The 122,843-nt window shown below is 40.5% G+C and overlaps 1 protein-coding gene across 4 annotated transcripts; it reads left to right on the top strand.

The window, feature by feature from the left end:
• The first annotated feature begins 7,160 nt into the window (after positions 1 to 7,160).
• Positions 7,161 to 69,962, top strand: TENT4A (terminal nucleotidyltransferase 4A). Of its 4 annotated transcripts, none has more exons than XM_074874699.1 (12): positions 7,161 to 9,638; positions 23,776 to 23,899; positions 25,247 to 25,293; positions 26,197 to 26,317; positions 27,907 to 28,014; positions 28,745 to 28,873; positions 29,983 to 30,196; positions 36,826 to 36,952; positions 44,354 to 44,454; positions 44,713 to 44,885; positions 56,697 to 56,855; positions 67,706 to 69,962. In XM_074874699.1, exons 1-12 carry the CDS (start codon positions 8,806 to 8,808, stop codon positions 67,883 to 67,885), a joined length of 2,316 nt encoding a protein of 771 aa, XP_074730800.1. In that variant the 5' UTR covers positions 7,161 to 8,805; the 3' UTR covers positions 67,886 to 69,962. The 4 variants fall into 4 exon arrangements, with proteins under 4 accessions (XP_074730800.1, XP_074730811.1, XP_074730822.1 ...); XM_074874710.1 differs by lacking the exon at positions 67,706 to 69,962 and adding an exon at positions 57,747 to 58,088; XM_074874721.1 differs by lacking the exon at positions 56,697 to 56,855.
• The last annotated feature ends 52,881 nt before the right edge of the window (positions 69,963 to 122,843 follow it).

The raw sequence follows: 122,843 nt of genomic DNA, 5'->3' as shown, positions 1-122,843 counted from the left end.
TGCCAAAAATCTTGTTCTCCTTTGATCTTCTGTACTCCTCTCCTCACTTATCCACGGGCCAATGTGAATATGGCTCAGGTCAGCACTTTTGTACTGACATCAAGCTGTTTCTCTTCTGGAAATCTCCTTCCCGAGATGTCCAAGTGATTTAGTTGTGGCCCAAGAACAGTTAAAAATAATAGCTTTGAAGGTGGAGATGCAGGACATAGACATACTTAAGGAGAGGAAGGTGCGCTGCAACAGTTTCTGTTTAAAGAGCAAATGCATATAGGTATGTACATGTGTTGCCTATAGATGAGGACCAGTGGGCAGGATGAACCAATGAAAAATACTTAGGCAGCTGACCACACATGATAAATTAGCTTCTAGAAATCTGTATGAGATCAAATACGGCTTTGATTTAGATTGGAAGCTAATAAAAGTGAGCTGCATCTTTCACTACGATAGCCTTTGCTGACACCTGACGTATCTTTTTTAAAATTCTATCCACAGTCATTCTGCTATGCATAAACGATGCTTCCAGGTTTAGTATAGAAGCAGCTGGTGCCCTATCTGATGCCACATTAACATGGGAGATAAGGGCTACAGGGCACATCCCCACTAAGCAAATTTTACATCAGCTCTCCCACAGTTTGTCCCATACGTCTTAGCACTTTTTTATCCTGTTTTTTTAACAGCATCTTGCTCTCTTCAGCAGAAAACTTACATTCAACAGATCTGAGGAAAAGCATTTTTATTGTAATATTGTTCCTAGGAGGAACAATGCATTACTTATCAATTATTTTCCTAGCAGAACATCTAGCCAGATCTATCTTTTCCTTCAATTTTAGAGCACATGCAACCACACTGTGAGCTGGGATCCCTTCTGCTTGCCAGGATTCACACAGCAGATTCTGTATGCCCTCAGCTGCCCTCTACAAAATAGCCTGGAGAATGACAACTTAAAGATGATCCTGGGACCTCCTAGCTTGCAAACATGAGTGAGAGAGGAATCCTGACTGGTTCATTCCTATGAACTTTCACGAGAGTCTCCTTAATGTCTTCTCTCAACCTGTCATTCAAAGGCAAGTGATCCTTCTCACAAAAGCAGCTCTCTGCAGGGTTCTGCATTAACCAGGACAGGAAAGCAGATTTTGTACAACTCTTCAGATCCCACTCAGATAAATACTTTCAAGAGTTTTATAGACATTTAACATAAACTTCACTTGTTCATGAACTCTCTCATAAATTATTTTCTACACCTAAAATTATTCTTAAAACCCTCTCTGTGCTTGCTATCACAATTTAATTTCCATGTCTAAATAAGCCTTGAAGAAATAAAGTCTGTAAGATTTCATTGTCTTCAATTAGGTGTTAGTGCTACCAGCATATTCTCTCTTAAGAAAACTGACAAGTCTTAAAGGCAGAAATTTCTAATCTCTGAGTTAAAAAAAAAACCCTTCCAAAACCTGTATTCTTCCAAACTTTCTCTAGATGAGGAAGAGAAACAAAATAGAACACAAGAACAATTTAACAATTTTCCTAGACCATCTTTGGTACAGAACAATTGATTATTTGTTTTATGTAAAAAAATTCTGTGTTAAGTATTTAACTGCTGTGTAATAAACCACGATAAATATTCATAATAAAGCGGCATTTTGAAAGTAATTCCTATCAGAATGCCAAACATATCAATGGAAAAAAACCATAGGTATATCAAGGCAACGTGTTTATCTTGCTCCTGTTGTAATACTGCACATCTATACAAAGTACACAGTGATGAAAGGTCTCCAAGACAGTGTTCCTGCCAGGCGCATTGACACACATCCAGCAGCATGAGGCAAAAATCACACCTGGCTGTCCATGCGACATCTCCACCCCCAAACTACCACCCTGACTGCAAACGCAACTGAATGGCTTGTGAACTGCCACCCACACTTTCTCCATTTACCACCCAGCTATTTTATGTAGGCAGTTAGAAAAGGATTTTCATGTGTATGAACATGCCTGGCTGGAAGCTGCAGCTGTTCAGCTGTTGATTTATCATATGCTCAGCTTCTCTGACACAGGGCTGGCAACCCTTGTAAGCGTGGGGGAAGACAGAGTGGGAAGAGGAGACGGCTGGTGGTTGACAGCTGTTTCAGCCTCTGCACTTTAATTGCCTCTGAATATGCCTCAACACCCTAAATTTGGCTGATGTTCAGCATTCATCAGAAGAGGATGTAGAACCACAAAGAGAGGAAGGGTTGAGCAAAGGGGAAGATTTAAGGAGGAAAAGATAACACGACTTTAGTCTCTCAGGGTTATTCATGCTAGGCCTTCTTTAATGGGAGACAGAAGCCATTTTGAAGAAGGTAAAAGCCTGTGTTTCCAGAGGACAGATTACAAGAATGGCCCAAATCATCCCTTGTAAGAATCAGAAACTCCTGTTCTGGATTTCTACTTGTCTCCCCATTATGATCAACTCCGTTTGAGAGATGAAAACTGTATCTCTGCTCTCCTGTCCAGGAACATATTTACTGAAAAAAGTGACAAGTGTGCAGTTAAGGAAACTGTCTCCCCTTTACCTCCTCCCCAACACTGTCTCCTGGTGACTAGCACACTCTGAAGGTCACTGTTAGCGATGCACCTCCTTGGCTGGACAGCCTTTCTCTCACACCTCTATCCAGCTCAACACTGTGGTTTGTTCAGTTCTTTCGTCTTCCTGCCTTCAGCAGATACAAGTCTGGTCAGATATACTGCTGAACTCCACTCTCTGTGCCTTCTCCAGCCATCCTATGGGCTGCAAAGGCTACAAAGGGGATCAGAGCTGGTGAGTGTGAAGGTGGTGATGCATCAGAGGCTTGAAGTGAGATTGTGGGTGACCAGAATGAAGGTCACATGGGACAAAATCCTGGAGATGTCCTGGAAAGTGTGAACTGTTGGAGAACCTGTTGGTCACCTCTCAGCTGCTGTGTTGCCCTGGTGGAATCACACCTGTGGCAATTCCGAGCTTCAGAGAACAGAACTAAGGTTGCATCACACAGCTATGCTGTATTTCCATTTCATCATATTAAAGGTATGAGACACTATCTGCTTGTCCTGGTTTGAGCCCAGAGGGCAACTGAGCACCATGCAGATGTTCACTCACGCCCTCCCCCCTCAGGAATGGGAAGGAGAAAATGAAGCAAAAGGCTCCGGAATCGAGACAAGGACAGGGGGGATGACTCACCCATTACTGTCATGGGCAAAACACAAACTCGTTAGGGGAAGAAATAAAAGAACATCGCTTTAATTCAAACACTAACAACAACACTTAACAGACAGGGTGGGACAGTGAGAAGCATTACCACATCTTAAAAACACCTTCCCCTCACCCCTGCCTTCTTCCCAGGCTCAGCTCTGCTCCCAGTCTCTCTACCTCCTCCCTCCCAGTGGCACAGGGGCAGGGGATGGGGATTGTGGTCAGTCTGCCGGTTCTTCCTCCTCGGGAGAAGGGGGAGACTCCGTGCATTCTTCCCCTGCTCCAGTGCGGTTCCCCTCTCACGGGATACAGTCCTCCACAAATTTTCTCTGGTGTGAGTTCTTCCCACAGGATGCAGCCATTCCCATGCTGCTTCAGTGTGGATCCATCGTGCATGTTGCAATCCTCCCAGCACCAAGTTACAACAGAGGGGGCTTCTTCTCTCCTCAGAGTCCCGGCCTCCTGGCTGCTCCAGCGTGGGGTCCTCCACAGGCTGCAGGTGAATCTCTGCTCCTCCGGTGTCCTCCATAGGTGGCAGTGGGGCGGCCCTGCTGTCTCACCACAGGATACAGGGGGGCTCTGCTCTGGTGCACCTCCCCCCCTTCTCCTCCTTCCTTCCACTGATGTCCGTGTTCTCATAGGTGTCCTTCTTGTAACGCCTCCTCACAAGTCTCCCCCAACCCTCTCTCATGTTCCCCTTCTTAAATACATTATTGAAGAGGCGCAGCCACTGTCACTCATTGGCCCGGCCTTGGCCAGAGGTGGGTCTCACTTGGGAGCTGGGGGAGCTTTGAGAAGCTTCTCACAGGGGCCACCACTGTAGCCCCCTTCCCTGCTACCAAAACCCCGCCACACACAAACCCAACACAAATCTTCATCCAAGAGGAAGCTGTGCTTTTGTTCTCTGTGACAAGCAGCCAGATTAAAACACTTTATAACAGATTAATTAAATTACCTCAGAAGTAATAAGACTACATTTTTAGTCATTAGTTCTATAACTTCAAAGTTAAATACTACCTTAAAGAAACTGAAGTAACAAAAAAGAGTAGATACAAGGACATTGTGTTACTGGCCTAAAACAGGCAATGCTAGTATGAGGCATTTTCATATGACATTAATAATCTGAATCAAGGACTTGAACTTCCTCATGCAAACAAGGCATTGTATATCCTGAGGTTAGGATCTTTTCATTATCTGTATCCTCACAAGTTCACCAGTGGGAAGGAAGATCTTCGGAAAAGAAAAGTAAATTTTTCTGATGATCAAAACTATATTTGACTTTCAAACTTTCTGAGAGTCTTACCTTCAGTGAGTAGTTTCATTCACTAGAGGGCAACTGAATTAAAACTAACCAGTCTTTTAAAAAAATCAATCCTTGCAAAGGAAATTCTCACTTACTACCTTTAGAGGGAAATTCTCACTTTGAGGAGACAAGGTTAGGAACATGCTTTATTTAGATTTCTTAATGGAGATGCTAGAAACAGAGGAGAGTAAGAGCTGATGTTAGAAGACAATAATTTTTCTTGTCCTTGTGCCACAACAGGGCATTGGGTGTTATTTCTTCATATTATACAAACTTATGAAGGAAACATGTAATGTCTCGTTTTCTGAAGAGATATTTCAGTGACTTGTTGCAAGCTTCAATGAATAGTCATGAGACACGAGTGAACTGGCGTATTAACACCATTGCTTATAGATTTCTCAGAGGAGACTTTCTTCTCCTCCATGTTCTTAAAATGTGGACCCCTGAGTATGTTGTGCCCAAAACTTCTGTCCCATGCCCTCTATTAGACTTGCATGCTATCTGCTGCCTTGACCCCATAGAAAGAACTGACAAAGCATCATTGTAGCTTCAGAAATTCTGTCTACAGGAACACAGTTTTAAGTCAGTGAGGGGCAATCCCTTCTGAGAAGACTGTAGCTACTTCAGAAACCAGCTTGGCCCCTTCCAAGACAGCACTGGGATTGGAGAGAGTCTCAGGCATACTGTGTCTCTCCTCAATCAAAAGCTGCTTTTGAGTTATTGCCTCTTATAAGGTCTACCAGCTAGACCTCACAATGAAGTTGGAGATAATTTTAGCTAAGTGGGAAACCAGACCCTTTTAAAAGATGGCAGCAGGGCAAGGAAGGAAATAAAGAAAACAGGTCATGAAACTGCAGGGCTTGGAATTGCCTCCATAAGATCAGATCTTGTGTCTTTTTTTTTGTCCTTTTCTTTTTTCCCAAAACACTGATCAGTACTTTCTTATTAAGATCTTTAACTCAGTAGCTTGAAGATGTGATCTCCACCTATTATGTGAAAGTCAGAACATGGAACTAAAAAGGTTGAGATCCGAGCTCTTCAGCCTCCTCAGTACTTCAAAGTGAATCTACAAAGTAACCATTCTAGCCACCAGCATACCACGCCGGCTAGGCTTGCAGGAATACTGCTGATCCTCACCTCTCCTTGCTGAACCTGGGCCATCATAGAGGCAAGTGTGACATGACAGTCTGATGAAACCATAGTTAATGCCTCAAACATCTGGTAAAGAATTCGGTAAAGAAGACAATCTCTGTGAACATGCTGGGGTTGTGCAGGAAGAAGTGGTGAGAGCAGGGGGTCCCATGGAGGTGGAATCACACTTTTCTGGGGCTGAACTTCCCTATCTTGAGAGACTCTGTAAAGAGCCAATAGAGAAGCTGTTTTCACGACACATGCGCTGAAAGGAAAGGTCAGACAACAGTCATACCTGCAGGGAGGGGGGGAGTAACTCCCCAATAACCCCCAAGCCCACCAACCTATTTCTAGAAGAATCTGAAGGTATAAACTACGCATGCACCAAAGCAAAGAGAATTCGAGCACAGACTGCGCATGATGCCTGATTAGCCTAATGAGTCCAAGTCCCTGCCCGAAGGAGGGGAAAGGAATTATAAAAGGACACAAGTCAAAGGCCTGGGTGGTGGTGCCCCTCTGGAACTGGATCCCTAGGCTGGCTGGACCAACGACGGCACCAGGACTGATGAAATCTTTCTTTTTTTGTCTTTCTCGTTCTCTTTTTCTCTCTTTCTCTCCTTTCCTCTCCCATTCTCTATCCCTGTATCCCCGTGTATAAAGCAAGGCTCGTCGGGGCATGTTTAACACTTGTCAGGGCATAAGATCTGCTGCTAGTCAGTGTATGTTGTAAGGTTTGCGGTTTGTCAGTGTATGTTCTGAAGATTACCGCTTGCTGTAGAGGTTGCAAGGCTTACTGATGAAGGTCCATACCAATACCTGTTGTGAGCAAATAAAAATTGAGTTTTGTGAATTGAAGAATCTTTGGTGTCATTTCACCTTAATCCTGACCCAGGAATTGGGGAATCTGAGTCATCATCCCAAGAAAACTGGGACATGACAGCAAGAATGCAAAGTATTCAGGACTAAAAGAAGAGACAGTCTAATTCTATGGTTTGTTTCTTATGACATTTATATAAAAAGAACAGAGTGGAGGGACCTGTTTATTTGTCTCCATTTCGGTTCAATTAAAACCAAAACAAAACTATCCAAAATCCTTTGGGAAGATGAACTGTAAAATCAAGGACTGCTAGGTGTAACTCAAGTGGCTGAAATCTGTGGTGGAGATCTGCATACCTTGTTGATCACACAGGTTAGAAGGGTGCTTTGGTTTCATCAGATGGAAATTCTGGTGAACATGCTTTTATATGAGACGAATTTAATGGCTCTTTCATGTGTCTTGGTTTTGGTTAGTTTATTGTGTACTTTTATGTGTAGTTTGGCTGTTATTCCTGAAAGCAGATCTGTTTCTTAACAAGAATAAATGAATGACTTGCTCTTTCTAAATGACTTCCAATGATAGACATGAGGCTGTCACCCTCAAATCAGTTTCTCTTGCTCTGAGGTCCAAGGATATAGTTAGAGAATACAGCTGCATCAAATATAACTGCTCTCTGCTAACAAATGACAGTCATCCTCTCTCCACACTCTCCTTAGTGCCAGCTCTGATCACAAAGCTTATTCAAAATGAACTGCTGAAAACGATTACTTTTCTTCCTAGTGCAATTTTCTGCTGAATTAACAAGTTAAATCGGCTCATTGATCAATATCAGGGCTTGTGCAAGGGAGCAGGGAAAGGGAATAGCGGGATTATGGAGAGTGGGGCCTCTCCTCCTCTTCTGTGGCAGTCAATTGTTAGATCACCTAAGATGTACCGCACAACTGCATTGGAGCGCTGCCATAACTGGGATGCCCCGTTAGTATTTGCCATTATGCACGTACAACCCTTCTCTCTGTTGTTCTGCAGTCAGGTAAGGGCTGTATCCAACTGGCTGGTGATTCTTGGACCACTGGAGACTCTGGGGGTACCCCGGGAGAGGACACTTGATCCATACACATGCTGAAGTTGCTCAGGGAAACGGCTAAATCATTGGATTAGAAAGAGAACAGTTAGGAACATCATTCTGGAAGGCTAGCTGTTAAAACCGATCTCTAGGCCACAGAACAAACAAGAGTCTATTTGCATTTAATCCTACTCCAACAGCCATATGCATTTTACTGAGTGATCACTGCGCATGAAACCTGTCCATTACAGAGACATCCCCTGGAACAGGCACTGACCCCCCGAGATTCAAGCCCAGTAAAAACATAAGTATCCAGTGGAAATGTAGTACTTCACAGTGCTTTTTCTGGTGCTAGAAAGCCAAGCAGGAAAGCCTCCTCTTAGGTTATGAACTGTGTGCTTCTGTCCGTCGGCTCCTGGGCCTGTCCTTTCCTCCAGGGGCTCAGCACGGCCCTGCTCAGCCCCGCACCGCCAGCCCCTCTGCAAGCGGGCCTGCCTGTCCTCGCTCCTCAGTCACTCCTCAAAATTCACCCTTTTATTCCTGCGGGAACAGGGCTACACCCCTCCAAAGCCCCGGCACGGAGAAGACAAGCCGGCGCTCGTGGAGAACCCCCGCCGGGCCGGCTGGAGGGCCGCGGCCCCGCACAGGCGGGCAGCTGGACCGAGCTCGGCGACAGCCCCGCCCACGCCTCTCCCCGCCCGGACTCAGCGCAGCCCCGCCGCCCGGCCCGACCCGCGCATGCGCGGTGGGCACCGCCCCGCCCCCGGCGCGAAAGCTTCCGAGCCTTTCCGACGTGCCCCGGACGCGCACGCGCACAAGGGCGAGGGCGCCGGCGCGGCTTCCCCCTTCCCGGCGTCCTTCTCCCCCCCGCCTTCCCGCCGGGCTCGGCGGGCCGGGCCCCTCCCCGCGGGGCGGCCAGCGCGCATGTGCGGTTGCCAGGGCGGCCGTCTCCAGTGAAGGTTTAAAATCTGCGGGGCATGCGCAGTGCCGGTTCTGGCCCTGCCGAGGGGGACGCCACATTGGAACGGCGCGGGGAGCGCTCCGGGCAGCGCCGGGCCGGGTACAGTTTGCGCCGCCTCCGCTCCTCCCGAGCCGCGCTCGCCTCGCCCGGCTCTGCCCCCCTCCGCCCCCGGCCGCCCTCCCTCCTCCTCGCGACACATGCCGCGGCTCCCGGCCTGTGTCTAGCGCCGCTGCCGGGCCCGGCGCGCTGAGGCGAGGGAGTGCGCGGCGAGCGGGCGGCGGCGCGGCGCTCTGGCCGGGCCGTGAGGGTCGGAGCCGGGCGGGCGTGGATGGATCCCCGCGTGGCCTGGATCCAGCCCGAGCAGAAAGGCCCCGCGAATGCGCTGTGGATGCAGATCTGGGAGACCTCGCAGGGCGTGGGGGGCCGGGGCGGCGCCAGCTTCCCGCACTACCTCTGCCTTAACTCCCCGGCGCTGGACTCCGCCGCCGCCGCCTCCCCGCCCCGCGGCCACGGCTGCGTGCGGCTCGGGGCGCCCGGCGGCGGCGCCTGCTGCTCCTCGTCCTCGCCGCCTTCGCCTTCGCCTTCCCCTCCGGCCCTGCTGACCGGACTGGTTCCCGCCGCCGCCGCCGGCCCCGCGGCAGTGAACGGCGGCGGCGAGGGAGCGCGGCGGCTGCAGAAGTCGCCCTCCGTGTCTTCCTCGTCCTCCTGCTCGTCGGTGGAGTCCGGCACCGAGAGCCCCGGCTTCTCCTCCTCGGGATCGTGCAGCGGCGGCGGAGGCGGCGGCTCCTCCTCTTCCTCCTGCGGCCCCCGGGCGGCGGCGGTGGCTCCTCCCGGGCTGCTGGGCAGCGGGGCCGGACCCGGGGAGTTTTTTAACTTCCACGAGAACAAAGTGAACGGTGTGAACGGGCACCACCAGCCCCCGCACCTGGCGCGCAGCCCCCACCCGCCGCCGCCGGCGTCTCCCCAGCAGCACCAGTACCACCCGGGCCGTAGGAAACGAGAGAATAAAGCCAGCACCTATGGGATGAATTACCTGCTCTCCGGCAGCCGGGGTGTCGCCATCAACAACTCCCCCCACCAGCAGCGGCAGCCGCCTCAGCCAGCACTGCAGAGCCCCGGCACACCCTGGAAGACCAGGAAATACAGCCCGGGCGTGCAGGGGTGAGCAGCCGGGGCCCCTGGGGCTGTTGCAGCCCCAGAGGAAAGGGGGACCTCGGCAGCCTCTCCTGCGGCCCCTCCGGGCACGGGGGCGGGTGGGTCGGGGATCACGCAAACTCCTTTGGAGCCGGCTGCGGCAGCGAGATTGATGAGAGGGGATGTCTGGGCACCAAACCCTGTTCTTTCGGAAATCACCTTGGTCTGTGCCAGCTGGGTGGCTCCTGGCCGAAGCAGTGATGCAGGCAGGGCCTGGGAACCCATGGATACACCGGGTTAGGCCTTGCCTTGTACTAGATGAGAGGTGAAGTTGTCAGGCCGCTATCAAACGGCACCTACAATAATGAAAGCAGAGATGGGTGAGGATGCTTGCCAGAGCTCCTAGGGGTCGATTCTGATTGTAAGGAGAAAGTGGAAGGCTTCAGTTCAGAGGAGCTCAATGAAAACCCTTGCACTAATTTTTAAAGGCCTCTGCTTAGGCTGTAGTAGACTGGTTACTTCGAGGAGTGTTCAGAACATCAGTTGAAAGGGAAGTGCCCAATTCTGGCTGAAATAAACGTGAAAGTCAATGTGGTCTTAGAACATTTTTGAGGGAAATGTTCTAGCTCTAGAATAGGTTGAGCCAGCTGATACCTGAACAGAAGTCTTGGCTTTCTAAAGACAATACATTTATGAAGCTTATCCTATTCTGTGGCCATAGCTTTCCTGTATAAATGGATAGTAAGGCTGGGTGTTCAGTTTGGCCCAGTAGGCATGTAGAAGGGACTAAACTTGAACAAAGCAACTCTGGGGTGCTCCATGAGATTTTTGGTATTTCAGCTGTCGGATTTCACTCAGTCAAGGGGAGGTGTTGCTTTCTAATGTTAAGGTTATTTTATTAATGGAAAAAATGCTAGCTGCATTGATTGACATAGCAGATTTCTGATGTAATTTCAAAAATAGTTTCTTGGAACTCCTAAAATCCAAGACCCTTGGATGCCCATGGAATAAAGGCACTGCATATTTGTAGAGGAAAATAGATAAAAGATAATGGGGAACACTTTCAGAGCTGGAGAAATTTAAGTGAGAGATTTAACTTAACGACAGTGTCTTCCTTTTCTCTTTTGGGTGGTACTGTCAGGCACTGAGTACATAAAAGCTATCCAGAAGTATTGAAAGATGTTTTTAAAGTTCTGTTTTTGCAAACCATAGCCTCTGCTGGGGAGAACAATACTTGTAATTACTGCTTTTTGATTCCAAACCAATGCTGAAAATGAAAATTTCTTACAGGAAGCTAAGATTTGAATGTTTAAGAGGTGTCATATGCTAGGAACTTTTGGGTCCTGTACTAATAAGATATATGTTAAAAATTCCAATAGTATCTTTAAATAGGATGAATTTCTTTGTTGTATTTCCACAGACATGCAGTAGAACACTAAGTTAACAATTTATCTGTGTAAGACAAGTCAGTGTCACCAGGCAGGCAGATGAGGGAGTTGCCAGAGGTCACCCTGCAGGTCTGTGGCAAACTTGGGAATTGAATCCAGGCACTGCAGGTTCTGTCCTCTAGTTGTTAGGCAGCACCACCTATGCCAATCACATATCTTTCATCGTCTGCCCTTTTGTTTTCTGTTGGCTTTCCTTTATGCCACTTTTCAAGTGTAAGTTTATAGAGAATCCATACACAAGAAAATTCTTTAGCCAAGTTTCAGTTATACTATTCAGTTCCATAAACAGGTTGTTCTTTTGCTGGTGTGTTAATGACAAGTTCTTGGTTAAGTATCTTTGAAAGTGGAAGCTGTGTTTCCTGCTCTTCTGTCAAGGATCTGTATTACTACATTGAGACCTGATGCTGGGAGTGGAACACCAGTAACTAGAGTGTGTGGGATCCCATAGTTCCAGCTTTCCTTAGAGTAGCAGGGAAGCAGTGCTGAAGGAGAGCATGGAAACTGAAACCATAGACTTACATAGGAGAAGCAGTTTCTGCCTTAAACTTTGAGTTCTGTTACCCAAGGTGAATCTTGGACAGGTGTGTCTTCTAAAACAATTTTCTCTTCGGTGTTAGAAATTTTTTTTGTAAAGAAGTACTTACATGGTTGAAATAACAAAAATGTTGTCACTGACGGAGTGGCTTTAGGTGTCTGTCTTCTGCAGTAATTCCTGACTACTGGTGAGTTTAACTTAGTTTTCCTGAAGCTAGGCTGGTGTATTATTTTGGGTGTTCAAATACAAATGCACTGAAAAGACCAGGGTGGGAACAGATCCCTGCAGAAGTTTCTTCTGGATCCTTTATGTTTCTGGATTGTTGCCTCGTGTTACTTCGAAGTGTCAGCCTGGTCCTGAAGCATCACTTTTGTAAATGTGATGGTCTATTGGCAGAGCATCTTCAGTGGTGTCAAACTGGTGTATACAACTGTCAAAAAAAGTGATCCTTACAATCTTTAGTTGCAGTCTGCTTTGGACATAGGTTGTAGGAAGGAGGACTTGATCATAAATGCTCTTATGCTCATATTATGCATAAATCTTTAGCACTTACTCTGCCATGAATGTTCTCTGCAGAACATTTTTCTACAGCATGCTGAAATTTCCAGGTGATATACAGTAGCTCACAGTGTTATTGTATTCTCTTTTGATAACAGACTAAGGAGGGTAATCTGTTTGCCCTCTCCCAGGCTGCTGTAGTACTTTTGATGAAATGCCTGCATGCTTTGAAACAGTGCTGTGCTCTCTCTGCTTTCTCATTCAGAGCTGGAGATGGTCTGTAGCAGTTTTTTTCCAATGGATCATATTCAGTGGCTTTGTGATGGTAGGTGTGGTGATGTTTAGGAATGCTTTATTTTGTAAAGGCTGTGTTTTGCTCTGTTTTATGTACAGCATTCCTTTTTTTGCAGGGGACTCAGACCTACTGTTTTTACCACCTTCTGACAGCAGCATGCCAATCTTTGTGTTGTAAAGGAAATTCCCTCTTGTCATAAAACACAAGTGTGAATAGGTATGCTTGATTAGTTTTCATCCTAGAGCTATGCTTTAGGATGCCCTAGCTTGATCTGTGGCATCTTTTTCCAGATTTTTGGAAGGTAAGGAGTGAGGGGAATGAAGCCATATTTATTTTCAGTGCTTCGACAGAATGATTAATATAGGAACAGTGTAAATTCTTAAATGCCTGGGTTTAGGTTAGGAATACAGATGACAAAATGGTTGGTTTCAGATACGATGCAGATAAGTGTTCTTTAATATTATGAGGTTAGCTCAAACTGTTGTGACTGATATTTAGAACTACACGTGGTTTCTTGCTACTGTAAAGTATCCTCTGGAGTGGTTTTAAACTACATCTAGCATCTTAGGGTCTGCTTTCTTTGTATATCAAAGCAATACCTTGTGTATTGTTTCTTTAAAGTCAGTATTTTATATGTATCTGACTAAGCATTCAGAGAGCTTAAAATTGCTGGAATTTTATTTAAAAATGTGGAATCAACCTATTCTAAATTTTTTACTAAGGACTTTACTGCTAGGTTTGTGTTGCTTGGGTACACAACTAATAGGGCACTTTCTCTTAAGATGTAGTTAATAGGTTATGAATAGTGTAAAATAATATCTAATTTAATTATTCTGCTTCTTAATATGAATTTAACAAAGTAAAGAATTAACGCATTTTCAACAATATGAGCCAGTTCTGCTTAGTACTTTCAACTAAGTATTCAGATTAATTGTAGATGTTGAATGAGGTTAGTGCTGAAATACCTGACATATCTGCTTGGTACATTAGTGATGTGCAGAAACAATAGAACTGGCTTGTTGAAGATTAGTGTGGATACCAAACTGTTATGATACATTGGAATGGTGCTGTGCCTGGACTAATTAGTATTGCATAGCATCTGATGACTTACTGCATTAATTTTTCCCCCTTTGCACCTGTTGTCTTTAACCATCTCTTGATAATGACACAAAAGTTCTGTGTAGAGCACAGGAGTGCAAACACCTCCACGTTTGGTTAGGGTGAAGGAGGATACAGGCCAGCATGGTCTGGCGACCATAGCAGATACCTGAGGAGAGTTCTCTGAAGCAAGGTAAGGTTATGACCATGCTTCCCCAGGAGACTTGCTTCAGTGTTCCTGAGTTTGCAGCTGAAGGATACTGTGTAACAAAAGTGATGTTCAGAGATTCATTTCTGTAGCTACTCAGATGTGGCAGTGTTACTATATACTAAGTATGTATTAGGTTTTATTTCTTCACCTGTATGCCAAAGTGTTTCTAATATCAGTCTTATTGGATTTTTTGCTTTTATGATATTTTGCTGAACTTTGGTGACCAAGATAAATTTGATTACTCTGCATTAGTAAAAATGCATTGCGTCCAGGACCTTCCATAGCTCTAGTTCCATGTTTGTCAACCGTTACTTCTTATTGTGCTGGTATCAGAGCTGGACAATGCAAATTAATGTGTAGGGATGCCACGTTGTCAGGCCCTTTTACAAATTTTATTTTTTTGCATTTTGGCTGAGCTGAAAAAATGCAGACTTTGGAAACTCTGTGAAGCCTTTACTGTCTGCACTGGGGTGTCCAGCAGTTGTAAGGGCTTTAAGGGATTCCCAGTGGAGGTATTCCCTGTACTTAGCAGTGCTGTCTTGCTCTAATACCTTCTAATAAAGAATCAACACAGTGGGCTATGCTTCATCCACACTACTGTTAAATCATTAGTGTCTGTTATCTGCAGTGGTGGGTGGATACCTGTAGTGAAGGTCCTAATGTAAGAGGCAGGCAGTGCTGACAATGTACACTTGATTCTTGTTTCATCTGGCTTTAGGATCAGGGCAGATATAGACAGTGTATACTGTAGTATGCAAGAAGGAGGGGGGAAGTAGTTGCCTGTTAGTCACAGTAAATTTCCAGAGAGACTTGTGGCTGAATGGATTGTTTTCATGCCTAAAGGTTGGTACACAGCAGAGTTCAAGGGTAGCTGCTGGATGAATTGTCAAAAGAACAAAATATGTCTCTTTTTTGCAGTTGACTAGAGTAGGTAAAGCTCAAAGTTTCTTGCAAAGTTGATGCCTAGCGTACAGTTAGAGACTGCTTTTTGTAATGGAGTGAAAGGAATATTTTGGCAGCAGTACATTTGAGAGAGATTTGAGCTACAGTAGTAAAACACGAGAAGGCTTTGCATGACAGGTGCTCACATCTGTGTGTAAAGGAGAATGGGACATGTTTGGAGCAGTTTAATCCTGGCATCAGCTTCATGATGCTTTTCACAGTTGTTAGGCTTTGGCAGTAGAGATAATTGGCCCTAAGAACATAAACAGCTGTACGGGGTGAGACCAGTAGAGGCCAATGCCAAATGTTGGGAGAAGAATATATCAACATGAGCCTGTAGTGATATTTCCTGGAATAATCTCTCAGATTTAAATGATCTATGGTTCTCAGACTACCTGGGCTACAGGCAATGCATTGTTAAGCTTATTGTGGATTGTATGCATGAATTTGTCTTGTCTCATCCTGTACTGCTATGAGCTTCTGGGATCAGCAGTGTCCTGTGGCAAGGTGTTCCTCAGTTAAGCTATGCATTATGTAAAGATCCAGTTTTTTTGTCCTGAGGCTGTCACTAGGATTGTAGTTGTTGCCAGCCACAGGACTATGCATTAATGAGGCAGTCCATGAGCGCTCTTTGCAGCTGTCTTGAAAGAGAGAAGGGAAAAATTGAATCACCTGACAGTTGCCCTTTTTCTAGTCTATTTAATCCTTCCTTTTGTTGAAGCTGTTACCTGCCTCTAGATGTTTATCACCTCTGTATGCTTTACAGTTCTGTTGTATCTTTGGGACTTGGACAAACCAGACCTGTGCGTGATACTGTCACAGTATTCCTACATCTTGGGCTATCTTGTTCTATCTTGTACTTTGTTTCCTGATTACTAACATGGGACTTGCCTGTTCTTTGTGGCTACTGAGTATTGGACAGACTTTTTAACAGAATTCTTATTTCAAGATCTTGATTTTCAGTGTTTAGAGCCAGTGCAGAGCCCCTCATTGCATCTTTGTAAAGATAGAATTTTCTCATAGGCCTCTGTGCTTATATTTATCCTGTCTCAAATTCTGCCTGTTACTTCATTGTGCAGTCTGTTTTTTAATGTCCATCTGCAGTTCTTGAGCTGGCTTATTCTAGATAACCTTGCAGCCTCAGACTTTTCTACTTTACTATTTGTCCCCTTGTCAGATCACTTATGAGGATATTGACTAGCATAGGGCACTTCCAGGCTTCATTAGTGACCTTCCTTTAATATGGAAACTAAGAGTTCCAACTGCTTGTTTTCTGTTTAAAACAGTTCTTTATCTACATGATGGTCTAACTTCTCATCCAATGTCAGCTTAGTTTCTTTGTAAGTCTTCGTAAGGACATGTGGCTTGGAAATCCAGGTAGATAACAGGATTTCCTTTGTGGTTCGCTGATTCTTGCAAATAATTCCTAATGGTTTTCGTTAAGACAGTACTTCCATTTACAAAAGCAATGTTGACATCTTGATGTAGTCATAACTATTCATGTGTTGCATTGATTTTATTTTTTGACTAGTTTGACTAATATGAATGTCAAAACTAACGCTTTTAAATTAAAAGAAAGATTGTTGCTTAATGTTCTTCTGATACAAATGCAGTATCAAGTGGGTGCTGCTTTTGGTGAATACCAAATTATCAGGAGTGGATTTTTGCTGTAAAGTATCTTCTAAAAAGTTGATTTGAGATGAGTTCTCCCTGTATAGTTAGGTATCAGGGAAACCTCTGAGGGATAAAAAAAAAGGGGGGGGGGGAACCAAACCACCCTAGCTTCTGTACTTGTTATGCATTGTGATCACTTAACTTTCTCTGTTCTGATCATTTAATTCACTTAACAGAAGCAGATTTTTTGGCTCCTGAGCTAGTTTATCCTTTCTCAAGCATAGATTTGCATCCTGTTAAGTTGTTCCTCATAATCCTTTTTGATATCCTTAATCTTCCAATCCTCTTTTCCTGCTTTATATATGACTTCAGGGTTTCTGAAGACATCTTCTGATGGAGTCCTGTGACAAGGTAGTAGAAGCTCTTTTTTTTACTAAAATCTGATTAGTGATGCGTGCTTTCTCTAAACAACCAGTGTGGTATCTTTAATAGTCTCTGATACACCTTATTCTTTTGGTTCAGCTTCTTAAATTAAGAAGCTTCCTCTTTTATATGGTGAACTGCAGCAGTACTTAAAATCCAGAATAGGCTTTTCTAGCTTTTTGTTGCTGTGCAGAGATACTGACTTTGCATGTGCAGGGTTTGCTGCTACTGGCGCTTTGATGGATGCGTTTTGAATTAGACTCTGCTGTTTGAGATTGTCAAGAGTTGCTTCTCCTCTTAACATTTCAGGAGCTAACCTGGTGTAATGCCATACCTGATCTATGTGGGTATAATCAGTTTCTAATCACTGATGTGTTTCTGCTGTTGCAACCTTTCTGACTTGTCTGGGATGTTAATCGCTTGCTATCTTTGGGCATTTGGAAAAGAATAGTATTAAGACAGGAATTTCAGTGTTTAGCGGTTCTATTTATTGGCATAGCGAGCTTGCTGATTCAGTTCCAAGGTTTAACATATGGTATGCTCCTTCACTGGTGCAACAAAATAATTATGTGACGTTTTCTTGGTGTTGTGGTGAAGTCCAAGCAGCCTAAGTCAGAAGTAATGTACAGCTGTTCAGAAGCTTATGTAGGGGATCTATTTTGCCATGCATTAACTTGGAGATATATATCAGTTTCTTTTCTAGGTTTTTATAATGCAGCTTTTTCAAAGTACATCCAGCCATTAATAAGGTAATTGGTTGAGTTTTATTGGATTGACATGCTTTGCAAAAATACATAGTTTTTGATTCTTCCAAAATGCAAACAAATTCTGTTACTTAAGTCTGGAGATTTGCAGTGTAAATCAGTCCAGCAAGCTTAGTTTCTTGAGTGTGTGAACTGTCAAAGTGCTCCTAAGAGGTAAAATTAAATTGGCAAGAAACTCAATCTAAAATTAGGACTGGCTCTGACTTGCAAGAGTGTGTTGCAAAGAGAAAGCATAGAGAGGAAATAAGAACAATATGATCTCTTGTGAAAAAGGTACAATATATTTTATAAACTGCTCTTTGTTCTGTGGATGAGAACAAAAGTACTTCTTCCATTCTCTCCTTAGTAGCTAACTTGCAAAGTAAGCTTGATTCTTATTTGAGCTTAGTATTTAGGGTAGCTACCTGTAAAACATTTCACAGGTCTGATTCATAACTTCTATATAGTTGAGATTTTTTTTTCATTCTGCCAGTCTGAGTTTGCTGCCTTCCATACAATTGCAGTGACAAAGATAATTGCCGTCTGAATTACGTAGTAATATGAGACTGATTTGGTGCAGCAGTACAGTCTGTGAACATAGCACTGTTTTCACAGTTCGTCATCTGTAAGCCTAGAACACTGGATAGGGCATACTATTACCTAAATGTTACTGTTAGTGAGGAGAACTGGTATAAAAAAAGGTAAAGACACCTACCTGATGGGTATTGTGAGGTGGTAAGAGAAGTATTGTAAGTTCATCTCCTTTGGTCATAGTTCTGTTTTACTGCTTTTGCAGATGTCTTAATCTTAGATTGTATTGGAAAAAGTGTATCTCAGAATATACTATTGCTTACTCATATTTTCTCCTTTATTTCACTAAACCGTGTTGCTGAGTTTTAGACTGTAACACTGATTTCAACTGTTGAATGCATTTGATCATTGTAGTGTAAGATTTCACCTGCATTTCCATCATAATGCAATTATGCTTTGCAGTAGTTGCAGGTGGAGGTATAGTTCAGCAGATTTCTGAAATGTGCACAGTGGCTGCTGGGCCTTTCACCATTTAATTTTGAGACAGCAAAGTCCTCAGACATGTTTCGGAGTTCATGCTTCATTGAAAGAACGTATCCTATTATTTGAACCTTTATTTCAACAAAGCTTCTGTTGAAATGCTGCCTGTGCCTCCCCATTTCTTTACCTCCCTTTCCTACTCACTCCTAGTGGTACACCCACATGCTTTAACTGTGGCATTTTATTCTTTCCTTTTATAAGGATTCTTGGCTCGAGTGTTAGACTTTTCAGATAGAAAAATATTCTTTACTTACTGGATTGAGTGTGTTTTTAAAAAGAATCAGTTGTTCCATGTAAATGATGCAGTCATGTTTCTATCTGTTCCTTTAGAACAAATGAATGTGCTTAGTAGTGTAGACATGAAAAGAAACAGGATGCTTACTTGAGGGAACAAAGTCTCTGTAGCTTTTTATTCACCTTCTAGTTTGTTGACACTGTTGGAGAATTTCATTTCACTGCACTGAAGTTAACCCTTGAAGTAACAAGTCAGTGTTATATATAATGGTAGTTGTGGATACAGTAAATGATGAGTGAAGTAAATGATGTCCTTTTTAACAACCCGACTTTAAGGGAAAACATTTCAAAAGCCTGAGAATGTCTCTTGAATATTATTTTAACTTGGAGACTAGAGTGTGTCTGCCTTTCCTAAAACAGTAAAAGGGGTAAATCTTTGGTAAACAAAAGGTGTCAATTCTGTTGCATAGTTCAGCCTGTAAGCAGCAGATGTTTACTGTGCTTGGCAGTAACAGCATTAGTGAATGGTAGGTTCCTCCAGGCTGTTAAAATTAGCAAGCTGAATAGTGTAGCAAGTACAAGTCACCACTTTTCTGCATCCCTGTGTTCTAATCTTTTCCACCTTGCAGTAAGAGTACAGTTAGATCTCACCAACAAGTTTTGTTCCCGGTGTTTCTATAAATATAGTGAAACTGCCTTGTGAAAAAGTCGATTACAATGACTATCTTTGCTAGGAAAGTAGTAAAATAGGTGTCTTTAAATGTAATAGAAAGTAGCTAGGTGCCGGGGTGCTGTTGGAGCCCAAATTGTCTCAGAAGCCAGGAGACAGAAAATTGATTCGTGCTATCTGTTGAAGGAAGTTCTATTAAAAAAAAAAAAGCTAAGATGTTACCTGTATCTGCATATACATCATGCGCTGCAAGTTGAAATCTGTTCCTAATAGTTAAGATACTGTCACAGTCCTGATTTGATAAGTAACAAGTGTTTATGAAGATCATAGAGGCTACATGGGCAAATTACTTAACTGAAAACTATCCCTGTATTGGCTAGGTGAGTAATATCTTGTTGTGATCTGGCTTTTCAGACATCAAATTATTCCTTCATCTAGTAGAGAAGTTACTCTGAAGTTAGTCCTGAGCAGCATATAGCATCTTGTTTTATGTATATCAGAGCTGCTTTTTTGTGACTGTTCTAATAACTTTGTCTGAGCAAAGATGTTTAGAAAAATGTAAACTACAGTAACATTAAATTTTAAAAAAAGTATCTCAGTTTTGACAAACTTCATCAGGAGGAAGCCAAAAGGGTAAAGTGGTTGAAAATGCCCTATTAAGATGGTTGTGTTGTCATGCTGACTGTGAAGATAGCATTGATTCTTATCCAGAAAGACATAGACCAGGAAGATGATGTTCTCTGAGAAGCAGAAGCTGTTGAATTAAGGAAAACCAGAAGGAGCAAACAAAATAGAAGTCTGTTAAGACAGAGGGCTTGAGAAATCGTTTGCCATGTACATTAAAACCTGAAAACCTTGCACATCGAAAGCAAGAAACTTGCTACTCACTAGGGCTCATAGAGACATGAAAGGCCACCCAGGAGAAGTCAGATCATGTATTAAAAATTAAGTGAACTAGTAGCATTACTTTTTTTCAGAGAAGGGTGTAAGAGACTTCTCACCAGAATGTTCTTTGACTCCAGGCAACTGTCATTTTAAATTTCAGTAAGGAGTATTTAGATCCATCAGCAGAATAGCTGTTGTGCAGCCATGTCTGGTGGTATATGCTGAAGAACTGCAGAGGAACATAATCATGAAACCATGGTGTATGGTTTGAACTTTAAATGGGTTTTGATTGTTTAGCTCCTGTGCTGTTGTCCCATGCAAACTGAAGCATTAAATGAAGTGCTGCCTTGCCAGTGCAAGGTAGAAAATAGGAAGCTGACTTCTCAAAAAGTACATTAGGGAAGACATGTAGCCTAGTGATGGGTGGTATTCTTTTGAGTCTTTTATTATGTGATTAAGAATTGCAACAGTGTTAATCATCTGAACAGAAGCTCAGTGGGGCACTGAAGTGAGAGAGTGCTTGTGTGCTTGCTGTTTTTCTGACCTTGCTGACACACTAGGGGCTGCTTTTGAAAGAGTGTGCTGTGTATGGTAGAGGCTGCAGTGTGTAGGGGAACTGGGACCCCTTTTATTCTCCTACTTACCTAATATGGGATGGCTACTGTAAAAGCATATTTTTTCAAGAATGTCTGGATCTCCTGAAATAGTTGTATGGGGTTGATACCATAACAAAATAGAACTTATTTGCATGAGTAAACATGAACGGGCTAGTGCATGCTTTAATAAAGGCAGTTGCGTCTCACAGGTCTAATTTTCTTGAAGGATTCATTGTTAATCCTTATTCATGTGGTCAGTCTGATAACACAAAACTGTTGTATTTTTTCAGAAGAATGAGATTAATTTTTGAAGACTTGGTAAAAACTGAACAGTCACAAGTGTGATGGGTTTATGGCTTAAATTCGTAGAAGTAACCAAAGGAGATAATAAATTATTTATTTTAAAATAAGAGAAGGTTACCAGTGGAATTACTCAAGACTCTGTTGCTTGGTATGTTCATCAATACCTGGAGGGAAGAAATGAATGAGAAAAGGATAGGACGGATAATAGAAAACTAGAGCTGACTGCAGACAGTCGCAGTGGGAGTGCATTGTTCATTAGATTATAAAATTGCTGATAAAATTAAATTCCAATAAATATGGAATCATGAATCTGAAGAAGAATAATTCAGGCTGAATATAATGAGTGGGTAGGCTTTATGTTGGTGGCTATTGTTCAGAAAACACCTTGAAGCTCCTTCATAATGGTTTCTTTTAAAGAGCAGCTGTATGCTCAGATATCCTGAAATAGCAGTTAGCAGCAATCTTTGCAAAGATATGGTCAATAAAATGAAAACAGGTGTGTGTCATGGACTGGATGGTAATTATGTATTGACTCTGTGTACATTTCTGGCCACTTGTCAGAAAACATGGTGCAACTGAAAATAAGCTGAAGAAGGTTAGCAGTGATCAAACTTTGGATGTGCTCCTGTGTAAGGAGAAAAAAAATAGATGAGGTAGAGACAAGTGGATATGAATTGAGAGCCTGAGGAGTGGTATGTTTGAAGATGAACTGCCAGTAATAACTTTTTTTCGCCCAAGAAAAAGAGCATCAGATAAAATCATTAACAGGCAGCATTTTAAAATAAAGCAGTTCTTTATTCTGATGCATACTTAAATTCTTATAGAATGCCATGAATGACAAAAACAAATGGACTAAAAAGACCTGGAAAAATCAGTGGAAGAAAAGTCCTTTGAGTTAATACACATTATGGTTGCAATCCACCCCAAAAGTATGTCAAATGAAATTATGGGAGGCTTTGAAGGATTGCTGCAAGGGAGTTGGATAACTGCATTGTCTTTTCTTGTTTCACCTGGTATCTGCCTACTGCTGATTTTTATAAGCAGGACAATGCGAAGTCTTTAGTTTGGCCCCACTGCTGTTAAGTGCATTCAAGTGTTTTCTTCATTGATCTTGTCATCTTGGAAAGGGAAAAAAAGCATGCTTTCTAGAAACAAAATAAAACAGGAGCATTTTAGTTTGTATTTTCTGTCTTGCTCTGAAGTTTTGAAATCAAGTAGATTCATCAACAAATTGAAATGTTTAGTTGTCTGCTGTGTACTTAAATGTTCAATTGTGGATCCAGACCCAGCTTAAGATAAGAGAAAGGGCAAACAATAATTCTAAATATGTATGCTTTTTAGAAATATCTTTGTGCTTTGCTGCTAAAATCTCTTTGTGTATGGAAAGGAATCCTGACACTTAAAAATTGGGCATGTGATCTGTTGGAGGCTATCTATTAGAGTGGGAATTCTGTAGCAAAATGCATTGCAAAAGTCTCAGGAAGAGTTAGGAGTTCTCTTAGAGATGTATAAAATTTTCCTTTTGGAAGGCTAAGTATGTTAACTAAGGATTGAACCTTTTTTGTTTTGTTTTTTAGGACAGTATTTGAATTTCACTACAATGTTGAATTGATGTTTCTTGAAGCAGAAATCTAAAATACATTGACATCTAAAAGATGTTTTTGTAAATATCATAGCAGTAATTTGCATTTTTTGGTTTTGTTTGGCATGACTTGATGCTTTTCCATTGAAAGCAAACACCTGAAAACTCAGATTGATCTTTCAAATTTGGCAATGAGTGTTCTATAGTATCAGTAGATGAGAAACAAAAGGACTTAACAGGCGTATAAAGATCCAGTGTCAGAACTCCTCATATAACACTGGTATTAATGTACTTTACACTTGAGAATATATTTAACACTTCTCACTTCGAGTAGTTCAGTTGGAAGGTCACTTCCTATATGAATGAATGGCTAATAAAGGCCTTGAGTGGTCAAAGGAATCCCCGTTTGTCAAAATGGACGCTTTCACATCAAGGAATGCTCAAATGTCCTTTTATCGCTCTCTACAAAAACTTATTAATGCCAGTGGCCTGTTTTTAAGTCTGTGTAAACTTCCACGTACACAGAAGTAAGAACCCCTGGAAGAACAAACCTACTTGAAGATTTTAATTGTCTTTGTGCTGCTTCACATTTGGATTAATATGTAGTTTTTAAGACTATGCTTTGTTTTTTAAAGAAAGTAATCTCTGGGAACTGGGAATTGAATTTGACCTTCACTGTTGGGCCAGTAAGAAGGTTAGTAAATGCCTACTAGTGTTTGCATCCTGTGTCTTTTGACATCTTTAGCAATTAGGTAATGTGATGAAGGCTGATGTGTAGGTATTGTTGAGATTACTGTGAGGTGCTGCCATGATAATCAAGTACAAATATATCTGCCCCAGATCCCAGACCCTCCATTTTCACATTTGAAAGCCTAACTGTGTGGCATCTACCTTTCTTGAAAGTATTGCTGGTTTTGTTTAAATGGTTATATTAAATAAAGTCTATGGCCTGTTTTTGTTGAAATTTATTGTAATAGTTAAATCTATTTTTTAACTGATGCTACTTTCTCCTTTAGACTACATGAAGAAATAATTGACTTCTATGACTTCATGTCCCCTCGTCCTGAAGAAGCAGCTATGAGAAGAGAAGTGGTGAAAAGAATAGAAACAGTCATCAAAGATCTTTGGCCTACAGCTGATGTGAGTGCAGTTTAAATGTTGATTTGCTTCTTTAGTAAGTTGTAGAGCTCAGTTCACTTAACCTTGCTATTATCTTTCTGTGTTTTAGAAATGAACAGATAAGACTTCAAACTTAAGGCAATTGACTTAGTATCACAGCTCTTGCAGTACTTGGCCATTTATTTTAAAAAGTGGAGGAAATTTAAAACCTATATTTCAGGTTAATGAAGACTACTGATAATTTTTTCATTTTGAGAACTGGTGATGTGAAGAACTGTCCACTTTAAGAAGTGCATTTCTTAAAGTAAAAGCTTATTAAATTGTCTCTACATAACTTCATTTTGAATATTAAAGTGAGACTGACTACCTATATATCTATTTCTCCAAGGAGTCCTGACTGGATGTTTGTAAATACAAATATGTAAGAACTGTTAAAAACTCCAGATTTTTTTTTTTAGTACTCTTCACAAATTTGTCATTCAGGGACTTACTTTAGCCCATTCAGGGAATTACTTTAGCCCTGCTTTAGTGGAAAAATTGGACTTGACTTCTTGAGATATCTTACAACCAAAGTTGTTGTATTTTCAAACCCTTGATTACCCAAAAAGTAAGTTTCCTCCAAACAAAAAACATCCAAAAGGAATGTAATGTAAACTGTATCTCTAGCATCACCTTTCTGATTACCAGATAGTAGAAAAATGTTTCAGAAACACTGTGATTTCATAGCCTTCCATGACAAAGAGTGAGGGCTGTGGCCACAGTATACTAAGCTAAAGATACTGCAAAGCTCATCTACTTCATCCTTACCTGTGATTTTCTTAGTAAGAACATCTCTCTGGTTTGTGGGAACAGATATAAACACTGAAATGGCCCAGTATTGCCCAGCCTTTTCATAGATCACTTGTAAAAAGTGAACCTGCAAATTGTTCTTTGCTGTAGCAGAGGGGAAGGAATGTATGGATTCTCTCAAATGTTTCCATTAAACTCTTCTAATTTCAGTAAAGCTGTCCTATGAGGGAAGAAGGAAGCTGAAAGGAAAGAAATTTATAACAGCTTATACATTTGTCAAACTGGAAATAAATAGTGAAAAGTGCTTGTTTCAAAAGTTTGTGCTCTGCTGGTAGCAGGATTGGTAGTCATTTCATGTCAAAAAAACCCCCACCAACCAATGATTTCCTCTAAAGTTGCATCTATAAGAGGCAGTGTATTTGTACAGGTTTAACAGAGTATGTAGTAAAGTTAGTTCAATAAGTTTTTTTACTGGGCTATATCCTTAACAAATCCAGAAGAATCTTTAGTCTTGTGAAAGTAAATGAAGTGAGCATTCATAGTTACAAGATATTTCACTTGTGTGGGGTTTTTTTTCAGGTCCAGATATTTGGCAGCTTTAGTACAGGGCTTTATCTTCCTACTAGGTAAGTAATAATTTACTACTTATATAAAAGCTTGTCTTCTTTTAGAGTAATGGTAAATTTCAAAGGGGAATTTAGGCTGCAATGTGTAAACCTATCAAATGTCCAGTAAAATTTGTCTAATGTCCCATATGACAAAGGAAAGAGCTTTTGAACTTGCAGATTGGAGATAAGTGTTTGATATATCATTGTACTGCTCTAGGTACTTACTGACCCTTTGTGAATTACCTTTTCTTCCTTGTGTCTGGGGTTAGTCTTTGGCTCTTTGTTTTCAAGATACAGTGAACTGTTCAGTATTTCCTGTGTAAAGATTGTGTTTTGCGAAATAAGGTGAATTACTTAACGTGTCACTTATCATGGAGTTACTGTGCAGAAAGTCAGAGGAGTTATCACAGCTGTATTTTCTCATATTTGGAGAGCAAAATGTCTTTAGTTCAGTGTTTTATGTCTTAATGGTTCAATAGATGGATCTAGAAAAGTTGGGTAGCTGTGTATTTAAGACATATTGTCTTTACATCAATTAAATTTTCACTAGGAAAGCACTGGAAATTTCATTTCTGTGAATAACAATCACTGATAAAAATTGTTTGGACTATTGACATGCCTGTCAACATGGGTAGATAAGGGATGGGATTGGGCTGTGGAAGTTGGAGGGAGCCAGAAAGGCAAAAGGGTGAGGAGCTTAAAGAACTCATGAGAGGACTGGAAGCAAAAGAACTAGAATATGACTTTGGGACCTAAAACACACTAGGCCATCTCTTTCTTAACATTGCAAAGGAATCCTACTGGGAACCTCGATTGAAAGTTGCAAAATGGTTGCCCTGGAGGACTTGTGGAATGCCAATTTTACCTTTTTTTGGTGGGGTATTGACTTAATGAATCTCATGCTGTGTTCTTTTTGTCTAGTGATATTGATTTAGTTGTTTTTGGGAAATGGGAACGGCCCCCTTTACAGCTGCTGGAGCAAGCACTAAGAAAACACAATGTGGCTGAGCCATATTCCATTAAAGTACTTGATAAAGCTACGGTAAGTAATAGTCTTTGAAATACTGACCTGAAAAGCTTTCAGACCCCATAAGATGTTGGTGATAAATAGTTTCTTAATTCATGAAGCAAATGATAATGTGTTATGCACAATGTTTTGCTCTGTGCAAGATTTTAGTAGAATCTATATGTGCTTAGCAATAGCACACAGGTTTTTACGTGGACAACAGTAATTCTGTGCTGTATTTGTGGAAAGGCCATACTTCATGCTTATGTTGTCAATAAAGATCTGAAAGTCAGTATTTTCAAAATATCTAGTAATTTAAGTTAAATATTTGTATAATGTTTTTCCACTGACCTTTGAGAGGACTTTGTTTAGCCAAGGGTTGGTAACTAGAGCTGTCTAGCTTGAAACCCTGATTTTTTTTTAGGTTATCTTGTTCTTAATGGCATGGTGAAGTGTTCCAAACCTAACATTTGTTTTTCCCTTCCAAAATATGCTACTTAAGAGCTTTATTTCATTTGTGAAACTGATGTGTAATATCTCTTGCATCTGTTTTGTAAGCCTAACAGATCACAATGAATATGCTAAAAACTTAAAGTATAAGATTTTTGTTACTGAGCAAGTGGTGTTTTCTCCAGGAAGCTAAGCAGAGTATTCCAAACTTCTATTTGGCAAGCTGTTACGTTTTGTGGTCTCTGAAATAGGGTGACTCTTTTAGGTCCAGAAGATTCCTATGGCTTCTGCTGAAGCAGCAGTGCATAACAGTAGCTTTGGTGATCTTTGGTTTACCTGAGAATGAGTGGGATTTTCAGAATCAGTGATACCAGTTAGTGATGGAAAATGGCACTAGGCTAGGCTTATCGATTTTGCTAGCCTTTCTTAATTCCCTCTGCTGTTGGAATAAAATCCTACTATACTTCTGCTCTTTTTTGTGTTCCATTTCAGATTAAAAATACAGGAAGTTAAATTTAAAACAAATGTTATCAGCTGAAGTTTAGGTTATGATTGTAAGACAATTTTGTAGGATATTGCCTTCAAGGTGGTGGTGTGAGATGGAACTACATATTTAGTAGTTCTATAATATATTGCTGCCAGAAGAGGAGGTATTGCTACTCCTGCTTTGCTTTTATCCATTCTGGCTTTCGTTTGATTCTGCAGTGAACCAGTTGAGCTTGATAAACCAACAGACAGTGCTTTATTTTTTCTGCTAGGCTAGTCTTCTGTCAGTTTAGTAAGTGAATGGTGCAGTGCTGGGTCAGATGAATGCAGTTCCCACATGTTATGAGAGTAGAATGTCTCCTATTAACAGCAGTGAGTCATTAAATTAAGTAAATTTAGTTGTCCTAAAGCACTGGTATTGCAGCTATGAAGGCAGATATAGCTATGCAAGAGTACACGAGTGATTGTAAGTTAATGTAATGATACATGCCTGTGTTTTTAACCACCTCATTAGAAAGCGTTCATTTGTCAGTCAAGTTAGGATTGTTAACTTTTCTCAAACACGTTCCCTTGTCTTGATAGTTGCATTCATTTGGACTGATAGTATCCATGTGTCTTAAGTGAGTAAGCTGGGGAATAGCACCAGTATTACATTTCTGGGGATTCATAAAACATTTTAATCTTTTCAGGTACCAATAATAAAACTTACTGACCAGGAGACAGAAGTGAAAGTTGACATCAGTTTTAATGTAGAAACTGGTGTGAAGGCAGCTCGATTTATCAAGGAATACATGAAGGTATCAGCTGTATAATGAATGTTATACTACTTAGCAAGGATGTGCTAGATGCTTAGCTAAACTTTTTTGGTATGGCTTAAGACTTTTGAAAATTTATTGCTGAAGACTGTTTTCATTAATACTAATTAATCATGGATATTTTAATTTATTTTCTACTGGTATCTATTCAGTGCTGCCTTTGAGTGCTAGGTGTTTGTGTGGATAAACCTGTACACTGAAGGGACTTCTACAGTCATATCTAGATCTGCAGATAGGTACTAAACTTTGCTTCTAAAGCAAGTCTGTTCAAGTTTTTTGCTTACCTTGAATTTAGGTGATGCTTGATTATGAATACTATCTTGCTAAACAATGTCTAAAACCAATTCTTCTGTAGCTATGTACTTAAAATCAAGTTTACTTTTATGCTCTGCAGTGAAAGTACTGTTTAGACGGAAAGCTTTGACTATTATGAGTGACACTGGCATTCAAAGGAGGATATAGAAATCTTCCTGTTTGGGGGGGGAAATAAAGTTGATATGTAAGCTGTTTGATCAAAGAAGAATTGAAGTCTATTAATCTGTTTCTAGAATAAAAAAAAGCATGTTTCAGTTCTTCCCGTGGAAATACTTTATAGCATACTACTGAATAACATTTTTGTATTAGAAGATGAACCTTGTGTTGAGATTGTGTAGTTCTTTCTTTGTTTTGGAATGTTGACATTATCATTGATATGACTTATTTTTCTTTGCAGAAATATTCTTTGCTGCCTTACTTGATTTTAGTACTAAAACAGTTCCTCCTTCAGAGGGACTTGAATGAAGTTTTTACTGGTGGAATTAGCTCTTACAGCCTAATTTTAATGGCAATTAGTTTCCTGCAGGTGAGTCTGTTCCTTATTTGTTTGTGTTCTTTAAAATAGTTTGGTTTCTGTACTTATGCCCTGTTATGGTGCTGTTTCTTTAGACTCCCCTCGCAATGTACAGCTTTACTGTTATGGCTCTAGGTGTTTGATCATCGGTAGATCCTGTGCACTGTCCTTCAAACATCTAAGAACTTGTGTTCACTGTGTGAATTGAAACATGAGCAGGAGCCTTATGAATGGCATAGAGGCTGTGCATTGCTTTCTATACCAGGGCCTCTGATGTGGATTATACTACCTTCCTGGGCAGCCAGTTTCAGTACCTGAATCATTTTACCGGAGTTTTGTAGATCTGCCAGGATGCAGCTTAAGTCTGTTGCTTCCTAGACTACTGATACTGAATGTGAAGAGTAGTTGATTTCAGTGTCTATTAAAATTATGAAATCAAACAGTCAAGTTGTTCTTTAATTAAATGTTGGTTAGGTTTTGCCGTATTTAAAATGGGCAGATAGTCTAGGTAAGTGATGAAACAGCTAATGAGTTTTAACTTCTTCCAATACATTTTTGTGACAGCTTTTTGCAAGTGTGCTGAGATACAGTGTTAGCATCTCTCAGCAGTGGTGATAAAAGAAAAGCCTACATATTCTGCTGCTGTTAATAATTAATTGAAATATTATTACAGATTTTACATACTGTATATAATATGGGGAGATTGAGAAAAGAACTGTATTTCAGTTGGGGTAAATGGATTCTACCCCACCCCCCTCCCCCACTTCTGAAAATATTAAGACTGATGGATTTTCTGTGAAAAACGGGTATTGCTCTCTTACTAAGCCGTAATGTAGTATGCAGGATTTCTTTATTGCTTTTGGCTTAGGGAAAAGAATTTACTAATCCTCAAAAAGCTGGAAGAGGAGGGAAGAAAGAATTCTTTGGCTTCCAGATACCGCTGAAGTGCTGCCCCCTCTTGGTTATGTGAAAGTAGTTTAAGTACATGAAGAATTAATGACTCGGTTCAGACTTGTGTAAAGAGGTTATACTCAGCTGTTTAAATGAGAGCTTTTTGTTGCCCTATGTTATGGTTTGGAAAGAATGGATTTTTAATAACTAACAACTGTTCTGTGTCACAGCTGCATCCAAGAATTGATGCCAGAAGAGCTGATGAAAACCTTGGAATGCTTCTGATAGAATTTTTTGAACTCTATGGAAGGAATTTTAACTACTTGAAAACTGGTATTAGAATAAAAAATGGAGGTGCCTATATTGCCAAAGAAGAAATCATGAAAGTCATGACTAATGGATACAGACCATCCATGCTATGTATTGAAGATCCTCTCCTGCCTGGTAAGCTTGTACACTACTTGCAGTATTCTGGAGCTCTGGCTCAACTTGTGCTCTCACAGTTTATGTTAGAGTTCTGAAGTCTGTCAAATGAGTTAAGAAGCTGCACTGAGAAGAGACTGTTGCTGGTGTCAAGGTACAGTTATGGAGATGGGCTAAGGGATCAGGTCCTGTAGTCTCCCAAGATTCATAGATTGAGTAAATGGGTTCGCGTGCAGATACATAATGTGTTGGAGATTCAGAACTGCGTTGAGTGTATAAGGTTCGTGAACAGTGCTGAGGAGTAGCGAAGGAAAGAGGTCCAGGAAATCCCGGAACAGGGTTTATTGGTAGGAACAGCACTTCATTGTTCATTATGAGAGAATGAGAATGGAAAGTATAGCTTTTCCTGCCACAGTCTGTGGTGCCATACTTCAGATAAATTATACCATATGGGAAGGAAATGCCCCAGATGAGGTACCTGTCCTGCAGGGCAGTGCAGTAGAGACTGCACAGAAACGTGGGTGTATATCCATGAATGTATAGCAAGGGAGCAGCTGTATTATGGTGTTGGTGTGAAAAGTGGTTTGCATAACTGGCTTCTGTGCTGCACAGGGACCTTTAGAGAATGCCAGTTATAGCTGCATGTACTTTTGAAAGTAACCAACTTAAAATATTTTTTTCTTTAAGATTTGATTTTGATTCAGTAACCTTCAAAAGTAATCAAGATTAATTTTCACTGAGCTCCTGAAAAAAATTTCCAGCTTTATAGTACTTGGTTTGGATTCTATTTAGACTGTCACAAGTAACTGAAATTCCCAAACAGTTTTTTAACAAAGTCAATTTTTAGTTAATTTGGACTTCAGCATTAGTATTTCTAGAATGTAATTGGCACTCAAACTCCATACTGTCACATCTTGTGGGTAGACTGCTTATGAACAGCACTTTTAAAGCAAATACCATGGATCAGGAGCTGAAGTCTGGCACCTTTCTAAGTACTTGATATGTTGAATGTTCATAGTTCTCTATAACAGGTTGCAAGCTAAGATACTCATTTGTCTAACCACATCTCTGATATGTTCGTAGCTCTGAGTTTGTGTCCATCATGACTCCTGCACTTGGCCAGGCATAGGGATGATTTTGCAGAACTTTCATTTTGTCACTGAGATTTCCTTTAGTAGCTGTGTACTTGTCTGAAGACCCTTTTGAGCAGCAGCATGAACCACATTTCTCTAGAGTCAAAAATCTTTACTGTCCTCCAGTTCTATGCCTTCCTATTTGCTAAGGACCAAGAAATTAGGTATGCTGCACAATGTTTTAATCACTGTTAATAGTGCTTTGGAATTTTTTTCTTCTTTGATGACTCTTCAGAGAAGGAAAAAAAAAAGAAAATTCATCTCCAGTAGGGGCTCTGAACTGTTCCTTCTAGCATAAATCTTGCAGAAGCAAAGAACTGTAGTTTAGAAGAAAGATATCTAGTTATATGCTATCAAAGAGTTGATAAGAATTAAATTTTAGATGAGGTTATATGGGCTAAGATAATGTAATTCTTACAGGAGAGAAAGTGTTTTGGCAGGGGAAATGAAAGCTAACAATAACTTGAAGTTATCTGATGACTATGTCCCATAGGGATATTTTCTGGCAGCTACCACAGATCTTCAGAACTTGCTTGATGGAACTAGGACGAAAATTATATCGAACATACAGGATGGCTCTTTGAATCGGATCTTATGAATGCAGCCTCCTTAGATCTTGAGTTAATCACATATTCCTACAGTATCTAAAAGTACCTGTCAAGTGTATGTAGATAATTTCTAGAATTCTGTTAATTATTTTAGTTCTGTTACTGCTTGTGTCCCAGTACAAAAAACTTTTCCAAGGGTTCAGGTCCTTACCCAGTTGACCATCATCCCATCATCCCTGCTTGATTAGTTTGTGGTCAGGTCCACTCAGTGTCTTAACTCCATGAGGGTCAGTGCCAGTGAGAATACTGTGGAGGGGATGGAAACAAGTATTTTGGTAAAGAGTGGACACAGATGTTTCCTGACTTAATTTAGCATAAGCTGCTGTAGAGTTTTTCCCTCAATCCTGGTTTTGCTCTTTATGTATTTTTAATCTTTTTTTGCAATCCTTTTTTTAGCCTGATCTCAGCTTTCTCTGAAAGTTCTGGTTAAACCTTGGAAGAAGACATTGAAAGATGACCTCTTAATCCAGAAATACAGGGATGAGAAAAAAACCTTTGAATTTCTCAAGGTTATCAAAGTAGTGTAAAAGGTTCCTCCTATGAGTGTATGCACTAGTTCAGCAACAGAATGCTGAAAGGTATAACTCATAAGAATAGCTTTCAACATTTTTTTAGGGGACAGGATTAAGTTCAGTGGGATTAGTTCTTGTAATTGGATTTTTGTCAGTGTGAAATGGTGATGTCTGGCTAATAGATCAATGATGTCATCAGAAGAATATGATGCTTAGTTCTACCTGCTCAGTACCTTCTGTTCCTAGGTTTGGAAGGAACAGGCATCAACCTGTTGTGTTGCTGTTTTGGACATAGTCAGATTCTCCTGGGTGCTGTAGAGTTTCCTCTGAGGTTCTCAAAGACTGATTACTGGGTGCTAGAGGATTATAATTTTGGTGATTTGAGAACCAAGATTCCAACAAAGATGTCAGGAGTCTACACTTGAAGCAGGAAGTGTGTTGAAATCTGCATTTGACATGTCAGACTAATCTAGCTGGTGATACATTTTGGAGTGGTAGTTTATACTTGGTCTTCATACATAGCCTAAGATTCTTCATCTTGAGTTAGTTTCCTAGGACAGGGTAATGAAATGAAAATCTCTCCCTTAGCATCATTCAAAGAAGGGAGTTTCTATAAATATCTTGTAGCTGCCACCATTTCAGTTTCTCAAAGCAGTTGTCCTTTCTTTGATGTGTAAAAAGTGAAAGCAATCATTTAGGAGAACTGCAAAGCCAGGCACTCAGAAATCTGTTCACAGGAACATGTTGGAGCAGGGTAGATGATACTATCCTAGAAGAGGTTTGTGTGGAGTTGGTCTAGCAGTATCCTGTCCTGGAGGATGTGACTGGTTGCAGGTGACAAATCTTTAATGTGTAGTTGTGAGACAAATTTGTTATTTATTCAGCAGATGTTCAGCAGGGAAGTTTATTATTTTATGCCTTTGTGATCAGGTGATTATCAAAGTCCTTCAGTCATTTCTGATGCTCAGAACAGGAATGATTTTGATCTTGATTCAGATTGGCAGTGGCAAAAGTAGCTAAATTGCAGTTTAAGAGTTTGAGTTCCTCCTGTGCTGCTTCCTTCATGAGAGAAGTTGTTCTTCATTCTGAATTCCTATGGGCACTAACAAAAGTTCTAAACCTTAAATTTAATGTGTTTTCTTTGAAAAGAGACTCTATAACTTGCAGGACTATTTATGCTTCATGTTACTTGATTCTGCAATTGCATCGGTCACAAGTACAGGAAGTAATTAGGTTTGAGACTGGCAACAACTATCAGGATTATTTGTTCTAGTCTTAGTGGCTGCCCAGAGTTACTCATTGAAGTTTTTCAAAGTTTGCATTTTGTCATTAGGACATGCAAATATATGTGTGTGTATATAAAATATATGCATTTATGAAAATACACAGATACATTGAAGTTAGCAGCTGAAACCTTCAATGCTGAATGTTGCAAAAAGGTACTTACTAGATAATAGCTTAAGATAAATGGATCTGCCTCAGTCCTAGCTCATGGACGTACTTTTGCCTTTCCAGGCCATGTTCTTAAAACTGTTTCAGGTAATGGAAGACAACCTGACAAGAGTGGTAATACTGATAGTGAGTGATGGAAGTCTTAGATGTGCTCTTTTAGGGAGGAAGGCTTTGTAAGAAAGAATGAGGATTGAATTATACATGAAATCACATACCATTGTTATCTGCTAATGTACATCTGAGGATTAAAGTCTGTATGATTTTTTTTAAAGAGCGAGAGCATTTGAGTTATGTGCTTTTAACGGATCAGTTTGTAGATTGTGACTAAAGAAGGATGCTCAGGTATGTAAGATGCGATCTACTAATGAGAATGATCTCTCAAGAAAATCTATTCAGGACAGCAAATGCAAATATGTGATCTTCTGGCTTCTTTAATATCTTGCTTTCTGAATTGGGTAGGGCCACATTGATGAGACTTGGCTGGTACAGTTCACCGTAGCTCGTGTAGTAGCTTTGGCTTCCATACCTGCTTTTCAGCTGCTATGCAAGTCAGAAGCTCTGCAGACTGTATAATTGAATAAGATGTGTTTATTCAGACATTTTTATGAACTAATTACAGGTGCAGAATGAGGCAATCCAGGAACCTAGGCATGCTATGGCATGAGCTATCCTGCCTCTGTTCTCAAATCTGCTTCAATCAAGATTCATACACAACTTTGGTGGTTTAAACTAAACTGCCTGAGTTTGCCGTAAGTGGATTAGGGAAGGCTTATGATTTCTTTTGCTGGCACAACAGTGGAAGTGGTGACAACTGATGAAAGGAGTAACTAACAGTTTGTAGCAGTGTCTTAATTTTGGTGTAACTCCATGTGGGACCCATGTCAAATGCAGCTGTCTTAGCACCGAATGAGACTAAACTAATACAATTTGCTAGAGTGTGTATTTTTAATTCCTGTTATGTGAATTTATAGAATAATTTAGGTTGGAAAAGACCTTAGAGTCCCACCGTAGATGAACTTGAATTTAGTGGTAGGTACAATTGTGTGTGTTTAGCCACTTGTATATATTCCATTTTTGTATTGCTTCTCAGTTGAATTATTTTGTATATATGTTTAGCATGTCATTATGTGGATGGTGGCATTTTTGCAGGACACAGCAATGTGTCCTGCCCCTGGAAAACCTGTACTGAATTTAGTAATTGTTTTTCTGGTAGAATTAACATCTTTGTGTTCTGATTTCTTGACCACTGAAACACCTTGGTTTATTCAGCTGCTTTTGGACCAAGTCTTTTGTGAAGTCCTTTGATACTTTGTAGTTCAGCTCTGAACTTAACTATAATGTTTCTTCCTGGATTCATTGTCCTAGGCCCACATTGGTCTATGCTTCTACTTCAGGATAGAGTCCAATTGCAAATATGCCATTTAGAGAGGCTTCTGTAATTTTGAGCCCTAGTAGCCACTGGATACTGCAGTGGTGTATTCAGAGCAAGATACTCAGGTGCTTCAGAAAACAGGAAGTATTTCTTCATCAGTTTTTATTTGACCATATAAATTACTGAAGAAATTCTGTGTTCCCAAAATGCTTTTATGTTCACAGTCCGTTTTCATTGATTATGCTTTTCTGTTAAAGTGGCACTATGGTTGGAAAAATCTTAAAGGACTGAAATGTGTTGTCAAGTAGTAAAGCCAAGGCTGTTTTTTACCCCTGGCTGCCAGACCTGGCTGTCTGACTATAGTGGCTTGATGGACAAATTGCTTAGAGTGAAGCATTCCTCTGAAGTCAAATTCAGCCTCATTGGGTTCAGTCCTCCAAAGGATAGATTTTGTCCTTTACCCATCAATTTTCAAAGCGGATTTTTTCATTAAAACCTGTTCATGGGCCCTGATCTGATTTTCAAGCTTAAAATAAACATATTCAATGGTTCATCCCTTTCCAGTGTTCTCACAGCATTTCAAGCATCATTCTGAAGGAAGGAACCTTTTACTGTAAGCAGCTTTCTACCCACTCAAGATCTAGTCTGTATTTTAGATATGCAATTTGAAGGAAGTTTTCTTTGTGTTCCTTAAATTGAGTGGTGACAGTGAACCTTTGGTGTCTGGTGCCAAATATATCCAGAAAAAAGCCCCAAATGTTTCTTCTTGCTAGTAATAGCAAGATGTTTCTAGGTGCAAAATGGAAGACAAATGCTTGTATGTTGTCACTGATACAGGAGCTTTACCATGCTCTTAACTTCTGAACTTCTTCACACATGGCACTGGATTTGGAAGGAGTTCTGCTGTAAATGTCATGCTTAAAGAGGGACAGTCAAAAAGTTTATAAAGATTATCTATAAAGATGATATAAAAATTTATAAGTTTATGAAGATTATACATTTATGAAGAGGGACAGTCAAGAAGTGCCACTGATTTGATCAAAAACCAATGCTGGACAAACTTGTCGATTCCTCTGTGATAGATTTGACGAAGTGGATAATTCTGTGGAGATAAATAATTTGTATGAGCTGGTTTATTAATCTGTAGTTTTGATAAGGTTAAGTAGGGGTTGATGTAAGTATACCTGGCCCTATGAAGATAATGTGGTTGCAGAAGTGGAATTTTAAGCTGTATTTGGCCTGCAGAAACTCTACTGGTAAGTGAGACATGATGCTTTAAGCTTGGTAGGTTCCCTCTTAAGACAGCTATAAGAGCTTTAAGCTGATCTCTGTTCTGTTTTTTCAGGTGCTGGTACATGTGTATTTTGAAAGTGGTAAATCGAATGCGTAATGTTAAGTGTCATTCCTAAGGTTAGCTGCTTTTATGGAGATAGGCACACTTAGTTGTTCCTGATATGAGTAGGATGGGCTAACCAGTTAAAGTATTTTTAAGGCTTCTGAGCTTTAAGTATGAATAATTTTCTGGTTACTGATATTAAAAAAAGATGATCTGATGACTGTCACATTATTTCAGGAAACGACGTTGGCAGAAGTTCTTACGGTGCCATGCAAGTGAAACAAGTTTTTGATTATGCCTACATTGTTCTTAGCCATGCAGTATCACCACTTGCAAGATCATATCCAAATAGAGATTCTGAGAGGTAATTAGTCCACTTTTTGAATATCCATTTGTCTGTGTCATCAATTAGGAATGTTTGGGTCTAAATCAATAAAAGGGATATTGTTATTTATTGTTTAACTGTGGCTGTATTGATATCTGCCCAGAAATTCAGGCTGCCCAGTGGTATGAGAGTGTAATACCTCAATGTGCAGCACTGAAATGAAGACAGTGTGACAAAATCCAGGATGAGTCCAATATGAGGTTCTCTTAGAGTGGAAGGGAACCAGAAGATAATTGGTCTTTCCTCAAACATTCTGCTTAAAGTATTTCAAAGGAAAGTCTGCTGGTTTAATGTTTGCTATGATGTATGTCTCTGCTATGGCAGAGAAGAATGTGTGTGATCAAATTTCTTGTTTATACACAAAACTAGACAACAAGGCTAGAAATTTCCCTAGTTCTTCAATACATGCTCCCATAAGCTGTTTTAAAAGGCTAGATAGGTAATTAAGTTATTAAAAGCATCAGTTCAGTTTGGCTGTAATGTCAGAACTGCTGTTAAAAGTAGCATACTTCTAGATGTGCCATTTTTAATGCAGTGCTTAATATCTTTCATAGAAACACTGTACAGCTAGTACTTTCTCAGCTCTCACCTTTGCAAGCTTTCTGCTTTTTGAAAGGGGGAGGAGAAAGAAAATGAAGGCATGTCAGCTGTGTTGTATTTTCATTTATGTATCTGCTCTAGCATCTGTTATTCTAACCCTTGGTTACAAATTGGGGCTAGATCAGAGGATGTCTCTTCCCTGAGGCTTCCCTAGAATCCCAATGGCTTTGAGGTCCCCAACTAATTGCAAGAAAGGATGCTGTAACAAGACTGTAAACCATCTAGGTACAATTCCAAACTCTGGTCAAACTTCCAGCATTAATGTCATTGGAAGGTGAAATAGTTCTCCTATAGTAAGTTTACCACAAAGTGGATGCAGTCTTTCACTTGTGGATTTAAAATCGACAGTATTTTAATAATGCCTGTGAATATCTAGGTTTTCTGTGGTATTAAATTCACAAAGGTTAAGACTGCACTTGTACCTGTGGTGAGATATGGAAAGAGTGGTACATAGTGTTGCACACTGACATTTGAGACTGCTGCTTTAAGATAGATTAAAGGTGTATCTGTTAAATATGTACTGGCTGATAATTCTTGTTGCTGATTCACACTTTGCTCTTACATAAGTATAGATAAAACAACTTAGGAATTCCTGAAGTTTTGCTTCTGTCTTGGGTCCTGGCCTTCATTAACTTCTCTGTGGTTCTCCAAAGGATATAGTCATTCTCTTATGAGGTACCTGTATTCATTACAGACATCAGAAAGTATATTTGTAAATGCATTTAATGGGAAGCCTCAGATGTCATCAATATGTGCGCTTCACATGTACACTTCTTACTGTATTTGGGAAAATATTTGAATTTTGTCACAACTTCAAACATGGGGAGAAGTCCCAACAGTAGTGTTCAGGTATTGTACATCTGAGCTGTCTTTCTGTTAGTTCTGGGCTATCTGTGCCAGTGATGTCTGAGTCTCAGAACTCGTCATGTCGGTGGCTTACCATTCTGTCAAAGGGAGTGGTGTCCCAAGAGGAACAGCATTCAACAAAGTACTGTCTGCAAGTAGTTCCCCCAGCACCAGTCTTGTCAATGCCAAAAGACCTGTGGGTAGATGATGAGCTTTTTGGTGAGAAGTTTATTGCAGAACCTCAACAGCAGTCTGTGTTCAGTCTCAGTTTTTAGTTAAATCTGATATACTTGGGCAATCGAGGTGTATTTCAGATCCTTCTTTCATGTGTTAGGTGGAGTGGTCCAGGCTCTATATAAAGACTTTTCTGGTGGCCTGACCTAAAGCCTTAGCCATCTAGGAGCCCTTTGTCCTGATGCATTTTTTGCCCTTTTCTAGGCTTGTTAGTGGTAGGTTAAACTGTAAACAATGGGCTCCCTTTAAGAGCAGTGACTAGCATTCTACTAGAAGGATCAACAGAGACTAAATGAGGAACACTTGAAAGGGTAGGAACTTGCAGGAGGCTGAACACCCCAGGCTGACTTGAGTTTATTCAGTTTTGTTGTAATTGGGGCTAGCTTTCCCCTAAGTGGAATGCTTTGTTCTTGAACTACTTGGTGGGTATGAATTCATATTAGATCTTTCCAGGGAAAATTTCTGTGTAGAGTCCTATTTTATGGGTGACAATCTCAGCTGATTTCAGATGTTTCTGCGTGATCATTGTTACTGCTCTTCTTCAGGGTCAGTCCAACTCAAAGGAGCACAAGCTTTCTAGCAAGCTGCTGCTTCTGATGTTCCCAGTGTGAAAAGAGTCAGATTTTGATCCTTCAGCATAGACCTTTTTCTTGTCCATGTTCTGTAGTAACAAGTCTAACAGAATAATAAGGGATAGATTCAAATCACTGTTACCAGAACCTTCAAGCTTCCAAATATAACATCTGGAGTGTAGTGGGAGTTGAAAGCTATCTTCTAAGTGGAAACAGTCATCAGCTGAATCGTGAAGGTCATTCTTACAGCTACAAGCTGTTTTGTCCCCAGTCTATCTCACCCATCCTCTTTCAAGAACGGCTCAGGAGAGATTGACAAACAGTTCAGTAGATTTTGTTAAAGCAAAAAGATTCCCATCTTGGAAGGAGGGGTTTCCCTAGTAGGCAGATGAGGGGACTGACCCATTTTGAATCTGTACAACTTGTACACAAGGTCAGGTTTGGTGTTGACTTCAGCCAAGGCGATTGAAAATCACAATTGATTTCTTAATAACTGGGGACACGGGGACATGAGTCTAGCTGTAAAATAGTTATGGACAGGATAGCCTCTTGCTTAAGGGTCAGTGTCAGTATGTGCTTTGAAAAGCTTTAGTATGGTCTTTGGCCATAGCCTGTCTCTAGACAAGAGTGTGTCATCTTAAGTGAGCTGACTAAATTCTGTGAGGAGTGATACTTTCATAGAACCATTTAGGTTGGAAAAGACCCTTAAGATCATGAAGTCCTACCATAAACCTACCATTGCCAAGTCCACCACTAAACCATGTCCCTAAGTGCCACATCTACACATCTTTTAAATACCTCCAGGGATGGTGACTCAACCACTTCCCTGGGCAGCCTGTTCCAATGTTTGACAACCCTTTTGGTGAAGAAATTTTTCCTAATATCCAGTCTAAACCTCCCCTTGTGCAACATGAGGCCATTTCCTCTTGTCCTATTGCTTCTTACTTAGGAGAAGAAACCAACATCTACATCACTACAACCTCCTTTCAGGTAGTTGTTGAGAGTGATAAGGTCTCCCCTGAGCCTCCTTTTCTGCAGGCTAAACAACCCCAGTTCCCTCAGCTGCTCCTCATAAGCCTTGTTCTCTAGACTCTTCACCAGCTTCATTGCTTTTCTTTGGACACAAAGTTTCAAGTTAGTGACCGTTTTCCTAGTTTTATTCTGTTTGATAAACCACAAGAAAACTTAGGAAATGTTTGGCAACAAGGTCTTGCTCATTGAGTCATGTTCTTTGAAATAGTGGACTATCTGTTACTACCCTGTCCATGGTCTCTGCATTAAGGTGCAGTTTCACGTTATACCTTGTCTAGCCTAACTATCTGTGAGCTATTTCCTGTCAGCTGCCCTTTTTCTTCCTTCTCAGTCTTGTATATTCCTGATTCTTGCCTTGGCTCAATCTAGTGATCCTGCAGTCAGAAGGTGAGTCAGATCAACTCTGTTGTCTGAGAACAAATACATCAACGCTTCTGTCATGTCAAGAAGTTAATCCGGTTTGTGGCTGCGTGATGAGCAGATCAGAAACAAGAGAAGCAGCAGGAGTTTACATCTGGGGGAAGATGGAGAGCGTGGTATTGTAACATTTGATGTCCATAAATTGCACTGATCTGGATGTGATAAAGATGCATCCTTAAGTTAATATGTATGTCTGTAGATCAGGGTGTTGGCTTACATGTTGGTGTATTGTGTGGTTCAGATACAGATGTGTGCTCAGACTGCCAGCAGTGTAGCCACATTTGGGAAACAGTTGAGGCCATATGAAATCAGGAATGGAAGACTGGTTCTGCTGTGATGTGCCTTTCCAGTGTAACTAAGACTTTGGAAACCTTTTGTCAATTCCCAGAGTTGCAGATTGGTAACAGGTTCTTCCTTATTGGTGTCAGACATGTGGTGCAGGTAGATGATGGAAAGGGACTGTCATGCCAACAGACCAGAGTTTAGAGTCTGAGGAAGCCTTGGCAGGGTTTTGCTACTGTATGTCTGGAGTTGTCATTTACAGGTGATAATCTTCAAAACAACAATACTCTGGGCCATATATAAAGTGATCTTTCCATCTCTCTGCTTCAAAGCTGTTTGGTCTCTTCCCAGTGTACAGTTCAACTGATCTAATTGCTGATAGGTCTGTATGCTAGGTTTGGGTTGCCCCTGGTTGGCCATGAGAGTCCTGGGAGCTGTCAAAAGGGATGTTAAATTTGCCTGCGTGTTCGGCTGGCATAGAAAGCAGAAATGTGGTCTCTGAAACAGTCCTTCCTTTGCTTCACATCTTGAAAGGTCAGTGGCTGTCACTACAATGTATGCTGTCTCTTAAGAGGTATCAGCAATATCAGCTTTTCCTACACAGAGTATTTGGGTAACACAAATTAGATTTTTTTTTTTAATCTTCATGCATAAGCAGATCCTTCTCAGATGCTCCTTAGTCTGATTTTAGACTATATTGCCCTTTTAATACCAGGGGGATATTTCATAAGTTCAATTCTCTTCTTGTAAGATAAAGTAGGTATGTCAGTAGCTTATTCCTGATTTTACTACATGATAATATTAAAGGAAAAACCTTAAAGGGCATCTTTCATAGGAGAGCTGTCTAATTTTATCAATCAGTTAACTGTGTGTTTTCCATGTCTTCCAAACAAGATCTTTGAAAAATTGTGGGAGTGTCTCCTATATCTGTAGAAATTCCACCAAAAAAAAGAAACCCAACCCAAAAGTGTGGAATTTCCTTATACTAAAGGCAGGGCAGATTAATAGGTTTCTTGTTCCTAAGCATTTTCAGTGTTGAAAACAAATATAAGCACAATTTCTAAATGTTAATTTTAAAAAAATTGTTCTCTGACCTTGTGGATGTGCTTCAGTCCCATACATATGAAATAGTGTTCTTTGAGAGGAGTATCTAGTTTGATCACACTTGCTTCCTCTTTCTTTGCTGCTATATTAAGTATACGGTGGTGTAGCCTTAATCACCTTTCAGTTTCTGATGTCTCATAATGAATGTTTTTAGTTCTGGTGTACAAGCAATGTAGCCTGGATCTGCCTTTGAACTCCTGACCTCATAACTTTGTGAATTTCTTTTTTTCTGCCAAAAATGAGTGCTTGGGGCTTTGATCTCTATTCTTGGTGAAAAGAGCTAGTGAGAGAAGAGCTTCCCAGGTTCTGTATATCCAACTCTGCCATAATTGTTGGTGTAGTAGTAGTTTCACCCTTTACACCTATTTGATAGCACACATTTTTGGTACATCAGCCAGGCTGATTAAAATACCATCTTATATCATTCACTTCCCTTCTGGTATATGAAGGCATGACTGTATATTTGCTTTTGGCAGAGTCCTCCAAGAAACTTCAGAACTGATAAACTCCTTCTCCATAAGAGTTTGTGTTATTCAATCCATGTTAATTTTCTAGTTCTAAGACCACAGCTGGTAGTGGCTGTGAAATTTATAGGTTAGCCTGGAGTAAAAGCTCAAATCTTCCTGAAGGCATTCTCAGATGAAACTTCTTAGCTACAAGATTTCCTTCTCTCAGCGTTGAGGAGACCCAGCATGTGTATGTTTGTGTCCCATGATGGCATTGCTGACTTGGGAACTGCAACTTCAGGGCCACAACAGATTCTCTGCAGTATTGGTCATTCTTGTCTTCATTCTGTCTCCTCTGGCTTAACTTCCTTTTTGAGATTTGAGAGACCAGAACTGCATCGAGCATTTAAAATGCTGTTATGTCATGGGGGTGCTCTACTTAGCTATCGAACTGTGGTTTCCAAAGAATTACCTATGATAACCCACATCTTTAGTTGGGGAGTGGTGACAATCACGCCTTTAATTCCACACGTAAAATTCAAGATTTTATTTTCCATCATGCGTTATTTTATCTACATTACATAAATAGAATGGTGGATGACATTCATTCTGTCCGTGAGGCCCTTCTGCAGCTATTGGGCTTGTAGCTTAGATGATATTTGGTTCAATGTTTGCTTAAAATGCTGGACTGCCTTTTTCAGTACTAACACACTGACATGTCTTTAAAGTTGGAAGACTAGACATGGAACATGTGGTATTTGATCTTGCATGAAATAGTAATCCCTAAGCCAGTAGGAGAATTATTGCTCTTTTTTAAAGTGTTACTATGAAATGACCTAATAAAGGTAGCCTAAATACATTTAGGCTCTGTATGTCCTCCCTTCCCTTTATACACCTAAACAAAAAGAAAATTTCAATACAGGTACAATGTACCTTTATGATGTGAAATAAAAAATAAGCTTTTCAAAACTAAAATAACATTACTTTCTCCAAGATGGTAACTTTTCACAGCCCATTTTTGTACAATAGTCAGTCCTTCATGTATCTTGAGCATGGAGTTTATAGTGTTTCAGCTGCTAGTCCCTGATGAAAGGAAAGCTTGAAAGTTTAGCTCTTAAACAAGGACACAACTTCTGCTCAAGAAGTGCAGTTCAAATAGCTGAATGTTGGGAAGGTATGTTAGCAAAATACTACTTTATATTTGCTGATCACTGTTCAGGATCAGGTAGGCTTTTTCTCTGAATCACTTACTGCTAGGAATTTTCTTAAATTCTAACTTATTCTGGTTTTGGAGCCAGTCTGTTGCTTGTTTCCACTACCTCACGATCCATGGTACTTCCTTTATAATTGTGGGGATCTTAAACCTTTAAGTTGTCCTGTAAATCTGTAAGGAAGGACTAGCGAAGGTCTCTGTCTTCAGCATGAAAGTCAACTGGGGGACTGGGATGTTAATGTCTTCAGTGCATCCCATATCTGTTGTAATCCAGATTCTGTGGAAAAAATATCTTCTGTATGGAGAAATGCCAAGACGTGTAAATTGCTTTTATCAAGTACACTGGCATGTACATTCTTGATAATTAAGATGCACTCCATTTGGAAATACAGAGTAAAAATCTTACTTATGTGTCAGTGCTTGCATGTTAGTATGATAAGTAATATACTAATTAAAAAATTGTGATGCTGCAGTGGATTAAATGGTGCACTAAGGAAATGAAAGTTCAAAAGGATTCTTTGGTTAGGGATATCTTAAAGTGACTTTTAGCATAATTTGATTGCTTGTTGAAATGTTTGCAAATATATAACCAGCAGTCTTTGTTTAATACTTAATTGAAAAATTCTTTTAGCACATTAGGTAGAATCATCAAAGTGACCCAAGAAGTGATTGACTACAGGGCCTGGATTAAAAAGAAGTGGGGGAGCAAAATTAATTTATCACCTGAACTTGGTAGGTATAGCAGGAATCTTTGAAATCGACTTCAATTTTTTTCTTGAATTTGATGTAATTCAAAATACTCATGCTCTGAAATTAATTGCTTTCATATATGTAAGAAAAAATAAAAGGACTTTGTAACTTTCTAATCCAAAAGTAGTTTTCTCAGACTGCTTTTCCATTAGCTTGTTAAACTGCAGCTCTTCTTAGACTTCAAGGCCTGTATGTTTGTATTCTGTGCTCTTACATGATACTTATGTTTTGTGTTAACAGATAATAGGTTGAAAATAAGAGACCAGATAGCTCCGTGCAATGGAGAACAGCAACAGAACAGAGACTCTGAACCATCTTACAACCAACGCTTGGCTTTGTCATTGGCTAGTACACAACAGTTATCCTCTGGTTCATCTGCCTCTTCTGTATCATCACTCTCCGGCAGTGACATTGTAAGCTTTTTCTTTTAATGGGTTAAACTAACAAGCAGAGTTTATCATGCTCTTCAAAGCTTCAACAGATACAACAGCAGTTAATGTGATGCTATCCTTAAGCTGCTACAGCAAGTTAATAGCTTCCCCTGCTTAGAAAAATTACTGAAATCAATTTTTTTTCATTAAATTAAATGGGTCTTAATTCCATCCTAAATCTTTGGTACTCCTTGTGGTAGTAGTTAGATGTAATAAAATATAATTAGCTACTCTTAACTTGGGTTTTTAGAAGAGTAGAAATACATCTTCATAAATTTTCCCATCAAGCAAAATCTCCTATTGTCAAATTCTGGTCCTTTTTCCCCACACCCTGAATTGAACATGAACATCATATTGTGCTGTGAAGGAGAATAATATTCCTCACTCTTTTCAGCCAAGCAGTTCATGTTTTAATGGTAATGGGGCCCTCATATGTAAAGTCTTTCTGTCAGCTTCCTTGTTTGAAAGTGCAGTTTGAAAGTAATTGCTGAGCTTTATTGTAACTTCTTGGAAGAGGAGGCTGTAGTCTTTTTAGGTATGTTCCCAGACTCTTTAAGATTCTATAAGGTGTTTTTGTTTTGGTATGAACTTAAATCAATATGGAATTGGGCAGTGCAGATTATAAAGCACAAAATTTCATTGCATGGCATGAGGTGCTCATTATAAATCTACTGAAGCATTTTGTGCTAGGTAGAGGTATTGGCTGGAACAAAATGTAATATCCAGTTAACTACAGTAGTGAATAACTGGGTGATGCCAAGAGAGGTCCGAGTACCTGTTTCATGACTGCTTTCAAAAACTAGTCAAATATGGAAATAAAAGTTGGGAATTTGTATTCAATAAAAATTGAATAACTTTTGAGGGACAAGCGCCTTCTTTATATGTTCTGGTTACTTTCTGTAATTCCTTTGTCCTACTGAATTTTCTGTGTTGAATTGTCTTTTCACTCCACCTCCAGTAAATATGGTAAATGTTCTAGTTGCAACAGCTGCCTAATTGAAAAAGAACACCATGATGCTTGCCAGTGATACTCAAGCCATGCTCCTGGTTTGAGCGTCAGTGAGATTCTGCTGTGATAAGTTTTATGAGAAAACACAAATATGTGCTTAATATTATGCACTCCCAACATAATGGGTGGTGAGTGGTTATGACCTCCCCTTAGTCCCATTTTGCCTGATGTTGAAGATGAAACTTCATTGCCTGATGCCAGAGAAATTAATGAAAAGTGAAAAGGAAGCTTTCATCAAGAAAGACCTGCATTCAGTTTGAACATCCACAAAGTAAATGGAAATCCTACTCTTTTCAACAAAATAAAAAGCCTTATACCCATGTGCTTGTGACAGACCCTAGTTTAAGCCCTGATCATTTATTGGTATTATGTCCTTAGTAGACTGCCAGCATGTTACCTTAATCTGGAATGGAGTGGCAGGTTTCTGACAAATAACTGACGAGTTCATCCTAATCACAATTGGATATGTGAGGATGAGCAAGTTCTGGCTGAGCAGTCCTGAGCTGCACCTGATTCGGGAAGAGAAGCCTGTTCTGCTGGAGTTGAAAAGCCTATCTGTGGCATGATCTGGCATAATACTATGCCCATGTTCCAGCAGTGGAACACCTAGCATGTGTGACAACTGGTTCTGGTGCATTGGAAATAGGTATGGTGCAGTGAACTTTGGTACCAGCTTCTGAACAAAGAATATGAATATAGTGCATCTCATCACTATAGAGTTATATGTAATATAGCTCTGGTCTTGTGGAAGGATTGTTCTTCAGGAATGATTCTGTTATTCAGAAGATTTAAATCTTCTGAGCTTCTCTGTTACTGAAGACTGAAAGCAAGGTACAGATTATAAAGAAAGTGCAGGAAACAGGGAGATCCTAGATTGACAATTTGCTGATCTCTTCCCAATAATTAAGGTTGTATTAGCAAAATATTCATCCCTATGTCACTGTTAACCTTAAGCACAAGGTCTATGTCAAGACACTGTTTTTGGAGATGTATTTTGCATGACTGCAGGGTATCTTGCTGTGTATCAACTACAAGATCCTAGCTGTCAAATTAGAGGGACTTGATAGTGTATTTGCTTTTTGATTTACTGCTAAAGTTTCACTGGTAATAGTCATCAGCTGCATCTTGACCTTTGAGATCTGCCTACCAATATAATAAAGTCAACCTACCTATGTTGAGGAAGAGGAAATAGGCTTAGCAACTTGTGGCTTGACTTGGTCATATTGCCCCTCTCTGAACTTCAGCTTCTACTGAAGTTCAAGTATTCCAGCTGTTTACTTTAGCACAGAGGTAGCTGTGTTCTGAAGTCATCACATCACATCACTGTAGACTGGCCATAAGTCTGGAGGCCTAGCATATGTTCGTCAATACGTTTGGGAAGCAATATTGACAGTATATATTAAGTATGCAAGCATTGTCAAAGCAGTGCTTGTTCATAAGGATCCTAGAATTTTTATTAAACCCTATAGTTTAATAGTTGTAACAGTAGTTAATTTAGTTGGTTGTATTACAGCATGCTGTACATTTTTTAAGGATTTGCTTCCTTGAAGTTTTGGCAGCATTACAGATTTTGTCTTATTCCATAAATAAGGCTCAGCAGCTGAACAGAGGAGACTCCTGGTGTCTTGGACTTGTGGGCACTTCAGAGATGGCAGTGGTTATAAATTTGTTCCAGCAGCAGGAGAAACAAGTGTCAAAACAATAAAAAGGAGCAGGTTTTTCTGGAGACTGGATTGGCATAAACCAGAGCTAACATTTAGATGTCAGTCTCTCAACTTTTGTGTGTACTCAGAAAAATGGAAGTGTAGGCATATAAGAGCTTAAAGTTACTACCTTGAGTTCTTTACATTCCTGCTACTGCTTTCCTTCCTCTGGGGACCATTCTGATGGTAAGCTTTTGAAGATGAAAACTTGTGAACCACTGAGGAACAAGAGAACTGCCTCCTTCAAGGACAGCCTTCTCTTTCCCCATATATTTTAGATGTATACGCTTTTCCTCAGTATGCCACCTCAAATTCAGGAGGATGATTGCTTTCATCTCTGCATGTCCAGGACTAGCTTGTAGGGGAACACACTTCCGGACCACTGTTCACACACCCCAAAACTAAGAACTGGATCTAATGAGACTAAATCATAATTTATACAAAAAGTATCCTTTTATGGATTTTTCCAAGGCAGGAAAACTATTTACAAAATGACTTATTGCTAGCACTATCTGACTGATGAAATTCTAGTTGTACTGTTTTTCTAAGTGTCCTAGATAACTGCAAAATCTTAGTCACAAAAGAAAGCTTTCCTAAGGACCAGTAAATTTCAGATCAAAGACTGTGTAGGAGAGACATTTGTCTTCTGGTATCATTATTGCTATTAGTGAGATAGCTGTTTATTTTATGGGTTTGTCTTACTGTACATGTCAATACAGAGCTCTGTACTCTCTCACTGGCACTTCTAATGTAGTTCCTTGCAAAACACTGAGTACTAAAGTTCCTGCCCTGTTACCTCAGCTCTGTGAAGAATATGAATATTAGTGATCAGGTGCAAACTGAGGAACACATGGAAATAAACCTGTGGATACAAGGAATCTGATCATCAAAATGTATTCAACTGCGCATACATTTTAATGGATTCTGTTAATTATTAAACTGATATATGTAGTAAGTCTTTTCTCAGTGAAATATTCTGCTGTGCAGGTATTTAAAATACCATATGCTGCCCTGACAAAAAGGCAGTATGTATTCTTCACTTACTCTTGCAAACAGGTAAGTTGCAAAATACTATGTATTCCTACATAATCCAACAAATGTTGAAGTGACTAATGGAAGATGGTTCATAAATATCTTTGCCATCAAGGACAGTGCAAAGCACATGAGGTTTTACTCATGGGAGCAAGAGTCAGACTATTCCACAAGAGAAAATAAGCCCCTGGCATTAGGAAATCTCACTTTAACCTTCATACTGAGTTAAGTGATTGTTATGAGAATCTGAAACCAGATGAAATGAGCTATGTTCGTCCCCAGCTCTCTGTTTCTTCTGGCTAGTTGCAGATGTCAGTCTGAGAACCTAAGCAGTGATGTCTTGAAAATGCCTTTTTTTTTTCTTGGGTGCTTTTTTGTTCTGGACCTGCACTAAGTAACTCGTGAACTGGATTTATAGTTGTTTAAGCATTGTGGAAAGCTGCTTTTTATTAGCTGAGGAAGTCCTAGAGTAGTGCTGGAGAATATCTGCTGCCTGATCGACAGTCTCTGCCAAGTGAAAAATAATCCTAGATATGTTTTGCAGTCTCATTTTAGTCTGGTATAATTCCTGGTGCTAAGTATGCTTTGCAGTTTTGATGCTGCTATGCCAAATAAAGCATAGCATTTTATGTGACAGTGATACCTACATATCAGTAACAGATGTAATGGCTCATAGGAAAGTTTTAAAGCTCTTTTATGTTACCTAATGGATATATAATCTCATATCCAGTCCAGCACAGAATCTCAAAGTGGTCTGTTAGAAGTTTGGATCTTAAAAAATTTCATACACCTTATCTCAGTGTTTCTGGTGATAATGTTCTTTGGGCTTCCATGACAAGATTATTTTCTGAAGAGTTCTGACTTCTCAAGACCATGCAGTCATGTCAGGGTAGTTGTAGTTTCAGTGATCAAGGTACCTGTGTTAGACTAGTTTGGGGGAGTTGCTTTAACTTTTTAGCATTTACAATATATTCTTTCAGACTGTTCTTGAAATTTTAGCTGTAGCCACTGCTGTTCAGGCTTTATAACAGCCTTTCATCAGAATGTTGGTCCTTGATCTGCCCACCGTTCTGCCCCCGTTAGCTAGGGGATATGCCGAGCAATACCTTAAGTGTTTCATGGAATGTGTCTTTTCACTGTCTTAAAGGATTACATATTCAGTACTGTGGTCATAGGCTTACATTATGAGAGTAATATATAAATGACCGATAAGACTAATACTCATTATTCCTATAACTCTGCTGAATACATAGATCCACACTGACTTTGGAACTGTTACTTGGTTTGCAGTAATTGTGGCTTAGTACTTGAACTCAACATGCTTAATGAAGTTATCACCATCTCCCCTTCTTTCCTGTTAGCCAAAGACTGAATTTCAGCTTATTAGCGGGAACTGTTGTACCTTCCCTATTCACAGATAGAGGTGATAGAGTATATGACATATCTTGTCCTGATAAATGTTGCTTTTTTAAGGTGATTAAATTTGCAGGTGTAAGGCATGTGCTTATCTGTTGTTGAGGGACAGACACTTCAGAATAGTTGGTGTAACAGCTCTTCTTGTAGCCTTGTTAAATCTGTCTTAATGACTATGATTAATTTGTGGAGTTCGAGTTGAAATTGTGTGTGTAGGGAGAGGGGACAGAAGAGGGTGGCCCAACAAAATTCTCAGTCTGAAAGCAAGAGCTACACAGATTTTCTCCCATCTTTGTACATGCCTGAATATTCTCATGTCCTAACCAAAGTAGCAATTCAAGCTAAGTGTATGAATGGTTGATCATCTTTTTGCAGAAGAATGCAGATTCTATCTTATTCTTTTCCCCTTCCTGAACAAATAGAGGCACATGCTCTAAAAATGAGGCCTCCTAATCTTTAGTCTTTCAAGTGCTGACTTGCAAGCCAGCTTGTCTCCAAATAAAGCAGTGGGCAACCCTGGGTGCGCAGACACAGGCAACCTGATGTTACCAGGGAAAAACATATGATTGACACTTGATTTGGGGCATTTAAGAGTTTAAGCCCCAAATCCTTTAAAACTCTATTCTTTTTTCCTATTCTTGCTGTGCAGATTACTGACAGTTTCCGTGGACCAGAAGGGAACAAACTTTTCCAGTGCTGCTTTTGCCTATTTTCCTCTTTCACCATATAGTCCCACATTTGTTTTTGTTTTTTCAACCCATATCTCTGACCATGTGCTGTTTTATACTGTCATGCTCTCCTTCAGTTCTTCTGTGTCAGTTGCTTGAGCAGCCTTTTGTCTGTATCCACCTGAAGAGTAAATTTCTGCAGAGCTGCAGGAGGCACAGTTTTGAACACAAAATTATAAAGTAATTTTATTTAATAACAAGTTATTCTAAGCAGCAAAGGGTACAGAGGGAATGTGTAAATCAGCAAGCAGAATTGGATTTTAATGCTATGAAGTCAGTGAAATAAGGAGGAGAAGCACACAATTTTGTAAAAGTCAAGCTCAGACTATTTTCTGATGCTAAAGGCTAGTTGTATTCTTGCCATATCTTAACATTCTCTTCCCTGAAAAGAAACCAACAGGTACCTAAGCCGTTTTAGGATGGAAGAAAACCTAAATTCGGTATTTATATTCTAGTATAGTACATAGTCAGCTTGCATAATGAGTCCTATAATTTAGTGCCTAACTTGAAAAATGCTAACTTGAAATATTGCTGTACTCAGTAACAATGCAGACCAATTGAAAGCCTGTGATATGAAAGTATTAGGGCTAACAAAGGAAACTTGAAATGATACACTTCTGGGGACCTTTATTTAAGATGGCTTATCTGAAATACAGTGAGTATTGATAAACCATGGAATAATCCCACAGTCAGGCCTGGCAGGATATAATGAGGTGAGGTTAAAGGGGTACTGTGCTTGTGTTTAATCTTGGTAGATACTTGTTAAATTACATTTTCAGTTGTTTTTCTGTGAAAGGAACTCTAATGCTTTTGGAGGGTGCATATTTTTCAGTTTGCGTGTGTATCCTATATCTATTCTTTCATTTTTCTCCTCATGTAAGCACAATGACCAAGATATTTTACTTTTGTAATGCAGTTGACCTAAAGGCAGAAAAAACAACCAATTGCATCTTACTTGAGACTGTTTTGTATTGTTTATAGGCTGGAAAATAGAAATAGTGCGACTGTATTGATGCAAATTCTGTGACCTCCTATAGAACTAGAAATTTCGTTCATCTCAAATCTACTTTATTTACACCACAGTTAAAGTTACGGCTCCATCTACCAAAAAGGGAAATGGCACAAATTGACGTGGAAGAAATGAGGATGGGGGGTGTGTGTGTGTGTAATACATGAAATCACCTTGGAAGCATGTTGATTTATCAAGCAGAGTTAAGTATTCTGGGGCTAAAACCATTCAAGTGAGAGCATGCACTGAAGTTCTGCTCCTGCATGTGGCCCCAAACTATGAAATGTCTGAAGATTTCTGCTGTTGCTTTGTTCCAAGGAGTGTTTTTATACTTTTACTAAGCCAATCCAATAGTTAGATGTTCTTGCTAGGGATGTTTCTGTTCACTAGCTGCTCCTGCTTTTCTGCACTGGTGATCACCTAATCCTGTGGTGAGCTGATTCAGAAGGTGAAGCTAGTAAAAAGGGGATTACTGTTTCTGTGGTTCAGCTGCATGAATTGGCTCATAATTATGTCAAATGCTAATGCAGGTATAATGGAGAAGGCCAGGATGGGAGAAGAGGCAAAAGGAGTAAGACTGGCAGCACTTACCTGTTAAATCACTTTAATTGTTAGAAAGAGGAGCACCTGAAAAAAAAATCTGTAAAGTGTTAACTATAAACCACCAATTTTCATGCTATTTTCAGTTCTTTGCTTTCAAAGATGGAACACAATTTTTACTGAAGTGTCATTGTTCTCTCATGGCTTCCAGCTTCTGAATGTTGTGGGAAAGAGAAAAAAGTTGTTTAATTAGTAGGAGAAGTTTGGAGAATGGAAACAATAAGAACCTTTTTGCCAAGACCTCTGTAGTTCATTCTTGGGGAGTGGGGTGTAAAAATCCAGATCTGTCACATTAACAAGAAACTTGCATTCTATTGTTTAAGTTTTGACTTCTGAATATTGACTTCTAGGATAGTTACTCTTTTACCACTGGGCCAAAACTTAGACTGGGGTTGTGAATTAATCTTCTTAGGTCACCCCAGGTTTTAAAAAAAAAAAAAATTGTCTTGGAAATTGAAAGTTCTAAAATGGTAGCTATTGTTAGTCAAAACTTCTCAACTGACTACATAATGAAACAAAGCAGAAGGCACCACTTCTTCATGCATTTAGAATCATGGAAATGAAGCTTATGAGTATAACTGAGTGCACATGAAATTCGTGGAAACTGAACTATTGTCTTGAAGGATGAATGTACCAGTATAGTTGTATCTTAAACCTCGAGTTAATAATGGAATCAAAATAAACTCTTATGGCCAGACCTAGTTAGTAAGGAGCTTCTGGCAAGAAAATATTTTCTTGCTGATGAGGTCCTGGGACTTCTTATAATGGGAGATGCATTTTGCAGAACAGTAAAGGATTTTTTGTTCTTTTCCGATGTCAGGAAGAAGTTTGGATTGTAAGATTGTTTCAACTCTTCATCGTTCATATGACTGCAGTGTTTTGCTGTTTTTAGACAGGAGGCTAGAGGATCCCATTTCTCAAGCAAAATTTGCAGTTAAATGAGTTCATCAGTAACACCTGAGTTTCTAGGTCTCTTCCATACTTTATTTTCTTTCCAACATTAAGGTAAATTAGAGAGTCCTCAGTAATCAAGACTCTGCAATAGTAGAAATGTGCCTTCCAGGTACTGAGTTCTTACTGCGGAAGTTGAAACTGGTTTAAAGAGTATGTTTTAAAATGGAAACTTCCCAGTAGGATAAACCTGTATCTGGTAGTCTCTCTTTGTTTCCAAAAGCGTCTCTTTAGAAGATATTTTTCTTGCAGGATGAGGGACTCTGTATGTTTGGCATTCATAGTAGTAGTATTCAAGAGATCAGGAACTTAACTTTGCTCTTAGTAGCTTTATCCCTAGATATTTTGCTAAAATCAATTGAGGGATTTTACCCCTTTATTTTACATTCATCTTTTTACAATGTGACCTTTGTAGCCCTTACCCTAGTAAGGGTCAGAGCTTTTGTCTTCCAGATATAGATCTAAAGTATCAGAGTAAGCATTTACTTACTTGTAGGTCTTCTGAACTTCAGTAATGCTTCAAGTTTGTACATTACATTTAAAAATCCTGTCCAGAAGACCAAGTAAGACTTAATCCTTTAGTATAGGCAGTGTTTGTGGAAAACCAGCTTTGTCGACATGAGACTCAATTTTCTGATCACTTGAGGTTAACCTTTCAGTTTGAGTAACAAAGGTAATGCTCTTCTTTAGAAAAGGATTTTGATGCTGATGAGAAGTCAGCATATCAACTTGATAGAGTAAACCTGTTAGCAATCCAGGATAGTTTCAGAAGAGATACATACAATCTTCTTGTATGAGAAGTGTATCAGTAAATAACATTGAGACAGAACAACATGCCTATTATTAAAATAAAGCAACACAAGCTTCCTTGTGTTGAAATTTATCTAGTCTCAGTTAAACCATATGACTTCCTTTTCTCTTCCATCTGCTGCTGCTTCCATACTGGAGTTAACTTTTTGTTGCACAAAACCTCTTAGCTTATAAATGGGAAGTGTCCCATCTGGGTTAGGTATGTGATATTCAGGGGGTCTCATTGCGTCTAAGCAAAAGAGAAAGGGGTGATTCTTGTGCGTAGAGACTGAAACTGTTCTTTGGTCAGGTTTGTGAAGGTTGCATTGCAGAAGATAACGCATTGGTTTGGATAGACAGTAAGATCCCCTTTTCCCTCCCATTTGCCTGCTCGTGGTTACTTGTGAGTATGCTCAGAAGTTGTCTGTTCAAACATGACTACCCCCCTCTTTATTTTTCCCTCCCTTTATAAGTTTTTTTTAATAATTCCATGACCAATAGCATCTGAAGAAACTTCAACTTAAAAATTCAGGTTCTTTCCCCTGTACCTGATTCTACTGCCTACTTAGTTAAGAATGTATCACCATCTTTGTAGAGACCTTAGCTTGTGTCCATGACTAATATTGTAGGATTGAGCAAAGGAGAAAAATGCCATCTCATCCAGGCAGTTGGCTTTGCATGGGCATACAACTTAATTTTTTGATTAGTGCTACAGCATGTAGTTGCCCACTGTGAACTTACTTACTAAATGGTAAACATCTGATCTCATAAATAAGAGTTAAGTTTCTGCACAGATTCTTGTTATCACTATGATCTGTCTCTGGTGAATTCATGATGCAAATATCTGAAACTGCTTCACAAAAGCATACTGTAACTTTTACCACTACTTGACGTAGTAGGAGAGCATCTTCTTTCTGCAACTTTAGTAAGCACAACTTTATGTGGACCAATAAAAGTGATTGTTCTAATAGTTGACAGTTTTATTGAGGACTGTTTCTACTGTGGGTATTCATTTTAGCTAGGATGCAAGTTTTGCTTTCTAGTGGTTCATCGCTTAGGCTGCTCAGTATTCACAACTGTCAGTCTCCCTTAAATGACCTTCTTCTTTCCCCAAGAAAAGCTTTAAAATATTTTCTTGTTTCTGTTCTTGAAAATATTTTCCTAGACAGCTTATTCTCTAACTGAAGAATCTAATTGGGAAAGCAAGGCCATGTGAGGGCAAGTAGTACTGTTGGAGATCTATTTAAAGTTTGTTTGGTTTAAGTGAAGAGTCTTTGCTTTCAGGCAATTAATCTTTAGAGAAAGAGAAATAGAATACTTCAGTGATTAGTTTAACAGTAAAAAGCCTTGATGATCTGAGCCAATAATGTCTTTTAATATGGTAACTCCTAAACCACTAATTGGCCAAGTCCAATCTCTTGCTATACTTTGAGCCAGATGGCTGGGAATGGAAAAAACACTAGTGGTTTGGGGTAAAGAATAGATTTTTCCATTATTTTCAAGCTCAGAATACTTTGGAGTTAAGGATGAGGTGAAAAGCAGCAGTATAATGTAGGGAAAGCTACTGTCGCCATTGTGTTATGGCTGAAAAATAAGTTTTTCAAGATCTGTGTTGAAAGTTGTTTCAGAAGGCTGTAGCTTGCTTTTCAACCTTCTCAACTTAGAAAATAATCGGTCGTTTAAGAATTGAGGCAGTCAGTTGGGTGTTTTCAGACTTCAGTAATTCCTGTAAATCCCTGTATCTGTGCTTGCCTCCTTGCTTGTTGTCTAAGTGCTCCAGGTGTCCAGTGCTTTAACATCACCAGTATGACTGCTCATGATGCATCTGTAATTGCTGTTGGTCAGGCTGAAAGGAGGAGGAATACTAATCAGTAATATCACTTCCACTACAGTATATATTTCTGTAATCCTACATCCATCTTGCTTCCCCTGAAGAATTATCACTCAGATTTCAGAGGGAAAGTGAGGGAACAGAACTCCTAACTAGCAGTGTAGTCAGTGACTGGTGTGCATATACTAGTCTTGACTGGCAGACCGTCTCCTTGTTTCTTGGTAGGTGGAGCCCTAACTTTGCTGTTTCTGGGTAGAATGGGAGAAGACTATAACGATGCCAGTGAGTAACTTTGTCGTACAAACAACAGTGTCCTCAGAACACTGTTCAGAGGACTGATTCTGTGGTGACACCTAAAATTCTAGCCCTTGTATCACTAACAGTGTTGCTGTTCTTGTTCTGTTTTTTTCCCAACCTTAGTTCCTATCTTTTAATTTGAATTTGGTAGTGGTATAACTGGCTTTAGATTGCACTGACTGGAACTGACCTGTGATTGCTATAGACCTGTTGACATTGTCTCCCTGATGCAGGTTCAATGAAACTTTTGCTAGATGTGTAAAATAAACATAGTGATGGCTTGTATTTTATTTTTTACCATTGAAAAAAAATCATTAAATTTTACAGTGTTCACATGAGTTGATATTTGGGTGCATTTTCACATGCATAGCCTGTATATACTGTACTTTCTGTAAAGTTGCTTTTCTTTTCCCCTTTTTCTCTGCCAAAAGGATTCTGATACACCACCTTGCACAGCTCCTAATGTTTACCAGTTCAGTCTGCAAGCACCGCCTCAGCTTATGGCCAGTTTACCACCCGCATTGCCTATGCCAAGTGGTAAACCCCAATCTGCGCCTACGAGAACCTTGATAATGGCCGCCAGTAATCAGGTATGAGCCAACTAAATGGAGCGACTTTTTCATGAGAAAGTGATCAAATTGGAAGTGTAGATCATTTGCGCTGTGCTGTCAGTCTAAAAACCTCTGAAGATAACCTTCGTGTAGCATGTGCTAAACTTCATGTATTCATAAAATTATCTGCCATGTCAGAATTGTGGGGAGAAGAATGGGTGGGAAAGGGTTTGGTGTTTGAAATGCATCTCTGAATATAATAGCCCTTCCACAGCCCACTGACACCTAGGAGTAAGTTGGAGGAAGAGTGTAGATGTCTGACTCCCTAAGTTGTATTTGAGACTCCTGGTGCCTAATCAGTGGGATATTTGCAGATCTTTAGGTTATTTAACATCCTGCTCTTGAAATAGAAACTTCACGTAGGTGGTGTATCTGTAAGCTAGTTTTTGAATCTGAAGAAATAGTACTGACCTGTCTAGGCTTGTTTGGTTGTCTTGATTTTGAATTATTAGAACAGATCTGACTACACACGTAACTTTCTGTAATACATTTTAAAGATAGAGAACAGAAAATTAATTATGGACATGTGTGTAAGAATTTTTACCAAGATATTAAATGTGTGCTTAAATGTACTGGGAGGTGAACATGCAGGGAAACTGTGTTACTCAACTAGCCTGAAATATTTTAGCTTATGTATCCATTATAGTACAAGGAAGAAAAATCCTCAGTCTTTCTTACAGCCTCAGTGCCTCTATCTGTAGAAAAAAATTCCCTCAATCTTTATTATTAAAACTATTAGTTGAAACAGCTGCCTCACATGAGCTTTAATGCAAGTTGTGAGTTGTAGGTTGCCTGTGATAACAAAACAATGAACTGGTTTCTTTGAAACCTAGTTTTGGTCAGGTTCTTATAATATTTTCTTTCTTTCAGTCTTCCTGTCACAGTTCTTGGGAATCCAGAGCCAGGATATTTTCAACTTAATGACCCTGTCTTTTTCGATTCAGCACTTGACACCTTGGGCATGACACAAGATGTATTTACTTCAGTTTCTGCTTTAAGATTATTCAAGTATTTTGCAGAGTTGCAGAATAGTTGAGGTTGGAAGGAGCCTCTGGAAATCACCTAGTCCAACCCTCCTGCCCAAACCAGGTTTAGCTACAGCAGGTTGCTCAAGGTCTTGTCCAGTCAGGGTTTTGAGTATCTCCAAGGATGGAGACTCCTCAATCACTCTGGGCAAACGTGTTCCAGTAAAGTTTTTTTTTCTTAAATTTATATGGTGTTTTCTGTATTTCAGCTTATGCCTGTTGCTTCTTATGCTTTTACTGGGCACCAGTGAGAAGACTCTGGCTCTGTCTTTACACCGTCTCATTAGTTAGACCCATCAATAAGATCCTTCCCAAGCTCTCTCTTCTTGAGATTAAACAGTCCTAGCTCTGTCATAATTTTCTTCTATGGCAAATGTTTCAGTCCCTTACTTATCGTCATGGACCTTCACTGGACTCAATCCTGTGTGTCCATGTTTCTATTACTAGGGAGCCCAAACTTGGGCCCAGCACTCCATGTGTCACCTCATCAGTGCTGAGTGGAGGGGATATGATGGCCTCCCTTGACCTGCTAGAGAGACTCGTCCTAATGTAGCCCAGGATGCTGTTGGCCTTCCTTGATGCAAGGGCATGTTGCTGGCTCATGTTCAACTTGTCGACTGGGAATCCTGGTCATTTTATGCCAAGCTGCTTTCCAGCTAGTCAGGGCCCAGTGTGTACTGGTGTGGGGGATTATTCCTTTCCAAGGGCAGAGTTTAGCATTTCCCTTTTTCAAACTTCATGAGATTCCTGTCAGCCCATTTCTCCAGCCTGACGAGGTCTCTCTCTTTAAGACACCACAACCATTTTATGTATCAGCCACTCCTTCCAATTTTGTATCCTCTGCAACCATGCTGAGGGTCACTCTCTCCCATCATTCAGGTAATTAATGAAGATATTAACTAGTGTTGACCGTACTATCAGCTCTTGGGGTATACCACTAGCTGCTGACCTCCAGCTGTGCTTTGTGCTGCTGATCAAAATGCTTTGAGCCTAGCATGTAAGGGAATACTTTTCATGCAGCTTGTGAGTTTGATTTATATGCAGAATAAAAAAAAAAATCAGGTGGTGCTTTAACTATTGAAACTTTTAGATGAATAATGAAGAAATTTCATCTGAACAGCATTTTCAATGTTCAGTAATATCAGCATTGAGTTTAGGGCATGTTATAGCTTGATGCCCAAATTCTTCATAGTTACTACACAAATGCTTGATTTAGACACTTCACTGAGGTGTTTTTCACCCTCTTTTTCATTTAGACCAGGCTGCTTTATCTTTGCATACTGTAGGTGTTCCACTATTTCCTTGCAGACAGGTTAACATAGAAGGGGCGCCATCTTTGAAAGCTGTTATCACATGCTCTTGCCAGCTACCTCTGCAATCCTCAGTCATCTACCAAGCCCCACTTGTATCTCGAGGTATGCCTTTTGTTTTAATCTTTCAAGTGATTATACAGATTTCCGCCCCCCCCGCTGCTTTCCCCCCTTTACCTGTCTTCCCCTGCTTCTGAATCTTACCTAGGCAAAACCAGCTTATCTGCACAGGAGATGTTTTCTATTAGTGAGAAGCTATTTTAGTGTCCGTAGTTGAGTATTCACATGCTAGTGTACAGTCTGAAACTTATAAAGTTTTTTTTTTAACTAAAACTGGAGAGCTATTTTAAGTTAAACTTCATCTAAAATACAGACTTAGTCTAGTTTATTCTTTTGTTTAATAACTCTGCTTTTCTGAAGAGGTACCCTGGAGCTTAACTTCATCAAAATTATCCACAAAAGATTCTAGTTTTGAGGCATGCAGTTGGTACAAAACAAGTTGGCATCCAGAGTTTTTTGCCTCAGTTGTGAAGAGGCAGTGTTACATGAATTCTGGGTCTGTGCTGGAATTTTGAATCTTGGAAAACAACTGCTTTGTAGCACTTTTTCTGGCTTTCTGTTACTTGGCTGTCCTTTCCAATACTTGTTAACTGTTCTTTTAGTAGTTTGTACAATACTTGTATGTTGAAAATTGGGAATTTTTCTGTGGCTCTCACTTGACAAAGATGTGCCTTTGAGATTTATGTTAAATCAGAGGAGTTTTTTGCTATTTACAGTTCAGAAATGGGATGATGTTTTATTTACATTGAATTTACCAAAAGCTTATGTACTGTGAAGTAGAAATGTTCTTTTTTTGATAAGTATGATGATCAAGTCAGAAGTAGAAAATAGTATCATTCTACTCAGAATAGTGTAAATGTCTCCTTTTTATTTGCAACTTTCTGGACTGAGCTAGATTAAATCGACGGATTTCCTTTTGCAGTTGATGTAACTTAAGACCATATTAGTTTATAATTTTTAATGGGCACACTTTACTAGCTCAGATGACTCCTATCCTAATAGACATGTGCAAGCCTTTTTCTTAACAGCAATTGTTCTTTCATATCCAAAAAGTCTTTGAAAGGGATTCATTTGTCTGCATGGTGTCTTGAGCCTTTTCCCTGACAACTTTCTCCACCTCAGTTTATCTTGGAAGCTGTACCCAGGTGTCCAGTACTACCCTCAAAAGCAGGAGGTGCCAATGTCAAGAGCACTAACTGTATTTTGAACAACTTGCAGCCTTCTAGGCAAATTCTGTGCCATTAGAGCTTCCTAATACTTTTTTTTTGAAACAACTTTAGTATGATTACCAATTCTGTTTATGTACTGCATGATTAATTGGAGAATTTCCAGGTAGTTCAGGGACTAATTAAGCTTCTGATACGGGTCTGCGTGCTTTTCAGGATCATCATCATCATCATTTTTCCAAGGTAATCATTCTTCTACTTTGTTGACAAGCAGTTTGAAATTTCACTTGGAAGAGCAGAAGAGTTTATAAAGTAGTGCTGCCCACTGGTATAAGCAGAATAACAGATACTGGCATGCATATCCAGATGAATGGAGGGGGTGGAAATTGCTTAGTGACTTACCATCATGAAGAAAGGACTACTTTCCTTGTTATTTTGGGATGAAATTTAGTTCAGTTCCTTCATAGATTGTTGGTCACCAATGAAGACAGAAGAAACTTCATGTTGCTTAGGTCATAAGAACTCTTTTCTTTTACTTTTTAAGCTGCGTTTTTTTTTTTTCCCAAAGAATGGTCTTTTGATTCAAAAGTATCTAAAGCCAGTAAGTACAAGTCCTGCTGTGCTGGCTTCCAGTGTTCTAAGAAAACCTCCACTGAAGACCCTTTAGATGAGTGGTGTCTGGTCGTGAATATGTTCATTGAAAATTTCACAGCAGCATTCACTGGCTCAGTTATGAAGTACAGGAGACAACTAGGAAATGAAACTTTAATGTCAGTGCTGAAAAAAAACAGTCTAAATAACTCTTAGAACTTGTAGAAGTAGTTAGTTTTTCATATTTTGTGTTTGGCCATATAAGGCCAGTCACTTAAACCTGTAAACTGCTTGTTTATATTGCTTTACAGGCATTTCACTGGCTAAAATACTTTGCTTCAGAGTTTCCTCTTATCCAGAAGAATTGTTAATGTCTCACTAATAATGCTGATACTGCTAGTATCTCTGGAATGATTCCCCAAAAGTTAGCAGCATTGGAAATATAACATTGGTCAGGGGCTTGAGTCAAAAATGTATCTTTTAGATGAGTGTGAGCAGTTAAGTGTAGTTCACTGGGATGAAAGATACATTTGTAAAGTTACATTTTAATTTATGTCAAGGCTGAACTCTAGTCCACTTTACCGGTGGACTAGTCAGATGTAAAAATATGCTAAATTCCCTTAGTATTGTGTGATGCTTCAGAGTTTTTAGTATGTTAACTTCAATTTAGAAGTGACCTGATTTGTTTCTTCAGTGACATTATTAAGCAGTTCAGGTACTGAAGGTTTCTTCAGTCAACCAACTGGCATTTTTCTTATCTTTTATTTAGAGCACGCATTTAGGGTGGAATACTTATTCAGTGTCCATACCCTTTCTTAGGCAAAGAAAGGAGGATGCTTTGTCTACTTTGGGAGCTGTTTTGATTCTAAATGTCAGACACCCATCTTCTGTGTATGACAGAACATTGTTTGGCTTTTGATTTAATGCATGCAAAATTAGGAAAAGATGATGAATTCTTTTCCTAAAGAATGGAGAGAAGAAGCTACGTATGAGTTTGAGGCTGTTCAGCTGAAAACAGTACTCAATATTTTTCATCTTAGATGGTCATATATTTATATGGACAGTCTTAATGTGGTGATACCCTTCTGTGTATGGAAGCTGACTCAGTTTGACTAGATCCTGGATTACCTAATCTGACTGTTTACAACAGAAGGTTGGATTAAATGATCTCCAGAGGTCTCAATTTAGACATCCAGCCTCCATATAGACATCCAGGTCTCCGTATGAGTATCCAGCTAAATGTTTATATGACTGAAACTCTCTGGCCACCTTGGTGGTTGTTTTCTGAGTGCTTTTTGAGTTGCAGGAAAGACACAAAGTCTAAATAGTAGTTTCTAGCAACATAAATAAACCTACCATAAATAAGATAGACTAATGGAAATGTAGAAGTAATATCTGATTTTTGTTTGTGTAGTACACCTTCATCTTCCAATGTCACTGTAATCAGATTGTTGCTTCCAAGCTGAGATTGATTTGAATATTCACATATGCATTTCCTGTACTGACTTGTTCACATGTACTCTGATATCAGCTCATCATTTGGAAAGTGTTTTGGGTCTGCTCCCTGTAAAAATACTTTTTTGTTCAAATAAAAAGGTGAGAAATCTCAGTGAGGTAAGATTTCTCTTTAAAATAGTCAGATTTGCACTAGAGAAGCTATTATCTCCTTTTCTTCTTAATGACAAGTATGCAGATAACACTTCATGGCCCATGTCACAACAGTAGCAAAGTTGCAGTATGAGTTCTGTCTTCTGGTAGTGTTGTTTTGACTCCCGCCCCTCAATTTTTTTGAAACAACTGGTGACAAGATCGAAAAGGATATTTATTTCGTGTGTGAGATTCGACTTTCTTTACTATAAAGTAGTTCTAAATATGCTCAGATTATGATGGTAGTCTCTACTGTCAGTCATTCTGGGGACTAGGCCCTCTGATCTCTCAAATACTAGTTTCTCTTTGAACTGGTCATACTAACAGTTGCCTAACCTGTTGTTAAAGTGAAGAGAACTAAAAGCTTCCTTTTGTGGCAGAGCTACCGCACAAAGTAAAATAAAATACGAAGGACTGATGTAACCCACTCCCTTGTGGCTGTGAGTCTTTCAGTTCTCCAGTGTTAGAAGATAAGAAACATCTAAAACTTTTCTTGCTTTTGAGCTCTTTCTAATCTCCATGTTGATTTTTTTCTTTGCTGTTCTCACAGCTGGCTGCATAAATGCTGTGTTTGTCTTTTAATGGGAGCAAAAATGGGTTTTGGCTGATGTTATAAAATCTGTTCAGGACTCAAGATCTTGTCCGTTGTAGCTGAAAATAGCCAGTAGGTCCAAATAAGGGGCCCAAAAGGAGGGAAGCAGTCTTTGTTTGCAGTGCTTTGAGCCTTATTTCCCCAGATCGCCAGTTCTAAACAACTTGAGTAAGAACTTCGTTTTGTTTTGCTATACTTCATCTTAGAAAGCTAAACCACTTCCAAATTTTACCAGGTTAAGAGTATGCCCAGGTAGCTGGTGCGCATATCTTGTAGAATCCTGTTAGCTAATTTAAAGTAATGAGGCTAGTTTGAACCATTGCCTAATATTGGATTTATTGCTTGTGTAGTAATGACTAAAATGTTAGGTTATTGCCCATTGCTTCTCTGCAAAACAGTGAATTTATTTCATAAAGAACAAGTTGTTAAATTTTACTTGCATGCAAGATGCATTTTTAGTATATTTCCAGATGTTGTTATATTCAGAAAGTGGAAAAATTAACATAAATCCTTTAAAAAAGGGTTCTTTATGTTTTGGGGTTTTTTGCTACAAGCCTAAAATAGAGAAATTGGAAATAAGGTAAGAAATTGAAATGAACTTTGAAATATTTTGAGGATGTGTATTAAGTTATTTAAGGGGACACTTAAAATGTTAATGGCGCATTGAAGTTCTTCTGAATACTACTCTGGTATTTCACATGAAATGATTTTGAAGTCTAAGAGTTTGATTATAATTCCAATCAACTGCAGACTAGATTCAATCATGGCCATTAATCCTCTAGTTTTAACAACAAAAGAGTCAATATGTCATCTTTCTAAACTATTGTAAGCCTTTTCTAAACTTTAGCTTTGTAGCTCCTTAGCAATTGAGTGCTGTAAGTATAATCTCTTTACTTTTAAAGTTAAGAGTACTGATACTTTGTTTTCATTGCCAACACTTCTCTGCTTTTTTCTTTTTACTTTAGACATGCTAACAGGCAAAAAAATCACAAAAACTGAAATGATTCAGAAACCTTGTTTATGTTTACATTTCAGCTCTATTACTTGTGCTATTTCAAAGTGTAGGTGATTTGGTTTTGACTAAATTTTCTTCTTGAATGACAGTCTTTGAATGTTAGCAGTTTTGTATAGTAAATTTGCCAGTATTTAAGAATAAAGGTTCGGTTTCCTTTGCAAATAACGAATTGGTATTTCAGTTTCCACCAGATTTCTGTTTTTTGGAGTAAAGGCCAATAACATCCTTTTCTTAAATTTCTGTTAAAATATCTGGAAACTTTTTAAACTTGGTATGTGATTACAGAATTCCACCTCACCCCTCCTCCTCATGCCCGGCATGTCTTAAATGCAATTTTTTAGTTTTCCCTCCAGATCTAGCAGCTTTTATTTGCAGGGGATCAAATTCAACAGACTGGTCAAAAAACTCCAAAAAACATCAGAAACCAAACCAGTTCTATCATTCAGTTGTTGAATCAATAGCCCTATGATGGGAGAGGAGATTATCAAGAAAAATAGATCTAAAGTCAAAGCATCTAAACCATCATCTGTCATATCACAGATGAAGGGCTTTTTTTGATTATCTGATCTCTTTCCAGCCATCATCTGCTTAGACATGCCATTTCTCAGTGACTATGAGAGTCATAAGGATGTGAATATCCAGAAGTGTGTGCACAAGAGAGCTGTTTGATACAGCCTGTTGAGATTTCCAGAAGACATGAAGTAAATTTCTTTTGCCAAAGATTCCAAAAGAAACTAAGTGAAAGATGTCTGTTGTCTTGTAAACAATTAACTAGCTAAAAGATGAGAAACAATGATTCAATTTTTGTAGTAAGTGGAGTTTGTCAGGAAAGCCCTGCAGGAGTTTGTGCTGGGCCTTGTGCTGTCTAGCATCTGAAAGGCAATGGATGAAGTGTGACCAAGTTTGCTCGTGTTGTTAAGCTCCTTAAGGGCCAACTGAGAAGGGGTGCAGAAGTGACCTTTCAAGGCGTTGCATCAGGAGGGAGAGAAATACATTAAACTTTGTAGAGAGTGGTAGGCCCCGGGCTGACAGTTTCTTGCAAAGATGAGATCTTGCTGTTTTTGCAGAAAACTGCTTTGATAATGCTTTCTTGATTTCCTACAGAGAATTGAGTGTCAAACCAAATTTTACACATTATTAGGGAAAAAGAGCAGAAATTAAAACATCATGTAAAAATCCATGTACATCCCCCATTATGAACAGTGAGTACAGTTTTGCCTCCTACATCAGAAAAAAGTTATAATACAAATGGAAGAAGAATAGGGAAGGATGATAAGAGTAGTGAGACATGGAATTGCTTTTGTGTGAAGAATGATTCTTTAACCTGGAGAAGAAAATGAGGGGGTATATGATCTAGGTCTGTGTAGCCATCAGTAGTATATGGAAAAGTCAGAATGACAAGAAATTAAACAATCTTTGGAAGTTTGATTACCTTTTGATCAAACCAGGGATATGACTTCTTCTAGGATACAGGTAGATAGGCTTATTTGTTATGTTTGCTGTGGTGCTTGTGTGATCTTGTGGTGACCTGCCTTCCTGCCCCCAATAATTTTTTTTCTGAATCCTCAAATTGAGGATGAAGTTGCCAGGTTTTTCACACTTCCAGCTGAAGAGGATAGGTTTGCTGAGACTTTATATGCTTTTTGGTCAGTGTTTTGTTCTGGTTGTACAGTAACAAAACTAAACTTTTCCTTTGTCTTTTTTCAGCATATAGTTGAGGGTAACTGTAATGAATGGCTGGTTTTAGTGTTTTGACTGTTGAAAGATCACTTTTAGTATTTTGACCTCAAATAATATAGATGCTTAATTGTTTGCTTTATATAATTGCGAGTCAGATGTACACTTACTGAACTAGAAAACTTTGCACAAGAGTGTGACAAGATGGTGTGTTTGCTTGAAGGACCGCAGGCCAGAAATATAAAACATATTCTAAATTTTTGTTATTTCATGTTGTTGACTTTCATAAATAGATTCTAGTAGATGTTTTAACAACATATGCCAGTAAGGTTTTGGCAGTTGTGTGTATTATGAATGAGGGATTCTCAGGTTGCATTCCCTTTTTCTGTTTGTCCTTGAATATTTCACCGTTGGTAGTCTGAGGATAGCACTTAGCATGTCTGTCTTGCGTGTCTAGAAGTTGCATGTTGAAGGTTGATTAGGTTGCTGTAGGGGACACAAACTAAAAAAAAAAGTCAAGGGTGTTTTACCACCCTTCAGTTAACTTTAATTATTCTTCAATACTAGTCTTCACCAGTTTGTTTTTCTGTATGCTCCGAGTCTCTTCTGATGATGATTTGACAGTAAAATGTTGTTTATGGAATTATGCCTTCAGTAACTGTTCTGGTTTTGTGCATACAATTGTAATGATGGCTTGGTGTTCTCATATTTTTTTTTCTAATTCAAACTTGTTTGGAAATATAGGTGACTAAAGTAGCTGCAGATATGTCATATTCTAAGCAGTTGCCTCAAATGTTAGCTTTAGTGATGCTCCTGTTTAACCGCTTATGGAAGAAAAAATGATGTATTAGCTTTTGTTGAAGGCAGTCAGTTGTCTGTTTTAAAGTTGTTGCTGTCAGACATCAGAAAAAGTTGCTTGCATTAAAGTTATCAGTATTTGGGAAGTCAGTTTCAATTTCATCTTCTGAAACTCTTGTACCTATTTTAAGTACATAACACATTAAACCAATTTACTGTATGCCATTAGGTGATGGGAGGACACCTGTAGTACCTTATGGTGTGGTAGATTTATTCAGGCTTCCACTAGACCTTTTTGGCAGTTTCTGTTCCAAGTTATTGGAGATTCCCCGCAAGGAAAGTGTCATGCTATGTTCCTGATCATTTAATTGTTTTGCCTTGCTCTGGATGTAAAATATGATCTAGGAGCTGTGTAGCCCTGTGGTCAGACCAGTAGGATTTACAAGCTCCTTACAAGCCATAGCCAGTTTACCTGTAGCTGAGTGAGATTATAGGCAGAGCAGACTTGTGCGTTGTATGTATCAGCTCATATGATCACGCGCTTACATTTATCCATGATGTTTTGGAAAGTCTTACCAAGTATCTCACTTGGTCGTGCTCTTGCTGAGATCCTCCAAAATAAACACGACTGTCATAATTAGTATTTAATGTGGAAGGTTTCTGTTTTTAAGGGTGGTGCATAGCGAGTGCATTTCATACTGAGATCCAAGGTTTTTCAGGATGCTTTGAAATCTACACCATTTCATTTGCAGGACACTTCAGAAAACACTTCTTAAGCTGTTAGTGCCATCAGACTTGCACAGCTAAAATCAGACAAGCATGAAAAGACCAGTTGCTTCAAGCAGCGTTCTGTGGGAATGAATTGTATGTTGAGGAAATGCCACTGGTAATATGTTTTGTTTCAGTTTTTTCTATGCCTAAACTGAGTGCTTATCTTGTGTTTTTTAGCAGCACAGTGGAATGAAGTTTTCCATGAAAGGAACTCATAACCAAGGCAACAGCTACAGCCCTGTCAGCAGTGGAGGCATGAGGCAACCAGTTGGTAATAGAGGACACCACCAGTACAATCGTAATATATGGAGAAGAAAAAAACACAGAGACAGTTTGCCTATTAGTCTGAGCAGATAATGGCAGATGCCAAAATGACCTTCCCTGTTCAGACAAACTGAGTGAGTGCCACTCGACTTGAGGGATGGAGACCAGCGTCCAGCACATCGTTTTATTGGTGTTGCCAAATATCTGCAGCTGACTTCTTTGCATGTTTCTTTGTGTGGTGGTTCAGTCCATCTTCAAGAAGTAGTTGTGCTTATCTGTGAAGCCTTATTAAATGTGGAAGTTTGTTTTCTGCCTTCCCACAATGGTTCATACAGTGCCGAAGCAGCTCTGACAATAGAACTGCAAGGACATTTACAAATGCTGTGGCTTTTTTGCTGTGGCTACATCTGTTCCTTTGTGGGTTCTGTTTTCTTTTATTTTAGAAGTGAAGGAAACTTCAGCCCCTTGGAATTATTTTTTTTTCTTTGCAGCAAATCAAGTTGGGAATTCATAAAAGTAAATTTGCTGCTCTCCTGTTTTTCTTTCAAAGTTCAGAATTTTTTGCTCTGTAAATATTGGAAGTATAATTTGTGCAATAACTTGGAATTTTTAATTTAATTTCATATTGTCACATAAGTTATATTTAAGGGGAAGAGGTTTTTTAATTTACAGATCCTTTCCCAGGTTGCATTATCTAAGTTGGGTTCATAGTTTTGGCAGGTTGTCTGAGCAGTGTTACAAACATGACATTTGGTAATATTTGAGGCTTCTTGATTCACAATGAAAGTGCGATTTGGCTTACGGTTTTAAGAAGGTATTAAGCTCCAAAGCATTTTGACCCTGTGTTTTTTAGCTCATTGTCTGGCCTCTATCAGTCGTCTTGCTCTGACCAATGAGTTTTAATTTTATTCCTTTAACTAGACAACAAATTCAGCATTTGTATTACCAGAAGTAAAACTTTTGAGAGGGAGGGGGAAGAAGGTTGGTTCAAGTCCTGATGTGAAATTAAAAAGCTGTGAACTACATGCTTTGATGCATTTTAGTAACGTAACCTGTTAATGTTTGGGTTCAAACAACATTATTAAACAGAGGTACCCGGCTTAAGGAATGTGGAGAAAGGAAATATGTTGATTCCATTAAGGAATCTGTATAGCAGTATGCATTAGTTCTGTTAAGAGCAAATATATAAAAAGTACTTCAGCTGCTCTAAGCATTACGAGAAGTATCTTTTAATGTATTGCAGGAGAGCACAGCCCAGTGTTGTACACAGTATGAGTGGCTGGCACTTAATTTACAGATGCATACAGGTATACTATGCAAGTGTGTATTGCCATGACAAACACTGTCTAACTTTTTGAAAAATGTACATCCTGCCTAACCCTGAGTTTTTAAAGCACCACAGTTGTCCTGGGAGTAGGTCACATCTCATGCCCTCTGACTTCCCATTTTTTTAAATGAGAGTTCTTAATGAGAGTTCTTAAGCTATACAGAAAACTACAGATCAGTTATATAAGTCCACTAGCAGAGAAAGCTGAAGAATCCTGTTAACAGGACATCTATACTGTATACAGATATAGAAGGTTTTAAAACTGATATCTGAGTATTAAAATGAGGTGTCAAGCATGAAGCTTTTTAATATGCTGTATGCCTTTGAAGCAGAAGTAGTTCATGTTATTACTGAATCTGTTGAACACAAACAGGTCCTTGAGGGGAGAGAGGGCAACATTCCAAAGTAGAGTAGTGCATATCTGTTTGCAAAAAGTTTGTCTTAATGCTCCGGACTCATCACAATTTAAAAAAAAGTTTTAAAAATTGTGAGCTGATTCATAAATAATATCTAAGGGCTGTTACATGAGCCTGTACTGCTTAGTCTTTACACACTAGCAATATTGAGCATAACTACATTAAAGAGCCTTCAGAGGCTTTAGTTGGTGTCTTATACTAGCGTCCATTTTAAAGCAGAACTCATCTAAAAAGTGGTATCATGTAACACTTCAGTCATGGTGAACCAAATAAATTGGCCTGGCTATCACTGTGGTTATGTGCTACAGGTTTAAAAAAAATCATGTTTAAATTTTTTGTGTGGACAACTATGTGGAAGCTAAAATTGACATATTTTTATGTAAAGTTTTCTATTCTTTGATTTTTAATAAACTTTGGAGACCAGTCACTCTTCTGTACATTTTTATGGGAAATTTAATGGATGAAGTAGTACTTGACCTTATCCCATTGTCTGACGTAGGCTTTGAACATCTGCTTTTAAATTGTTCATGCTGAACACCTTCAGCATGAGCTTGGAAGGTGGATAGACACCCTTCACAAATGTGTTTGTGTTTGTAAAGGGAATAATGAACATGCCTGTTAGTTTTGTAGTAGTGAATTTGATCCCTTGATAATGAGAGAGCAAAGGAGCTGGAGGTAGTTCCCAACGATATTCTTGAAAGAGGAGATTGACTAACTGATCCCTTGCGATACCTTAACTTTTTGTATAATTTTAGTCCCTCCCTGTAGTTTCTAAATTCCTTTCAAAGTCTTTGTCCAGTCTTCAGCCTCCTCAAAAACTGCACATATTGTGTCTTTCTTGTTGTTTTCTGTTAACCCTCTGAGAGGACTCTGAAATGTCAATAACTGACTCAAATTCAAAATTTCAGAAATTGAGTCTTTGGGAGGAACTTCTGTAAATCCATGAAATCCAAGAAAGGGAACTGAAGTATTTTTAATAGTAATTGCGTGACTAGGGATTCAGAATCAGTGGTAGCTGGTCAGTCTTAATGAGTATCTACCAGAGAAAAATAGAAGAGTGGTGGGAAGGGAAAATAACAAGCACTCAAGAGTAACTGGGATAATATTTTTCTTCTGTAAAGGTCAGTTAGCCAGTGGGACATGACTGACAGAGGGATATAATCTCTGCAGATGCAAAGATTGAGTGCAGCAGCATTGGTCTTGGAACTTCAGTTTCCTGGGGTCTACCTCTTCCTGTCCAGATGATGGCTTTGCTTTATTCTTCCCACAGATTCTGCCCAACTATTTATCCTTGTTAGTAGTCTTCTTTTAACACATTAGGAGTCTCACTTTGTTCCTTTGAACCCTTATTCTCTGATAATAATTTCAGATAACCACCCGATCGGTTTCCCAGCCCTACTGACTGTTTTTTTACACTGTTCATAGGCAAAATTAGCTGTGGAGTTCAGATGTAGAAGAAAGAGGCTGCAAACTGAATGGATGAACAGGACCCACAGAGTACATCATAGGAAGAGCTTAGTTGCTATCTGTTGCCATTTCCAAGCAATGTCAATGCTGGTGTTGCATTGGAGTTTACCTGTAACTCCACCCTGCCATGCAGTGAGGCAGGGTAAGAAGACAGAAACGTGACTGCTGGTACAGTGTTGCTGGTTCTCCAGTGTTTGTTTTCATGGGGATAGCTCTGAGACATCACCTTGAGAATGGGCATAGCAACAGTCTGTCAAAGAGCAGTGCTGAAATACAGTATACCTTCAAGCGATATGACCTCTTTATCCTTTGTGGGCAAAAAGAAAAGCTTGACTTGTGAATGCTAACAGGCAACAGGTAACTTAGTGTATATGTGGAGGATGAACGTGTCGGCTTCTGAGCTGTCAAGGGCAACAAGCCTTCTACTGTATGGCTGCTGCCAATATAGTCTGGTTATAAATTTAATAACACCTGGACTAAGTTATGTCCTGAATTCTCCAATTAAGTGACATGACAGAACCACCGATTAGGTTGCTGATCATGTCTTGTACTTCACATAAAATATTTTGATTGGGGCTTGGAGTGTTCTGGTAAGTAGATGTGGTGCCAAAAAGGAGGATTTTGGAAGTGGCCTTAGAAAGATGAGAAGCCTGAAAAAGAAAGATCCTGGACATCAGGAAGTTGTGTGGAGAAAAACACCAGGGGATGCCCTGGGACCTTGGCTGATACTGCCTTGGACTGGTAACTGTGGGTAGCTGTATAGTGTGAAGGGACATGATTTTCTGCCTGACCTTCACACAACCAGCAGCAAGCCTCCCTGCTGGGAAGGGAGTTGAGACCCTAGCAAACATAACACTTCGGGGGAGTAAATGGGTAAGTGTGTGAAATAATCAGCTGGGATAAAAGCTCTAATCTTGTTGGTTTGTAAATAAACACCAGTATTCAGACCCAGTACAGGTTGTTGTTTAATTTACCTGTAAGAGAAAATGGTGTCAGTGACAATACTGACAGTTTACTGAATCTCAGGTTCACAGCTGGAAAACTGTTGTAGCTGACCTGGCCCAATATCTTCTTTGAATGGTTTTACAACACTTTAATACTGTGGTTGAAAAAAAGTGTATTAAGTTTTGGTTTGTTTGGGTTTTTTTAATTCCTTCCAACACACTGCATAAGTTTCAGTCCTGGAGGTGTTTTGCCTATTTTGGATGACAGAAGTCCTTCATTTGTTATTGGCAGTAGGAGATCACTAAAGGAAGCCTATGGACAGCTTGTGTCTGCAAGAGATCTAGTGGGCAGAATGTTTTTAACTTTTTAGCCAGAACTAGAAGATCTAACTAGATCTAACAAGATCTAACTAGAAGATCAGCCATGTATTTGTTATAATTAGTCAAAGTAATGGTCACAGCCTACCGATGTGTTCCAGTGAAAGGATGATAGGGATGCCTCTTCTGGAACATCTTTGTACCTGAAACATGCAAAATTGATGTCTAAAGCTCTGGTCACGTTTCTTCTCACTGTTATGCTGCTACAAAAGTTTTGACACAGAATGTTCCCAATGGCACAGCAGTATTTCCGTTTCAAATCAATTAGGGATTCTTCAGCCATTTGCTTTTTTTAATGTCTTTTTTATTGAAGGATTGTTGCATGAACATAAAAAGAAATTATGAATGGGGAGATTTTTTTTCCTTCAGGGAGTAACCTATATTCTTGCTCATACTGTTGATATGTATGTCATATCAGGCTCAGGAAAATTTTCTGCTGTGTTATTGCTAATGGCCTTTGTGCCGCTGCCTCTCATGCTAGAATTGTGGGTGCAAAGGGCATCTCATCCAAATTCTGCTGTGAATTTTTAGCTGTGCAGCAAGCTGTTTCCAGCTTCAGTAACTTATGGGAGTTGAACAGTAGGTTGATTTACTGTCTTACTAAAAAATGGGTTCCAAATAAATGCTTCACTGACTCATTTTTAAACTTAAACCAAGCAGGATTTAGGAGCTCCTATTAGAGGATTTTCTGTGTGAGAGGATGAAAGCAGTGTTTAGAGTGAAAGTCCATAACCTAAAATTACCCCTTTCTGTCAGTGAAAACTTTGGCACTGATCCACTTAGGGATGCTCTGTTGAGAAAATCTTTGCAAGAAGATTCCTTGTTTCTTGCTCCTCCTTTCCAGAGAGGAAAAGCTGAATCTTCTGATGGGCTACTGTTAGGTTACTGTTGGCTACATCTGGCTAATTTGAGGAGACAAGATCAGTATGTGAAATCTCACCCTTGTGAAGAGTTACCTGTCCAGGTGATAACAGACAGCTTGAGTAGCACTTACTATAATCATGGGCAAGATCATAAAATCATCTCTGTTCTGTCAGGGAGAAAAGTCTTAGGAGACTGAGGAACAGAGAATAAGATTAATCTATTAGTAGTTCATATACGTGTGTGCAGTCTGCAGATGAACAGACCAGAGTTGCGGTTCTCAGCTGCAAGTGCAAGATCTGTTCTGCTGTCCTTAAGAATGCCCTTAGGGAAGCAAAGTCAGCTCAGTAGATTTGTTTGCCCCTCAGATTAAGAGGAAATGCTGCCACTTCTGTTCGAGAGCAGGTCTGTACAACAGTTTTCTGACTAGTTCCAGATATAACGGTTGAACAAAATGACTTGCCATTCCCTCCCACTCCTCTGTTATAAAGGAGTGATCAAGGAATGTAAGGTTATGCAAGTTACATGCACTGTGAGGATGTGAGTGTTAGAAATCATGAGTGCTCTAGAGTGGTTGTGAAATTTTCATCCTTTGAAATTTTAAAAACCTGTGTGGACAAGGCCCCAAGTGACCCAGTCTTACTTCAAAGTCAGTCCTGCTGGGCCAGGAGGTTGGGCCACATGACCTCTGCAGGGCTTCTCCTAATCTAAAGTTTTCTATGATGTCGTTATTCAAAAAAGAATAACTATTTTTTGATTTTGTTTTATCTCTATTTGGTTCATGAAGTGTTTTAATGGGGAGAGAAGTCAGGCAGGAATTGTTCATTGTTTTTTTGCTTTGTCCTGCACTTGATAAAATGTATTTGCAAATTCTAGGACCAAGAGGTTGAAACAAGTAAGAATATACTTACTGTCTTCTGAAGTTGATAATCCCTGGAAATGCATAGTCACCAAACACAGATTACTGATCAAGAAGTAAATCAATAAATCTACCTGACTAAAATACATTTTTGCTTGTATCTTCTCTGTATTATTATTATTATTGATAAACATATATTTTTCTCTCCTGATTTCAGTCAACTTGTGTTTGCAATGGTAACACAATGCAGATGAGTGGGAGTACTGGTTTGTGCAGGACATCAGCAAAATACTCCAAGATGCTAAGCCCTTCACCTTTCCTTCCTGATGAGAGTTGCATAGATCCATCGTGGAAACTTGATAATTAAAATCTGCTTGCTTGCATTTATTCTGCAGTACAGGAGTAGGTAGATTACTTACGCTAATGCTGCCTGAAAGGTAGTAAAACAGCACTAATGGAGCTGAAAGCATCATGAAAAGGCTTTTTTAGAGGTAAGCTGCTCTTAGCCCAAGTTTTACCTAAATAACTAGATCATATCTGTCTAGATCAGGGCTGTCCCTTACTTTGCATTGTACAAATCAGAGAGAGAAGAATGTTCATCAGGAATGGGTATATAGAAAAGGAAATTTCCACAAAGGAAAACTAAGCAAAATCTAAGAGCTTAATGATCTTAACTTGAAATATAAAATATCTGTCCTAGCAGAATGGGAATTCTGAAGTGCCAAGCTGCTGATCATCTAATAAGGACTTAAAACCATCAGCAAAAAACCACATAGTGCTAATATGATATGTGGAGAAGAGCTCCAGGATCTCTAAGACACTAGTATCACTAAGAAATGACAAAAGTAATTGTGAACAGCTCATACCAGTGTTTCATCTTTATTTCTGCAAGAAAGCAGAATAGGGCTAATTAGAAACTGAGGCAAACTGTTTTGTAATGTCTAACCCAGTGTTAAAAAAATATATATTTTTTTAAAATTTTCAGTAAAGTGTATGATACAGTTCAGTGCCACATGGTGAATGAACCAGGGTGTTACCTTCTACTTAACGGGAATGGAATCAATAGATGGCGCTGAGTGCAAATTTTTGGGCCAAGGTGGTGCAGTTAGTTGAAGATTAAATTTGGAAACAGATTATTCTGATTGTGTTTGCTAATGATTGTGACACAAGAACTGCCATGCATCAGCTGAATTTGCTGATGTGACAAATGTGTGAAAGCTTACAGGTTAGAAATGATAAAGAGGAAAGAGACCTGGGCATACTTGTTGACAGTCTTGTCTGAATTTACCAACCTGTCTCATAAGATGATATGTGAACCTAAGACATATCAGATGAAATATTTCCAGTACTGTTATTGTTTTTCTTTTATTACAAGTCTAGAGTTTTAGTGGTTAAATGACCTGTGGCTTTTCTCATTTCAGGGGGGAAAAAAAAGATAAAAAGAAGGGTAATCCTCTTTTTTTGTTATTCAGTCATGGCAGGAGATACGGATACAGGTTTAAAGAATCTTCTGACACCTGAGGATTTACTTCAACTGGAGATTCATCAAAGCTCAAGTTAGCTTTTATGATGTCATGTCAAAATGATGTGAAGTACTAGGGATGACAGATACTATCGCCCAGCTTTTTGCATCAGTTTGTACCATTCCTGTATTGACAAACTTTGATCTTTGGCTTTGATATAGGAGTGACTTGCCTCCTGGGGATGCTGAACATGCTTGCTGACTGTCATTTCAGATCTATGGATGACAAGTAGATGATCTGACTGGATGTAATCAGTCTAGAGAATGTAGTATGACAGAAGTTGCCAGCCCTCCTTTCTCAGTTTTGGTGGAGAAATGCATATTTTACTCTGGGTTTCCTGTCAGATGTTTTTGTGGTATCTGGAAGAAAAAGGCATGCAGCATCTCAGACCACTCCTACAACCCTGAGCACTTCAGTGGATAAAATGGGATAGGAATTTCATAAGACCCTTTGACCTAGCCTGGCATCCAAGACCTAGCTCAGTCGCTGATGGCTCTTGCTTCCCATTCCTGTTCATTGACCTGCTGATACAGATAGGTCCAAACTTAAAAGTGTGTGGGAGAAGGGGTGGGGAGGCATCTGAGATTGTGAGGAATGTAATCCTGTAGGCATGAAAGCTATTTAAGTTCTCATTGCATGGCTCCTGGCTGTCTCTGATAGCTTGAAAAAAGGCTAATTCTTCATCAGTGAGAAGGGTGCTTCCATGGGGAAGGAGATCTACTACAGGATTGTTGTCTCTAAATGGAATAAATTTCTCTGTCCCCTTCCCAAGTCCCTCTCCCATCTACTTGTGTAGTCAGGTCTTAGTGACCTGAAAGAATTATCTTTTCCACTATTCTAGTGTATTTGCTTTAACTTGGTATGGATAGTCTAGACTCTCCCAAAGGGGAGAAATATCTCCATTAAGCTGATTTTACCTGTTACTTGCACTACAATATTCTTAATACCAATATTCTCAGATTTATGCAGGATATAGTTGGTTTTTTCCTCTGTACACTCCCTGCAGCTCTAAATTTGATGCTTAAAAAATCTGTCATGAACGTGCCCTTAGATTATAACATGGTCATAGCTTTATATAACAGAATTTTTGGTGGTTGTTACCTGTCTCCTGGAAAGAGTCAAGGTTCAAGACTTAATGACAGATCAGACCTTATTGAATTTTTATCCTTGCTAGTTTCCTATTTTCAGTCCTTTCAAGTACCTGATGCAGTTTTCTCTAAAGTACATTTTAGATTAGGGAATTTATTGGCTTATTTTCTGACATCAGAGGCTTCCAGACCAGAGGAATTTTTGGTTTTCCTGACATCTGGGAGATGCTCATGGCACTAAGCTGTAGTCCTGATACTGTACCTACAGCAGACAGGGTGTTGGGACCAACCCTGACTCTGCAATTGTCATTCAAGCTGATGGGGCACATTAGATCATGTTAAGAGTCTGCTACGTGGTCACACACTAATTGCAAGATGCACATTAGTGATCAGAGCATGTTCCACCATGGCATAAGCCACACATTGAGCTTCGTTCAAAAATGTCTCCATCTCTGATATGTTCAGAACAGCTAGATGGGACGTCCATGTGTACCTTCATCAAACATTATGGAATTGTTAGACATCCAAGTGTACAACAGCATTTTGCAGAGCAGTGCTAAGGTTGTTATTTGCAGACCCTAAGATGTAGGATGTTGCCTGGAGTATCCAAGGGTATAAACAGTCATGTCAACCAAACCTCAAAGAAAGAAAAGGCTAATAAACACTTCTTAAAATGATCTACCTGTTCATTCCTCTCACAGATATCTTCTCTTTCCCTATAGCCCTTTATCTTTTGCAGGAACTAAAAACCTGTGTTTTCTGGCTCTCATGAACTCCTGAGAGGAGAGAACTGTGGGGGAGGAGTAGTAGGGAGGCATCTGAGACTGTGAAGACTATAATTCCCTAGGCATGAATCCGATTTAAATTACCAAGGCAAAATGCACTATTCATTATGCATTTAAATTTCAGAGACCCTTTTGATGCACATAAGGTAGAAAGAGCTCAGCAGGATCTTTCTGAAGAAGTCTTGTAGAAAGGACTGCAGTGAACATGAATTAATATTTCAGACTTCTTTAAGCAGATTGCTGTCAGTAGTTACTTCACAATTAGCTTGTCTTTATTTCTATCTAGGTAAACATTGAATCTAGAGAAAAAAAGAGCTTTTTTCCTGTGCATTTTTGCAGAGGTTTTTTCAAATTTTAAGTGAAAGTCCCCATGGAGTCCTGGAACTCAGTGTGGCTCATCTAGCAATAAGACTTTAAACTGACTCCAGTAGAGGATTTTTTTCACTTATCTCCTTACAGGGTATTACAAGATTTTCTGTTGCTAATAAGGTAAATGAAATTTTCTAAATTCAATTTGCCCTGACTGCAGAGAGGGTGCGCTCTTGCACTGCTTTTATGTCCCGTTGCGAAACGGCTCACCCGCTTCTGGTTTGGAGGTGGTGCTACCTTGATTGAAAAACCTTTCCTGAGGCACAGGGTAGCTTTAAACATAATTTCATTTTGTTTCATCCGGATAATACTCAGAACACTTTATTTGTAATAAGTAATGGATCACTGACCAAGGTAGTTTTTCTATCAAAACTGTACCTGGGAAACCCTCCATTTGATTTTCGCTCTGCTGCTATGCCATTAGCATAATGTTTCATGCTTCCAGATGTTAAATTGTTGTTTCCTTCTTAGGGATCTCTCAGTCCCTTAACTACGCACATCCAGCTCAGGTGCATGAGCTCCTAATTGGTTTAGCATGCAGAAGAGATTTTTTTAATTCCTAAGTGCTCTTCAGAATGGAACTGGGACACTGACAGGTTTTCTCTAGCTTGAAACGGCCGTTTTCTTTTTTTTCCCCTCCCTTCAAGTTTAAGATGTCAGCTGAAAATAGAGTATACTCAGCATGAATGTAAAAGGCACTCTTGAAAATAGCTCCAAGCATCATCTAGATTGGGAATTCTTTGATTTGTGCAAACAGGCATTCACGTTTCTTGTGTTATCCAGCTTCAGTTCAGTGGTCAATTTACCATTAATACTATTTTCTAAAGATTAAAGAATTGATAGAGTGAAATCTTTTGACGTGTGCAAGCCAGAACTTCATTCAATTATTCTGTGCAGTGCAGGCTGTGTGCAGGAAGTCTGTGTCACCAACAGTTTAAGAGTTAATTTTGTGCTTTTAAAGGGGAATTTGAATTGCAAGTGAAACAGGCTGAATCAGTAGACCTTGCATTAGGGTGTTTTTCACCTTTGACAAAAGATAAGTGAAGATGGATATGACCAAGGTCTAAAATATCAGGTGAGGGAATAGTTGACAGTCTCTTCTAATAACTGTTGAACAGCATCGAACAAATCACATAGGTGCAGGATGAAAGGAAGCAAAGGGAACAATTTTTGTAACTCCTCTTTTAGCTGCAGAATTTCTTCCTGGAAGATTTTTGTATGTGAAATCTTGCTTGAGTTTGACAAGCAGCTGGACAAGTTCCAGGAAGAGAAACCCATTCGGGTCTATTACATGCGAGATAACACCTCTGGATGCAACAACCAGAGCTGCAAAGGGGTTGGTTTGGAAAGGGCAGCTGTGTGGTCCAGATGGAAGCATCTCTCTCCTGCTACATCTCCTTTCATCTCCCTTCAGAGGTAGGCAGCAGTTTCCAGAGCTTTGGCTGGCTTCAGGGTGAGGTAAGCTGTCTCCAGATAAGATGAGAGTGGTTTGTGTGGAGGAGGAAAGGGACAGAAGAGAAAAGGAGTTTCTGCAATGAAAAGGATCTGGGAAAAGGCATAATAAGATGAAATTACAGAAAATTGCATTAAAAGGGGCTGGTGATACTGGCTTCTCCAACTGTACAGGAGAGTGGAGAGTGGTAAGGGGCTTTAGAGTGAGGAGAAAATGAAGAGTAAACTAATTGCACGGAGGTGCCAGAGAGGGGGAGTGGAGGGAGAGATCAGTGGGACCTGTGGCAGGTGAGGGAAAAGAGGAAGTATAAAAAAAGAGAGAAAATTTGCAGCTATTTGAGGCCTTAATACTTTCTTTGTCCATTGTGCCCCACTGTACCACTTACCCGCCTACCACATAATACTGTGTGGTACTAGAGCCTCCAGTTATTGTCTTTTCTGCCATCTGCCTCTTCTCTGATTTATCTCAGCCTGTCACTGCCACCGCTTTGTTGTGTGGCCGATGCTGTTTCTAGTACTGCTCTGCTCCTACCCACACGTGGGATTCAGGCCAGTGGAGTCTGGGGTAACTATTAGTAAGGCTGCACTCTATATATATATATATACACAACCACACACATGAAATCAAGCCTCTTCTGTATGTAATCTGTACCTTATTAATTCAATGTTCCACTGGTTATTTAAATCGCACCAAATTTCTGAGTGTTGCCTATTTGGTCTGCCCTTTGGTTTGGACTATTGGCAGTTCTAGTTGGGTACAGGTTAGAGCAGCCTAAGAGCTGCTGTAATGTGTGTGGGAATCCCTTGGTCACGCTTTTAAAGAGGATTTTTAAACTAAATGTGTCGTCTCTATGTATTTAATTCGTACTACACAGTGTTTACTAGTGCTATGCAGGAATACTCTTGATCCCTGTATGTAACAATGTCTAACAGTAAAACACTTTCCTTCCTGAAAATCCAGTGATTTCACATGTAGGGAATGACTCCATTTTTGCTCCATAATTACTCCATTTGTACATGGACTTTGAGATGAAATCTAGATGACTTTTATTACTTCATTATAAAAACATTTAGTATGCCCCTATATGGAAAGAAAAAAATATATCAGGCAGACTGTATAATGCATCAGGGTAATTCTTTTCTCCTTAGCTGCAATCCAGTATTACTTTATTTTCTGTGAGGATGCTTCCTCTGTTGGTGCATGTCGGAATACCACTGTGGAATTAACTGATTTATAGCAGCTAAGAAAGTGCTCTCAGGAGTTTTAATATAATGTAGGATTTAATGTTTGTAAAATGTCTTGAGAAGAGTAAAATACTGAAATAATTAATAAGTGTTTATAAAAATATGAGAGGGTGATATTAAGAGTCAGATGCTAGCATCTTCCATGGTTCATAAATGGAGTGTGTAGAAGCTGAATTCTGCACTTTCCTTCCTCAAGTATGCTGCTGTGATTTGGTGTCCTCTACCAAGCTGCTAACATTCATGTGACTTAGAATAACTCAGTTGTCTTGCTGGTATTCACCCCTTTCAAACCTGATTGAAGTTGACCCACAGAATCAAAACTTCTAATATAAGACATGTAGATGGGACAGCTAGAAAAAGGAATTGCATAAGCTTCATTTTCTTTGGAAACCTACCTAAAAATATGGTCTTCTAGACCTATTCATCAGTCTTGCATCCCACCGAACTACATCTTTTCATGTGTGACAGATATCAAGATTTGGAAGCAGGGAACATTTTGATTAAATTTGTCTCCTTTGTTGCTGCAAGGTACATTCTGTGTACTCTTAGAATGTAAAACCTGCTGCTAATTAAGTTCACTATTTGAGATGATAGTGTTAAAAAAATATAGCTCACCTCAGGGAGTCCCAGAAAGTAAAATGTCCATGTGCAGGATTGTAATTTACCAGAAATAACTACTGTATATCCATTCAGTGGAAACAATGGAAGCTATTTTCATTTTCTATAAATTCTTTTCGGTTTGCAAAAGTTACTTTTATTCTCAAAAACTGGAAAACAGTTATTCTGAAAAAGTCACTTATTGATGATTTGGATTGAGTTGAAAAATGCAGAATAAAATTGTTCAAGCTGATCTGTTTGCTTTATGCTCCATTTTTAACTATAAAGAGGAGAACAATGAATAGATGTAATCATAATATCTATGCAGAACCAACATGCTCAAAGGGCTATGGCAAATACAAATCTTACATACTAAGTTTGATTGAATTTTGTATTGAGGAAAACAAAACCCCATAGAAGCAGGCTGCTTTATGAGCAGCAGAACTAATGCATTTCAGTCTGTTCTGGTTTTATTGTTTCTCTCCTACCCTCAATCCCAGTGCCTCACATGTCACCTGTGACATCACCACTGGGCAGAAGCCTGTAACTAACCTGGAGCTGTAGCTTTCCTGCTGACCATGGCCATGTGGACAGCACATCCTCTGAGTTATGACTGCAGTTTGATGTTGGGATGCTCATGTACTCGTGCTTCCCCTTCACCTAGCTGCAGATTTTCAGGAAAGCTGTAGAGAATGGGTTACATCAAGGATTGTGCAGCATGTACTCTGCAAGGAGCAGCTGAGGGACTTGGGCTGGCTCAGAATGGAGGAGAGAAGGGTTCAGGGGGACCTGATGGGCTGCCAGGACCCACAAGGAAGTTACAAAGAAGGTGGAGCCAGTGGTGTCTGGTGGGATGATAGGAGCCAACAGGTATAAATTGAAACAAGAGAGGTTCTGACTGGTCATCAGGAGAAACTTCTTAGCCATGATGACAGTCAAATGGTGGACCAGGGTACCCAAAGAGGTTTTGTAGTCTCCATGGTTTAAAGTTCTCAAGCCCAGGTTGGATAAAGCCTTGAGTAATGTTTTGCTGATCCTGCTTTGAGCAGGAGGTAGTATTAGATAACCTTCTGAGGCTGAAGTTCCTTCCAATCTGAGGTATTCTATGATGGTGTTTTGCAGTTTGGCTGAGCTTATGAGATAGCTGCATGGAATATACATATAATTGCATAAATAGGAGATTGCTTTTACTTTTTTGCCTCTCCTGCTCCCTTAAAAAAAAAAAAAGATTAATATTGCTTATGATAAAAATCGCTATAAATTTTGTTTCTCTCCATCACAGCAAGCTGGTAATACCTGGGGGCGAAGCCTTTCCTATACCACATCCTTCACCCTTAGCAGATCAAGGGAAGTGAGGAAAACCCTCCTGCTAGAACAACAGTGCAAGATGAACTGAAGAAAGCTATTTTATGCTTTGGTACTTCAATTTCTCTTGTGAGGGCTTTCAAGGGACTTAAGCATCTGTCTCCACCTATTTTAACAGTTCTAATATTTATTAATATGATTTGTCTTTAGTTTATCAATCCTACTATTTTTAAAATAGCTATTGGTTTAACATTTAATCCTCTTATAATAATTCATTCTCTTAGTAGGAATGTTTACTGTCTTGTAGACTGACATCTTACAGAGCCTTTTTTCTTCTACAGCCATTCCTGAAAATGTTTCTTAAATCATGAAAGAAAGGAACCGGCTAATCAGGAACCCTCCCCATATTTTTTCCCAATTTGCTTCATTTAAATGTGGAAGAAGACTAGGAGGCTGACTTTGTCTTTCTCCTTGAGATTATCTTTTTGTGTATGAATCTGCTATACCTGTCTTAAGCGTTCTGAGGTGCTGTATCCCCTTTCTATGCACCACTGACTTCTTTATATCCTGTGTGCTGCTTACCAGGGACTCGTATCAGGATGTCACCAAGAGACTACCGAGCCTCATACAGTGCACTGACTGTTATCTGATGCTGTTGTTTCATGTGGGCACCGTGATGCATCCAGAAGCAGTGTGAGGAGTATCAAGAAGGACCACAGAGCCCTGGGAGCAACAGTAAGGGACTCTGGAGCACAGGTAGTGTTTTCATCAATCCTCCTGGTCAAAGGGGTTTGAAAGGACCAGTTGAATCTGGCAAATCAACAATTGGTTATGGGTCTGGTGCCACAGCCAGGGGTTTGGCTACTTAGACCATGGGCCTTGCTTTGAGAAACCTACTGACAGCTGATGGGCTCCATCTGTCAGAGAAGGGGAAGAACATCTTTGGTCACGGGCTTGCCAAGCTGGTAAAGAGGGCTTTAAACTAAAGTTGCTGGGAGAGGGGAACCTCAATCCATCCCACTACCCTACCAGCTTGATGCCAGTGCCAGCAACAGATGCCCAGAGCCTGGAGAGGGGTCACAGGTCAGCAGGAGAGCACCTGAAGAGCTGCACAAAGGAATTCCAGCCAGCAAGTCAGCTTCATGGGTGCCCAATTTAAATGCCTCTATGCAAATGTATGTAGCATGGGGAATAAAAAAGAGGAGCTAGAGGTGTATGCGTGCCTGAAGGGATTCAATCTTATTGGCATGACGGAGATGTGGTGGGATGACTCTTATGACTGGAGTGTTGGAATGGAAGGATACAAGCTCTTTAGGAAGGATACAAGCTCTTTAGGAAGGATACAAGCTCTTTAGGAAGGACAGGCTGGGGAGATGAAGAGGGAGTGTCACCCTCTATCAATGGCCAGCTGGAGTGCACGGAGCTTTGCTTGGAGATGGATGAAGAGCCGACTGAGAGCTTGTGGGTCAGGATTAAAGGGAAGACAGGGATGGGTGACATTATAGTGGGGCTCTTCTGCTACAGGCCACCTGACCAGGAAGACTGAGCAGATGAGGCCCTCTATAGACAGATAGGAACAGCCTCATGTTCACAAGCCCTGGTCCTCATGGGGGACTTCAACCACCCTGATATCTGTTAGAGGGACAACACAGCAGTGCATAAGCAATCCAGGAAGTTCCTGGAAAGCATTGATGATAACTTCTTTCTCCAAGTGATAAAGGAGCCAACAAGGAGAGGTGCTATGCTGGACCTTGTTCTCACTGACAAGGAGGGGCTGGTGGGGAGTGTGAAACTCAATGGCAGCCTTGGCTGCAGCGACCATGAAATGGTGGAGTTCAAGATCCTTAGGGCAGTGAGGAGGGCACACAGCAAGCTCACTGCCCCGGACTTCAGGAAAGCAGATGTTGGCCTCTTCAGGGGTCTGCTTGGTAGAGGAGCATGGAATAAAGCCCTGAAGGGAAGAGAGGCCCCAGAAAACTGGTTAATATTCAAGACCACCTCCTCCAAGCTCAGGATCAATGCATCCTGACAAAGAGGAAGTCAGGTAAGAACACCAAGAGGGCTGTATGGATGAACGAGGAGCTCCTGGACAAGCTGAAACACAAAAAGGAAGCCTACAGAGGGTGGAAGCATGGCCAGGTAGCCTGGGAGGAATACATAGAAATTGTCCAGGCAATTTTCAGGTTAGGAAGGCGAAAGCCCTGATAGAATTAAATCTGGCCAGGGACGTCAACAGCAAAAAGAAAAGCTTCTACAGGTACGTCAGTGATAAAAGCAGGACTACAGAAAATATGGGCCCTCTCTGGAAGGAAATGGGAGACCTGGTTACCTGGGATATGGAGAAGGCTGATGTACTCAATGATTTTTTTGCCTTAGTCTTCACTGGCAAATGCTCCAGCTCCACCACCCAAGTCACAGAAGGCAAAGGCAGGGACTGGGAGAATGAAGAACCACCCACCATAGGAGAAGATTAGGTTCAAGACCATGTAGGGAACCTAAAGGTGCACAAGTCCATGGGACCTGATGAGATGCATCCATGGGTCTTGAGGGAACTGGTGGATGAAGTGGCTAAGCCACTACCCATTGTATTTGAGAAGTTGTGGCAGTCCGGTGAAGTTCCCACTGACTGGAAAAGGGAAAACGTAACCCCCAGTTTTAAAAAGGGAAATAAAGAGGACCCGGGGAACTACAGGCCAGTCAGTCTCATCTCTGTGCCTGGCAAGATCATGGAGCAGACCCTCCTGGAAAATAGGGCATGTGGAAAATAAGGAGGTGATTGGTGACAGCCAACATGTCTTTACTAAGGGCAATTTGTGCCTGATGAATTCAGTGGCCTTCTACAACAGGGTTACAGCATTGGTTGATAGGGAAGAGCAACTGATGTCATCTACCTGGACTTGTGCAAAACATTGACACTGTCTCACACAACATCCTTGTCTCTAAATTGGAGGGAGGTGGATTTGATGGATGGACCACTTGGTGGATAAGGAATTGTCTGGATGGTGGCACTCAAAGAGTTGTGGTCAACAGCTCAATGTTCAAGTGGAATGCAGTGATAAGTGGCATTCCTCAGGGTTTCGTATTGGGACCAGCACTGTTTAACATCTTTGTTGGTGACATGGACAGCGGTTTTGAGTGCACACTCAGCAAGTTTGTTGACAACACCAAGCTGTGTGGTGCAGTTGATACGCTGGAGGGAAGGGATGCCATCCAGAGGGACCTTGACAGGCTTGAGAGGTGGGCCCGTGCAAACCTCATGAAGTTCCACAAGGCCAAGTCCGATGCAATCCCATGAACAAATACAGGCTGGATGAAGAGTGGATTGAGAGCAGCCCTGCGGAGAAGGACAGTGGATGGAAAACTGACTGTGAGCCAGCAATGTGCACTCACAGCCCAGAAGGCCAACTGTATCTTGGGCTGCATCAAGAGAAGTGTGGCCAGCAGGTTGAGGGAGGTGATTCTCCCCCTTTACTCTGCTCTTGTGAGACCCCCACCTGCAGTACTGTGTCCAACTCTGGGGCCCCCAAGATAAGAAGGACATGGACCTGCTCGAATAGGTCCAGAGGAGGTCCATGAAGATCATCAGAAGGCTGGAGCACCTCCCTTATGAGGACAGGTTGAGAGAGTTGGGGTGGTTCAGCCTAGAGAAAAGAAGTCTCCAGGGCAATCTTATAGCAGCCTTCCAGTACTTAAAGGGGGCCTACAGGAAAGGGGGGGAGGGACTCTTTATCAGAGAGTGTAGTGATAGGATGAGGGGTAATGGTTTTAAACTGAAAGTGTGTTGATTCATATTAGATCTAAGGAAGAAATTCCTGTGAGGGTGGTGAGACACTGGAACAGGTTGTCCAGAGAAGTTGTGGATGCCCCCTCCCTGGAAGTGTTCAAGGCCAGCTTACAGGGCTTTGAGCAACCTGGCTGAGTAGAAGGTGTTCTGCCCCATGGAACTAGATGATCTTTAAGGTTCCTTCTGACCCAAACCATTCTATGATTCTATGATATGGTTATTTTGGATGCAAAAAAGTTGATAGGACTTTATTTTTAAAAATCAACACTGTTTCTGAAGATGGCTTGTTACATCTTGATTGAAATGTATATTATTGAAATATTTCTTTTGCATCATTAACTAGTGGAATTTTTTCCCTTGAGCCATGGTATGAAGCCAAGAGTTTAAACAGGTTCAGAAAACAACTGGCTCTCTAATAAGGACAAAAACCTGGACTACAATGTTAGATAAGAAAGGAAAGATAGGAAGATTACTTTGGACACTATGTGGACATCAAAAGAGTTTCAGGGAAAAGAGGTGGTGGAGGGAACCAGCCCATTATATTTTTGAGGTTTAGGCTAGACACAAAGTTTTCCTGTTACAAGTGGAAAATTTATGTTTTAAGTTTGATTTAGCTGAGAGAATATACTGAAAGACCAGCTTTAACTGCTCATAATGTGTTTAAATAGCCAGAATATTTACAGAAGCTATTGAATGTTGAAAAATACACTTTCTTTCTGACAGGAACAATAATTGATAAACAATAAGCTGATTAAATATTATCAGTACCATTCAGGTTTGGTTTTAAAGGCTAATAAGAAAGGAGAGAAGAAAACGCTATGGTAATTATTTCAGGTAATAAGGAGGTTTTTACTTTTTTTTCCCCAATTTGCTACTACTTGTTAGTTTACTGCGTGTGATAAATTGTTACTAGTCATACCTCTGCTCTAGAAATTAAATCGTAGTAGACATGTATTTCCTTGCAAAGGCATAGTATTCACTAATCTCAGAATGCGACATCATATGTGACAGAAACTTGATGCCTCAGGGGACTGTCCTTTCCAGCACAGGCTGGAGCAACTACCCCAGGAACATCAGAGGTCTCTGCTCAGATGCAGCTCCAGAGGAAGCTGCCACTCTCCAGGTCTGGAGCTTCAGGGAATGCCTGGGGCAGAGGGAGATAATGTCCATACCTACAGAAGGTGTGTGTTGGTTGAGGAGGTGTGCCAATAAGTTAAGGAGCTGTGGGAGAAGGGTGGTGCATAGCAAGCATTAGGGATGATGAGAAGGAGATTGACTGGATCCAGACAGGACCTAGTCACTGCAGAAACAAGAGCCCTGACTCTCAGCTGCACGCAGGAACACCCAGACCCTGTGCTCATCATGGTAACAAATGGAGACATATCATCACGAAGGCTGGAAGATTGTGACTCCAGGCAGTGGGAGGACAGTTCCTTCTCCAGCTGCAGATCTGCATCTACAGAATAGACATAAAGTGTATCATCAGTAAGTTCACAGATGACACCAAGTTAAGCGGGAGTGTTGGTCTGCATGAGGATAGGGAGGCACTACAGAGAGACTTGGATAGATTGGATTGGCGGGCTAATGTTAATGGGATGAGCTTCACAGAATCATCTAGGTTGGAAAAGACCTTGAAGATCACCTAGTCCAACCATTAAACCAACTTCAACAAGGCCAAGTGCCAGGTCCTGCACTTGGACCATAACAACCCCATGCATCGCTACAGGCTTGGGGAGGTGTGGTTGGAGAGCTGTGTGGAAGAGAAGGATCTGGGGGTTCTAATTGACAAACAGCTGAACACGAGCTGGCAGTGTGCCCAGGTGGCCAAGAAAACCAACAGCATCCTGGCTTGTATTAGAAATAGTGTGACCAGCAGAAGTAGGGGGGTGATAGTCCCCCTGTACTCGGCACTGGTGAGGCCACACCTGGAGTATTGTGTCCAGTTTTGGGCACCTCAATACGAGAGAGATATCGAGGTGCTGGAGCGAGTACAGAGGAGGGCGATGAAGCTGGTGAAGGGCCTGGAGAACAAATCCTATAAGGAGTGATTGAAGGAGCTGGGACTGTTTAGTTTGAGGAAGAGAAGGCTGAGGGGAGATGTCATCACTCTACAGCTACCTGAAAGGACATTGTAGAGAGGTTGGTGCTGGTCTCTTCTCACAGGTGATTAGTGACAGAACAAGAGGGAATGGTTTTAAACTGCAACAGGGGAGGTTCAGACTGGACATTAGGAAAAACTTTTTCATAGAGAGTGGTCAGAGAGTGGAATAGGCTGCCCAGGGAGGTGGTGGAGTCACCATCCCTGGATGTGTTTAAGGGTCATTTAGGTGAGATGCTGGGGGATATGGTGTAGGGGAGAACTTTGTAGAGTAGGGCTGATGGTTGGACTTGATCCCAAGGGTCTTTTCCAACCTGAATGATTCTGTGATTCTGTGTAATAGGTTCAGTGCCCTGGTAGCAGGTGAGGGGCTGGACACCAGGTATCAGGGCTGGCTAAGCCTGAGCCATGCAACAGCATTAAGAGGAAGAAACCCATGGTAATAGTGGGAGACTCACTCCTGAAGGAAACAAGCCCCTACTCGTGACCTGACTTGCTGTCTGGGTGCTTGGATCCAGGACATTGCAGAAAGACTCACATTATCCCCCCTGCTGCTTTTCCATGTGGGCATGAGTGATACTGCTGGGGAAACCTTGAGTGTATCAAGCATGACTGCATGTCTTTGGCATTCAGGGTCATGTACATGGAGAACCAGGTGGTTTTCTCCTCAATCCAGCTAATGGCAGGGAAATGCTCAAGGGAGGATTGGATGGATCCTACATTTCCTCTTGATGAACTTCACAGGAGGTTTTTGTCAGCCTGTTTCTCCAGCCTGTCAATGTTCCTCTGGATGGCAGCATGACCTTCTGGAATATTGGGCATTTCTCCCAGCTTTGGATCCTCTACAGACTTGCTGAGGGAGCACTCTGCCCCATCATCCAGATCATTAATTACTCCATTTCCTGATGTTATGCTCACCCTTTCCCTCCTCCTCTGGATTCTACTGTCTGTGGGTTTCATTCAGGTAGTGGTGGTGGGTGTTATGGTGGGTTGTCAGCATGTGGTGTCTTTTGTCAGGAGGAATATGAGGTTCATGTTTATAATTTTGCCGTCTTCCTTCTAGGATCCACTTGGGGTCATTTCTGTATGTTTTCTAACACACTTTTATACCTTTGTTCTTTCTTCATCTCCAGATCTGTGTTACATCAAAATTTACTGTATCTGGTATTTTTATATATTACTGTTAATAAATGTATTATTGTTCTGCTGTCTTACCAGGCCTATATTTCTCTATGATTTATCATTGTTAGAGGCATAAATATTTCTTTCTACGTAGAACGAACAGCTACAGGCTGTTCAGAAGGGACAGGCAAAGAAGGAGGAGTGGAGGCATTGCTCTCTATGTCAAGAAATGGATAGAGCATGAAGAGCTGTCTAAGAAGAATAGCCATGAGCGGGTTGAAATTTTATGGGTAAGAACCAGAGACTGAGGTAACAAAGGGAATCTTGTGGTTAGTGTCTACTACAGGCTGCCTGATCAAGGGGAGCCTACTGACAAAGCCTTCTTACTCCATTGATGGGAGGCATAGCGCTCGCAGGCTCTTGTCCTGCTGGGGGACTTCAACCACGCCGACATCTGCTGAAAAGCAGAATGGTGAGCTATAGGAAATCCAGAAGACTCCTAGAATGCATTGAAGGTAACTTCTTAAGTCAGGTAATAGACAGCCCTACCAGAGGAGATGTGATACTGAACCTGTTGGTCATCAACGCAAGTAAGCTCATTGGTGACGTCAAGATTGGAGGCAGCCTAGGCTGCAGTGATTGTGCACTGGTGGAGTTCCCAGTCCTGAGGCATATCGGTCCGGTGAAGAGTAAAGTCAGGCCCCTGCATTTTAGGAAAGCAAATTTCCAGCTCTTCAAGGAGTTAGTCAATAAGAACCCTGAAAAACAGGACAAGGGAGCAGAGCAGAGCTGGCAGATCTTTAAGCACACTTTCCATAAAGTGCAAGAGCTCTCAATCTCCATATGTAAGACATCAGGAAAGGAAGGCATGAGACTGGCATAGATGAATCAAGACCTGCTGGTCAAACTAAAGGACAAGAAGGAAATGCTCAGACAGTGGAAGCAGGGATATGTATCCTGGGAAGAGTATAGGGATGCTGCCTGGTTGTATAGGGAGGGGGTCAGGAAGGCCAAGGCACAACTGGAGCTGAACTTGGCAAGAAATGCAAAGAATATTGAAAAGGGCTTCTATAGGTATGTCAGCCAGAAAAGAAGGTCAAAGAAAGTGTACCCCCTGATGAGCAAGCTTGCAAACTGGCAACAATGGATGAGGACAAGGCTGAGGTACTCAACAACATTCTTGCCTCAGTCTTCACTGGCACCCTTTCTTCCCACACCTCTTGAATGGATGGACCATAAGATGGGGACTGGAGGAGTGAAGTTCCTCCTATTGTAAGAGAAGTTCAGGTTCGTGACCACCTGAGGGACCTGAACATAACATAGGTCTATGGGACTTGATGAGATGTATCCCACAGTCCTGAGGGAATTGGCTGTTGTAGTTGCCAAGCCACTCCGTGATATTTGAAAAGTCATGGCGGACAGGTAAAGTCCCTGGTGACTGAAAAAAGGGAGTTTTTTAAAAGGGTAGAAAGTAGGACCCTCAGAACTATCAACTTGTCAGCCTCATGTCCATGCCTGGGAAGATCATGGAACAGATCTTTCTAGAAGCTATGCTGAGGCACATGGAGGACAGGGAGGTCATATGAGACAGCCAGCATGGCTTCAGCAAGGGCAAGTCCTGCCTGATCAACCTAGTGGCCTTCTATGATGGAGTGACTACATCAGTGGACAAGGGAAGAGCTACAGATATCATTTATCTGGACTTCTATAAGGCCTTTGACACAGTCCCCCACAACATCCTTCTCTCTAAATTGGAGAGATATGGATTTGATGGATGGACTGTTTGGTGGATGAAGAATTAATTGAATGGTTGCATCTGTAGGCTAGTGGTCAATGGCTCAATGTCCAGATGGAAATCAGTGGCAAATGGTGTCCCTCAGGGGTCTGTGTTGGGGCCAGTACTGTTTAATATCTTCACCAATGACATAGTGGGATTGAGTGCACCCTCAGCAAGTCCACAGATGACACCAAGCTGACTGGTGTGCTTGACATGCCTGAGGGACAGAATCCCATCTAGAGGGACCTGGACAAGCTCAAGAAGTGGGCCCATGTGAAACTCATGAAGTTCAACAAGGCTAAGTGCAGGGTCTTGCACGTGGGTTGGGGTAACCCTTAGTATCAATACAAGCTGGGGGATGAAAGGATTGAGAGCAGCCCTGCAGAGAAGGACTTGGGGGTACTGGTGGGTGAAAATCTGGACATGAGCCAGCAATGTGTGCTCACAGTCTAGGCGGCCAGCTGCATCCTGGGCTGCATCAAAAGTGTTTGGCCAGCAGTCAAGGCAGTAGTTCTGCCCCTCTACTCCACTCTGGTGAGACACCACGTACAGTACTGTGTCCAGCTCTGGAGCCCTCAGCACAGGAAAGGCATGGACCTGTTAGAGCAGGTCCAGAGGAGGGCCACAAAGATGAGCAGAGGGATGGAACACCTCTCCTGTGAGGACAGACTGAGAGAGTTGGGGTTGTTCAGCCTGGAGAAGTGAAGGCTCTGGGGAGACCTTATTGCAGCCTTTCAGTACTTAAAGGGGGCTTATAAGAAAGATTGAGGACACACTTTTAGTAGGACGTGTTTCAATGGGACAAGAGGTAATGGTTTTAAACTGAAAGAGGGTAGATTTAGACTAGAGGAAGAAATTTTTTACAATGAGGGTGGTGAAACACTGGAACAGGTTGCCCAGAGAGGTGGTAGATGCTCCACCCCTGGCAACATTCAAAGCCAGGTTGGACGGGGCTCTGAGCAACTTGATCTAGTTGAAGATGTCCCTGATCATTACAGGGGGGGTTGGACTACATGACCTTTAAAGGTCCCTTCCAACCCAAACTATGAATAATTTACTACTATTGCTATCTTTATAAAGCTGTGGTTGTACAATACAAAGATAGACGCAAGTAAAATAAATTAGTCATGGATATGTGGTAACCAAGTGAACTAATTTAGAATGACCAAGTAAAGCAAACTTGCAGGCAGGTCAAGAAAAGTTGAGACAGAACAGGTCTGAGAAGTTTCAGGTCTGGTGCCTTTTAAACTCATTGCAAAACTTATGGCCTGTCACTAGCTATGACAAAACAGTATTACAGGGCTATATGGTCAAACTACTAATAATTTGATTCCAGATTTTTAAAATTTGTATCAATAAATTGGAATTTGGTTAATTGTCTTCAGATCTGTTCCTCTCATGTGAATTATGCATAAGAAACGAGGGTTCCTTAGTGGCTTTTTGTCTTCTAACACCATCACACATGGGATGCTGCTGTATTTCCATGACAATGAACTAGCCTGTTTGGTTTAATGGCCATGATGTCAGGCTCCAGCAAATGCAATATATAGCAAGAGCTCTTTAAGAAACAAATGTTATAGTTCTTGGGCCGTAGCAGTACTTTCTGTACTTAGACTGTATAAACACCCTGCAGTGCTTTTAGTTCAGTCTATTCTTCACTATAGGCTGAAGAATATCTCATCTATATATATTGAGGGAAGGTTCTTGCCTTACTAATTTTAAGACCATGGGTTCATAGTGCTCTTAGTGTCAGTGTTCAAATTGCCTGTTACCTCTCTCTCTCATGTCATTTTGCCCTTGTTATACACCAGGTTAAGATGGGTGCAGGTGAGCTATCTAGTGTTTGCATTTTCATTGCCTTTCATATTATCTGTACTTTTAGCCATTGCATATTTACTCTTCATATTGTCTACAGGAAGAACTATTCCCACAGGTATTCTTCAATAGGCTTTGAATGTTTCAATATCATGTCAGTCAATTAATTTTCATTAAAGACCTAACCTTCAGGAGACTGCTGGGAAGGTCTGAGACTGCCTGCTGCACCTAGTTGTGGACCTGAATAAAAATCTGTCAGTTAAGAGCAAGGATGAGGCTGACTAGGAATAGAAAACTATCACTAGCATTTGTTTAAGATGCAGTTTTAATATGAATTTAGATGCAGATGCCTATAAATAGAATAAAACTTTGAATATAAAAGTAGTTAAATAGATTTTTAAATACAAATATAAGACTTAATTTTCTGAGAGTTTTCTTTAGTATTCTTTAATTTCTTGCTTCATAAAGGCTATTCTCATGGGTTTAAATGATTTCATTTTCAACTTCACAGTAAGTTACAGATAGTGAAACAGCCATGCAATATGCTTATGGTCCTACAAAAACTGTGGTTGCCACCATTCAATGGAACTTGTGAGCAGTTCCTGGGTGGTCAAATCAGTCCAAATGTACTGCAAGCATGAACTTACTAAAACTCATTTTTAAACTGAGGTTTTTGATCCTACTCTTCTCAAAATCCCATTTCAGTATGATTGCGTCAATGGTGTAGGTAACCTTTTCTCATTTCAAATGGATATGTATTCATGGCTCATTAAGAGTCATTTGTTCTCATGCATAATTGTTAATTTTCTTCCCTGATGTTAACTTAAATATCTGATGTTATGTGTATAGGTATACATGCTAGAATAATTTTTGTCTTTTAGAGGAGGACTGCTTGGAACCAAACAGCAAATACTTTCTCACAGTTTCTCTTAAAACAGGCCCCCCACTCCTTTAATCTCTCAGGTAGGCCTTCTCCACATGCCTTTTAAGATTAATCTTTCCTGAGTATAGGTCATCAAATTTGGATCCACTACTGAGATGATGGCTCATAAGAGCATGTGGGGGGATACCTCTGCTGACAGATTTTATTATTTTATTCTTGGTTTTTTTAGTACTGTATCACACCAGCAACTTATGTAGGCATACCTGAGCAAAGTGTCCCAGTACTGTCTATAGAAAGAAAAGCTAACACAACACTGGCTCTCTGGTTATAAAATCAGAAGAGCTCAGCCTGATTTAGTGTACTGTGATGTGCGCTGATCATGTTGAAAGCAAAGCTTTACCTACTGCTTCTTCACAGTGTTGATAACAACAACAGAGTTCTTCCAAAATTTCCTCCTGCCTTTTGTGAAAGAGAAATGAGAAGTCTGACATAAAGTATTTTGCTAGCAAAAAATCTCCTGCAATAATATGTTGAGAACAAAGACCAAATTTCTGAAATTTTTGTTATTTTACGTATCTGCACCTGAGGAGATTCTTGGTTCAATGTTTATGACTGTATTTCCCTCTTCACATAATCTCAGGGATCTATCTTAAATCTTGCTTGCTAAGTTTCTGTACAGTGTCTGTCAGTCTATGCCATTACATACAGTGTATTGCTATACTCTAGGAAAGTAGATCTGAAATGTAGTTTGAAAAATTTCCTTCCAAATTCTTATTTAGAAAAAACATATGACTTGAACTGCACTGTTACAACAGTTTCTTTCAAAACATTGCTTTTATTTCAACACCACTGATTTTATTATAAAATCTGTGAGCAGGTGGGTAATCCCCCCAACAAAATTCCTCTTTTCTGGTTCTTTTATCATATTCATCATGGTGGTTCCTGTGGCTGCCCTGAATTCTAAAATCTGGGACCTTTGAGGCACTTGGATTTAGAAGGGTAGCAACAGAAATTAACCTCTTGGGTTTTCTAGAGTCAGTCATATCTGAAAAACTGCTGTCTGTAGATTTTCTTCCTGCATTGACACCTGTAATATTCATATAATACTGGGATTCTTGACAGTTCCTGTAAGGGGTGAAAGTTTGATATGAAAGGGTATGGAAGTTCCTGACAGAGAAATTTTTAAATTATTAAAAAAAAAAGAATAGTTGAAAAAGAAATATGTAAATATTTAATCACTTAATAGTCATTACTTACTAATCAATAACTAATGATTCAATAACTAATGATTTAATATTATTCAATACTTGAATATTAAAAGATTTATAATGTGTATTGGATTTATCTACATACATACATACACATACATATATGTATAGTTGTAGTCATTGTATCACACCATAGTGACCCTTTGCCAGAGGCTGGCTTATGTAAAAATGATTTGGATCTATCCCCAGTGCTCTCCACTATGGATGACTGGTCTTGTTCATACAGCGTAGCATTTAAGAGACCCTTGCATCAGTATGTGCCCTACAGATTTTGCTAGCTATTTTTAACACCTGCATGCAATCCATGTTATGCTCAGCATTTGTCTACTTCACTTTGCAACAGCCTGCAGTTCATTACTGTGTTTGCATCAGCTGTTGCTGCTGTTGGCGCTTGTTAAATGCTGTGTTTGTTGCTTGTGTTTGAATAGTCTTTTAACTACATGAGGACTCCTAGTGGGCCAGCCTCACCTTGATTTATGTCCTGGTGTACCTGGTCCATCCAAGCTTTCAGAGTATGGACAAATAAGCAGGATATCAGTATCTTTGGACAAAGTCACTCACTAAACTTTTCAAGGAAACTAGCTAGCTATGAGATAGGACAGAAGGCCCATGCCTCAGTATATAATTGGTTAAAAAGGTAAATAATAGAGAGTAAATGGTCAGGTCTGGCTAAAAAGAGATCACTAATGTATTCACAAGGAGTTGTGCTACTCACCAGAAAAGGAGATGAGCAACGGGTTGAGAAAATTGCTGATAGTGCAAAGTTATTCATAGCAGTAAGGTTTAGAGCAGACAATGAATTGTTGAGGGACGTTTCCAAGTCACTCAGTCGTGTAATAAACTTACCCAGATGAAATTCAACAGAAGTAAGTGTAAAGTGATGTGCTTTGGGGGAAGATATATGTGCTTCAGTTGTAAAATGATGGGTTCAGAGCTGATCTGTACAACTCAGGGGCAAGATGGTAGGGTTATGTTAAACGATTCTGTGAAGACATTGGCTCAGCGTCCAGTAATGGTCCAAGTATCAGACCAAATGTGAATTTTTACCATTGTTCCATTGTATAAATCTATTCATGTACCATGTAACTTCACAGTGTAGCAAAGACAGGGGGAATGTAATACGGGTCTACAAATCTGTTCACTGCTCTACAATATAAAACCTAGATGCCTAAACTGCTAAAGCTAACAGGAAACCAGTTCAGAAGAAACAAAAAGTAGATTGTTCTTTTTGCAGCAATAATTATTTTCAGATTTCTGGTCAAGTCTTGAAGATCTGCTGTAGAGATTGTGCTGTGAACAGTTTCTGCTCTCCATTTTTGCTTCATTGCTTGCGCTTCTAGCCACACCTGCTTCTTTCTCTGCTTGCTGCTCTAAATGATACTGCAGTTTTCCTAAGAGTTTCTTGTTATTTCAGCTCCTCATTGGAGGGTCTGCAGTACTGCAAAAAGAAGATGCTTGAACATATATTATTTTGTCTCTAAATCATGAGAGATATGTCTGTCTTAACTACTGTAACTGTAGCCTGCACAACAGTCTTTGACTGCTTTACAGTTTACAGAAGATTTCTAAACCAATCTGCTACCCTTTTGTCAGGCTGCAGCTTCTGTAACCTCGAGTTGGAAACCATTGCCCTAGGATGAGCAGTACTCCTGGCACATGTAGGTGTAACCATTTATTTCCAATTTTGTATTGCTCTTTTACAGACCATGTCCAAAGAGAACTACTTAGAGGAGACCTCTGGGCAGGATGGCCTATGAAATGCTGGTGTGAGTGGTCTCTGACCTGGGGAAGAAGAGTGGTGCTGCAGTCATTACCTGTAGCAAGTGGACTGCAGGAGAGAGTGTGTGGTGTGGCAGTTCTCTGCTGTATTTTTCCAGCCTGTTTCTATGTATATATATATGAGGAAGCAAGCAGTGTTCATCTCATCCCAAGGTAAGTTTGGCAGCTTCCTCTGTCCCCTGCCTGAGGTTACTCTTGACCCCTCAGTGACCTGCTCACAGACTGGGTGATTTCTGGAGAGAAACTGGGAATTTTATAGAGTTGGGTGGGGAGTGAGGAGCAGAAGGTGTAGGGAAAGGAGCACTAGATTTCTGATTCACCTGTCACCTCCATATATGCAGATATCCATCCACAATAGTGCTGTGTACTCTGTTCACTTTTGTGCATACAGCCAGAACCTTGTACAAGGTTGATGGTGATTTGACGTTACAAATCTTCCTCCTTCCTCTCTTTCCTCTGAGGCTTGGGAGAGCTTCAGACAGACAGCTACAAGGACCCATATCTATTTCCTCTGAGTAATGATGCTGCTATCTTTGAGCTTGGTTCCACAGGATGATACCAAGGGTATAAGCTCCATGTGGCAGGGGGAGAGGAGGTGTGGGTGGAGACAGGCCTGCTGAAAGAGTGTTGGAAAGGACAGTTCCTGCAATCCTCTGCACTGCCTGGGCAGAGCAGACTGTGGGGTGGACCTTGAGGCAGAAGCACTACATTCCCATGTACATTCTGTGTCCTGCCTAACAAACCCCTGGTATCAGCTAGGACGTCTAAGTGATGCACTGTGAGTAACACACAGCAATATGCAAAAAGACAAAGAGGATCCCAGAGATGGACAACACATATAGCAGAGAGGTTCTAACGATGGTTTACACATGTGTCAGTAGTTCTGACAATTTATTTCTGTGATAAGATATTACCAAATGTTTGTCCATTTAGGAATGATCAGCTTGGCAAATGTGGTTATGAAATGAAGACTTAAATTGCTGACCTTAGGAAGTCTGAAGAGGAGGTGGCTTTTGTAACTATCAGGACTGAAGACACATTAAAATAGAAACAAATCATGAAAATTATCCATCAGGGTGAAATAGAAATCACCTTTTTTTCCTCCTAGAATTCAATACATATGGAGAATTTGCAGTTATATTTAGGGGAATAAGAAAGGAAATTACAACATCATTAATATTTCTCTATGAATTGTCTGTCAAAAGACTGCAAAGCTGGTAAAAATACCTGTAGTGAATTGGAACCAGACCCTAGACTAAGTGTGAAGTTTTATGTGAATGCAAAATAGAAATGAACTTGTTGCACGTTTATCATGATTCAGAAAAAGAATCACAGTTGAGGTGTTCAAATTTAGAATATGTTTCCATTACTGTTCCATTTATTGTTTTGTCTATCTCTCAAATAATTTACTATAGCTAGTATGACTTTATTAAACCATGACTTTATTAAGTTGAAGTGGTCCAACTGTTCAGCTCACAAACAGAAAATGTTCAGAAATTGACTTAGTCTATATTTCTCTTTTACTTATCCACAAGGGACAAATTATTGCTTATATGTGATGAAAAAGCTACGGTTCATTTTGAGGACAATGTTTAACAGTGTCTACTCTGACACTCTCTCCCTAAATTTCCTGAGGGATTCCAAATGTATACTATTAGTTATGAAGATGACATAGATGGAAGACATTATATATAATAAGCTGGCAGCAAAGTAAGACTTTAATGGTCAGCTGAGAGACTGTACTTTTTAATTCAGATGGAGATGAAAAACTGTGTAGTAATAAACATTTAAAATAACAGGAAAATAAGAAACTGTACTATCCAATTCTAGAACAAAATATTCCACTTCCTATTAAGGATGACAACAACCTTTTGTTTTTGCTCTTCAGTGAGGAAAGATGACTAGGAACAACATAAAACGAACCATTCATTTGCTTCAGTCACTCTCCAGTGTACGTGTCAGGCATCCATGTATTCACAACTAATTTTTCAACTTCCATGACTACAGGTGACCTGAAAATTTCATTTGTCATGACACTAATATTAACCCGAATTAAGCTTGCATTTATGTAACTATTACCAAGTTAAAAAGAGATTTTTAAAATTTTATGCTGTAATTTCTTTTTCCTGTAATTTCTTTTTCCTTTCTGACATAAAGCTTTGTGCAAACTGAAAATCCACAGAACTGGCAACATGTAAAACCTTGAGATTTAGCAGTTTTTCCAGGTATTTACTAATTGCACATCCTGAAGGACATCTCTTCCAGTAAGCTAGAATTCAGTAATATGAGGCATTTTTGTATGTTTGATTAAGTGTCCTACTGCTGAATTCCAGATTTAATACACACAAAGTCAGGTGTTGCCAGAATCAACCATAACAAATTCTTGACATTGTAGTGACTTCCTATAATAGACTATGCCCTAAGAAACAATTACAGTGATCACGTCCTCCTCCTTAGTGGGGAAAAAAGAAGAAAATCTGGCAATGAACTTTAATGAGCTAACAGGTGGTAAAACTCTAGTGGTCCTTCCAGCTGGCACAAGTAATAGGAAAAGTTGAGTTCAATTACTGGGAAGGTGTTCTTCTTAAAAATGAATAATGAGAGAAGCTGCAAACCAGGGGAACTGTAATTCTGTCCTATAGGCTCCCATCATGACTAACACCCCTGGCAAATCCAAGGGAACTTCAGAGAGGGCAATACATCTTCACTGAGAGAAGAGAATGCATCCGGGGAAGCCAGCAAGTGAGTAAATGGACAATACCAAGGCAATCATTATGGCATCCTTGCCTTGTCTCATTGCACACTCAGAACTTCCTTTCTGCTCACTGTGGATCCAAAATACAGTGTATGTGCATACCTCCATTGCCTGTTTGAATAAAGAAGCCTTACCAAAGTCCCTCAGCTAGTCCAGAGGTCTGTACAACAGCAGCCTGAATATTCCTGTCCTTAGGTAACTCTCTGAACTTGATTCTGACCATTTCCACCTTGGCTTTCTATTGTGGCTGTCACTCCACTGTTTTTGCCTCCACAGGGTTATCTGAGATATATTGGATACATTAAATAAACTCTTGTCCCAAAACAGAAAACCTTGGGTAGCTTTGTCAAGGTCCTCTGGACCTAGATGGGGGAATGAGAGTCCAGAAGGCCCTTTGCTCTTGATAGGTCTCTTATCTGCTTGCTGCCCAAAAGAGTTAGTAGCAGGTTTTGCACTCAAAGTCAAAACTCATATTTTAACAAAAAAAGCCCTGAACTGTGGTTTAATTTAAATTTAAGTGAGGTTTGACCCACCCACTTCCCTGGCTGACAGGAGTCTTCTCTAGTTCATCAGATACCTGTTTACCTAGAGTCCTCAGCAAACCCTGAGCTGCTGCTCTCCCTCACAAATAAGTGTCTGCAGTGGACTCATCACTGTTTGGGACTCCAGTTACAGCCAGATGTTAGTGGAGATAACGTTTTACAAGCAGGGAGTTATGAAGGAACAGGATATTTTTTTCTAGTTAGATCCTCAACCAACACAGTGTTCACTGTTGGGTGCTGTGCTGACAGTTGCCTGGTCCACCCTGCCAAGGGGGCTGCACTGCCTTCTGAAGGGGTGGGTTGGGGTGAAAGCTGTGTTCATGTGGTCTTCAACTTGTTTTGCTAGGCTGGAAACCGAGCTGCACTGTCTGTGTTAAGACTACGTTGTTATTCTGTTAGAGCAGACTGAACAGCATTTTTTATTAATTTGAGTGTATCCAACCTAACAGCCTGAAATTTCTCTCTGACAGGTACACCTACAAGCAGTAGTTTGTCTGCATATCTGTCATCATAGTATAGCTAGTACCCCCTTCTGAACATCTCATTCATATACAAGAAGTTATAAAGTGACAGCAGTTGCACACTAGTGCAACCAAAATGCTCTGTAATGCAAAGAACAATAATTTATACCAATACAAATATTCAATTGTCTGAGTACAAGATGTACACAAATGCACACATGCTGTCATTGCCCCCACCCGCAAGCTAAAGTCTACATAACATTACATGTAGCCTTACCTCTTGTGGCCTCTGATGCAACCTAAATGATCTGTGCATGGCTGGGTTGACTGGAAGCAGCCTTTGGGACAAGAATTAACTTCTTAGCTCCAGATTTGCAGGTGCCTTTACTTCTCTATCACCACTTTCTTGTGGAAAAGTTTAGGAGGAGACTTTATTTGATTACATGTCAGCTAGAGTGTGTTAGAAAAGGAAAAATCCTAGATTCATACAATGGTCTGGGTTGGAAGGGGCCTTACAGATCATCTAGTTCCAACCCCCCTGCCATGGGCAGGGACACCTTCCACTAGTTCAGGTTGCTCAAAGTCCTATCTAACCTGGCCTTGAACACAGGTTGGGGGCATCCACAACTTCTCTGGGCAACCTGTTCCTGTGTCTCACCACCCTCACAGTAAAGAATTTCTTCCTTATGTCTAATCTAAATCTACCCTCTTTCAGTTTAGAACCATTATCTGTTGTTCTATCACTACATGCCCTTGCAAAAAGTCCCTCTCCAGCTTCCTTTTAGGCCCCCTTTAAGTACTGAAAGGTCGCTATAAGGTCTCCCCAGAGCTTTTTCTTCTCCAGGCTGAACCACCCCAACTCTCTAAGCCTGTCTTCCTAGGAGAGGTTTAAAAGGATAAAAGTCACCAAATTTACTTGGCAAAGAGTTAAAAGTATATTCCAAAGGTGATTACATGTTGTGATGATTTTGGATATAGGCAGGTAAGAAAGATGAAGAACCAAATAAATCATAAATAATAATTTTTGAAACCATCATCAAGGGTTTGTGGATTTTTCAAAATGTACATCTACAGAGGAAAGAAATGAAAATAATAGAGTTGAAATATGTGAACAGATGTGAAATACCTGAAGGGAGTACTCACAGTATATTGACAGTGATGAACTAGGCGAGAAATTTTTCACTGTCATCTTGCTAGCAAACTCTTTTGAAAAAGTAAACCTTTTTTGGCTGAGAATGGGATTGCTCCAAGGAACAGAATCCAATCAAAACTGTAAATGAAAATAATCAAACAAAGACTAATTTTTTTGCTGATTTGTGTATATTTTGCTCTGTAAAAGTATCTGAAAAAAAGGAAGGAAAATATTTGGATTTTTAAAACTGTACTGAATAACAAATTGCCTTTACATCATGCAGTCTATCTTGATAGATCATTTTTATTATTCACACATTGGTGCATTGCTCCTGCACTTTTTAGTACCTCATGAATGGATATTCCCTTATCTATTTCATTTAATTTGTTAGTAGTAATAAATCACTGTGGGTTTGTTCATATGTCCCTGAAGTAAGACAAATAACTTAGCCTTACTGCACTTAGCCCCAAGCTTTCTTGTGGGTGATATGTATGCCTGGAAAATTAAATAAGAAGCAATAGTTGTTTTTTCATGATTCAGTTGCTGTCTGTGCAGCTCTAGAGAATGGAAAATTAATACTTCAATTTTCAAACAGTTGGGACTGAGCTGCAAAATATGACCTCCAACCTCCAATCTGGAGCCTCATTGAACAAATTTCACAAACAAGTACATATAACCTCTTCTAAAAAGAAACAAGCTTGAAATGCAAGGGAAGTAGAACTACTCACAGTTTTCAGCTTCTAAAGAGTAGCTGTCAAAACTCATTGAATTAAAACAAGGTAATTTTGTGGTAACTGTAGCATCATCTAAAGGTTCTGTCTGTATTTAGGGCAGAACTGAGTAGTTTTGAAGATGATTTTAAATAGCTCACTTGCTAAAACATGCATGTTTGAGAGACTTAAACGTAACCAAAAATTGTGTAGAATAGCTTTTTCTGAAAATGTTACCTAAAACTGAAGAGGAAATGGTGTGTTCCTTGCTACAAGAAGATCTGACCTCTTGGATGTTCAAGACTTTGACAACATCAGGAAGCCTTAATGGCTCTCACCAGCCTTACCTGTGGACTCCACTTACCCTTTCTGCCAGTGGGCCCAGGGGCCTCATTTAAGGTTAAGCTTGGGCCTTTAGTCCTTGCCTGAGCTTTGTTGTGGGCATAATAGTCTCCAGTTCCTCCTTGAGACAGACCTTGGACATATGCAGCAGGTAACATTATTTTCATTCCTGTCCCTGGCCCTGTCTCCTGCCAGTCCTAAGCAGACCCCCAAACCTGACTGATTGCTTTGTCCAGGACTGTTGATAGAGCCCATTACCAGCACCATGCCCTGCCTGCTCTGTGCAGATCCTGTGGGACTGTGCCCCATCAGTGAGGACACCGCCTGGGCTGTGGCTGCCCTCGGCTCCTCTCTTGTCCCCTCTCACTGAGCAACCCCACTCTTGCTGCTCCATGGCACTGCTTGGGGCTATCCAAAGTACAAATCATTCTTTGCCTGTTTCAGAGATGGACCCTCATAAAGCCCTCTTGTTTTCCAGGATGGGTTCCATCCTTGCAGACTCATGGCACGATGTCAAGAGAATGACTGCATGATGCCCTGGGATGCAGTGTTTAGAGTATTTTCTCTGAAAGATGTTCCACTGTGCAATCACATCATTAAGTGATTATTTAACTGGCAGTTCATATGTTACATGGAGCTGTGTTCTCTGTTCCTCAGTGGAGGCAACCCACTACATTTAAATGCAGTTTGGAACAAAGCTGGACACTGCTCCTTATGTGTACCATATTGACAAGGTTACAGAGATCTTCTTGCCCTCTTCTTTGCCCTACAGAGCAGGAACAGAGCCAGAAGCAGCAGTGCTGCACCAGTCACCCCAGAATACCCTGAAACATGCCAGTTAGTTGACCTTTTGGCAAGGCAAACAGGGTGTTCTGTCAGTGGTAGAGACTGCTCTGGCTCTGGTGGATAAAGGAGGGATACAGCACTCCATCCTCACTGTTTCTCTGAATGTTACCTAAAACCTAACATTACTCTGCTGTTTTGCTTTCAAGATTGCTTCTTATGTCTCTGTAGGGGATAAATGGAGTATGAGATATCCATACAGATGGAGATGAAGTTGCTACAGGTTTGGAGGAAAGGTCCTCTTATGGTTTGAAATTTTGTTTAAAGAACAGGAAAGAAAAAGTAGGTTTGATGGTAATTTTTCAGGATAGAGAAGTACCAGCAGTGGCATCCGAGGGATCAGTACTAGACCAAGGTTTATCCAGCATCTTCATCACTAATTTGGAAATGGCAGCACACAGTGAAATTTCTGAGTTTGCAAATGATACATTTGGGATTCAAAGGCTGTTCGAATTGCAAGAAACTCCAAAATGACCTCATAAAACAGTGAATGGATATCCATGACATTTTTTCTGGGGAATGTGAAGAAGGAAAGGGTACATGGACACTCCCACACACCTCTAGGAGACATGAAGTTCCATCAACAACATCAGTCTGAGGTTGCCCCTGATGACACTGAACCCATGGAGGAAGAATCTTGGTTCCTGGAGGTCAGTCCCTACAGTGGCACAAGACAGTACTGTGATCTTGGGATGAACAGCAGTGAGTGCAGAACTTTTGGATGTAAAGTCCCTCCCTTCAAGACATGATCATTGGTCATGTGGCCATTTTGGGATGACCACAAGCAACCCCAACACTTAGATCAGTCTCTGATTTTCTGAAGAGTTTAGTATCATTCAAAAACTCAGAGATTTCATTGTGTATTTCCTTCTCTAAGTTGTCAATAAACATATTGAACAGAATAAGTCCCTCTACTGATCCCTGCTGGGAATTTAAATGTAAATTCTGAGGGACAGACACTTAGGCTATGACTATACTAGTGAATTAAACGGTGCCTACAAATGATCCTGGACATGGTTTGGGCCAGGGAATGAGCTTAGTTCCATGACAAATGACGTCATGTTATCTTAGCAAAAATCCCCCCGGTTCAGTCCTCCATCTCTTTCTCATTAGGTTTTGTGCTCCAATGTAAATCAACATGTCATGAAAAAAACATCCTTTTCATCATATTGTGAAAACCCTATTGCTAGAGACTGTTGTTTTTTGAAGTCTTTGATAAGAGAAACAGCTCAAAGCTATGTGGGATCCTGAAGAAATGAAGATCCCCATTTTGGGCACCCTGTGTGGGAAGATGGACCAGGAATATGTGTATATGTGGGGGGTGAAGGTGCATGTAACATCAGATGTATCTTCCGAAGTATATATGAATGGGCACTATGAAGACTGGACAGAGGCTATCACTGATTTTTCCATCTGGTGCTGAGGCAAACTAAAAACCTCGCATGCTAGTAGGCCTGGTCCCACACCTGCTGCCCTGGCATGGCATGACATGGAGCTGCAGATGTTTGGATAGCAGAATGAAGTGGATCTGTCTTTAGTATATGCTGCTTAGGTATCCCAGGTCTGCAATTTAAGCAGTGGCCTTCATCAGAAACATCTTCCAGATACAGTATCCCAGCTGACAAAAGTCTTAGGGAAGATGGTGATGGAGAGATCCCTTGCTGTTGCATCCCCAACCATCAGTGGGTTACAGGCCAGAAGAGAGTTCCAGTGTGCGTTAATGAGGTTTCTACACTTTCTTTCAGGGTGGAACATGGAGCCTGTCTAACATCAGATGTTTGGTCATATTGGGCTACCTGTGCAGAAACTTGGCACATGTCTTTGGGGGTGTCGAAGAACTACCATCTCCTCAAATGACAGTCTCCCATGGCAACCATAGCAGACAAAGCAGCAGCTGCTGGGGATTATGGCTGAACAGGAACCAGCTACTTCAGAGATCGGAGTGCTGCCTCCTGAGAAATGATAATGCAGCAGCTGTAAAGATGCTCAAATGCTTCTCTTCCTAACCAGACTGACATGGTTGCCAATGCCCATGCACTCCAGCCAGCTCCTTCCCTGCTAGAGCATGTAAACCACTGCTAAAACACCAAAACTGGTGGTCTGTATCTTGGCTGTTCAACAAAGGTTCACCTCCACACTCCTGGAAGTAACTTCTGTGACTGATCTATAGAGCTACTTCAACCGAGTGAAGGAATTACCATGGCAAATACCCTCCCTCTCCCTTTTCTTACACCCAGAGGGGACCCAGCTTGCAGTTTCAACATAGTCACAAGGCAGCCTTGGGCAGCAGCCTCAGCTGCTTTCACCTGCTCCTTCCTCATGCAGGTCCCTCAAATCCCTGTTGCCTTCCAACATCCTTGCTCTACTTTTCAACTAGCCCTTTCTGGGCTCAGAAGCGTCTGCATATGACTCTTGCATGCTGTGTGAGAAGGTTTGCATCAGTAATGTGAGATGAATAATTCTATTCTGGTTTCGACGAGCATGGAGTTAACTTCTGTTGGAGTATTTCATACTATGTGATGTCATGCCCAGGGACATAGGGGGGTGGGGTCTCTCGGGCAAGCACGGGATTTTCGGGTCGGCCCGGGTGTGTGTTGCTGTGGGGGCGGTCACTGCGCTCGGTGAGCCACTGCTGCATTCTACCCGTTTCTTTTTGGACTCACTGTTGTTACTGTTGTTCTCTTGTTATATTTAGTAAATTCTTTCTTTTTATTCAACCTACGAATTCTCTTCTTTTTGTCCCTCCCCTATTTCACCAGAGAGGGGGTGGGGAGGTGAATGGCTGGCCACGTGGCATCTGGCTGCCGGCTGAGTTCAAACCTCCACAACTTCTCAGTTCCTCATGTAGGGTAGAGCAAAACAGAAAGGTGCAGCAGCCTCACCAGATGCTTGATCTGGCCTGCTCCCCTTAGATGAAGCAGAAAAGAACCCTTCTCACAGTGACCCTCTCACAGCACAGGTTATCTAGCTCCTTCCCACCTCTAGTTGCTCCACTCAAGGTATTGTTATAGACAAAAAGGAGCTCACCTTTATTTGTTACCCTAGTTATAAATCTAATGAAAGTACTACACACTGATTATTGTTAGTCCAGTTACAGTATTGCTTACAATCACAATAAAGCTTACACTTGAAATGAATACAGGAAAGCTTCATTAATAATAGTATCCTTAAAGGGATAGGACTAGATAGAAGGAAGACTTTTTCACCATGAGGACAGAAAAGCAGTGGAACAGGTAGCCCTGAAAGGCTGTGCAGTTTCTGTCCTTGGAATTTTTTGTGACCGTGTTGGAGATCAGACCAAGCTCTAGGCAATGCAGTCTGATCTTATAGCTGTCCCAGTTTGAGCAGGAGGTTGGACTGTATGAACCTCTGTCTTCCCTTCCAACTTGGATTATCTTCTGATGATGAGAGAGACGGCACTCACAGGAAGCTCCTGGATGATACCCAGCTGGAGCTCAGGTGCTATGCTGCAGGGAGGACTGCCTTGATGTTGAGGGAATGGATCAACAGGACCCTCATCAACTGCACAGGCAAAGGCCAGTCCCTGAACCAAGGACAGCATCACCCCAGGCAGCAAGGAGGTTTGGTTTCCCAAAAACTGGACAAGAGCTGTGCAAAATAGGTGACCCAAGTCCAACATTAGTCAGTGGTGTGCTGTTGTGGCAAAGGTGACTACTAGCAGACTGTAGCCTTTGGGCTAGAGTGAAACTGGGGGGGCGGGGGAAGCCATTCTTCCCCTGTACTCGACAATCACTAGACACCAGCAGAAGAACTAGGTTCGCTTTGCAGCTTCAATCAAAAAATGGAGCCTATAGGAGGGGGAAGCAGATACAGGGTACAAAGGAGGGCTTTAGAAACATTGCTCAGGAATTCAGGGATGGTTTAGAAAAGTCAAAGCCCAGCTGCAGTTGAAACTGGCGAAGGACATCAAGGACCCCAAGAACTTTTATTCCTACTTTCGTGATAAAACACGATCCAATCACTTAGTGAGTCTTTGGATTTAACAAAGTAAACACAGCCTGAGGTACTTAAAGCCTCAGTCTTCACCAACAACATCTCCCAGGTCTCTGTGCTTAGTGAAAGGTTCAAGGAGGAGAGCAACTATCAGTAGTAGGTGAGGATTGACCCAGGGATTATATGTGAGAACTCAACTGGTACAAGTCCATGGGACCCTATGGGCTGTATCTGAGGGTGCCAAGCGAGCTGGTCAATGTCCTTGCATGACCACACTCCATTGTTTTGAAGGCTCAGGGAGATTAGGGGAGATTCCTGGTAAAACTAAAGAAAGCTGCACCCACCTTCAAAAAAAACCCTAAGAGTCAACTCAGGGAAATAGAGCTTCGCTTTGGTGCCTGGAAAAATCATGGAGGGAGACACCTTGGAGCACACTACTCCACACGTGCAGACGAAGGTAACTGGGAACAGTGAGCATGGAGTTACCAAGCGCAGGTTATGCTTGATCCACCTGCTTGCCTGCTGTGATTGAATGACTCCATTTGTGAATGGGGGAAGAGCAGTGAATGTCACCAATTGCAACTTCAGGAAAGTTCTCAACACTGTCTCCTGCAGTATTCAAGTCAGTATGATACAGTCTGGATAGATACATGACTTGAGGGGTAAACAATAGGTTCGAAGTTTGGGCCCAGAGACTGGACCCTCTCATCCCACCACATTTTTCTTTTGAATCTGATTTTTCTTATGATCCTATTACACTACAGTGGTTATTTGCAGGGCATTTTTCCCACCAGGAGAGCTGTAGCCCATGCTCCTGCTGAGTCAGAATGAGGCTGATCCCCAAAAGGACCCATCAGATACACTCCAGCTTTATTGCTCACACCAAATGCAGGAGGGAAGAGGAAGGGAGTGCAGCTCATGGTCGATATGGAACATGTGTGGCAGGGGAACTAGTAGTTCAGAAATTTAGGGCTAGGGAACATTTAGAAGAATACAGATTTGGTAATGGTCAGGTATTGTTTCATTGCTTATAAAGTGTTTGGGGGGGAATACATCACATCTTTGACTGCTTACATTAATTCTTTGAGCATGGAGTCTATGATCAACTCTGTCCTGAAGTTGTCAGCATGCATGATTTTTTATATTCTCCCCTGGTAAATCTAAGCAATATGAAAGTGGGGACATTTTTAAAATGGGTCAGTAATCTGCATATTCAAAGGGAGGGTTTTTTTTATCCACTTTGTATTTGACTTCCACTGTTGTAAAAGTGTTGAGGATGCTGTATGCAGTCTATCCTCAGATCTAAGATTATTGTCAAGAAGCAGTGTTATGTAACCTAAGTAACAGGGACAGTAGTCTCACAGCAGTGACAGATCTGACAGACTCGGAACTCTCTGAGTGGTACAGAAGTTTTACATGACTGGCAGGAGTGGTCCGTGAATTGGAAATGTCTGAGGAATATATGTCATCACCTTGTGTGAGAGGAAAAATGGTGGTGGGCTGACATCATTATCAGTCAGATGACAATCTCTAATATCCCAGGGTCCATTTTTTCCTTTTACAGAATGAACATTAGGGTTAGGGTGTCAGGAAGGTGTTTGGGTCAAGAAATTTTTGTGAGGTTTGTCATTCATTGTACAAACATGTTTAAGGCTGTCAATATTACTGGTAGCTCTACCTGCCATGTGCTTGTGAAGATAAGATGGGCACAAGAATAAGGTACCCTAACTCATGTGCACGGAAGTCCTCAGCCTCAGCATCCATTTCCTAGAATCTTTAGATATTTCTAACTCATGAAACTAAGCAGCCTTTCCCAAGCACTACAAACCTAGGCCTACGTTATTCCTCCTCCCATCCTATTTTTAACACTGTTGAAAATCAAAATTATACAGCCCATTCCTCAACATGAATATTATGTGTGTCAGGAACCAGGGATGGCAAGCTGCTTCCCCAGGGAGGATGAGCTGAGCAAGATAACCGAGTCAGCAGGGCTGGTGCCTCGCTGTCCAGATCACAGTCCTGCACTCGATCAGGGCAGCTCTGGAGATGGTAGACAGGTTGAACTGAGAGTCCAGATCATAAGGCAAATCAGGTCTAGGGGTCAAGTCAGATGAGTCAGGTCCAGTTCAAGCCAGGAAGCCAATCTGCAGGTCAGGGACAAGTTTGGTGAGGGTAATCAGGATCAGATACCATCTGGTGATAATTGTCTGAGGGCAATTGTCTTGGAATAGTACAAAACAATGAAGGAGAAAATATTTGACCTGCAAGAGCTGACTTACTGCCAATAAGACATGAAACTTCTGAGAGGCTACAGGAGCAAGACTATGGTGAGGATAATCTCCCATGCTATAAGAAAGGTGGTGATGAAAATGTGTGAATGTGCGGAAAGTGATGGTGGCCTCTGCATGTTCATGTTCTTGTTTGTGTTCCTCAAGTCCAAGACTGTAGTGCTAACAGGGTAAAGTACATAGGGACATTTCAAAATAAAATATGAGGAGAAAAGTGTTCAGTGAGGTTACTGTGGCCTTTCTCATTTCAAGTTACTTGTGTGTGCGTTGTTACCAAAGAGCCTGTACAAAAAAATGAGCTTAGTCTCATGCAAACCTTTAGCGCCATGTTAGCTCTTTTTGCACCCAATATGAATTATATCAGTCAATAAGTTCCCATATTCCCAGTCTTTTCCTAAATTACTATCCCAAACTCATTTAATGCAAATTATGACAGCTTCTGCACTTGCCTCTGAGATTGTTTTTTATAGGATGTTGGCCATCACACTGCTACAGGCCAGCATGCAATTACATCTCAGTTTGATTTTAATGGAAATCCCCTGCGAACACAATGTTTCAACAGCTATAAACTGCAGTTGCTCCATAGAACATTTCATTGCAGTGTGGCTAAAAATACTAGTGCTCCCTCCTGCGCTTTGTGCTTGCTGTCTCCAAACAACTCCACCTCCAAACATCAACTATCATATGTAGATACCATAAGAAGCGGATCTTGGTTTTGGTTGGTAATTAGCCTTAACACTTTTTATTTTTCTTTCGTGGTTTGTACGCAGTTTGGGGTAACCATAGTGCACCTAACCAAAGACTGTTGTTCATCAAGAAGGTAATGATCCATGGAACAGTTGACCTGAGCAGGCACATGCCTTTGCTGTGACCAACAGGCATAGGCAATATGAACAAGACAGGTCCATGGCCAAGCCACGAAAGCCAAACAACACCCCAGGAACAGGGCTAGGGACAGGCACACCTAATACATAGCTCAGGAAGGGACTGAAGGCCCAGGACTGAGCTTAAACGGAGCCCCTGGGCTGTGGACATGAGTGGAGGCTCCAGAAGAGGCTCGTCAGGGTGATTAGGGACTATGAGTGCCCTCACAAATTAGTCCCTGACAAATTCTTGGCATGGCAAACAGCTAATCAGGAGGAGATATCTGACCTGCAAAAAGAGCTTAGTTGTTGTTTCTAACAAGATGTAAAAATTTTGAGGGACTTTTGCAGATCACAGAAGAAGGAGATTGGGGTGCTGGCCTGTTACATGTCCTGTGAGAAAGAGGGTGATGAAAATGGGAAGGTTGATCACTGTGTCATTGTATAGTGATAATCCTTGCAGTAAACTACACTGCTCTGCAGTTCATGTCCACTTACTAGTTTGTGTCTCTTAAACCTAACGTGGTGACACTTTTCCATTCAGATGGCTATCAGAGAAAAAAGAAATATTCCACTCTTTCTATGTAGTGGCTTATGTATGTGGCCAAAAAGGAAAATATTCAAATCCATTATGCATTACAAAACAGAAGATAGAAAGTGGATGCCTAACTTCTTGGATGACTTCAGAGTCAACAACAGGGTGTTGACAGCTTTTAAATTTAACAGATTCTTTTCCCACAGCTGTGTCAAATGCTACCATGGAAATGACTGAAACCCTCAGGAGGGGCCACTTTTGGGCACTTGTATTACACAACACGACAAAGGATGGACCACCTGAAGAGAGCAGGCATTAACATCAGCTCTGTGCAGGCTCACAATGGGCTGCTGTGAAAAAAACAGGTGGGAGCTTGTGCAGTTCTTAGCCAGAAGCAAGCACGACTGATCCCCGGAGGTGTGCTTCTGGGCAGCAGGAGATACATTTGTCTGTATGATGGAGAAGCCCCTGATGAGAAGATATATTACTATGATTTTACTAATCATCATCACTTCATCAACAAAACAATACTGTCTTGGACATCCCAAAGTTATTTCTGAGAGCTCTGACACACTGGTGGCATACTTTGGGCTGGTAAAAACAAACACTACCTGTACCAGTAGGAGAGAACCAAGTGAGTTGTATGGCTACCTCTTTTCTCTGACTTATGCTGTTGTCCTTATGTGGTTTTGTCAATAAGGATGCGGGCCCCCATTTCCTGGAAGCATGCCAAAAGAGGTGTGACCCTGGAACACAGCACTAACACTTTCATAGCTTGTTTTGCCCATGCATATATATGCCTAGAGCTTTATGACATCTTAGGTACCCTCCAATGCCACTGGCTTTTTCACAACAGAGACATTTTCATGAATCGTTCAGGAGACCGGAACATGACCAGCTTGATGACCATTTAGGTGACCTGACAAGTGAGCTGCCGCTAGACGAACACATTACTGAGTTTGCATCATCAGGACTCAAATTCTGTGGCTACCTGCAGTGTGTATGAAAGTTAGAGGCATACTCTAAATGAAACAAACCAAAACATCAATTTTGAGTTTCTGAGAGACCCCATCTTGAACTACAGCATAAATTCAGACAGTGATGGACCCCAGAAGATCATGATAGCTCAGTACTCTGTTGATGGGAACAAGAAGTGTGTGATAAAAACAAGGCCTCTTCAGAAGATACTCTACGACAAAAGGGTACTCACTAAAAATTTTAACGGCCTTCCCAATAGTTTTGGATCACTGGTCACTTGGTCACTGTTAGGAACATCCTTTTTCTGCTGTTCTGACAAGGCACAGCAACTGTGGAAAAAATTACTTTGTAAAAAGACTTGGAGAATCCCAACTGCTTGCTTTTTGCTATGCCTGAGAGCATCATGGTCAGTTACAGTTGTTGACAACTGTTGCATCAGAACTGTAAATCTGCAAAAGAAAAAAGCAGAACTGCTCTGCAAATACTTTTCAAATCAAATTTGTGTATGACTTAGCTGAAGATCTTGGTGACTGTATGAGGAGACGCTGAGAGAGTTGGGATTGCTCAGGCAGGAAAGGAGTAGACTTAGGGTTATCTTATTAGTGTGATTTAGATTTACACCCACTGATGAGAGGGTGTAAAGCAGATGGGGCCAGACTTTTCTTGATGTTATCCCATGCATGAACAAGAGACAGTAGGCACATATTGAAATATATGAAAAGACCTGCACCATCACCCTCAAAATACATGGTGCTATTTAAGAACCCCTGAGGTAAGCTCCAGGTTGTGTCCTTAGCCAGACAGATGTATGCCAGTGAGGCTCACTTCTTTTTAGAAGCATTTGAAGTTGCTACTTAAGCATCATAAGGGTTCCTGGTTGTCAGTTTAAATGTTTCTGGAAGCTTTTAGGATAAGAACTGATTTTTTTCTGCCAGTGCAGCTGGCTATTTACATATTGAAAAAAGCTGCCGGCATTCAGTGCTAAATAGGGAGGACCCAGACCAGCATCCTGTCTTCCTATCAGGGCAGGCTTAGGAGCATGATGTCCCACCATCTGAACAGTGACCTGTACCTTATGGAGCTGTTGATCTGTTAGTGCACTCAGGACTATGGCATCAGTCACTCGGGTACATGCCTAGAAATGGTTCTTCAGCATAGGGGTTTGCTGAAAAAAAAAGGAAAGCTGTTTGATGTCTGTCTTCACATTTAGTCAAAAGGCACATATCTCCTCTAGTTTATTTCTATTACATTGCCAAATATGCTGTCTACGATTATAGTAACACTGGTGGTCAAAGCCCCTGCGAAGTGTATTTCTGCTCTCATGTTTTCTGTTTTAATCAAGGAACAGTCATCAACACGTTGCTGATCTGGAGACAGGTTGAAGGCAAACAGGTTATAGCCAGGGGTGAACTCTTCCCTGTTGGTTGACAGCATGTGTGGTCTTTCATATGGCTGCCAATCCTCCATATGAGCTGCAGGTATTCTCTCATACAACAGCTGTTCCTAAAATCAAGCTGCAGTGGTTTCGCTAGGCTTTGTTCACCATCCACATATAGAGTCACAAAATTTATATCTTAGTGTTTAAAGTTGAAAGGGTTCTAAGCATAATTGCTGCTAAAAGCATCGTTATCTATCAACACAATAACAACAAGCTTGGGCAGCTGTCCCAGAAACAAATTTTCCTGGTTGCTGACATGGCTGCCTGCCTGTTATGTTGAATACTTTCATGCCCACATGGTCAACCAGGTATTTAGTGTTGGCGATGTGTAAAGACTCAGCATGTCCCAAATGCACCCTGTGTGCCACCCACACTCTCTTCACAAACAACAAGCCATAGGTAATAAATGGCTTGAAGGCCCCTGTTGCCAGGGAGCTCATCAAACAAATGTTGTCTTTACTGCGCATCAGCTTAATTTTTACATCCACTCAGTTCTACAAAAGCTTGTCCTGAAAGAACAGATCATGGTGAAGTGGTCCCAAGTGCTCAATCCTCTTACTGTGGGCCATCAGAGCTGAGCATTACCTTGACTGCTTTCCATTTTCTGCTTTCTGCTGCCCAGCTGTGTCTTTGCAGAACAGCCTCATGGAGAAATGTGTGGACAGTGTCACTGCTGTAACTGGGGAGTGACAAAATTAGTGTGCAAGAGGGATAGCAGTTGTTGCTCTGGTGTGTAAGTCAGTCTCCCAATGTAACTGATGGAAAACAGAGGGTGGCAAGGCTCACAGCTTCACTGGCACTGAGGCTGGACACCCCAGCTTTCAGAGTTTTGCAGTAAGGGTACAGCAGATTGTTGTTTAGATCTCTCTAATCTTCCTCATTTCTGGCTATGAAAAAATCCAGAGGTGCACACTGCCATGCTGGAAAGTGAAGGCACCTCCACAAACAGGCTTTTCTCAGTGCTAGCCTGTGCTGGGGACATGTCAAATCCAGCTTTGATTTGCTATAATATTCTGAGCAGCCTTAAATGTAAGCCATCCCTTTAAAAATATATCTTCTTTACTTGTGGTGGAACAGACCTTTTTTTTTTTTTTTCTTTCTGGGCTTTCAATTTGTTTTGCACTCTTTGGCCTGAATTGTTCTTTTTTCTTCGTCACATCCAGACTGCTGTCTGGTGCCTCCTGTCCTCGTTTTTTAAAGGGCAAGCACAGGCCACCCCTGTCCCAGGAGGCATGACAAGTTTCTCTTTTAAAGCTTTTTCTTTGAATGTAAATAAGCCACAAGCCCTCCTTGATTTGCTGGTGTTTCCAACTTGCCCAGCATGGCCTTGGAAATATGTCCAAACATATTTTTTGCAATGTGTCTTGAGTGATACTTTCAGCAAGTGATTTAACAATTTCCAAACCCCTATTCAAAAGTTGTCTGGCCTATCTACAGCTGAGGTATATGGAATGTACCTCCTACATACACGGAATATATGTCAGGCTACAGAGTGTACCACCTATGCCTGTGGCATACATAGCAGGAACGCCTGGAAAACCAGGGAGATAATTGTTAGCCTGGACTGTATTATTCCTTCACAAAGCTGGGTCCTTGTAACAATTTACTTCTACCATGTTGGTGGGGTTTATTAAAATATCAGAGACTTCCACAGCTGCAGATGCTAGTTTACAATCAACTTCCTAGAGCAAAATAAGATGTGCTTGTTCTGGTTAGTCTTTATTTCACCCCTGATTGTGTCAATTGACAGGCAGTATACTGGCAGACAGTGCAGCTTATCACCCATCCCAGAAATGATATTACATTGTTATTACTGCTAGTTGGAACACAGTGCAATAAAGCAACCAAAAAGTCCCCAACAAGCTGGTACTCCACAAGATGTGTGTAGAGGTAGAGCAAGCTAAAACCTCTGATGATGACTGCCACAAAGTGAAGTTTTTTTCAGGAGCCCCTGGCAAAGTACCTCCAGATATGTGCTAAAATCCTGGTTTCAGAAAAAATGTAAGAATCTTCATCTGGTTTAAGCTTTGTTTTCCATATGATGGAACTGCAGACCAGGCCTATGGCTGGAGACTGAATGGCTAAAGCTTTTTTGTGAGAGTTAATAAGATGGTTCATACGTTCCACTAAAACCTTTCCATAAGGTATAGTGCCATGTCTACTGCCCAGCAATGATATTTCAAAGGTGACATTTCACTGATGTTATTCCAGCTGTGTGGGTATCGTACTTCTGCTAGTCCCATCTCTGACTCACATGAGCTCCAGGGACCGCACCAGCTGTATGATGAAGTCTGAGACTATGGTCTGTGGGAAAATTCTGGTGCTGGCATTGCTGGGTATCAGGAGGTATAAACCACTGTTCACCACACTTCTTTTCGCCTTGTTCCAACCCAATCATTAGATGTCCTGGTCTTGGGAGGCTTCTGTGCAACTGTTAAATATCTGGGATGAGCCACACCACATCACCAGCAACTGTTTTTTCCTTCCTTTCCCTTTTGAAGTGATGACCTTCTCAGAGTCTGACCTTATTTAGGTTCACTTTTTGAGGTTCTTCTACATAAAACCGTTAAATCCGGTTGGCAGCCGGTCACGAGTGGTGTCCCCCAGGGCTCGGTTTTTGGGGTGACTCCTGTTTAACATCTTTATTGATGATCTAGATGAGGGGATCGTGTGCACCCTCAGTAAATTTGCAGATGACACCAAGTTGGGTGAGAATGTTGATCGGCTCGAGGGTAGGGAGGCTCTGCAGAGAGATCTGGACAGGCTGGAGCGATGGGCTAAGGCCAACTGTAGGAGTTTCAATAAGGCCAAATGCCGGGTGCTGCACTTGGGCCACAACAACCCCCAGCAGCGCTACAGGCTTGGGGAGGAGTGGCTGGAGAGCTGCCAGTCAGAGAGGGACCTGGGGGTGTTGATTGACAGCCGGCTGAACATGAGCCAGCAGTGTGCCCAGGTGGCCAAGAAGGCCAATGGCATCCTGGCTTGTATCAGAAATAGTGTGGCCAGCAGGGACAGGGAAGTGATCTTGCCCCTGTACTCGGCACTGGTGAGGCTGCACCTCGATTACTGTGTTCAGTTTTGGGCCCCTCACTACAAAAAGGACATTGAATTACTCGAGCATGTCCAGAGAAGGGCAGCAAAGCTGGTGAAGGGTCTGGAGCACATGTCGTATGAGGAGCGGCTGCGGGAACTGGGGTTGTTTAGTCTGGAGAAGAGGAGGCTGAGGGGAGACCTCATCGCCCTCTACAACTACCTGAAAGGAGGTTGCAGAGAACTGGGGATGAGTCTCTTTAACCAAGTAACAAGTGGTAAGACAAGAGGTAATGGTCTCAAGTTGCACCAGGGAAAGTTTAGACTAGATATTAGGAAGTATTTCTTTACAGAACGGGTTATTAGGCATTGGAATGGGCTGCCCAGGGAGGTGGTGGAGTCCCCATCCCTGGAGGTGTTTAAGAGTAGGGTCGACTTAGTGCTGAGGGATATGGTGTAGTTGGGAACTGTCAATGTTGGGTTGATGGTTGGACTGGATGATCTTCAAGGTCTTTTCCAACCTAGACGATTCTGTGATTCTGTGATTCTGTAAAATGTCCCTTTGATTGCTTCGTGACTGTGATCTATTGAGTGGTACACAGGTATCCCTTTTCACAATTTTAGCTACTTTGAAAATGTCATCCCTGAATGCTTATAACCCTTCTCAACTTTCTCTTTTCTTTCAGACACTCTTACATGACCTCCCTTTTTGATGAAAGGTGAAGATTCTTTAATTTAAATTTAATTTAAATTTTTAAATTTAACTCCCCCAAATTTTAAAGGTTTCACTTCCACAGCTCTATGAAGGTTATAGCTCCTTATAAATTCTAATAATATATCAATGTAGCAAAAAGTGTTAGGCCATATAAAATATCTCCATATTTTGGTTTTGAGTGCCCTGTTAAAGTGTTCTATGATGGAGGCTTTTACTTCATTAATAGTAACAAAGCAGTGGATGTTATACAGATGTAAAAGTTTTTTGAAGACTGACTTAAAACATCTTTTCCCAGTCAGTCTGTAACTTCTGAGGTGGTGTGCCCTTGGTAAAAATGATTCTAAAATAGCCTTGACTATTATGCAGTGGTATGCATAATATTCTTGTCACCATGAAGATGCATTTAATACCATCCTTGTGTTTGCAAAACCATTGCACATCCACCAAGGCTGCCATTGTGCCTCCACCCCTGCCACCTTCACCTTGTTTATTTTAAAGTACTTTCTTGATGCCTTAAGTAAGTTTTAAACATCTTGGTTTGCAAGCCACACTGCCACTTGGCTTTTGTTTGGAGAGGGGATTTGCCCTTTAGCTTCTTCAAAGAGGTGATTTATACCCCTAAAGCTTCCCATTTTCCCAGGAGCATAGTCCTCTAACAGGAGCTGTGGCATAGACATTTCTACCCAACACACCACTACTACATACATTGAGAAATGAAACACTGGACGTGTTTCACTCATACACAGAGAAATTTTATTAATTGGGTATGAGGAGTAATGGTTGATGGTCAGGCTTCTGCAGCTGCAGCACTGGTGAAATCTCTCCTGTATGTCCCTCATCATCTTCTCCTCTTAGGGATCTTGCATTGGAGTTTATAATGGGTATGACTAGAAGACATCAGAGTTCCTCCCATTTCTTGACACTGATTTACAAAGAAGCAGCTGTAATAAGATGGACCTTTCTTCTCTCTCTTTGTTGCTTGGGATGAACATTCTTCCTTCTGTGTCTGACAAGGTACATTCACAGGGGTCAGTGGAGTCTGTATGCAGCATTGTGATAGCTATGTTGATTCACAGGAAAATTAGTTGTTGATTTTGGGGGAAGGAAAAAGTAAAGTATTACCAAATTACAAGCCACAGCAGAGAATGTAGTCCCTAAATGATTTGCTCAGGAGGGAAGTTAAAAACATGATTGGAGGGCCAATACCTCTTGTCTTCAGATTCCACCACAGTCAAATTTCACCTGAAGGCTTCGTAATGGATATTGCAGTTGAATGATTCTATACTGCACTGAAATGTTCTGTTTTGCTCTTTTGATGTTGTGTTATCTGATAGTCTATAATCATACTTATGTTATCCCATTTGTTCTCACAAGAATCTATCCTAATGACTTGGATAATGAAATATTTAAATCATATTTTTGGCTCAGCAAATGTTTTAAAGCATGACAACACAACGAAATGGAGCCAACTAAAAGTTTGAATTCTGTGTTTTGATTTCTTAATTTTAATATAGATGCGATGCTAATTGTTAATATGGATTGGTCTTTCTTTTAAATGTGATCATTTAACACACTAGTAAATTCATGATTAACTGTGATCTTAATTTAGATCATTAACATATGTCCAGGCCAGGTTTATTTTGTCAGACCATTTGTGATTAGAATAAAAAACTTTGCCATCAGCCAGGTGAAAGCACTTCTAACACTAGGTGTATTTTGGAGTGTGACATTCAGAAAGAACTTTTCAGCCAAGCAAAGTGTTTCATTCTCTTTTCTTATATTTTCCAACTGACATAATCTCAGTTATTGCAGAATGAAGAAAACAGCCTTTGAAATCTGATGTTCAACTGAAAAATGAGATTCTGATTTTTTCACCTCCAAGCTGACATATTAAACTCAGTTAAGATCAAGAATGAGAGAACATTGCTACAGTTCTATATCTGCTTTTTAATGATCACTCTTCACAGTTTAGTATATGGGCAAAAGGCTCAATATATATGTAAATGGGATGTTACTTAACTTCACTTCCTTGCCTCAAATGGCTTGTCTAAGTCTGCAATGGAACAGTGAAAAAGTGCATTGATTCCTGGCAACATACGTTATCCATTCTGGGAAGAAATACAAAAGTCCAGTCTGAGAGTTTATGGTTTCATGATCTTTCATGAGCATTCAATTAACATGGATTTCATAATGCACTCACATTAGTAGAACTACAGTGACAGGTTGTGATTTTTATAAAATTAATTTAAAATTCACATTCATTTAATTATGAATCAATTTCATTACAAATACTTACAAATAATTTCACTTCTACAAAATATTGTTTACTGAAATGAAGTACCAATAATCGATATGAATGTAGTCTTTCAGTATCTAAAGAGGGCTTGTAAGAAAGGTGGCGAGAGACAGAGAAACAGAGTTTTTACCAAGGCCTGTAGTGACAGGACAAGGGGAAATGATTTTAAACTGAAAGAGGGTAGATTTAGTTTGGACATAAAGAAGAAATTATTTATGGGAAGTGTGGTGAGACACTGGAACAGGTTGCCCAGAGAGGTTGTGGATCCCCCACCACTGGGAGTGTTCAAGGTCAGGTCGGATGGGACTTTGAGATACCTGATCTAGTAAAAGATGTTCCTGCCCATGGCAGGGGGGTTGAACTAGATAATCTTTAAAGGTCTCTTCCAACCCAAACCATTCTATGATTCTATTCTCTAAATTGCATCTAAATTGTAAAACCTGTATAGTTAGTTTTGCTATTAGCTAAAAGAGGAGACTGAAAAACTTTCACTCATATTCACATAAATTGAATTCTCTTAAATTCAAAATATGAATTAAAATGTCCATAGAGGAGAAGATTATTAACTGACATATTAACAGACCTCTTCATAAACACTGTGGAGTCTGCCAAAGCTAAGCATGAATATGAGTATTCATTGTATGAGCAAGCTGATCTCTGTGTCTTCTTCAATTTTTCCCATTTCCTAGTCTGATATGCCTCTCACTACAAAAGGACATTGAATTACTTGAGCCTGTCCAAAGAAGGGCAGTGAAGCTGGTGAAGGGTCTGGAGCACATGTCGTACGAGGAGCGGCTGAGGGAACTGGGGTTGTTTAGTCTGGAGAAGAGGAGGCTGAAGGGAGACCTCATCGCCCTCTACAGCTACCTGAAAGGAGGTTGCAGAGAGCTGGGGATGAGTCTCTTTAACCAGTAACAAGCGATAGGACAAGAGGTAATGGCCTCAAATTCTGCCAGGGAAGGTTTAGACTGGATATTAGGAAGCATTTTTTTACGGAACGGGTTGTTAGGCGTTGGAATGGGCTGCCCAGGGAGGTGGTGGAGTCCCCATCCCTGGAGGTGTTTAAGAGTAGAGTCGACATAGCGCTTAGGGATATGGTGTAGTTGGGAACTGTCAATGTTAGGTTAATGGTTGGACTGGATAATCTTCAAGGTCTTTTCCAACCTAGACGATTCTGTGATATCTTCAGAAAGCTTTGGTTTATTTGATTGTGGCACTTAATTTGATGAAAATGAGGGTCTGATAGGAGAAGATGGTATCCACCTGATAATAAGAACATCCCTGTAAATATACTTATTAATGTAATTAGATGGTCTTACACAATGCTCAAGAACAAGAATTTCTCTCCTGTTTTCGTTTATTTTCTTTTCTCACATCTCTCTCCCAAATTTTCATTTGTTTCAGCAAATCCCTGGAATGTATTCACACTTTTTGTCAGCAGGATCACCTTTACCACTGAAGGGTGAGGGGGAAAGAGCTGTTATTAACATTTAGTAGACTTTGTTGAGTTATCTCTCCTTCACTTGATTACATCATGCTTTAAACCTATACTTCTCTTTGACTGTGAACATATTGTCCTTTGGGAAGACAGAAATTTTACTGCGGTAGAAGTCTGTATGCATTCCTAAAAGAATAACCTTGTATTGAAGAAAAGCAAAACTGTGTTGACAAATGAACATATTTATTTTCACAGCCAAATGCAGTTGTTGCTTATTTTTTGTGACCTGGTCAAAGTCTAGTAAAATAAAAATTGAAATCAAGTTTTAATGGCAGAAATCTGAATTACTAAATTAGCATGCAAAAATTTTTCCCTTTCCACTAAATCTGCTCTTCTATTTTTTATTTATCCAGAATGAAAGAATATTGTGGTGCACTTGAATGTCAGTTAATGAATTTTTAACAGGGATTTAAGCTTTTAAAAACTTATGAATGTGATGAACCAGCTCAGTCATCTTCAGTAGTCATTTTTGCTTGATTAGAGTGTGGTTATTTATGTGATGTATAGAAGTTTATGTAGGAGTTTATGTGGCTATGAACTAACATAAAGTTGATGTGTTACTTACACATTTCACCTATCCACAACAATTACAACTTAATACTTTCTCCTTGTTTAGCTGAGACTTTAGTATGGCAGAAACAAGACTGATTAAGGTCCATCTTGGATGAAGTGGAAATGTTTCTTACTATAAAATATCAGTAGTAAATCAAAGAGAGCAGGGACTATTCCATACAAAGAGCATTAATTATCTCAAATGTTTTAGGATGCCTTAAACTGCAGTAGTAGCTACAGCATGAAAGGGGGTCATGGGTCCCTTAGTTCTCTCTATGAGAGATACTGAGACTGTTCAGTGTGTGCAGAAGTGTTCTAATGTTAAAATGACTAAACATGAGTCAAAGACATTTTGACTGTAATGTAAATGTACTTTAGATCAGGATTTTGGCTTCAGGTATGCAGATAAACTGAGCAAGCATTTCAAGACCACAAACGGTATCAATTATCTGTCTGCAATTTTTATGTTCTTTTTTCCATTAATAACTTCCTCTTTCTTCGATAAAATCCATCAAGAGCAGTGGCCGTATGGGTGATTTTCCAATACTAGTACCGTCTCTTGAAACTGTAAAACCCAAAGGCTTTGCCCAATTTCATTGAAAATATCAACACTTCCCAGAATTTTTGATCCCGACAATTCTACTAGGAATAAATGGCAGGGGTACCCTTTAACATTTAAATTTTAATCCCAGCCTTGCAGCTGGTGGACCTGAGGAGATGGAGCTGCAACAGCCTCCATTCTTTAGCTAATTTGGTCCTTCATTCAAAACTTTGAAGGCTTTGTTTCTAGATTCACATCTGGATCTCTTATCTTGATTATTTTGAGTTGTCTAAGACAAGCCAGTGAACAACATATTTGCTTGAAGGTGCAGAAACCATAGATTAGTACACCTAAATTTCCATGTAAGAAAAACAAGCTTAGCATTTGAGCCAGTAAATGAAAGAACATATTTCTTTTACTGGCTATGCTAAGAACA

Source organism: Strix uralensis, chromosome 1, assembly GCF_047716275.1.
Source record: "Strix uralensis isolate ZFMK-TIS-50842 chromosome 1, bStrUra1, whole genome shotgun sequence".
NCBI classification, from domain to species: Eukaryota; Metazoa; Chordata; class Aves; order Strigiformes; family Strigidae; genus Strix; species Strix uralensis.
The sequence above is the reverse complement of the archived record's forward strand: the minus strand, read 5'-3'. Positions and strand labels throughout refer to the sequence as shown.

Excerpts from the sequence above, each read along its gene's own strand:
- TENT4A (XM_074874699.1), top strand. The coding sequence starts at position 8,806 with ATGGATCCCCGCGTGGCCTGGATCCAGCCCGAGCAGAAAGGCCCCGCG. Across the intron at positions 9,639-23,775 it reads TACAGCCCGGGCGTGCAGGG|ACTACATGAAGAAATAATTG; the intron begins GTGAGCAGCCGG and ends TTTCTCCTTTAG. Across the intron at positions 30,197-36,825 it reads TGAAGATCCTCTCCTGCCTG|GAAACGACGTTGGCAGAAGT; the intron begins GTAAGCTTGTAC and ends ACATTATTTCAG.